At 33.2% G+C, this 144,179-nt stretch overlaps 2 protein-coding genes and 1 long non-coding RNA gene across 4 annotated transcripts in view; 2 read left to right on the top strand and 1 right to left on the bottom strand.

Annotated features, from left to right (window-relative positions):
• The first annotated feature begins 25,131 nt into the window (after positions 1-25,131).
• On the top strand, positions 25,132-134,874 carry LOC115890471 (cytosolic carboxypeptidase Nna1-like). Of its 2 annotated transcripts, none has more exons than XM_030910711.1 (18): positions 25,132-25,276; positions 39,958-40,353; positions 60,977-61,206; positions 62,031-62,183; positions 67,874-68,103; positions 69,750-69,896; positions 80,442-80,562; positions 86,297-86,431; positions 86,752-87,032; positions 99,331-99,490; positions 102,909-103,136; positions 106,567-106,658; positions 117,385-117,595; positions 123,956-124,108; positions 124,186-124,319; positions 125,342-125,512; positions 128,317-128,430; positions 134,455-134,874. In XM_030910711.1, the coding sequence occupies exons 2-18, from the start codon at positions 40,290-40,292 to the stop codon at positions 134,693-134,695; spliced, it is 2,865 nt and encodes a 954-aa protein (XP_030766571.1). In that variant the 5' UTR covers positions 25,132-25,276; positions 39,958-40,289; the 3' UTR covers positions 134,696-134,874. The 2 variants fall into 2 exon arrangements, with proteins under 2 accessions (XP_030766571.1, XP_030766572.1); XM_030910712.1 differs by having other exon boundaries at positions 128,317-128,470.
• Positions 72,279-73,596, bottom strand: LOC115890472. Its single transcript, XR_004051653.1, has 3 exons — positions 73,058-73,596; positions 72,844-72,993; positions 72,279-72,788 (listed from the first exon to the last, which is right to left on the bottom strand). It is a non-coding gene; the product is annotated as an uncharacterized LOC115890472 (long non-coding RNA).
• Positions 134,875-142,155: 7,281 nt separating the features above from the next.
• LOC115890484 overlaps positions 142,156-144,179 on the top strand; it is a 29,343-nt gene continuing 27,319 nt past the window's right edge. The window contains exon 1 of the mRNA XM_030910723.1: positions 142,156-142,322. Within this exon, the coding sequence (XP_030766583.1) occupies positions 142,194-142,322 (129 nt within the window). The 5' untranslated portion in view covers positions 142,156-142,193. The remainder of the gene's footprint in view (positions 142,323-144,179) is intronic.

The raw sequence follows: 144,179 nt of genomic DNA, 5'->3' as shown, positions 1-144,179 counted from the left end.
AAAAACTTTATCTCTTCTGGCACATTTTTTAATTGCTTCCATTTTTGAAAATTTTTGTATTCCTTTTTATAAGTTATTCGGGATTTAAATGGAAGTAGTTTGGATATGGCGTTTGTCGCTTCAGCCTGAATATCTGTTGGTAATTACTTATTTCGTTTTGAGTTATCATAAACCAGAATAATATTAATTATTCTTATTTACCGTAAATCTTTTAATGCGTGAGACACAAAAAAATGTAGATCAAAAAATTATTGAATTATTTAATAAAAAAATAGATATGTATTCATTAAAGTTTATAACCGTTTATGACCATCAAAAATCGTACATTTCTATTATTATTTATTAAAGTTTATTTTTATTACGGTGGACTCTGACGACCCGTGTACTTGAACAAACATTTGTTATTTGGATATATTTGCCATGTGGTTCCCTTGCGCAAATATTTTTCACTCGCCGCGTAGCGTGAGCACCAAGCTTGTTGCAAAATATGTTGTTTACAAAGATAGTACACTTGCCAAGTACGCAAATATTGGCGTACTTGCCAAATACACGAGTAGTCAGAATTCAGAATCCTAAAGTCCACAACGTTTGTTTATATAATCCCAAACAAATCAAAACTAAATTAACGACATTTTTAATTAAGAAAGCATACTATACATTGGATTAATTTTTCACTGACTTAGATAATCATCTTTTATATCTCTTCCCGCTTTTATTGTTTGTGAAATGTTGCGCTGTTATTTTGGGTGCTACAATTTTATTGTCTTGTATAAAAAATAACTATTTGATGTCAATACCTCGTAGTACTCCTAAGTAGGAGTACAGGAGGATAGCGGCCCGGCGAGCAAGCAGCGCGATAACGCGTCGATCAAACCTCGAGGTGCTAAAACATAGTAGAGCGGCGAGGAATAGCGAGATACTTGTGCAAATTTATCATTTTCATTTGCTTATTGATAATTTAAAATGTTAACAGTGGCTAAAATTCTGGGCAGTAGTGTTGCAAACATTTGGTTAGATGAAGTTTTCAAAAACCCGAGGAAGTATGGCAAGTTTTATAACCTTTACGAAAATTTGTTGCCACTTCATCTCATAACTTATCTAAAATGTACCGGTTATGGTGATTACTATCTTTCCGATCACATAAAGTCTCTCTTACAAATACTAAATCTATTAATTTTTGAGAATCTATAATTTTCTACAGCGCGACAGAGCGACGAAAACAAAATTATTTGAATCGATCTCGCCACTCGATCTAACCGCTCGAGCAGATCGCTTTTCTATGTTCGCATGTACCGTATGATCGAATAAAAACGGCGTCAGCGATCGCTATGAAATGCATATAAAATGACAGCGATCTTCATTTCATAACCATCGCTGATGCCGTTTTTATTCGATCATACGGTACTTGTCTTCACAGGTTTGTTTTGGACGCGATGTCGCGCTGCTTGCTCGCCGCTATCCTCGTCGCTCCACTATGTTCTTAGCCTTAATGAAGGCACCACCTAATTTTTTTAACTATTTTTGGAGTAATAACTTTTCATTCGTACTTGTATTATACTAATGAGAAATAAAATACTAAAGAAATACGTTTTCGCCATTTTTTATGTAAAAAAGGTTCATTGGTAAAAAAAAATAAATAAGTAAAATATATAGCCGTTCTCAAGATATTGGGAATCAAAATAATCAATACATATCATCATTGACAAGAATTAAACATGTTCTCTAGATATACAGGGTGGTCCGAACTGTATTCCGGAAACTTGGGCAGCATATTCCGCACACAAACATAAGTAAAAAAGTTCGTATAAACTTATCTCTTAAAATGCTTCGTTTCGCAGATACAGGGTGTAGAAGTTTCATTTTTATTTCGATTTTTTCTAAATAATTTCTGTAGCAACGTCAATATTTTAGATGAAAATTAATATCTGTTTTTTTTTAAATTAAAGAGAAATTTAATGTAGATGTCAATATGTTTCCTACTTGTAGGGGGCGCCACCTACATGTTTTTTACTGTTTTAAAGAATAATAACTTTTCGTCGGTCCCTATATTACACTACTGAGTGAAAAAAAAATACATTTACGCCTTATTTTACGTAAAAAATGTCTCTTGGTAAAAATTGCTGCGAGCAACAAGATATTTGGACTCTTAATAGTAATCAACACATGCCATCAATGACAAAAATTAAGGATTTTCACTAGAAAGATATTTGACTGAACTAATAATTTTTGAGACATTTTAGTATCATATGTTCAGCGATTTTTCAAAAATCATATTTAGGTTAAAACAAGCAATTTCTTAGTGAAAAAAGTATAAAATAAATCCTTTCAAAATGCGCATAATAGCCAAGGCTAGCAAATCAAAATTAATTTTGGGTGGTTTTTATTATCATTTTTAAAACTAAAAGTGTTTTTCAGAATAATTTCAATTATTTACTTATATTACTTATTACAAATTTAAAAACAAAAGGTATGCAAGGCAAGGCCCCCAACTCTAGTTAATATTAATTTTATTTAAGTACAAAAATAGTTTTTCTCGTTATTTTTACTTAAGATGTAACTTGGTAAAAATTACAACACATAACTATTATACAGGGTGAGTTTCCTACGATGTTCTCTATGGGTATCTCGGAAACTACTGAAGATAGAGAGTCGGTTAAATGGGGAAAGAATTGCAGTTTTGTGGGGTCACAAATATACGCCTTTCAGATTTTTGAAAAAGTTCATGGCTTACTAGATATTTCGAAAAAAACAAATTTCGGCTAATTTAAAAATTGTCCCTAATTCCATTATAAGTTATTTTAGGCAAAAAGTTTTCAGTTAAAAGTTGTAGATAATCACATCCTTAATTAGAATGTGTCCTCCGTTTTTTTCTAAAGCCTGTCATTTTTGACATATGACACAAACATATGATTTTTTAAATGGAAACCATAGTTGGCCATGACTTCATAAAAAGCGCCATTTTTTAAGTTTTTCAGCGATATAAGCTATAATATGTTTTTTTCGAAAAATTACTGAGTTATAGCCAATTCTTATAACTTTTAAACAATTTCACTTAGTTAGCTATGGAAACAGGTTTATTCGTCTTTGCTCTCAGAAATGTAAAGCTGTCACATCCAAACTTCGTAAATTTAAATAAACAAAAATTGTAAATATGAATTTTTCAAATGAAGAAAAGCGTGTAGATACTCGCGCATCAATAGAGTGGTTCCATCATGATTTTCATTATGACCCCCCCCCTCCATAATGAGAGAAATGTTAAACATTATTTATATCATAATTATGCAAACTCAAGGATAGGAAGAGGTGGACCAATTGCATGGGCCTCCCTCCGATCATCTGACCTCCATTTTAGATTTTTTTTATACGGTATGGTTAGCAATAAGGTTTACAAAAAAACTTATGAATTAAGAGAGGCACTCGAAGTGGCGGTACGAGAGAAGTTTAATTAAGTCGACCGAGCCTTCTGTGAGAATAGGTAGTAATTCAGTTTTAAAAAGATGCAACTCAAAACAATGTCGGATATTTTGAACATTTTCTAAAATAACTTAAAGTGTATGTAGAGATATTATTTTTTTAAGTTTTAGTTTGTGTAATGTAAATTGTAAAGATAAACGGTTCTTAATATATATATATTCTGAGTTTTTATAAGTTATAAATCATAACAGAATAAGAATACCATGCAATCTAAGTGAAATTAGTCAAGAAAGATAAGAATTGGCTATAACTAAATTTAACTTTTCTAACATGTCTTGGTTTTCAAGTTCTCTAAAAAACGGAACATTTACCGGTCAACGTATCCTCGAAAATGTATGGTCAAGAAAAGTTGAACCAATAATCCTACACGCTTTTCTTCATTTGAAAAATTCATATATACAATTTTTGCTTATTTTAATTTACGAAGTTTGGATGTGACAGCTTTACATTTCTGAGAGCAAAGACGATTAAACCTGTTTCCATGGCTAACTAAGTGAAATTGTTTAAAAGTTATAAGAATTGGCTATAACTCAGTAATTTTTCGAAGAAAACATATTATAGCTTATATCGCTGAAAAACTTAAAAAATGGCGCTTTTTATGAAGTCATGGCCAACTATGGTTTCCATTTAAAAAAACATATCGACGGCGTCACGACAAAAGGGCGTAAGCGCCATTCGTCATTTTTTTCAGGAGACGAAAAAAACGTCTAAAATCTATATTTTTTATTTTTTGTGAATTATTTTTTGCTACAGTATTATAGATTATATGGCACATTTTTCAAGAATTTTTTGCTTATAAAATATTAAACTGTTAATTAGTTATTTTAATATTTGGCGCTTACGCCTTTCTTTCTAGGCTCGATTGGCGTTTACGTCTTTTGAAAGGCGTTTAAGACTTTTGTGTCTTATTATTCTATAGTCATTTTTTGTCGATAAGGTGCACTTACGCCTTTTGAGTTTTACAAATAAAATTAAAAATGTCGCTTGGATTTTTTAAATTTTTTAATAGAAACACAGTACAAAATACTCAAACTGATACTTGCAATATTTTCAAACTCATTAGGCTTGAAATAATAACTGGAAAATTAAATTTAACTAATATTCTGAGCAAAACACGGGTAAACTTGATCCGTATTCCTTGTTGGTGGCAAAAGGTGGTGCTTCTAACATAAATAATTCTGACTCCAACAACGCATCATGCTGCAATGCTTCTGCCAGAAGATCATTATCTATGATATTGCTCTCAACCTCAACCTCTTGATTTCCACATTTTAATGCCAAATCTGTGATTTTCTTCCCGCGGGAAGTCATTATTACACTCTGGAGAAAAAATATAAAAAAGGCTTAAGCGACATCAAAAAAAAACAAATTTCAAACAATTATTACAGTCAAGAAAAAGTACTTTGGCTTGTAGCAAAGGTTTTTTTGAAAATTAATATTGTATACAATTTAGATATTTTACAATTTTTTGAAATCTGCTGAACGGTAGTTTTGTTAAAAGCAAAAAAATATGGCATTACGATCACATAGGCGGATGGCGCTTACGGAAACCAAGACGTAACCGACAATAACAAATAAATGTCGGTGTTTACTATTTGAATAAGATTGAAGCACAAAGAACAATCTAGGCTACCAAATATGAATAAGACCTATCTTATTAATAAGTTTTTCTACGTACCTTTGAATGGAAAATGGTATTTTTTCATCCCAGGCGTAAGCGACCTTCCAACACGTGTGAATGGCGGTTACTGATTTTCGCGTCGAGTCTGGTTTGAAAGTGTATTGGCGGTTAGAAACTAAAACTGTCTTTTTTCTCATGTTAAGAATTTTTGTTGGTTAAGTCGTTTCATAGATAGGTGCGCATTTATTAGTATTACATTTTGGAACCATAATCTTATTTTCGCTATTTTGGCGCTTACGCCCTTTTGTCGTGACGCCGTCGATATGTTAATGTCATATGTTAAAAATGAAGGGACTCGAGGACACAATCTCATTAAGGATGTGATTATCTACAACTTTTATCTGAAAAAACTATTTGTCTAAAATAGCTTATAATGGAAATAGGGACAATTTTTAAAATAGCCGAAATTTGTTTTTTTCGAAATATCTAGTAAGCCAAGAACTTTTTCAAAAATCTGAAAGGCGCATATTTATGACCCCACAAAACTGCAATTCTTTCCCCATTTAACCGACTCTGTATCTCCAGTAGTTTCCGAGATACCCATAGAAAACATTGTAGGAAACTCAACCTGTAGAGAGGTTCGGATTTGAAATAATCAATGCTTGTTAATTTTCTAAATGGCAAAAATTTTAGGAAATGTTTACACTTCAAAACAGTACAAATCATGTAGGTGGCGCTCCCTACAAGTAGGAATCGTATTGGCATCGAAATCAAATTTCTCATGTTAAAAAAAAACAAATCCCAATTTTCATCCAAATATCGACTTTAGTTTAAAAATTATTTCCAAAAAATAGAAATATAAATGAAACTTCTACAGCCTGTATCTCCGAAACGAAGCATTTTAGGACACAAGTTTATACGATTTTTTTACTTATTATTATGTGCAGAGTAAGCTGCTGAGGTTTCCGGAATACAATTCGGACCACCCTGTATATTTGACTGAAATGATAAATTTGCAAACGTAAACTTAAGTTTAGAATATTTGTGATAAAACAGTTTCTATTGAAGCTTTGTCACAAATACATTTCTAAATTTATTATTTAAATAACTATCTAGTAAATGTGTTTAATATTATTTGTCAATGATGACATGTCTGTATTGATTATTCCGATTCCGAATTTCTTGAGAATGGTTGCTCGTAGTAGTTTTTACTAAAAAGCGAAAATGTATAATTTTACCTCGGTATTGTAATAAAAATACAGACGAAAAGTTATTACCTTTCAAAAGAGTTAAAACAATAATTGAGTGGCGCTCTCTGCAAGTAGGAGTTATATTAACATCAAAAGTGAATTTCTCATGGCAAAAGACAGCCAGATTCCAATTTTAATAAAATGAAACTTCTACGCCTTGTATATCTGAAATGAAGCATTTTAGGACTTACGAATTTGTTGACATATTTTATCTGCAGAATATGTGTGCAAATATTCCCGATTTCAACTCAGACCACCCTGTATAGTTTGTACCAAAATGCTTGAAAGTGTAATAAACACTTAATATTGACTGTGCGAAAATAACTTGGATACGGAATCATTTCAGCATGACCCTTTGAATAAAAACACTAAGAGACAATAATCTTGTCAATGATTTGTAGAGATATAGTCAATAGATAAGTTAATGATTTAATAACAAAAATATCAGATACCGAAACACTTAGACTAGACTGAATTCTCGTTAAGGCCACTGTCGATTAAAGCGTCAAACAAAACTGTCAAAAATGGGGGTTTACTTGGATTTTACTTGGATATATACATAATATATTCTTTCCTTAATCTTTTTATTTAAAGCTAATAGTAGGTGTACAAAAATCAACGATAAATATTTTGGTGTTTTTTTTCTATACAAAAAGGATAAGTTAAAATTATTTTGAAAAGTTTAATTATTGTGGGGGATGTACTTATCTAAATATAAAATATTTTTTTACTAGTAATACATTACAGAATTATTATGTGCATTTTTATTTAGGTATTACTATAAGTTGTAGTTTCTAAAGGTTAGAATTTTTGTGTACATTTTGTGATTCTATTTATTTTCATTTTATTATTGTACAAAAATCCCTAATACATATTTGTTTTTTTTAATGTGTGCCAACCATTATTAAAAATAAATTTAATATACAGATCGGTTGTTTTATTTAGTAATATTTGTCCTGTTTATTGTTCATTATTCTAAAATCGTTAGCATAATAAATAATGTATAGTTCATATCAAATAAACTTTTAGTCACGTGATTGAGCTTGACCAGCACAGCGTTGCCCACTTTTACATATTTTCTTTTAATCAAAATATTGGAGGAAACAAAAATAAAATAATTATAAATATACAAGATGTCCCAGAAACAAGTGCAAGTATTTTAACTGGTAGTATAGTTCAACCCCAGAAACACGCCTATGAGTTTTTTTCGCGAAATTTCTTTTTGAAAATTCGAAATTTTTGGAAAATTTTTTTGGATTTTTTTTTAGTTTTTAGTTAAAAATCATAATTTCTTGATAATATAGCAACATAGGTAGTAGATTAAGTTTACAAGAAAGAAAATCCAGAAAAGATCCAATGGTTCTCAAAATTTGAGCAAAAAATCATTTTTTTAAAGTAAAATAACTTCGTTATTTTGGCCTTATTTGAAAAACCATAAAGAGAAAATATGTTTCTTTTATCGAGATCTACCACTAATTTCCTAAAATACTTGCACTTATTTCTGGGACCCCTTGTATAAGCAGTTATTATTTACATCGAAAAAACTCACCTCCTTAATAGCACTTAACGGACATAAAGGACCATTACTACCGCTTTCCCGTTCAAAATATTTTAATAAAGTTGCGATGAGTTTTTTTAGGATTAAGCTATCTTGTACACTTCGCATTAAAAAAGGTTCTAAAAAGAACAATGCTCGACTGCAAGGTCTGCTGGTAAAAAATTTTAAGCTTAAAATATCACAACACGATTCATTTAAACCTAATGCTTTGTAACCAAATGCTAAAACTAAAGTGTCAAAACCATAGACTTAAAATAAAATATAGACTACACTATTTACATCTCAACGCGGTCAAACAATCTTTTTTGTACACATGTTTACTTCTGGGTACAGTCGACCGAGCCTTCCTCATCCAGCCTATGTTGTCACGTCTTTAATATTATCAATATTTTTTTTCTTGTTATACACATATATTGAGATATTAATACTACATTTTTATAAAAAGTAGGTTTAATATTCCATAGATGTATTAAATAGTCCTTATACTACTAAATTATAAGTCGGACACTATTTGAAAAGGATAAGTTCTTTACAATATGGCAACACCGATTAGAGGCGAGGTCGCCTGTTCATTCATTTATTACCTTGTAGTACGTGTCGCACGTGTGCGGTAAAGCTTTGTTGCCGCTATCTCCCCGATTGTATTAACGAATTTTCTCAGCTTGTAGTCCTTAAGTGTTTATTTTATTTACTTTTTCTGTTCAAGAACTATAAAATATGGTTCGCCAGTGCCAAATTTGCAAGAAATTTGACTTAAATAATCCATTTAAGTCTTGAAACGACTTTCGACTGGTAGGCAACTCTCAATTTACCCATTAGGAGTCAGTGGCGTTGTTGTAGAAAGGCGCTTATTTAGATAATATTTTAGTAAAATGTAAAATCTGAATTTTTTCTCTTACATTACATTATTTACTTACTTACATTGTAACAAAATCATAATTATAACCCTGTTAATAATTAATAATGTTTTTATTAAAAATATATTCCGGTTTATTCTAAAATTATCTTCAGAATCTAAAATAACATACAAGAATTTTAATATGATATTACATTATGAGACAATATTTTTTAATATACCGGGTCGTCTCAAAAGTGGTTCACCGCTATAACTTTTTTATTTTTTCAGATAAAAAAACAGATTTGTATGTTAGTAGGTATATGACATAAATTAGGATTTATTGACGTATTCAATTGTTTTTGGTCTCTTTCTGTTTCACCGAAATGATTACATCTTTTGATTTTTAAAGGCACCCTCGGTATATTTCTACTTTATTCGATAGAAAATGATAATAGAATTCTGAATAGAATGACATATCATATGTCAACTTTTGACATTGTCGCTTAAAAACAAATCGTATTATAAATTTCAATCCAGGGTGCCATGGTGTTGTTAAAAACACTAAGTTTTAATCAAGGAGCCTTGGAAAAATAGTTTTGATCGTCTAATGGGTTTCGTGTCTTGTCTAGGCCGATTAAAAGATGTACAAATCATATTTTTAATCATACATATGTCAATTTTTTCAAATGGAACAAGGGTGACTCGTTAGCATATTTGGAAAAAGCATTTTTTTATGAATATATTGATACCACACACTTGGTATTTCGAGTCAAATTGTCGTTATGAACCACGTGTTACAATTACAATTAAACCATATGCGAAAGTGTCAAAAGTTGACATATGATATGTCATTCTATTCAGAGTGTCATTTTCTATCAAATAAAGTAGAAATATACCGAGGGTGCCGTTTAAAAATTAAAAGTTATAGTCATTTCCGGTGAAACAGAAAGTGACCAAAAACAATTGAATGCGTCAATCAATCCTAATTTATGTCATATACTAACATACTAAATCTTGTTTTTTTATTTGAAAATATAAAAAAATTATGGGGATGAGCCACTTTTGGGACGCCCCCGGTATAATAAAGACAATACCGAGTTAAATAAATGTAGTTTTCATTTTGACCACTTCCTATCACCTTCCTTGCTTTAATGGAACAGATTTATGTTTTCTCTAATTTACATAATAAGACATCACTTAACCAGAAAAAAAATTACAACAATCATTTTTTTTTCTCTCCCTGTCGCCGATTCTATTATATCTGTGGAATAGATCCTGTTTTGATTAATATTAGAGGGGTTGTAAATGTTTGACTAAAATTAATAATTTATTATATTAATTTCAAAAATTACGTAATTTCGATTATAAAATTTCTTCTATAACGTGTATTTTATTATTTTTATCCTTTTTGGACCCTAAGACGAAACATTTTCTTATTTAACAGCATGGCGGCTTTCACTTTGTTGTTTTGGAGGTTAAGATGGAGTAGTTCGAGTAGTCGTATACTGGACTAATAAAGTCGCAGTTCGGCCTTAACAGGTAGAATACTAGTCGCAAGATTGCCTAATTTAGTCATCCTAGAGTCTAGCTTGTGCCGCCCTCTATAATATAAATAAACGAGGGAGTGGATAAACTATCGGTAATATATGTCGATGTATATTTAAATTTAGTTTTATATGTACCTTTCTTATGTCCCATTTTAATTAAGTTTTTTTTATAAAAACAAAAACAGCACTGAACTGTCTGACCACAGAACAGATTAAAACAGAACGAAATCTTCCGTACAAAAAATTAGGACAAAATTTTAATACGCCATCTATGACACGGATTTAGAACTACAAATTAAATTTAAAAAAAGAAATCTGCAATTAAATTTTAAAAAGAAATCTGCATTGCATTCAAAGCAATTTTAGCAGCGCCATCTATAGTATTATATTACACCTAATTAATTTAATATACCGTATGTTCGAAAAATAACGATTCCAAGTTAACTTAAAAATGACGATCGATAACATTTTCTTTGTAAAGTTATATGGTTAATGTTATCAATAGTCATTTCTAAGTTAACTTGAAGCCGTATTCTTCGATCATACAATATAAAAAACTAGGATGATTTTATGCCAGATAATTTGTTTCAAGTAAAGTTAAATAAACATCTTATACAATATATTTTTTAAAAAATATGTTGTAAAAGATGTTTGATTTAATATACTTGCCAAACAAATATCTAGTCTACAATCGTTAAACAATACACATGCGGTAAAAATCACATTACAATATTTTCTATACCAAAATCAAAAAGTACTATTAGATTTAACTTAATAATAGGTGTATGATTAATAACACATGTGAATTGATTATATACCAGATATTACAAGGAAGTTTATAATAAAAATCATTTATTTTTTGTTATAAATTTTTATTTATTTTTTCTTTTTTTGTAGATTTCGAAATTTTACAATACAAATGCGGCTCATTAAATTTATAGGCAACTAAAAATTAAACATTACAATTATTGCTCGGATAAAATATATATATATACAACTATTTTTGTATTCTTTTTGTTTTCTAAATTTCTATACCTAGGTACATGGTAATACTAAAGTAATACCGTATGATCGAAAAAACGAAGTCAAGTTGGCTTGGAAATGACGCGGTCGATGACGTTCCTCATATAATTTTACATATAGAGAGAGAATGACAGCGATATTTATTTCATAGCCAACGGTGACGCCGTTTTTTTTCGATCATATTGTACAATACGATTACGAAAAGCTGCATCAAGCTACCTTAGGAATGACAATTGATGGCATTTAAAATGTAAATTATATTAGTAAATCTAACCAATTAATGAATATCAATCTTCCATCGATAGCCATTTCCAAGGTACAATTAACTTAACCTAACCTAGCTTTTATCGAGCAGGTTATATTATTATAAACTAATTTCTAGGTACTTACATATAAAGAATAATTCACTCTAAATGGATACACAAAATAAAAGTTCTTAATTTAAAATAATACACTATAAAAGGCCGGGCACACAACATAAAACGTCTTTACTTTGGGAATGAACACTACGACACTCACAGCCACAAAACACATTCCTCTCAGCTCCAGACAAAGCTAGGCACTGATGGCTGCCGGGAAAAATGACGAAATATTATGATGAGACGGGTGGCGGGAAGAAACTTTTCCTTCCCTCTTACTCCGCCCACGTATTTTTAAATCGACAGTGGCGCCCTCTGACAGCAGGATTTGGCAATTCTTGTTCCAAATCCTGCCATTTAAGTTTTTGCACCGTGTGTCTGACCGAACAGAACAATGAAGTGAAAATTTAAAATTTAAGGTTATGGTTCAATACAGTTGCAAAAAGGTAGTGACTCGACGTCCTACCAACGTAAGAATAAGGAAATCTAAACAACGTTGGAATTAGTAAAACAGACGACGTTTGCATAACGTTGGAATAGGTCCTGAAACTGACGTCGGAAAACTCTATATTGTCCAACGTTGTAGCTACGTTGTCGAATCACCTAAAGATCACTTAAGCAAAAAAGGTTACAAGACAACGTTTATTCGACGTCGCAGAAGCTTCTACTTTGCTGTAGTACTAGTCCAACGTCGGCACAACGTTATAAAAACGTTTAAATTTATTTTAATACCCAAGGTAGGGAGCTAACTATTTTTTGTAACTAATCCAACGTTGTGTTTAGTAAACATGTGGTCGCAAGTCGTGAAAATGCTACTTGGGGATCGCATAAAATAATATTGAAATCGTGGTGTTGTTATAATATATAAGTATTTTAGTTTTTTGCTAGTGCAGTTATTGAGACAAAAAAGAGATAAAACACTCAGGTACCAGGTTTGTGTGATGTAACGCTGTTTCGGGTAGTAAAAAATAAATGAAAAAGAATTCGAACTAGGCGTCGGCGTCATGCTGTGTTGTGACAATTTAAAATGTTAATAAAATTGCAGAAAAAATGTTAACGCATAAAGGAGAGCGCAATTAGGGCGTTGTTGGGTGCAATTACCATTCAATAACACAACTTTCCCGGATATTCAACTCTCCCGAAACAAAATTTTATAGCTTCATAGTTTCTCACACCGATTTGATCAAAAACAAAAATGATTTCAAGCAGTTCGACGAAACAAGTGAGTAAACAAAGTGCTCGTTACATAATCAAAAAATTAGAGGATAAAATGTAATTTGCAATATTAATGGTATACTTTTTTTTAACTAGTGATTAAAGTGCTTGCTATAAATAAAGTCCGTAAACTAATTTCGATTTTGAAAATAGCTACTGTCACTAGAAACTTGCCATGACGACATCAGCCCTCTTTGTTGAAATTTTATTGAACAATTGCTCTTTATTCAAAATCTGAGCTAGATAGGTATCTTCTTCTTACAGTGCCATACTTTATAAAGAGCGTCGGCTACCTCTCGCATGTACCTGTGATGTGTGTCATCAGTGTTTCACAAGTACACGGGACCTACAGTTTATTGCCGAATCCGAACGGCATATTTGAGAGACTGTACAAGGCAAATATACTCAAGGTGGTTTGCCATTGCCTTCCTTGAGATGGCGGCACATTGGTCGCTCTATTTAGATAAATAAATATTTTTATTTAAATAAATAAAGCGACCGTACTGGCTGGGGATCGAACCCAGATCGTTACCCAGTATACCTTCAGTAAAGTTAATTTCTCTATCTTTAAACTCAGCACAAGAATTATTTCTAAAAAGTAATGTACAGGGTGTTGATAATCTATTCCATTGTAGCATGCATATTTAAATATCTTTAAATATCTCAAAAACCAAAGCTTGTAAACATATTAATATATGATAACCCTTATAATACATGCCTTATTTTGTGTCTAAGGATCCAAATATGAAATAAAATATCGGGTGTTCCATAAGAAAAAATATATAATTTTGGTATAAATCTTAGTTCTGACATACTCTGTACATTTCAAAATAATTTTAAATTATGCACATGGTCTTCCCACATATGCCCATAAAATATTTTGTTTCTACATATTTCCGTTTTCGTTTAATCAACCGCGGCGAATGAGTTGCGCCACCCCGTATATAGGTGTTCCATTTAAAAAAATATTCGCGATCCATTCACACTTTTTTGAGCCACTAGAAGTTCAAATATTTTCCTCAAATACACCCTAATACATACTTTATGTCTGGAGTACAACATTCATAAGTTTTTTATTATTAGAACTGCAGATGCCCGACGCACTATTGCCGGACCCTGTAGAATAAAGGTTATTACATTGTTGGTGATAAATTAAATATTAGTATTGTGAACATTTTATTCCACCCGACTCTAGTTCGACATATGCTCAACGAATTGTGATCCTAAACCGACCAATCAAATGTAAAGTTTCAGGCATCCGCGTCCGCTTCTCGCAAAAACCAAAAATTTTGTTTTTTAGGAAGCATCGCGCTCAACATCTAGGTGCATGGCGAGGTGCGAGGCTCCAGTATGTTTTAACCCATAAATTTGTACATGTTTGATTCAAAATCGCCGGATGGCGAGGTGAATGGCGCGCATCGCATCGAGATGAAATGCCCCGCACTATGTTTGTACGATAGTTGCGATGCATCCTACGCGCACTTACTCGCCGTTTTAAAACAGTGCTCGTAGGATGCATCGCGGCTACCATCCTGGCGAGCAGCGCGGCCAGCATCTTGGCGAGCATCGCATCGAGATGCCTCACTATGTTTGTGCCCTAAGAGCGTTAAGCATTTTTTTGTTAGAAACGTTAAGCATTTTTTGTTCGTTAGGCAAATTTGTATATCTGTAAACCTACTTCTGACAAGTAGTTTCGATTTGGATTAACGCAGTGTTTACAGAAAATAATTATTTCATTTTGTAGATTTTCTTGCAGTGGCGAAATAACCATATAGGATTTCTTGGAGAGATGAATCCGCCACATAGGTAGACTTTTTTTATAAAATTGATACCAATTAAACTTTTAGTTACGGAATAGAGAATGCTATTTTTAAATTCATTGTTGCCAACCATGGCAACAAAAATTTAAATTTCCCGCTGGGGATTCAGGTAGTAGCTCTGCTGTAAAAAATGTCAAGTTACCACATTTGACATTGTCATTCGTTTTGACCATAGACTTAAAATAAAATATAGACTGAGCATCTCATTCATAAATAGCTGGAACATGCGGTCAGACAATGTCTTATTATTGTTGTGTTATTGTTTTAGGTTATAACGAGTGCGACACGAGCGATAGATAGGTTGTCTCTGTCGTAACGGTCGTTCCCTGACGACTCTGCCGAGAAACACAACACTGTCTTTCGTTTCTCAAGTACACCTCCGTATCATAGCCGGGTATTTTTTTATTTTAATGGAGCTATAATTAAATTAAAAATATATCGTATTTAAACGTTTTTATATTTTATTAAGATTTAGGATAGGGTTTTTAAATAAAAGTTTAGAAAAAACGTCTTAGGGTCCAAAAAGGATAAAAATAATAAAATACACGTAATTTCGATTATAAAATTTCTTCTATAACGTGTATTTTATTATTTTTATCCTTTGAACCCTAAAACATTTTTTAAACTTTATTCAAAACCTAAATCTTAATAAAATAAAAAGATTTAAATACGACTGTATTTACAATTTAACTCCATTAAAATAAAAAATGCCAATATGATACGGAAGGTACAAACGAACAGATTTTCACAGTGATGAAATCGATCGACGACAGTAACTATCCGTACAAATCCTCGTTCAAAACAACAACATATAACAACAATAATTGTCTGACCAGCTGTGTTCAGCTGAGGTCTTCAATCTGATAATTTTATTTTAAGTCTATGGTCAAGTGACAATGTCGGAATAATGTTAACGGCATTTTACAGCAGGCTACCCTGAAGATCCCCAGCGAAATTTAAATTTTGTTATGGTTGGCGCAACAATAACAAAAATAGCATTCTCTATTCCCGTGAAGCTAAAGTTTGGTGGTATCAATTTTATAAAATACCTACTATGACAGTTCATCGAAAATCTATGTTATTTCGCCATCTGCAAAATCTGAAATGATAATTATTTTCTGTAAACACTGCGTTAATCAAATCGAAACTGCGTCGAAGAGTTTACTGAATATACAAATTTGCCTAACAACTAAAATGCAACGTTTCTGGCGCAAAAATGGCAGCAGAAACACAATAATGGTGATCTCGATGCGATGCTCCTCAGATATGCCGCGCTCGCCGGGATGACCAGCATCTACGAGCGCGCTGTTTAAAACGGCGATAGTGCGCGTCGCGGCTATCGTACATCGAACATACGTGCGAACATCTCGATGCGATGCGCATATCGCCATCCTCGCCTGTCCGGCGATTTTAGTCAAACATGGGTTAAAGGTATGGGTTGGCTGGCTCGCACCTCGCTAGCGACGCGATGCCTAAAAACTGGAAATTTTGGTTTTGCAGTGAACGCAACCTGGCTACATTGATTGGTCGATTGAAGTCCTGAGATGTCGAGACGGTGAACAAAATGTTCACAATAAATTTAATTTATCGCCAACAATAACCTTTATCTACATTCTGGGGTCAGCATCAATCATTCCGGTTCTAATAATAAAAACTTATGGTCAACTGTACATCGGACATGAAAGGTATGTAGAAATGTGTTGAAGGAAAATATTTGAACTTCAAATGGTCAAAAGCTGATATCGCAAATGGAGAATTTTGCGAGGGTATTTTGCCGCAATTATTCGGCAACGATAACAGAAACAAAATGTTTATGAACTTAATGGAAGATGGGCATATGCAATTTAAAATTATTTTTGAATGTATTGCAGGTATGTCGAAATAGATTTACCTGTTATATTCAACACCCGATGACCTGCCACACATTTGAATCATTGGGCTACAAAATGGTATGTGTTCTGGGGTTATCATATAATAACTGTTTACAAGCTTTGATTTTGAATATTTAAGATATTTAAATATGCGTGCTGAATGGAATCAACACCTTGCCCTGTACGTTTTTAGAGCGAACTTGTAGCTGGTTAAAGATGAAAATTAACTTTACTGAAATAAGCAACGATCTGAGTAACGATCCCAGCCTGATCGCTTTATTTATTTAAAATGAAAAGCTGTTGTTATCTAAATAGGCGACAATGTCTTCTTGTCATCTCAAAGAAACGAAACCTTCACAACTGATAAATTGCTGTACCACGATCTCTCAAGCTGCCGTTCATTCGATACAATGAAGGCTGTGTCGGTACTGTTGACATCAGGCGCTGATGGTAACCGACGCTGCTATAAAGTAATGCGCTAATGAAAGAAGACTCTATCTTTCGAATTTTTGAATAAACTGGTGATGTAAAATTTCAACAAAGAAAGGGCTGATGTGTAGCTATTTTGAAGATTTCAACGAGTTACAGACTTTAAATCGAAGCCGGACACATTTATAACAGCACATTCTCGCAGTATGCCGATAATATTGCGGAAGTTACATTTTATCCTCTGGTTATTATGCTGTAACGAGCGCTGTTTACTCGCTTGTTTCGTCGAACTGCTTGAAATCATTTTTGTTTTCGATCAAATCGTGAAACTATGAAGCTATAAATTTTGTTTCGGAAGGATTGAACAATCGGTGAAATGTGTTATTGAATGGTGAGTGCACCCCAACTAATTACGCTCCTATGCGTTGTATTTTTCTGCAATTTAACATTTAAATAATCTGCAACACAGCATGACGCCGGCACTGGATCGAGATGACTTTTTCATTTTTTTTTTTACCCGAGCAACATCACACAAACCTGGTACCTGGTGTTTGCATCTCTTGTCTGTGCAGCTAACTGCAAAATAACATATATTATATTACAACACCGCATTCAATATTATTTTATGCGATCCCCAAGTAACATTTTTCACGACACATGTTTACTAAGTTACAACGTTGGATTAGTTACAAAAATAGTTAATCCGCAGGTATTAAAATAAATTTAAACGTTTTACTAACGTTATTGCCGACGTTGAACTGGATGCCACAGCAAAGTAGAAACTTCTGCGACGTCGAGTACGCGACAATCTTGCTGGCTGCTGTACCTTAAGTGATCTTTAGGTGATTCGATTTAAGTTGGCACGTTGGACAAAGTTTTTCCGACGTCAGTTTCAGGACTATTCAACGTTATCGTCATGCAATCGTCTGTTCACTAACTCCAACGTTGTTTGATTTCCATATTCTTACGTTGATAGGACGTCAATCTGCTACAACTATGAACTCATAACTTAAATTTTAATTTTCACTTCGTGACCTGATCGTCAGTTCAGTACTGTTTTGTTTTATAAAAAACTTAATTAAAATGGGACATAAGAAGGTACATATAAAACTAAATTTAAATATACATCGACATATATTACCGATAGTTTATCCACTCCCTCGTTTATTTATATTATAGAGGGCGGCACAAGCTAGACTCTAGGATGACTAAATTAGGCAATCTTGCGACTAGTATTCTACCTGTATTAAGGCCGAACTGCGACTTTATTGGTCGGTATACGACTACTCGAACTTCTCCATCTTAACCTCCAAAACAACAAAGTGAAAGCCGCCATGCTGTTAAATAAGAAAATGTTTCGTTCCTAAAATAGCAATTTTTGCTTTTGAATACATTAACTTGAAATATTTGACCCTAAAAACACGCGGAAACAATTTTTTCGACTGCGAGTAAATTATTCTCATTTTGCTAAAAAAAAATTCAAGAAAATTTTTAAAACTTCTTTAAATTTTTAAGGCCCATTAGTATTTTTTTCAAAGTAGAAACAATACATTTATCAATAAAGTTGTTTGCGTTTAACTTTTTTGCCTTGGGTAACGAGTTACAGAGTCGGTTAAAAGTGTTTCAATAATTATGATCTTCAGACATCCTCCACACTTAAATACTTTTGTTTTGTTTTCCTTCACTGCCATCGACATATGTCTCTAACTAAATCTTAAAAATAATATTTTTACTATAATTATCCCAATTTAGGATAAAACGCGACTTAGACGCCATATATTAGTTTGTATTTCTGTGAATTAGGATTTTAAACAACGTTGCAGTTTGTACTAAATTAGGCTGCTAGCCAACGTCGGTATCCAACGTCGTTTCGACCCAAAAATTATTCTCCAAACTAGTGCAGACTAGGGTTGGCAAGAGGTTGTGCCGACGTTGCACCCCGACGTTTGGTCGCGTGACACAACGTTGTCCCGACGTCCAAATGCTGCTTGGGTCAACATTATGACGGCGACGTGAAATAGATAGGGATAATTTCTGATTTTTGCCATTGACTCGCTGCGGTAGGAATTTGTTGAAATCGACTGAAATGCACCAAGCCTATAGTAATTAATAACTACTATTACATAAACTGGTGCTTAATAAAACGATGCCTACGCGCACCTATTCGCCGTTTTAAAACTGTGCGCGTAGGATGCATCGCGGCTACCATCCTGGCGAGCAGCGCGACCAGCATCTTGGCGAGCATCGCATCGAGATGCCTCACTATGTTTGCGCCCTTAACGTTCTTAACGGAAAGTTTATCTCTTTCCGTCGTCGCGTCGGATGCAAAAAAATACAAAGAATAAAGAAAAAAAAAACTATTTAAAATTCAACTATTCGAGAACACTTTATTTTTTTAAAACAGATACGTCTACAAAAACCGTTGACGTTCTGTTAAAATTACATTATATCAAGTTAAACTTTAAAATTAGCAATTACTACTTAATAAGGTAAAACCAAAAAGCCCCAAACTTTCTGTATGGTTATTTTTAATTTTTACGTATGTTATGTTTATTTATGTTATGTTCTTTAAAATCAAAGAAGCGATTGCCATACATTACTAACATCTACAGATGCATGAGCAATACATTTATTTTTATTAAATTGTATTAAAAAATCTCTTCTTTCATTATAATTTTGGCGTTATTAAAATTTATTCTGTGCCCTGTGTTCCATGAATTCTGACAAATCTTAGATTTTAAGGGTCTAGATGTTTCACCAATGTAAAATTTATCGTATTCACATCACATGTTGTTTTGTATATTACATTTTTTGTTTGTTGTTCTGTATTCATTGGTTTAGTATGCGATAAAATGGATCTAAGTGTATTTTGTGATTTGAAAGGTGTTCGTATGTTATATTGTTTTCCTATCATTCTTATTCTTTCCGAAACGCCTCGTATGTATGGAATTGTAAGTTGTATATATTGTGTATTGTTATCATTGTGTCTATGATTTGGGGTTTGTATTTCGTTTAATGTTTTGTCAATAAAATATGGTAATTGTCAATAAACATATTATTTTTGCCCTATCATATAAATTTTTTATAACACCTTTCTTTACATTTATACTGTGATTAGATGTGAAATTTAAGTATCTATCAGATAGATTTGTGGGTTTTCTGTAAACATCTAAAATTAGTTTATTTTGAAACTTTGACACTAAAACCAATATTAAGTGTTATTCAATACATATTGTATGCATATTTTCAATCCGTCGATATTGGTCCCGCAGCAACAATATTTACTTTTCATTATTTTTCCAGTTATTTTCCATAAATGTAATAAAAGCGGTAAATGAAAAACACTGTAAATTTCAAAAGCGAAGGCGTAATGGTCTGTCAAGAAGCTCATAACAATTTCAGCGAATTTTAAACCCTGACGAAATCATCAATCGACAGATAATATCGTATGCAAATTTACTTTCTATTTCCTAAAATTGTTTTTCTTACTTCTCTCACAATCAACTACTATTTTATGTTCTGTTCAACCAAAAATGTAGAGAACCACGTGTACGAGTTTTTATTAAATACTACATTGAGTAATTTAGGCTATAGAACTTTGTGCTGTGAACTTAAGCTTCTTATAAATCTTAACATCTTATGAGCATGCCGGGTGGCATGGCGTCTCAAAAGTGGCTCTCCCCTATAACTTTTCAATTTTTTCAGAAAAAAAAACGAGATTTGGTATGTTAGTACTTGACATAAATTAGGATTGATTGACGTGCAACACATTGACATGTTCATTCCACAACAACTTATTTAATTGTTTTTGGTCACTTCCTGTTTTACCTAAAATGACTATAACTTTTGATTTTTTAAATGGCACCCTTGGTATATTTTTACTTTATTCGTTAGAAAATGACACTCTGAATAGAATGACATATCACATGTCAACTTTTGACATTTTTGCTATAAAAAAGCTAAAAAAGTGTCATACCTATATTGTTGCAACATAAGTGTCAAAACATGTTTTCATATTTTGTGGAGAGGACTTAATACTTTGGCCAATTAATAGCATTATAAACATGTTTAAAGGTTGTCGTTGGACTTGGAGTAAGGCAGATTAATAAAATTGCCTTTAGCTGTTGATTGAAACAATGGGGAAGATATGCAACCTAATGGGCAAATTCGTGACAAGGCTTATTTGATTTCCCCTTACGTCTCAAGTGGTCTACGGTGGAGCCTCTACTCGTTCTGCAGCCAACACATAAGACACATCATTTCCTCTAATTCTGCTAGCGAAGGCATGTCGAAGACGGTGTGGAACTGAAAGCGACAGTATTGCCATATTAAAATGTGTAATTTCTGTAATTTTTGACGAAAATATCTTTTTATGAAAAATTCGCGTTTATGTATTGAGAATTTATTCGTTAAACATAGAATAAACAACAAAAATAGAAATTGTTTTATTGGTACTGAATATTTTCTTTGATCGAAAAAAGGTCGTTTCGTTGACTTGGATATGACGACTATAGACATTTACCGTAATATTTTACATATGAAATAACAGGCGATCTTCATTTCCAAGCCAACTCTTAAGCCGTTCTTTGTTTAATCATTATTATATTAAATTGTTTAATGATAGAAAATCCGTATAATTAACGTAATGTACCCAAAATCCGTAAATCTACGGATTAATCCGTTGTTCTGGCAACACTGTCTCCGTTAACCACTCACTCTGTCGACTGAAAGCAGAACTACGGGACAGTATTCTTTATCCGCTGCGTTGTAAACGACTATTAGTGCGCAAAGGCGCAGAGCTAAACTAAATCTCGGACAGGTTGACTAGCGGCGACGGTATCGCCAGCTACATATCGGACAGGTTTTGTGCCACGAAATCGCCCATAAGGTTGCGCATCTTTTTATTTCTTCAGTCAACGGTTTAACTCATCAAGCAAATCGAAACCGATAAAATACCAGAAAACAACTTTTAATCGGGCTACACAGTTGTTCTAACAAGAGAAACAAAGTCAGTGGGATATAATAAACACAGTTTTTATTTAGTTTTTATTTAGACAATTACTCCAGTGATAGCCCATATGCATGTCCCTGTCGACACTTTTATAGCATTAAAATACATATGTAACACTTATAGTAACTTTTACCGTCAAAATTTTATTTGAATCGCTGAAGACAGTTGGAAAGAAATTATAATAAATCGAATAAAAAAGAAGACTTTAACGCCCGAAACAAAGTAGAATCGGAGAGATTGCACGTTTTTTGATACACCCTGTATAATCAGTAGCGACGCGTGGTTCAATACTTTAGGGGTGCATAATCTTAGAAAAACCATTTTGTCACACAAAATGCCTGTGTGCTAAAACTGATTTTAAATATTGCAGGCTAGTTTTAATTATAAAAATAAATATGGCTACTTAAATATTTTTTAGTCTATGTAGATTTAAATCAAACCAGTCAAAGACAGATGTTTTATTAAAAAACCTTACAAATTTTTAAGTGACTGTTATTAAAATGTCTATTCCAAACATAACCATGTCGTTATAAAACAAAACATACTGGAGAATATTACATTTCTTTATATTGAGATAGGACAGTTTTTTTCCACTCTTTTACAATATACCTAACTAATGATTTATAGTAATTTTATAAAATATACCATAATATTTACAATTATATGTCAATTATAAATTTCGATGGTGTCAAAAAGATTGCTTTGTGCTGACTAACGATCTTTCTGTATTCACTTTTATTTTTTTTTATTTCCCAAAAATAACACTGTTGCGATGAGCAATCCAAATAGTCATCGTTTGAAGTTATTGCTCTTTGTAGTACAGGCAAAATAAGGTTAATTTAATTTTGCTTGAATATCTTTTCGTATTTTTCTAAGCGAATGTTATATTTCTCAAAGTAAGTATATTTATCTTTAGATAACAATATACAAAAAAAATGTCCGCCATATGATCGAAAAGAAAACTGTGCCAGTTGAAGTCTTGATCGTTGGAGGATTCCCATTCCAGGTTACGGAAGGAGTCTTCCAGGTTCTTCAGTTCCGCTTTAAGTTGGTTTCCAGTTGGTTTCTTGGAAAAGCTGAATAGTTCTGGTCCAGTTAGTTGGAGTGTTCGCTCCTTTTCTAGCTAGATCGTTTGCTTTTTCATTGCCTTCTATCCCTTGGTGAGCCAGGCACCCAGAGTAGGAGGATTTTATTTTCTTTGCCAAATTTGTTCAGCTTCTCTATGCATTCTTTAACAAACTTCGAATTAATGATTACTGAGTTGATCGCTTTTAGTGCTGCTTGACTATCGGATAATATGGCTATTTCCTATTTTTGATAGTTCCTTATCTAAGATAAATTGTACACATATTTCGATAGCGTGTATTTCTTAATTGCGTAGATATATAAGATACCGTACGATCGAAGAAAAACGGTGTCCAGTTGGCTTAGAAATGACGATCGATGACAAATCCCATATCATTTTCTAATAAAATAACAGCAATCTTCATTTCATAGCCATCGCTCACGCTGTTTTTTTCCCTAGATCTTATACACATGGTCAAAATTATTGCATATATCGTTCAAAAATATACGGAAAGGACTTTAAAGAATCTTTTTTAATCAATAGCTTTGATAATATGTAATAAACATTTTGTTTGTTAAAATGGATATGGTAAAGAATGTTTATCGTTCAGACCCAATATTATTACAAATTCTTGCACATTTCGATTTGTGGCTCTTGGGTTTTAGAAGAAATTTGACCATTGTTTTGGCCTTAAATGCCTAGAAACACTATTTCACAGTTTAATAGAGTCAGAATAGTAACACTGTCTCAACACACGGGCTACCGGCAAGTTGCAATAGCTGAAATTGTATGAGTTAACCAAAGCGATGTTTCGCGAATATTAAAAAAGATCAGGTAGACGAACGAGGTTACAGACTGGCCTGGAAGAGGTAGAAAGAGAGAGACTACTTCTGTGCAAGACCGTCAAATATCCCTAATTGCACGACGCAATCCCCTACTTTCTAGTACTGCTATTAAAAATGAGTTAGCTCGCCTTGAAGGAGTAGATGTTTTAAGAAAGACCATAGCAAGAAGACTCCATAACAGAGGATTGCACAGGCCTCTACGTGTTCCGAAGCTTAATTTACAGCACAAAATTACGCGACTACAATGGGCTGAGGAGATGAGAGCAAATGGACCTAATTGGAATTTCGTCATGTTTAGTGATGCGGGCGAGAATAGGCCTAGTGTCAGACTCGCGACGAACTTTGGTCTTAAGAGCATCTGGAAGCACGCTTGAATGCAGCTCAACCCCGTGTTCCGTTTCAGGGGGAAGCATTATGGTATGGACAAGTATAATGCATGGAACTCGAACTCCTCTTGTTTTTATTGATGGCACAATGACAGGTGCCTCATATCTTAGAGACGTTTTAGAGCCTATTATGCGTCCATTTCGAGGGGCAGTGGGGGATGAATTTGTTTACATGGACGATAATGCTCCTCCCCATCGCACTTCAGCGGTTCGCGAATTTTGTGAGGAAGAGGGTATAAGGGGGAAAACTGTGGTGGCCACCGATGGTCTTCAGATATGAATGTGATCGAGCATGCTTGGGACATGCTAAAACCCCATATTGCCAAAAGTAATGATCCCCGTACTTTAAATGAATTGAAAATTGCTGCGCGCAAAACATGTGAAGCCTCAACATCTTCTGAACAACGTAATTAAGAGCATGCCACGTCGTCTCACAGCTTGCATTGAGGCTCGAGGAGGCAATACTATACTTTTGTGTTTTTTCTCTTTAAAAATTAAATATCATTTTTTATTTCTACAAAAACCAGATACAACGCTTCAAACATTTGCCAAAACAGTCTTTGCTTATTATCTCAAAACAACGTTTTTGGGATAAGGCGGGTTTTGCAAATTGATGCCTCATTTATATAAAAATTATATGAATTTTTAATAAGTAACGAATTAAATTTTACTTTTACTGGACTAATACGATTGGAGTTTTGGAATTGAGGCTCCCCGGTTTATACGTGCCAGGTGATTGGTGAGTTGCCAAAAAATTAGTTTTGAATCCGCTTGCCAGCTACTTAAATTTATGATTTTCCTTTGCTTTCTTTTCATTATGTTTTCGGACGTACACAAAAATTGTTTACATCGAGTAATCGCCAGAGTATTACTATAAAACAAGCAATTGTTGTTCGGATGTGGTAGTGTATACACTTTCGGTAAACAACTGTTTTGAACTGAGTATTGGGAGTTACTTTTGCAGTAAGTACAATGTTTTTTTTTAATTTAAGATAAATTTTCCATACGGGTTAATTATTATTTATTTATTTAATTAAAGTCGATATTAATACATCTCTAAGTATCAACATTTGATTTCATATTTTACTTTACATATTTATTTTTTTATATCTTCGAGCCCTTAGATCCAGACTAATTTAATTTTGCTATGTTCTGATAATGTATTTAGAGCACGCACAATCGCAACAAACCAATATTTAGATAGTAATACAAATTTTTATGTAAAATATCGTAATTTGACAGTCTGGTACTGAATAGGCTGTGACTATAACTATAATTAATTTTAAATTATAACAAATATCAAATATCTTTATGTAAGAGATAAATACCTACATTCATAACGTTTTGGCCCAGTTAAATTTCTGAATTAATGGAAAACTTGTGTTGTTATAATTAAAATTAATTTGTTCAAGAAAATGTCAAAATTTCATGTCGCATGAAAGCCAAACATTTAGACCGTCAATTAATTTTTATGAAAAATTGCTTTTGCTTCGTATAAGTCATCTTCAGGTAATGTATAGCTGTGAGTCAGTTTATTTTGTTGGTTTTGTTTAACTTTAATCCGACTGAAATAATGGGTATTGTTACAGAGGAAAAAAGATTAAAACTTAAGATAGAGATTCATATTTAGCTTAAGGTGCGTACTTACTGAGCGAACGAATGCCGAATGAACAAAGAACTCCGAATGATTCGTCAAGTGTGTACGTAAATGCGAAAGCGAATCGAACGGCATTTTTAAGTTCGGTTCGCCGTCGCCTGCGTTCGGTCGGTGAGCGGTACATCAAAGAGATTCGCAGTTCGGTGTTGACGAGATTCGCGGGTTTTTAATTTTTTGGGGGAACTCCGAATCCGAATTTTTATTATTTGCATTTGGAGGCTGTGTTTTTTGGTGGAATTGCTTCTCAAAAGTTTGTTGACTTTTTGCAAATTTTTTCACTGATTCTTCCAAGTAAAAATTCAAAATCTGTAGGAGATATTCTACAAAAATTAATGAACTGTCCCAGATCTCTTCTTAAATCAATTAAAAGGTCCAGTCCCCTATATTTATCCCGATTTTGATAAACCTTTGACATCCAATGTTTTCTTTTCCTTTTTTGTTTTTTTTTTTGCTTTTAGTGATCCCGCAATAATTATAAAAGCTGATGCCGCTATAATTTTGTCACACATTTTTTCTGCTAAACGAACTCACAAACCGACGAAGCCAAGCAAACAGCGAACTTTCGGCATTCGTTTCGGATTCGCTCATTGGTAGGGTACTTGAATTACGGCCGAACGAACCCAGAACCTTCGTTGTTCGGACTTCGTTGTTCGTTCGGCATTCGTTCGCTCAGTGAGTACGCACCTTTAGAGAAGTGAAAATATTTCAACTTTTTCTCCTTTTTTGAGTTATAACTCAAAGAAACTAAAGGCTTTGACACAAGTTTTAACTTGTCTTGGCACCTTCAATCTACTGAAGTGTTCGTTGGGGAAACAGTGTCTTGTTAAAAACCCTGTGACAATCCTGGTCATAACTAAATGTTGAATTTTTTTCTACAATTTTAAATTTCTTTTTTCGATTTTCGATATAGCAGCTCAAGGCAAGAATTTTGTATTTAGTAATAAGGGTAATATACAGGGTCGTCCGAACTGCATTCCGGAAACATTGGCAGCATATTCTGCAGATAAAAATAAGTAAAAAGTTCGTATAAATGTATGTCCTAAAATGCTTAGTTTTGGAGATATAGGATGTAGAAGTTTAATTTTTATTTCGATTTTTTCCAAATAATTTCTGCAGTAACGTCAACATTTTGATGAAAATTGGCATCTGGGAGTTATTTGACATGAGAAATTTAATTTTGATGTCAATATGACTCCTATTTGTAGAGGGCGCTACCTACATATGTTTTAACTGTCTTTGAAAAAAATCGCTTGGTAAAAATCGCTATGAGTGACCGTTCTCAAGATATTTAGAATTTAAATAATCAATACATGTCTATTATTGACAAAAAATAAACATGTCGAGTAGATAGTTATTTGACTGAAATAATAAATTCGGGAAATTTGTTATTTTTTAAATTAATCATAAATTTTTCTGCGAAGAAACGACGATAAAAAAGTTTCTGTTGAACTTTTGGCACAAAAACATTTCAAATTTATGATTTCAGTCTAATAACTATTTAGTCAACATGTTTAATTTATGTCAATGATGACAGGTATTGATAATTTTGATTCCAAATAGCTCGAGAACCATTATTCGTAGCTATTTTTTCCAAGAGACCTTTTTTACGTAGAAAATATCGTAAATGTATATTGTTTTACTCAGTAGTTTCATACAGGTAGAAACAAAAAGTTATTACTCTTCAAACCAGTTAAATAATATGTAGGTGGCGCCCTCTACAAGTAAGAGTCATATTGACATCAAAATCAAATTTCTCATGCCAAAAAACTCCTAGACACCAATTTTCATCCAAATATTTATGTTACTTCATAAATTATTTGGAAAAAATCGAAATAAAAATGAAATTTCTACACCCTATATCTCCGAAACTAAACATTTTAGGACGTACATCTATACGATTTTTTTTACTTATTTTTATCTGCAGAATATGCTGCCGAAGTTTCCGGAATACAGTTTGGACCACCCTGTATACTAAAAACTGAGAGAAACTTTGTTTACCTTTAAAAATATATAAACAAGGCTTTTACTTAAAGATCTGACTGATATGACACAAATATATACCTTAGTTTATGGCTCATAGATGCCGTTCAAACAGTAGCACTTAACCGTTAACTGTAAACTATAATTTCCAGCTATAAAGGCTACCAGTGCAATTTTTGAAACTGTCTGTTATTTTAATATTTCCCATTTATTATTCATGTCAAGGAGTCATGAGGACGGCTTTAAAATATTAAATAAAATTTGGCATTCCGAAGATTGTGCCAGGAAAAATATACATTGCTGTCGTGAAAAAAAGCAGTCGGCCTATTATAATTATGTGCGTTAAGTGAAGATAAAACGCAACTTTAAAAATTTGGCAACTGACTTGACAGGGTTAAGTTGAAAAATGTTATTTTTTTCAATTTTACAAAAGAAAATGAAAAATAGCTCTTAAGCATGATCGACAGGATTTATAATATTGATTACCACAAGTCATCTGTTATAGAGGTTTCGGGGAACTATCCTATTATAATATATTCATGTTAAATGTATATTTGTGTAACTAGTGCATAAAGAACATATTTATTTTGTTGTACGACGCATGAGTTTTGCAATCATCAGTGCCGGACTTCAGGCCAACGCCAACTAGGCCCGGGCCTGGGGCGGCAGATTTTTAGCGGCGGCAAATTTTGAGCATACCAAAATATTTATCTTTTTTTTAACTTTTATTTGTTCATAAAATATTTCGAATATAGCCTTAGCCGATTACATATTTATTTACTTAACTATTATTATTAACTATTATTATTGTTTAAATATATAATTCGCTTCCAGTGAAATAAAATCCACGTTGGAGTCAATTTCTGAAGATGATACCGAAAAGCCTAAAACCCGATTAGATGCTTCTAGTCTCCTTAAACAATTCAAAAGCCTAGAAATGGGTTTTATGGCGGTATTTTGGACAGACGTTTTAAATAGATTAGATGCGGTCAATAAAAAGCTTTAAATGGTGGATATTGATCTACAACTTGCTGCAGATTTATATAGCTCATTGGAAAAATATTTTTCTGAAATTAGAAATCTAGATAATACTAAATCATTTGAGGAATATCAAAGAAGGGACATAGAATTGTTCGGTGAGAAAGAATATGCGGCAGATAAAAAGAGAAAAGTGAAACGGAAACGACAATTTGACGAAACCAGTGATAATGAAATTCTATTTAACGTTAGGGACGATTTTAGGATAAATGTATTTAATGTTATTATTAATAAATTAATCCTTGAAATTTGCCTACAATGACTTTTCAACCGAATTTGGTTTCTTTAGTGATTTATCTACTTTAAGTATTGACGACATTACCGATAAGTCCAAACATTTGATAACCTGTTTCAATCCAAATAATTTAGATGAGTCAATGCCTAATGAATTAATACATTTTCGTGAATTTATAAAATGCATTAAGTCAGCAAAACCATCTGTTAGAGAGCTTCTTAAAATAATTTATGAAAAAAAAAACGCTCAAGACCTGTTTCCAAATACTTTCATAGCATTAAGAATCTTCACATGTACTTTTATTACTAACTGTTCTGCTGAACGCTCGTTTTCTGCATTGAAACGTATTAAAACTTATTTACGGTCCACTATGGAAACAGAACGTCTAAATCATTTGGCAGTTTTACATATTGAGTCCGACCTTTTAAAAACTATCAATTACGATGAAATAATTGATAATTTTGCGAACAAAAAAGTACGTAGGAAACCTCTGTAGGCATATCAACAAACCTTATAGTTTTGTTGTTCGTTTGTTGTCATTTTATATGAATATTTTAATATTTATTCTATGTTCTGTGTTGATCTGTTTTATCGGTCTATTCTGTTGTTGGTACTGTATTCAAATAAATGTTTTTTATATCCTTAATTTTTTTAATTAAAAAAAATGTTAAGGGGCGGCAATTTTTTTTTAGCCTGGGGCGGCAACTTCATTAAGTCCGGCCCTGGCAATCATGCTGAGTGCAACAAATATGCTTTTTGTACAACATTTTTTCTACTATCCAACTGAAATTCTTATTTAAATGTTTATTAAAATGATTTTCAGTAATTCAAAGAATAATATTGCACTAACAATGACACTTTTTTTAATAACTTTTTTTGAGTTAATTTTAATTTTTCCAGAACGATGCTGCGAGGTGTTCAGTGTTGGTACTTGGTTTATCTTGCAGCGTTTGACAGATTTTTACAAATTTTTCTCTTTAGGTAAAGTCGTCATTAATAATGTCAAGGTGTTTTTTGCACTAGTGTAACAATTTGACTTTTAAAACAGTAGATAGTGTAAAAGTAGGTACTTTTTGCAAGATCGTAGAAAAATTAATTTTTTATATAATTTGGTTTAATCATCAAATCTGTTGCAAATAAACATGTTTCAGATATAAATATTCTAAGGAATATTGTATTTCATTTTCATTTTTCAATTCACGATTTACTGCACATACTTGACTACTATACTACATACTGACTCACTAAGAGTTTACTTTTAGTGGTTATTCTATTAAACTATATATAATACGCAAAGAAGAAAGCCAAATGAGTAGGGGTTGAAAAGCGCAAGGAAGGGTCTCGTTGTAATGCCAACCGCTTTGAATTAACCACACAGTTGCAACATGTTCGATGTAGATTGTATGGGAGCAGGAAAGTTTAATGACAGTGACATTATAGATCTATTGTATCCCCCTTTCTTGAGGCATAATTCATAATACAGTCTCAGGGCTTTGACAAAAGCCAGTATTTGAGACGGTTTGACAGAGGTTAGTTCTTCATCTCCGATATCAGTCGTACCAAAGTTTATGGCACGAATGGCTATCGTCTCGGCACACTCGGTGATGAGATGTTCTGGTGTTTCCCTATTTTCCCCACAGAATCTGCATTCGCCGTTTAATCTACCGAGATATTCATTCGGAAAAGAGTGTTCTTATTACAGTTGGGGGTTGGAACTTTTCGTATTACAACAGCAAAAAGAACAGTAAATCACCACAATACACAAAAACACTTTTACTTTTGCACTGGATGCGCGTTTCGCTAACCAAATCTCAATCAGTTTTAATCATCTGCTGATGATGCTAACATGGTTAGCAAAACTTTTCTTGAGGTATGATTACAAAGTTTCTTATAATTTTCGTCAGAACACTTCAAACCATCTGACTACGGATACCCCAAACCGCGCTAAGACCAGCTGCCTTTGGTAATAACTTACCTACCTCTTCTTGATATAGGATTTTTTTAATTTTCTTATCAAACAAACAAATTCAGATGTTGAACGTAGAATGTATGGAAGGGGGTTATAACTGTCACCAAACTAACCAGCTCGAGAAGGCTGGTTTTCTTGGTTTCAAATCAAGCAAATATTGGAAGTTCGAGTGAAATTCTCATTTAATTTCTAAAATTTGTAATAATATTTTGTATTTACATCCAAAAGCAATTAATGGAGGTAGGCAGTAAAGGTAAATAAATTTCATTAACTAAATAGAATGACTTTTTAGGACCATTTAAACTTATCATGCAGCCATTGTTTTTTAAAGCCAGGAACATTTAAAGAAATCATGAAAAATAAGACAACAAGTAATCATGAATGTTTTGTAAGCTATAAAAATATAAATATTGATTAGATTTGTTTATTTATTATTGATCTGTTTTAATATTGGACCTGCAAATCTTTACTTGAGCTTTCTAACGAGTTTAACAGTTTATTAATAAAGTACTTTTCAATATTAAACTACATTGAAAAGAAGAAGCAAACGTAACAGCAGAGAATAGGTACATTAAAAATGCATAAAAGATAAATTTTATAATAGAGGTATTGAAATTTAGAAAACTTCAACATTTGACGTTTCCACTATTTTACCAAACCGTTCCGTATCAAACCGATGTTTTTCAGGAACCGCTCTTTACCGTAGTTTACCGGTCTGGTTCGCCTAGTTTTGCAACGGAATACAGCCTCAGTGATGAGGTGTTCTGGTGTTCTCCCATTTTTACCACAGAATCTGCATTTACCATTGTTTCTTAGCTTCAATCTACTGAGTAGTTTGTTGAGAAGACATCAGTTCCCGTCAGAGCAAATTCAGAGGAAAAAAGATTTTATGCGCCTCCATAGCTAGATGTGGCAAAAAACATTTTAATGTGTTTATTTTTTTAAAGTTTGATGCCTTCTAACGGACAAACAAAACACTTTTGTATTGAGGTAAATTGTGTCCAATAAACTTATCTTGATTCTAAAAATGCGAAGTAGTTCTATGTCCACGGAATATTGGGACACCCTGTATTTTATGTTCCGTCACGAAAATTTTGTCGGAAAACTTCAGATTCGGATTCAGCACCCCAAAAAACATAAGAATGCAATAAATTAGAACCACCCTAAAACTTCCCACCAAAAATAGAGTTTAACGAGACTATATCGTTATTGCAGTATCTAGAATTAAAAGCAATATTTCAGCGACACAAATAAAACAGGAATAACAATTTCTATTTCTAGTTTCTCTAGAACAATAAAATTTAAACCTAAACCCATCGTAAATTACTTTACGAGTTTATACAAAATTCTCCATTGTACGTCTAGCCCACGAACTTTTAAGAAAACTATTCCGACTAAATTGCGAGAACGATATAAATTGGGTGCACTATTTAGCATCGTGGATAACGAAATATGTCATACCGTTCGAAAGATTTATATGACCAGATATCTTGCAAATGCCTTGCCACGACTGTGGTGATTTGAGGGACACGTGTAGGCTATTTTAACTATACTCTGTTTTTTTTCTCAGGTAAGATTTCGACAGACGATGACAGAAGAAAAGCAGATGACGTCCCATACCAATCTATTTATTTTACTAAAAAAAGTTTCTAATAATTTTTAAGTTATCTATGGATGGGTTTAAATATAAATCCGTCATGCGTCGTGTCTTATTGTTTTTAACCAGTTTTATTGGTTTATTTAAAAATGACAGATCGTATTTCAATTTTATTGGTTTGATGGAACGATGAACGACAAACGGACGCCGATGCGTATGAACTCGCCTTTAGATTTTGTCATTTTTGACGCTTGTCAAAGTCTTGCCAAATTATAGGTTATAATTTTGTGTCAACTTTTGTTAAATACCCTGCGTTTTGGAAGATGATGCATTTTGATTCGTATTATTACGTGTGTTTTGTGTCTTTTGAAGTCAAGTGGAGGAAAAATCGAGTGAAAATTAACTGTAGACCCAGAGCACAGTTTATGGTTAATACTCGCTGCCCAGGCAGAAAGTCTTATACACCAATGAAGTTGCCATCGATAAAGTTTGTATACCATTTCGTCGTAGATAAGTGCATCTCGTATATGGTAGAAGGATCAAACTAAACACATACTAAAAACTGGAGTAGCTGTAAAATATCGACATCACACGATAGGTAAATAATGGATTTTAGTACTGCAGAAAAATAATGTCAAAAGGTACTGGTTTAAAAAATTAAGATTAAAGTTAATTAATCAACCTTTAAGGTATAAAATTTGGTAGGTGTTATTATTAATAAAATAGTTTGTTTTATTTACCTATGTTGTTTTATTTATTCCTGTGGAATATTACAAATTTGTATTTGTACATAAGTTATATTGATAAATATAATCATAAATGCGGGTAGTTTCATAAAGCTTGAAAGTAAATAATAGTTCTTTTTATATTTTTTTGGTATGTAGTGTCTTGTTCTTGTTTGTTTTGTATTAACACATACCGTTTTATTAAATAAAATAACTCGATTACATTTTTTCAGTTTTATACAGTTTTTTCACAATATTTTGAAGTAATCACTTGTCATCTTGTCAATCAAATTTTAAATATATCCTGCTATGCGTTCCAGTTGTACCAACTTATTTCTTTGTAAAATAAAATAAACTACTTTGAAATTAAAATGACAGACACATCTATCACTGTCAAGGGATCTTCTCGTTGGACAGACTATAGATAGTACGCGCAACTATGTCAACGACGGATTAATATCATTTCCTTGAAACTTTGTATAATTTAAAACTATCAAATTGGTAAAAGACCGCTTTGAAAATGACACCGTGGAATTTTTGATTCACGTGTATACTTTAATAATTAAATATACCGGGTGTGGCATCGTCGAGCGGAACATAGGAAATCCCAGTCAAGGTAAAAGATAACTGTCAAACGAAGTTGTCATTTCAGAAATTTATCTATTTAGTGCTTTATTATTATTATTAAAAAGTCATACCTACATCGAAAATATTAGCCATGAATTACACTACCGAAGAAAAAGTATTGATGATTAAATGGTATTATCAAGGAAATAGTTATCAAATGGTTTCGGACATGTTTGCTGCTCTGTGTCCGAATAGACCGATACCTGGAAAATCTACAATCGTAAGGAATATCCAGAGATTTGAGACCAAAAAGGTACCCTAATAAATAACTGCAGATGTGAAGCAAGGCAGGAACAAAGAGAAGATGCAAGAAATGATACCGACTTGGAACTTTTATTGTGCGTGGAAGAGAACGATGGAAAGATCAGCACAAGGAAACTTGAGGATGAAATAGGAATAGATCACACTCCAGCGTTTCCAATTTTGAAACGACATTAATACTATTCCTTCAAATATGGAAAGCACCAAGAGCTACGAGATGGGGACGGAATACGGAGGCAGGCGTTTTGTTTGGATATGATGGAAAGAGCAAACACGGATAGGGAAATTTTTAAAAAACATATGTTTCACTGACGAATGCACGTTTACCTTAAATAATGAACCCAATGTTCAAAATTATCGATATTGGAACAAAGAAAACCAACACAGGTTTGTCGAAACATGGACGCAATATCTACAGAAAGTAAATGTTTGGGCAGGGATATTCGGACACAATATTATCGGGCCATTATTTCTTACGCGAAATTTAAATACAGAATATTATTTGGAACTACTCGAAAATTATATTTTACCCGCTTTACATGATGCCGCTAGGGAAAATCAGGAAGTTTGGTACCAAATGGATGGCTGCCCGGCACATAGTACCCTGGCTGTTCGGGAATATTTAGACAATAGTTTTAACCGAAGCGTTATTGGCCTAAATCATACAGTAAATTGGCCAGCAAGGTCTCCTGATATTTTGCCAAATGATTTATTTCTCTGGGCCCATTTAAAAAACAGGATATACAAGGATAAAAAAAACCCAAATCTAGACGAGTTAAAAAATGCTATTTCTGCCGAATACAATAGAATTTCAGTTTACCAACTAGCGAATGTAAGAAGAGAATTTTATGATCGCCTGGGTTATTGTCTAGCAGTCGATGGAGGAATATTTGAACATCTTCTTAAATCCTAAAGTTCTAACAATTTAATAGTACCTAAATTAATAAGTTATTGAATATTGTAATGATACTATAATTAACCTTGTAATTGATTACTTTATTTTACTTTAATTCATATTAATTTGTATTTATAAATACATATTTAAGATTTCCGATGTAGGAATGAGTTTTCAACTTTGGTTTTCAATAAATAAAGCACTAAATAGGTAAATTTCTGAAATGACAACTTTATTTGACAGTTATCTTTTACCTTGACTGGTGTTCATAAGTAAATACAGGGCCATAAGAAAGGAGACAAATATTTAAAAAGAAATCGGCGATAACTCGTAAACGAGTTAATCAAAAATATCTAAAGTTATTCTTTTGAATGTGGGTCTTAGTGTTCTTCAATAAACCTAAATAGAATTATTCTCTAAAATAATTAGGGAAGCCCATAATTGACCCCATTAAAATTTACATGGGATTTCCTATGTCCCGTCCGACGATGCAACACCCGGTATAGAGTGGTCAAAATCCGTAAGAGTAAATTCTAATAAAAAGTAAAAAATAAAAAGTAATCTCCTTAAATGTTCGATTCTATCGAAATTTTGATGTATTTAGTTCTATACCGATTTGGTCATTTCACAAGTGTGCTCTGGATTTTAACGTGTAAGACAGCGATATAGGCAGCTAAATGGAAAATCAAATGCATTAAAAAGAGATAAAAGTTGGGTTGATACATTTCTTCTATGCGGTATTGCCGGATTTTGCATCAAAAGTTCAAACCGCACAAGTAGGCGTTTATGGAAAATGTTGCATCTAGGGTTGGAACATTATTTTTCACGATTATTTACTCATTTTACTACAGATGTAATAGATTATATTTAGCTTAATATATTATCTTCATTTCAGTAGTATACATGAAAGTTTTTAAAATAGTTTTTTTTCTACACAAATTTTCCTACAAACGTAAAAACCGGCAACACTGTATGCCGCTTTTGTTTTTGTCTCTCTGTCTGTCAACCGGTCATTTATATTATTCTCTGTCTTACACGTTAAAATCCAGACCGCACTTCTAAAATTACCAAATCGGTATATTGTGGATTGTGTGTTGTTTTATTTCTAGTGGTCTATCGATTTTGATGATTTTTGAAGTAATTTGCAGCTAAATGATTTGTCTTTTTAGTATCTCTTCTAAATTAAGAATGAATGTTTCCATCTGTCTATTATACGAGGGAAAACAAAATGTTGATATTTTGGTGAAAGTTTGAAACACCCTGTGGAATATGTTAACAAAGCAAGGACTATATAAACAATTTTATCATCTAGGAACGTCTTTTCTCGATAGTTTGTTTTTTGGTTCATCCTTTTGACATTTTCGCATATGATTTAATTGAAATTGTAACATGCGGTTCATAACGACAATTTGACTCAAAATACTAAGTATGTGATACCAAATTATTCGTAAAAAAATGCCTTTTATAAATATGCTAATGAGCCACCCCCGCTTGATTTGGAAAAAGTGAAATATGATGAAAAATTCTGTTCATGTTTTAACCGGCCAACACAAGACACTAAAAATATTAGACGATCAAATCTATTTTTCCAAGGCTCCTTGACAAAAATTTGGTGTTTTTAACACAGCCATGGTACTCTAGATTGAAATTTAAAATGCGATTTTTTAAGCAAAAATGTCAAAAGTTGTCATATGATATGTCATTCTATTCAGAGTGTCATTTTAAAAACGGCCGCAATTTAAAAATCAAAAGTTGGTGTCATTTTAACAATGTTCTTGCCAAATTTCGTTTTTTTTTCTCTGGAAAAATATAAAAGTTATAGGGGTGAGCCACTTTTGAGACGCACAAAATTTTCAATAGTTTCCGCAAGTTTTTAAAAATGTACATTTTCGAAAAACACCCTGTAACTCTGAAACCCTAACAGATATAGATATGCAGGTTTACCATTATGTTTTTTTTTATAAAAATTTAGCTTCAGATACCAACACTAGGATGAAGACTGGGCCCCATAGAGTTTTTCACGTAGAACTCAGTGGCAGTAACTAGATTTTTGATGAAATTTGCTAAAATTATTAGATTCTTGAAATATCAAAATAAAAAATAAAAATCAAAATAAAAACACTAAATCACCACAATACACCAAAATACTTTTACTTTTAGACTGGACGCGCGTTTCGCTAACCATGTTAGCATCATCAGCAGATGATTATAAACATGCTGATGATGCTAACATGGTTAGCAAAACGCGCGTCCAATGTAAAAGTAAAAGTGTTTTGGGGTATTGTGGTGATTTAGTGTTTTTATTTTGCTGTGTAATACCAAAGGTTCCAACCCTCAACTGTAATTCTTGAAATATGCTACAAATTCGACGTCAAATTTTGGTTATTTAGCTATTCCACGTTAGTTTCTGTGTGTAGAATTATGTGGCACAAGTCCGTCAAAAATAACAATTACTCTGATTGATAGGGTCGTGTTAGCCAAAAGCTGCAAAAGTTTATTTTCGGTACAGTTTATTAAGAGAAAATAAACAGAGAAAATTATACAGGGTGCCCCAGAAATAAGTGCAAATATTTTAACTGGTACCTAGTATATTTCGGCCGCAGAATTTATTTTAGGAAATGATAAAGAGAAAAGATGTTTCTTTTGACCAGATCTACCACCCCTTAATATATGCACTGATTTCTGGGTCACCCTGTATAATACTCTTTTAAACTAGGTTGATTTATGTTAAAAAGGTTAATATTGCATTTTTTACCTTATTTATGAATATAAGTATAAAGTATAATATATTTTTAGAAAGCCCAAAATAACGGTGTCCCGTTTAAAAAATACAAAAGCTTGAGTCATATTTCCAAAATGACAGCTCTCAGCAATAAAACTATTCACGCCACTGGATTCTATGTGAGACTCTACGGAACTCGTTTTTTTACCTTTTCGATAACCGATATTTTTTTTTCAGAGCAAGGGGCCGTCCTCTGCCGGAAGTACTGCGACCTGTATGGCCTATTGTGTTTGTTCCCCTTCTATATCTGCACCCATTCTCTTATCCCTGTGCCCTGCACTAGCTTATGCAGGTCCTTGATAGGATGGGAGCATAGTTCCTCCGGCTTTCCCAAATAAAAAGTATCGCTTGCGATTCAGAGCCTCGCAATGACATATTATGTGCTCCGCTGTTTCAGGATCTATATCGCAGAGTCTGCAGCAAAGACTTCCTTGATACCTTTATTCCTGCTAAGCATTATCAGTTCTTTTGCGGTTTTAGAGCTAGGTCCTTGGATAAAAGCTTTGCTGTGCCTGTGCCCTGTCTGTTTCTCCAAAGGACATTTGGGTATTCCAATTACTGGCTCTACAACCAAGATTGGATGCCGATGATCCCTGCCTAGCTGGCTCATCGCCTTTTTCGTTACCTTGGATGCTGCTATGGCCCGGCACACAGAATAATTTAATTATGTTCCTTCGAGCCAGAGCTCCCAGTTCACCCAGGCATTCCCAGACGATACCTTTGGGCTCATAAGCGCCCCAAATGCCGCCTGACTGTCTGAGCATATATTGATAAACTTACCTGAATAAGTTCTTCTATTGTTTTCTCTCGCACATTGTAGAATGGCGAAGATTTCTGTCTGGAATACGGTTGAGTGTTTACCCAAGGAAAAGGATAAGCTTGCCCTTGGTCTTTCCCCAAATACTCCAGCTCCTGTACCTTCAGCGGTCTTTGACCCGTCTGTATACCAGGTTAATCCATCCTGAAGGAATGTTATATCTGTCCACATTCCTCGATCCATTTTTTAAATTAAAAAAATGGATAACCGAGATACAAGGGGAGTCGAAAGATGCAAAATTTTCGCTTTTTGCAAAAAAGTCACCCTGTATTTCTAGGAACAGATCGGTGTGTATTATCTTTAATTTCATAAAAAATAGCACAGTCAAGTGAAAACTGCATTGTGTCTCTACTCATAAATGAAAAACTCTGTAAAACGCATGAAAATGGGACATCCTGTCAAGGGCGTAGATAAGGGGGGGGGTACTGGGGGACACTACCCCCCTCTGACGCTTGACGAGATACGAGAATTGAAATAGTCATTGACTATGAAAGGATTTTTTTTAATTAATATCCGACATATAAGAACACTTTGTATGCTTTTAATTATGTTGATTTATCGTTTATAATATGTTCGACCTAATTAAAAGCACACAAAGTGTTCTTATTGGCCAGGACAGATTAGTGGGGTTAACTCTAATCAATATCCATAAAGATATTGAAAAAAATGTTGATGCTGTTATTGATAGGTTTTCCAAACAGCGTACTAGAAAACTTGATTTTGTTTTGTAGTTTTATTTATAGTTTATTGTTTTTATAGTTTTTTTTGATAGTTTAGAGTTTTTTATTTATAGTTGATAGAAAATTAACTAATAAACGTCGTTGTTTCATTTTTGTTTATGTTATTTACAAATCTATATTTTAATTTTTGTATTATGTTTTTATATCTTTTTGAGGACAAAAAAATCGCCGTCGTTTTAATTCGACAAAAAAATTCCGACGGTGTTTTTTTGCGACTTAATCATAGTACCACCCTCATAGCATACACCTATCTACGCCCCTGCATCCTGTACAATAGAATGTCGCATACGGCACGCTAACTTATCCTTAAACTTATTCCAGGAACTTCGGTTGCCACGACCCCCCAAGTGCATCGATCTGCACCAACAACACCTAGCCGCCGTTTTTGTGCCGCGAAAACACATCGCCTATAACCGACACCGCCAGCACAACCCAATTCCCGTGCTATCGATCCATCATCAATTACCATGGAAATATCAAGGGAACTGCCAAGGAAAGTCTGACTTCGTGACTTCTGTCGGTGCCGCGACGGTATGACAGTAGTGTGACGTTGAGCGTGGCAGGAGCGAGTCCGTTTTTTGACAGTGCGCGACCACCGCGGCAGCTGTCCGGCCAAACGATGACGGCGAAGAGCTGATAGGGTGTCCGGAGAGATGTACTTCGAAGTGGACGGGACGGAGAATATGAACGGCGCGGGCGAAAGTGCAGGGGATGCAGGTTAGTTTTAGGTTTAGGGTTGTTTTACGGTTTGAGGAGGATTGTTTCTCCCAGTCCTTTGTTACATCCATATAATTGTCTAATTTATTTAAGTATTTTACAAATAATACACTGTTTTTTATGTAGGGTTGAAAAATACAAGTATTACATTTATTTTTTAAACAAAATATGTTTTGTATTGCATTGCTTTAAACAGTTTTTACTAGGGTTTCCGGAACCGGGAATTTTAGTACTGCGCCTCTTTGGAATTGGGATTTCCCGGTTTTTTCGGTACTTTCGGTACTGGCTAATTTTTGTTCAATGCTGGTGTTGTTCATCAATCAGAAAGCAAGGGATGGTTTTTCAAAGTAAAATGGATAAAAAATTGAGATTTTTAATTAAAATATCAAATTATTAAGTAATCAATAAAAAAATCAGCATGAACACAAGTAAAGAAAAAATATAGGTAACTTACATTTCCCTATCAAATAACATAAACCAACTTAACTGAATTTGAGACAAAAGCCCTAAAATATTGAATTAAAAATTCAAATATATCTATAAAACATAACATAATAAATATTATACTTAGGATCTTAAAAAGAGAAAAGAATTTCACCAGTCCATCCATTCGCATCGTCTAACGTCGCTTAACTTCAGTGATCTATTGAGAACCGGGTTGTGAACAAGCAACAATATTTTGTTGCCAATTTTTTGTAGTTTTTCAAATATTTGGAAAAAAATATGGTGTTTTATAAATCAATTTAAGTCTTTTTTTAATTGCAACCCCCATATTTCTTTACTGCATTGGATTCGGCATAAAATTCTGCATATTAGTACACCATTTTAAGTGAAAAATTTAGGAATAATAAATATCCTCTAATCAAGGAATAAAAACACTGTATCCCCACAATCTTACATTAAAAATAAAACTTTTTTACAAATAGGCGACATGTTTTGAGATGGTGAGGTCTCATCTTCAGGCCCAAGCTAAAGTATCACAGAACAAAGTCAAAGAAGTAAAAACTTTATAGAAACAGTCAAATAAACAAAACTCAAGCAATAGAAGACATTTTACAAATTACATATACAGGGTTGTTCACCACATACGACACGGAGTATTGTGGCTAAACGATGATATTTTTACAAATTGTAAGTTTGGAGTTCGTTGAAGGACTATTAGAGCTACAATTTAAAAATATTTTTACAAGATACAGAGTGTCCCAAATAAATAAAAAATATCAAAGTTGTATTTTTAAATGGAACACCCTGTATATTATTACATTTTAGTTTCTACGATTAAAAATAGCAGATAAATTTGATTAAGGTTTATTATACTTAAACCTTAGCCGTTTTTTGAAATATTTTTCAAGTTTAGGAAATTGCAGTAAAATGTTAAAGCTTTCATTTCTCAAGGGTATCAATGTTCTAATACTAAATATTTAATGAAGTTTATTTATTGATCAAGCTATTGTGTTGCAATAATAAAAATAATACTACCTTATTACAGAGTGTCTAAAAATTTATTTTAAATAATTATTAGCTAAAACGGCAATAACTTTTTTTTAATTTAAATGGAATGCCCTGCATATTTTAGGAGAATCAGTGCACAATTAAATTGTCTATCAAATTGTATTATGCCATTTTTTATCTATCCCTTCAAGTTTTCGTAGAAAATGCATTTTCTTATAATTTAGACTTCATTTATATATATCCATGGAATATTGACATTTTAGATTGTTTTTAAAGCAACAAATGTACAAAATGTACAGACTAGTAATATTATCGTTTTTAGCAAAACGATAATATTACTAGCCCATTTGTATGCAAAAAGAAAACTATTTAAATCTTTATGAAAGAGTATACCATTAATTAAATATAACACCATTATTTCCGCCCATATACTAATTAATTACATACTTAATTGTGTTCGTTAATAAATTATTATAAATAAATGTGGATTTGAGTCAGAAATCAATATAATAATAAGTTATCAAATTAAAGTCTCTGTTGTTATAAATAAGTATTTATGAAAAATGAAATTTCATTTTTAAGGTGTTACTTTTTATCACACTGTCTAATGCCCATACAAAATTCAGTTTTTTAGTATTTGGAGCAATTATTATTAATCAATGCAAACAGTCAGTTAATGTAGTTTGAATACTGGATCATATTAATTGGTCCTCTTTAACAAATATTTGAACAGTTTTTTTTTATTTTTTAATGAAATAAACGAATTATATCGACAATATTAGTATCTGTACTCTTTAAAAATTTGATACATCTTTAAAAATAATCTAAAATGTCAATAGTCCATGGATATATTGATAAATAAGTTCTAAATTACAAGAAAATAAATTTTCTACGGAAACTTAAAGAGATAGGTAAAAAATGGTATATAATATAATTTGATAGACAATTAAATTGTGCATCTGATTCTCATAAAATATAGAGGGGTGTTCCATTTAAATTAAACAAGCATATTGCCGTTTGAAGCTAATAATTATTTAAAATAAATTTTTAGACACTCTGTATAAGGTAGTATTATTTTTATTATTGCAACACAATAACTGATCAGTAAATAAACTTCAGTAAATATTTAGTATTAAAAACTTTGATACCCTTTGGAGAAATGAAGCCTTAAAATTTTTACTGCAATTTCACAAAATTGAAAAATATTTCAAAACGGTAAGGTTTAAGTATAATAAACCTTAATCAAATTTACCTTTATTTTAATCGTAGAAACTAAAAATGTAATAATATACAGGGTGTTCCATTTAAAAAAATACAACTTTGATATTTTTTACTTATTTGGGACACTCTGTATCTCGTAAAATTATTTTTAAATTGTACCTCTAATAGTCCTTCATCGAACCCAAAACTTACAATTTGTAAAAATCTCATCGTTTAGCTACAATACTCCGTGTCGAATGTGGTGAACAACCCTGTAGTTAAAGTATTACAATTGTTTAATTATAAAATTGTTAGAGATAGTTAAATTGGCTTAAAAATAGATGACTTAGACTTATAATTTATAAAAGATAAAACAGAGATGGTGGACAATTACTTTTATCTTATTCATTAAAAATTAAGGGCAATTTAAAATAATTTTTGCGTTGTTTCCTGTTCAGTTTTAAATTAAAAATAAATGTGAATTTTATTAAATTAGTTATGGTCGGCTCTGGTTCAAATTTGTTCAAATTTAACATATGTATTTATTAAACGCAGACCTTTAAAAAAATCTATTTAGGACTTCGCTCTAAAACAAACAGGAGAGCCAATATTTGGACATGCAGTTCAACATTTGCCTGAGATTTTCTGTTTCCAACAACGATGCACCACCCCGTATAAAAACACTATAATAAGGAAAATAAATTATTGATTTAATACTAGTGGTTTTTTGGCGGTGAATAACCTGAACCCGAGCCTGAACTCTTATTCATTTATCTGTTTTATAGAAAAATACTTTTACTTTATTTAGAATGCCTGACGACAAAAATCAATGAGCTAACGAAACTCTAAAAATCATACGTTATTTAGATAAAAATAACATATAGGTAGTTAATAATAATAATAGCTCCCGTATATAGCGTTTAACGCCTGGGGAGTAGCAAAAACAGCATATAGGTAGTTAAAAAGTTAATTATTTTAAACTAAAAAAAATTATATTGTTGGCAAATTTTTAATTACCTCTGATATTCAGTTATTATTTGTATAAATAAAAACATTATTTAATAGTCTAATAAGAACATGTGAAAAATATATTAAACAAAATCCGGAAAGTTAAATAAACATACATTATATTTAAAATTATTAGAAAATTAAATCCATCAAGAACGCTCAATTAAAATAAACAATATTATTTCGCTTCGTTATTGTTAAACGATCAAACAATATGGCACATGTTACGAACTTCTAAATTCTAACAAGATATAAATAAATACAATTTTAGCATTATATTCTCAGAGAGAAATACTTGGCTCCCAATGCAATATAATTATTTTTCTTTAAACACAATAACGGTCTTTCAGACAAAGAATCTGACGTTTGGCAACCAATGAACGTTAATAACAGATTACCAAACATATTTCTTTTTGTAAAACAAAATAAAAATAAACGAGATATTCAGTTATAAGGCGTACATAGTAAAAAAAAATAATTTACATAAAATGAAAAAAAGGCAACGCAGTTCTTCTGCTACAAAAATTGTGCGGTCTGAAGAAATACCACAGGTCAGTTATTTTAGTTAATAATGAAATAATTTCCGGATTTTTCATTTTCCCCTCATTTATATACGCCAAAATCTAACTAAAATTCAAAGTTTGTAAGATTTCTAGAAGTACCTTAGAATTTTGATGATCGGTAAGTTCAGTCACTGTCAAAATTAAGGAATTTTGACCAGCGATAATTCACAAACTACATATATGGCATAGTTATTAGATAGTTAGTTCTCCATCCCCGATATCTATCGTACCAAAGTTTATGGCACGAATCACGAATGGTTGTCGTCTCGGCGCACTCAGTGATGAAGTATTTTCCCATTTTGTCTATGTACAGTGGCGGATAAAGAGGGGGGGGCCATAGGCCCCGGCCCTGCTGACGCAATGCCGTCTCTAATAGAACAGCCCCACTTGACTATGGCTGAAATCGCACTCCATAGTCAATGTAGATAGTTTTAGTGTTAAGAATAATAATTTAAAAAAATATGTGGTCATCTTTTGACAAGTTTATATTAGTTTATTAATTGTAGTAAACATTATGTGGTGTGTGGTGTGAATATTTTATATCTAATTTTTTGGATTATATTCGACACTATTTTTTCATATATGACAACACTGATGAAGGCTATAATGTTACCCGAAACGTTTTTTTAAACCAAATAAAAATAATGAAAAACCAAATGAAAACTTAATCAGCGTTTTTCCCGAACTTAAATCCCAAGAAAATCAAAAATTTTAGAATAATTTTACATATAAAATGACAGCGATTTATTTCATAGCCATCGCTGACGCCTTTTTTCTATGATATTGTATTAATTGCAAATATAATTTTTCGAACATTGATACTTGCAAAATATACATATAGATTTTGTGAATGCAAATAATAATACATCACTATTAGTAGATATTGAATGTTTTTTTGTTAAATTAGATCGATTTTCAAACTCCAAAATTTAAAATATATTTTACATTTTATCCATTATCTGATGTCCCTATTCATTATTTGTATATTGTAAAACATTTGCTGCATTTGTGTGGTTCATAGTTTATTTGCCAAAGTATTTATTACTATAAATAGGTATATGTATTGTATTTATTAACTGTATATTATGTATATTTCATGTAAACTATATCATTTTTAAAATACAATGTTTATGAATGAACATGTATCAATAACAATGTATCATGAATACATGTTTTCCATGTATTCTACAACATATTTATTAATCCGTAGTATCTAACCAGCGTGACGTCATCAATCTTGCTCCGAGGCTGTTCTATTAGAGACGGCATTGGTCTGATATTTAGAAATGTCAAAAGCTGATGATATTTTACTTTTAAATCACCACAATACACCAAAACACTTTTATTTTTACACTGGACGCGCGTTTCACTAACCATGTTAGCATCATCAGCAGATGATTATAAACTAAAGTACAATCTACAAGTTGAGCGTTTATATACTCGCCCAGTGGGCACCGAGTGGGCGTGGTAAAATCTAGCCAACCGGGTCAGAGCCAACTGAGCGTAACAGTTAGATTTCCGCCACTAGAGTAGTAGGAACAAAGAACATGAAGGAATTGGACCGTTGTCTCTGTTCATACTATCTTTACATTTATTAATTCTGATGCTTTCATATGCATCTAATTGCCTGTAATTTGAGACTTGTTTAATTAATTTTAAATTATTCAGATCTATACAATGTTCTTTATCAACAATATGTTCGGCAACGCAAGATTTATCCGGTCTACCATATCTTATCTGAGCTAAATTTTCTTTAAATCTAGTTAATATTGATCTTCTAGTTTGCCCAACATATTTCTGATTACAATCTTTACAAGAAATTTCCATAAATACCCGACCTTTCCAGTGGAGGTGTTTTATCCTTTGGATTACCTAATAATTGTTGTAATTTATTATTAGCACTATACACAAGTTTATAATTGACATTCTTAAAAATTCCTTTTAGACCACGGGATAACTCTCTATCAAACGGTATCGAAAAATATTTAGACGTATCTTTCTCCACTTGAAAAGTTGAATTTTCAGAAATTATTAACCTATACCTACGTTTTTTGTAATTAATTTATCAACTAGTGAAGGAGAATATCCATTACACTCAGCTACATTCCTAATGTAATCTCTTTCCATTTCATATCTTTCGTTGGAAAGTGGGAAACTAAGTAATCTATGAACTAAGAAATTTAAACTAGTCATTTTATGTTCAACACTATGATGTGATTCATTAGGAATATATCTGCGTGTGGTCGTATTTTTCCTATAGATATCAAATTCCAGGCAATTATTAGCATTTCTAATAACTAATACATATAGAAATGGTAATATGTCGTTGTTCTCAATTTCATGCGTAAATTTAATGGAAGGAAAACGATTATTTAACTTAGAAATAAAATTATCTATGGTATCTGAATGTGTGTCAAAAACAGCGAAAATATCATCCACATACCTAAACCATACTCTTGGAAAATACTCAAACTGATTCCTAGCCTCCACTTCAAACCTGCTCGTGAATAAATTAGCTAAAAATGGAGACAAGGATTACCCATTGCTGTACCTTCCGCTGTTCAAAAAAAGTTATTATTAAATTGAAAACAATTTTGTTTCATACATAACGATGTAAGCTCAATATATTCAGTCACAGTTTTGTTGTCGAGACCATTTGCGTTCAGTAATTCCTTCAAGTAGCCTAAAGTATGTGGAATTGGAACACTTAAGGAACAACGAAGATACATCAAAGGAGACCAAAATTTCACCTTCATGCAATGTTATATCTTTAATTTTGTTAATGAATTCAATATTATTTTTAACTGCGAAAGAAGGTTCATGATCAGGTAAATTTTCGAACTCCCCTGATAACCATTTTGCCAAATTATAAGTTGGAGAACCTACAGCCGAAACAATTGGGCGCATAGACTTGTCCGGTTTATGAATTTTTGGCAAAGCATACAATTTCGGTAATGAGGGATTGGATACTTGCAATTTCCTCTTTAAAGAAAGATCAATAAGGGTGTTACATTCTTTTAGAGTTTTTTTAACGTCTGCTACCATCTTAGACAAAGGATTGTTTTTCAAATTTATGTAGGGGCCATTATCGATTAAGTTGTTAACCTTATCGTAATAGTCTTTTTTATCTAATATAACAACCTTATTTCCCTTATCAGCTTTTAGGTAGAAACAATCTTTGTTACGCAAACTCTTGACAATATTGTGCTCCTTGTTAGATTTTAATGATTTACTTGAAACGATATTTTTAGATAACTGATTTCTACAAGCCTCTCTTGCAAATACCTTAGAAGCCTCGGGCAAATGCTGAATAGCAGTTTCAACACCAACGACGATTTCCTCCAAAGCGCTACCAGAGTTGGGCAATGCAAACTTTAAACCTTTGCTTAATAAACTGAGCTCTTGTTTATCAAAAGTCTGCGAAGAAAGATTCTCTACTATGTTTATGTCTCTTCGGGAAACATGTTTGTTTTTAGAGCTTTTTAATTTTTTAAACTTACTATTCAAAATGGACATTTTCTGGAACAAATTTTGAATTGATAACCACAAACATATTTCTCTGAAAGACTTCATACTCTACATTAGTTAGCTTATAAGTAAGTTTTTTGTAAAGTCCATAGGCTTCAATTTCAAGTCTACTTCGTTTACTATACAGAAATTTGATTTCTAAATCAACCCATTTTTGTTTTGCAATTTTCTCTACCTAATCACTAACGTTACTTTTTGGAATATCAACTTTAATAAAACTAGGATAAACTGAATTGGCTTTGCATGATTTAAGAAACCAAATATCTGCTCCTAATAACTTAATCTTAGTACTAAACTTACGATAACTGGGCGAGTATATAAACGCTCAACTTGTAGATTGTACTTTAGTTTATAATCATCTGCTGATGATGCTAACATGGTTAGCGAAACGCGCGTCCAGTGTAAAAGTAAAAGTGTTTTGGTGTATTGTGGTGACTTAGTGTTTTTATTTTGCTGTGTAACACCAAAGGTTCCAACCCTCAACTGTAATTTTACTTTTGGCAATTATAACATTTTGTGTTGATTTTTGCAAGAAGAGGAAGTACTGTCACTTGTTTTATTATTTTCCTTTTCTATTTTACGAAAGTAAAAAGAGTTACCTATCTGATTCGTTCAGGCACTCAGTTTAAAGAATATCAGTAACTTTTTTGATAGAGGGATTTTATATTTGCCATGTTGGTAAAAAATATCGGTCAAAATTCAAAGTTATTCATTTTATAGACTATACCAACTTATTTCTTTGTAAAATAAAATAAACTACTTTGAAAATAAAATGACAGACACATCTATAACTGTCAAGGATCTTGTCGTTGGATAGACTATATTTCCCATTCCCCTCTGGCAACAGATGTTCATTCCCGGAGACACCTGCAACTCCGTTCACTCAGTGGTTAACGCAACCAATGAAAATGACAAGTGATATTATAATGTGTCATAATATTATTATTATGACAGGTGGACCTGCATTGATGTTAAATTTAATAAATTTAAATTAGTAATCAGGTACTTTTATTCTGGATTCGAAAAAAAGCAACATAATTGAAAGACAAATCTAATAGGTAACTTTAATTAGCAATGGGTTGCTAGATTGGAACTTTGCTGGAGATTATTAATAAACTTTAGATATTCTTTAATCCTAATATTTAAATTTCTTCCTGTTTAATCTATACGTACCGGGTGGCCAACAAAGAATGGACGCCGGCTGTATATCAGAAACTACTTATCGTATAACTCTGGGAAAAAAATTCTATTAAGTAAATGGACCAAGAGAAATCGCTGGAAATTATTTTCAAGTTCGAAAAATGTTCGCTAGAGGGCGTTTCTCTAATAGCCAATCAGAAAACAGGGTTTTCTCAAAAATTTGCAGGTGAACAAGTATTTTAAATATTACTATTGTAATCATCGAGAAATTTGTAATTTTTTTATATAGAGTATTTTGCTCTATCTCATAAAGTAAAGTGGTGGGGGAAGGTTAAACTTGCTTTTATTGAAATAAGGATAACTCTGATTTAGATTACCCGATTTAAACAAACTAGGACGCGTTTAAAAGAGCTTTTCTTCCTTAATAATCTCCGGTTAGAGAGAAGATAGAAAGTTGCGGTTTGCGCTGATATTTTGGAAATTTTGTGCTATATTTAACTGTGCAAAGAGAAATGTAGCCTCCTATTTAAATTTTTTATGCAAAAACGCAATATTTGTTATGATGTCAAACAGCGCCCTCTAGCTACCACGAAAAAAAATTATAGATTTATACTGGAGATCATTAAGGAAGAAAAGCTCTTTTAAACTTTATGAAGAGCCTAGTTTGTTTAAATCAGTAACCTAAATCACAGAGTTATCGATATTTTAATAAAAATATAAGTTAACCTTCCCCACCACTACTTTATGAGAAATAACCCTGTTTTCTGACTATTAGAGAAACGCCCCTAGCGGACATTTTTTGAACTTGAAAATAATTTCCAGCGATTTCTCTTGGTCGATTTACTTTTAATAGAATTTTTTTCCCAAAGTTATACGATAAGTAGTTTCTGATATACAGCCGGCGTCAATTCTTAGTTGGCCACCCGGTACATGACATTACAATTATCGCAATCCACCCTATACAGGGTGAGTTTCCTACAATGTTCTCTATGGGTATCTGGGAAACTACTAGAGAGTCGGTTAAATGGGGAAAGAATTACAATTTTGTGGAGTCATAAACATGTGGGTTTCAGACTTTTGAAAAAGTTCATGGCTTACTAGATATTTCGAAAGAAAGAAATTTCGGCTATTTTAAGAATTGTCTATAATTCCATTATAATCTATTTTAGACAAAAAAAATTCAGATAAAAGTTGTAGATAATCACATCCTTAATGAGATTGTGTTCTCCGTTTTTTTCTAAAGCCTGTCACTTTTGACATATGACACAAACATATGTTTTTTTTAAATGGAAACCATAGTTGGCCATGACTTCATAAAAAGCGCCATTTTTAAGCTTTTCAGCGACATAAGCTATAATATGTTTCTGTCGAAAAATTACTTTTGTTTATACAAAGTGCATTTTTGATATAGTTTTTGATAAATATTTTCAAAGATCCTCAATTCTAAAAAAGTCAAAATAATAATCGCGTGTTGTACTGCATTAAAAAAACTTGAAATGATTTACTAAAAAATATCCCTTTGTTTATTTTTCTTTTATTTTTATACTTGAAGCTACATTTTTTATATCTATTTGCTTTCTTTTTATAGCACAAATCACAAACAATTCGTATCGCGTCGATCTGTCATCTCACACGAACCCTTTCATTGACCCTTCCAAAGTCTTCCGAACAACGAATTTAGACCTAAGTTGGCACCGTGCGTCCTTGGCATACTCCAAAACTGGAACGAGTGAAGTTATATACTGTTTGTCATAAAAAATCTACACGCACATAACCTACTTTTTCGATATTGTTTATTATTACGCGTGAATAATCAATGAATCTAGCACGATGCATCGTGCAAGAAAAAATAGGGCATTTGTGTGGTTTGGTTCTGTTTGTTCTATTACTTTTTTGGTATTTTTTTAGTTTTGTAACCAAACTTTTTTCTATACTTACTTAGTATAAAAAGATTCCGGAAGGAGTATATCAACAAACTTCAATTATTTGTTGTCTTAAATTATTAAGAATCAATAATTTATTAATTTTGTTACTACAACCCAACCATTCGTATCTCAGAAAAGACGAAGAAATCTACAAAATTTTAAATCAAATTCAAAGTGTCAATTGAAACATCAAAGAAAACTATATACAATTGGAGGTCGTGATTTCAATTATTCTCTTATATATGGATATATAAACAATATTATGGCTCCTTAGCCCTTTTATTCCAAGTTTCCTTACCCATATTGTTATTCTATTTTATATTAAAAATGTTTTCCCATTGTACGATAAATTTTTGTAATGCGCTCACTGTTTGAAAGGGTGTTATAGAAACCATATAATTTCCCTCGCATATTGTTTACATTCTAAAAAAAGAAGAAAATATCGCTGATGACACAACAAAAATTGTTTTCATTAAGAAACCTGTCGGAGTTGTTATGATAGATGAATTATTTTGTAATATAAATGAATTTTCAATGGTTCTATTTTTATATACTTGCAAGTTACAGATAAATAAATAATGAATAATATAAAACTAGATTGGATATAAAAAATATAACATTGAAAAGTTATCTGTAGACAACCTTTATTGATTTTTCGATTTGTACCCTTAAATAAAAGAAATAGTTAGATAAAATGCATGCAATGTATTTATAGAGGCAGACTATAGACTACTGCAGTAAATTTTTTTATCATTGTCTATTTTTGTTCGAATTAAGTTACTGTCACTTTCAGTTGACAGAATCACATTATAGAATGAAACATTTCAATTATTTTAATTGAAATTGAATATTACTACATATTATTTTTTTATACACTCACCGGCACGAAAAACGGATACACTAAAATTTTGACGTATTTTAAAGTTAGGGGGCCGATTTTGATGATTTTTCAAACAATATGCGGCTAAATTATTTGACTTTTTATTATCTCTTTCTAAATTAAAAATGAACTTTCAATCTGTCAATTATACGAGAAAAAACAAAATATTGATATTTGGTGAAAGTTTGAAACACCCTGTGGAATACGACAGCAAAGAATTTAATTAAAATTTTTGTCGTCTAGGTACCTTTCCTTTTTCGATAGTTTGTTTTTTTAGTTCATCTCAATAGGCTTTATCTATGTTGGAGATATATGCTTTTGAAGAAGACGCTAATATTTTTTCGTAATTTCTACATTAAAACCATGCCTTTGCCTTTTGGTCCTAGTCAACAGACCTATAATAAGTTGTGGTCCCGAAGCAGGCCTTCTTGACGTAAGATTTGCTTTGTAATTACCTTGTAATCTTTTACCTTGTAATCTTTTGCCTTGTAATCGTTTGCCTTGTAATATTTTACTTACGCTCCGTTTATTTACATGTACGTTCCTTGGGTGCAATTCTTTATAAATTTGAAAAGCTGGCAAATAGCGGTTTCTCAGCGATAAAGTTACAATAAATCGAGAGCCTCAATTTGAAATGCCCATTGCCATAATCGAAAAATTGGCGCCGGGCGGCACGTATAGCCGCCCATACTAAAATATGTTAATAAAAAGTTGGTATACAGTTCTTTTAGTTTCAAAGTAAAGGGATTTTTCAATTTTGGTCCGCGGTTATTACCCCTATCCGCCACCTGGGGTCGCGTCCGATGGGAGTTTGGAGTTCTCCACACAGATTTTCTCAAAAACGGACTACGGAAACACGGAATATCTCAAAAACTGCGACTTTGACTGATTTTGATGTTATTACAAATTTTGTTGAAAATATTATTCCTAATCTTAAATTGAAAACGGCGTTTCGCTAGCTACTGTTATTTTGGAGTTACGATTTTTAAAAATTTTTAACCCCCTCCCATACCCCCTTACCAATCCCCACCCCCACCAAAAACTAATGCCCAGATTCTCGGGTGCCACAGTATTTTTGTGCCAAATTTGGTTAAAATGGGTTCAGCGGTTTTTAAGTTATCGTGTTACAGACGGACAGACAGACAGACAGACACCATGAAAATATTTTGTATTTAGGTCATTTATGACCCAAATAACTCATTTTGAGTGAAATTAAATAAACTTTTTTTTGCCGATCTTAACAGCCTACCATACCTGTTGGTATGGTCGGCTAAAAATTAAATAGGCATATACTATGAGAGAATAAAATATAATTTGCAATATTAATGGTCTAGTTTTTTAATCAACTAGTGATTAAATGTTTTATGAACATCTTCAAAAATTATAATTACTATGTACCTTTAAAAAATTTGGTTTTAGCCGAAATAGCCCCTGTTATGACCCCATTAACAAGACCGGTGCCGAAAACTATGCTCGCTATCGTAGTTGAACTATGGTTGAACTCACCTAAAAAGTTTTTTAGCTGGAATAATCAATTACATATATACAAGTTAGACCTTCTTAAGATATCAAAATATTCACTTTTTTATTTTTATTTTTGGAATTTTCTATTATTATTATTCTAGTATTTATATATGTCTATTGTTTACGATATTGTCCGATGCTGGCAGCACAGACCGAGAATGCACCAAGCCTATTAGAGTTTATGTACTTTAGCTATTTTCTGTGTTCGACTATAAAAAAACGAAATAAAACAATCATAGCAGTGGTTGTCTTTTAGACACTAACTAAAATAACTGTTTGTAGTGAAAGAACTGTGTTGCAAGACTTGGTATAGTCTATAAAATGAATAACTTTGAATTTTGATCGTTATTTTTTACCAACATGGCAAATATAAAATCCCTCTGTCAAAAAAGTTACTGATATTCTCTAAATTGAGTGCCTGAACGAATCAGATAGGCAACTCTTTTTACTTTTGTGAAATAGAAAAGGAAAATAATAAAACAAGTGACAGTTCTTCCTCTTCTTGCAAAAATCAACACGAAATGTCTTAATGTCAAAAGTAAAATGTCATCAGCTTTTGACATTTCTAAATATCAGACCAATGCCGTCTCTAATAGAATAGCCACGAAGCGAGATTTATGACGTCACGCTAGTTAGATACTACGGATTAATAAATATGTTGTAGAATACATGGAAAAAATAATTATTCCTCGTATTTTTGGTTTGTATTTTAAAAATCGAAAAGCTAAAGAATAGGAAGAGCCCAGGGTAAGATGATATCCCAAACGAATTACTTAAATATGGCGGCCAAAGTCTCATACAGCAGCTAACATCCCTGATTCAAAAAATTCTTTACCAACACAGGATACCCGATGAATGGCGAACCAGCACTACTATCTTGATGTTTAAAAGAGGAGATAAGAAGCTGCCCTCAAACTATAGAGGCATAAATCTTCTAAACACCACACTAAAACTTACAACAAAAGTGATAACAACCAAAATTAACGACTTAACATGCTTAGCAGATGAACAGCAAGGTTTCAGATCGGGCAGATCATGCACAGACGCGGTTTTTGTCATAAGACAGATAACAGAAAAATCAATCGAATATAACAAACCAGCGTATATGTGTTTTATTGATTTAAAAAAAGCGTTCGACCGTGTGCAGCTAAGAGACGTTGTACACCTTCTTTACAATAGGCAAATCCCACACAACCTCGTTAAAACCATACAAAACATATATGAAGCGAACCAAATTCAAGCTAAAATTAACGGGGTCCTGACCGAACCAGTAAATGTAAGCTGTGGTATCTGACAAGGTGATTCCCTGAGCCCTCTTCTTTTCAACATCATTATGGACGAAATAATAGGAAATGTACGTTTACTGAAGGGATACAGTATGGGCGACCAGGAAATTACTATTCTATGCTATGCCGATGACGCCGTATTGGTAGCTGAAAATGAGAACGATCTACAGCGCTTATTACATCGATTTAATTGCACTGCCAAATCACTTAATATGATAATATCGACCCAGAAAACTAAATGCATGACGAGATTAAAAGTACCACTAAGATGCAAACTGGAAGTCGAGGGCAATGTTATTCAGCAAGAGATGAAGTTTAAGTATCTAGGCATAGAAATCTCAGGATATGGTGATGTAGAAGCGGAGGTGCGAGAACGGACAACGAAAGCAACCAGAATAGCAGGATGCCTGAATTATACAATATGGCGAAATAAAAACATTGAGGTGGAGACTAAAGCGAGAATTTACAAAGCAACGGTACGACCAATAATGACATACACTGCAGAAACTCGACCTGATACAGCGAAAACTAAACAACTACTAGAAACAACCGAAATGAGAGTACTACGCAGAATAGCTGGAAAGACGCTTCTGGACAGGGAGAGAAATGAAAGCATAAGAAGAGCGTGCAAGGTGGAAAATGTAAATGAGTGGATACTCAGCAGAAAGGAAGAATGGAACGAGCATATCAGCAGAATGGACAACAGAAGGATAGTGAGAGTTGCCACCGCTAGGTCGCAGAAGCTTAGGACGTCCACAAACTTGTCAGTCTGACCGGTAGAGACGACGAAACCAAACAGGCGATTCGCCTAGTATGAAGAAGAAGAAGAATTTTAAAAATAATATAGTTTACATGAAATATACATAATATACATCAGTTACTAAAAACAATATATATACCTATTTATGGTAATAAATACTTTGGCAAATAAACTATGAACCAACAATTGCAGCAAATGTTTTACAATATACAAATAATGAATCGGTACATAAGATAATGGGTAAAATGTAAAATATATTTTAAATTCTGGGGTTTAAAAATCGATCTAATTTAACAAAAACATTCAATATCTACTAATAGTGATGCATTATTATTTGCATTCACAAAATTTATATGTATATTTTGCAAGTATCAATGTTCGAAAAATTATATTTGCAAATAATACAATATCATAGAAAAAAAAGCGTCAATGTTGGCTATGAAATAAAGATCGCTGTCATTTTATCGCTGTCATTGGCTGTTCTATTAGAGACGGCATTGGCTCAACATGGCCGCAAGTTGCTAACCTAATAAAATTAACACTAGAAAAGCCCGCGGGAACTGTCAAATTCAAAGTTATTCGTTTTACAGACTATAGCATGTGAACTACAGTACATCTGCTGGATCTGTGTCTTTGAAAGGAATTCGTTTCGCAGACTATATTTTTTAGTATGCGATGTGTTTTTGATGGGATGTCGTTCCATTTTCTGGGTCATTCTTTTTTTTTTTCTCGTGTAATATACGAGTACCCTTTAAATCAATTTCAGAAGGTAGATAAATAAGGAAGTAAATTAGCTTTACGTAATTTTCACAAAAGTAATTTGGCTTACATTACAGAGAGCTTTCTGGTAAATATTCCTGAACCTGTTCGATATATTTATTGATCGATATCTTTATCCTTAAATTGAACTTTGATAAATGTAGTGTCAAATTTTATTCGCATCCGCACAAAATCGGTAGCGTTAGTAGCAGCCGTATTTCATTTAAATCGGTATAAATACTGCAGCCATTAATGTGATTTACATAGGAAATGCCGCTTTGTAGAACATCGTTAAAAGTGGCTCATTTACCGAACGTAAAGCTGGCCATTTCGCGCTGGTTCGATTGCCAAATGATATCTTTCTCTAGGAAATATAGGCGTTTAATGCTTTTAATGTTTATTTTTAAGCGGGTGAGTAAGCAGGTCTTTTGAGTACAAAGAAGATGTTATGACCTAAATTACTCGATTTATATTCAGAATGCGATAAAATTTAATCAAATAATAGCATGAAAGTTAATTCAGTGTTTCCAAAACGTCAGTATTTTTGTGTTGTATATGAGAGTTATTTTTAGAGATTCTTATTAATTTATATACATATAATTTATATACTTACATATTTATATACATACATTATATATATATATATATATATATATATATATATATATATATATATATATATATATATATATATATATATATATATATATATATTTCTTGATAAAATAATAAATACTTATTTATAAAACTACTGTATTAAATAAAAGTAAACTGTTATAAATTTAAATAAAGTCTATAAACTAATGTCGATTTTGAAAATAGCTACTGTCATCAAATTGCCATGTCGACACCAGCCATCTTGATTGCCATTTTACTGAAAAATCGCTTTTTATTAAAAATCTGAGCCAGATAGGTATAGGAAACCCTAACATAGTTTGAAAGAGCATTTGAATCTTCTTCTATTTACTTTAAAAAATACAGGGTGTTGTATTTGAAATTTTTTATGTAAAATATATATTTAAAATAGACCTGCAATTTTTCATAATCCTGTATACATTTAAAGCAATAACATTTTTTAGAAAAGTTTATTTTTCTGACTTCAAAGTCAGCACAAGAATTAATTCTGAAAAGCAATGTATAGGGTGTTGACAATATTTTTTATTATAGCATGCATATTTAAATATCTTTAAATATCTCAAAAACCAAAGCATTTAAACATATTAAACTCGTATAATAAATGTCGTATTTTATGTCCAAAAATGAAATAAAATACAGAGTGTGTGTTCCATAAGAAAAAAATATAACTTTGGTATGGATCTTAGTTCTGACACACCCTGTACATTTGAAAATAATTTTAAATTATGAACATTCCTCTCTACATATACCCATAAAAAATTGTTTCTACATCTTTCCGTTTTCGTATAATCAACCGAGGCGAATGAGGTGCGCCAATCCAATATAGGGTCTCTCCAAAAAAATCCAATATGGAAAAATAATTGATTTTTTTTAACAGAACGTCAACGGTTTTTTGTAGACGTATCTGTTTTAGAAAAAGTAAAGTATTCTCGAATAGTTGAATTTAAATATTTTAAATAGTTTTTTTCTTTATTCTTTGTATATTTTTTTGCTTCCGACGCGACGACGGAAAGAGATAAACTTTCCGAAACGTTAAGCATTTTTTTCTTTGTTAGGCAAATTTGTATAACTGTAAACATAACTTCTGACCAAGACTTCTGACAAGCAGTTTCCGTTTAGATTTAACGCAGAAGTGTTTACAAAAAATAACAATTTTATTTTGTAGATTTTCTTGTAGTGCATAGTGGCGAAATACCCATATTGGATTTTTTTTGGCGAGGTGAATCCGCCACATAGGTATAGACATTTTTTTCCAATTTATGGTGCTACAAATTTGGAGTACAAGCATTAGTATCTCGGAAACCGTAATAGATACGAACATTATTAAATTGGGGCAAAGTTGCGCCTTAGGATGTTCGCCCAAGGCGCAAAGTCATATTAATATTTTTTGTTGGGTTGGTAGTTACTCTAGCAAACGATGATTTTAAGTCCAGAACTTGATCTCTAGCATTTTCAATTAAAGCAACAGTAGTGGATACAACTCATAGACTTCTAAAATAATCTCTGCTTGAGTACTCCCAACAAGCAATAGTAACTTTTCACTAATAGTGACATTAGAATAACAATAAACTGTGTGTTCATGATAACCGAAATCAAAGGCATTCTTTTGATGCTAAAATTGCTCTAAATTGTTAGTGCCCTCTTCAAAAGTGAATTTATCCAACAAAAATAAAGGTATCGAGACGAATCAAATTATCGAGAAAAGATGCACCTTGATAATAAGGTAGTTTTTAAATATCGTATTTTGTTAAACCATTTTACAGGGTTTTTCAAACTTAAAAATTCAAATAATTTAGCTTACAAAATCGTTTTATTTTTAGATAACAGTTGAAACTGTTATAGTTATTTATAAAAAGCAGCTTAAAAATAACAGGTTTCTATATTTTATTGCTAAAAATCTGAAAGAGTATGAGGCGGTCACCGCCAGGCGTATTAAAGCAGTTGCAAGTTGCAACAATGACGTGCTCGGTGGTAGTATTTCCAGGGTGTGAAAACATTTCTAATTATAGATTGTTATCTAAAATACCTCTCCAAAAACGGTGGTTGTTTACAAATAAGCGCTGTTTACAAATTACGATATAAAAAAGCCAAAATTCCACCACTCGTCTATACCTATACATTCCGATCTACCTACGCCCTGCTCCTCGATCCGCGTAGATCCTGAATTGCGTATCAGTGTACAGGGTGCATCTCACTCGACGGGCGAGAAGCTCTTAGTTATGATTTTACCATTTGCGGTCAAAAATAGCAATATAACAAAATGTGTAGTATATTCTTCGTAAGTAAACCAACTACACACTAGAGTTCGAATTAATTTTACACTTAAACTAGCGTGTACCCGCGACTTCGTTCGCGTCGAATTAATAATTTGTAATGGTGATGATAAAGCAAAGCAAGAATTTCCATTAACATACAAACTGGATAAAATTTTCTCACATTTGCCAAAAATAAGCTTTAAACGTCGAGCAGTTTAAGCAGAATCGTGGTTAATCAATTACTCAACTTTTTGGAACATCCTGTATGATTTTTTAAAAGAATTCTAAATATGTAAAAAATCAAGATAAATTATGCGTGTCCAAGCGTTTTCCCGAAAGACTAACCGTTTTTTAAATAACAAATATTGTAATATTTGAGGGGTGTTTTCACCCTCTTCAAAAAATCAGCTTTAAACGTCAAGCAGTTTAAGCAGAATCGTGATTACTCATATTTTATGAAACACCCTGTATATATTTTTAAAAAATCTTAAAATATGTAAAACAACAAAATAAAATATAGGTGTTTAAGAGTTTTTCCGAAAAACTCACCGGTTTTTAAATAAAAAATATTCTAACATTTGAGGGTGGTTTCACCCCCTTAGAATTCGAGTTTCAAAAAATCCCTTCTTATCGAACCTCTTCACCCTAAAGTCAATCCGTTTTCCAAAAATCAGCTTTTTACGTCAAGGGCTTTAAGCAGGATCGTGATTAATCAATGACCAGATTTTTCAAAACACACTGTATACATTTTTAAAAAATCTTAAAATATTATTCTGAAAATTTTTCATAATAAATAAATACATAAATATTGAAACTTAATAAGTAAGTACTGAAACATACAGCGCCATAATATTTCGACCTCCGCCCGTTATGCTCGTAACAGGTTGAAAAACAATGTAAAAAATGTATCTAAAACAACTGATGCGTTATTCTCCAACCTGTTTCGAACCTCCATCGACAATCGACCGATGCAACAGCGTTACTTTCCCACTTCGATTATCTCGACCGCCGCTCTGTTATGCTCGTAACAGGTTAAAAAACAACTTATCTAAAATGTGACTGCTTCTTCAACCCGTTGAGAGCCTCCATCGACAATCGACCGATGCAGCTGCGTTCTTTTCCCACTCCTGTTATCTCGACCGCCAGGCGTTATGCCCGCAACTGTTTCAAAAAAGCTGCTTTTTTTATATCCTATTATTTTTAAGCTGTTGCAAGCCCCACGCGACCATCGCCGATGCAGCTACGTTCGCCGCGCCGCGCCGTAGCGCATTCCCCACTCCGTTGTCCGTTGTATCTCAGCGCCTGTATCGATGGTTGTCGAAATAACATGTTTTCCATCCATAATCCATACTAGTTGTTTTTTGGAATTGCTTCGAGCAGCATCGAATTTCGTGGCGGTGCAGAGCGCCGACTTCGTTTCACGCACGGTCGATCTCTGCGTATCGTTATTTTATATCTGGTTATTTTTTAAAAGTAGTAACGGTTGCGTTATGTTATTTCTAAATAATTGTTATAAAATAACAGACAGTTAAATAACAATCCATCACTAACTTATTTTCCCTAAATAAATACCAATCATAACCATTATTAGTGGAATGATGGCAAAAGGTATACTAATAAAAACTGATAATCTTATTTAAACGTTGTTTGAATGTTCCTTAACATTGTAGTATTATTAACACTTTATTTTACTGTTTTTTGTTTCAGAATACGAAGCCGACGTGAAGACACTACAAAACTGCCTATTTCCACCTCAACTGACCTCGTCTAACAGTTATTTTTCGAATTTCTTTATCAAGACTACAGCTTCCTTCAACGAAGACGATGAGGAGCTTCGCATTAAAATTAAAGAATCGTTCGTGGCACGGGAACTGTTTCCTAGCATCAAAGATGCCGCTTTTGTTCTGCAACCACCAAGATGGCCAACTGAATGTCAGGTATCTTATTTTTGAGGATGTATAATGTAGAATGAGTCGAAGTAGTACTCATGCCGGCAGTCAGTTGCTCTAAACAAAGCTTCAATGGAGCTCAGAATCTGGCTTATTACATAGTATAAGATAAGAGAATATTGTTGCGACCTAGCTGGGGGTTGTTTCCTAGGATCGCTAGACCAGGTTCTCTCTTTTAATCAAAACAACCATTAGAAAGGTATGCATTTATTAAATAAAAGCGTACTGACAATTTCAACAAATAAGTGTAAATGACAACTTTAGGAAATGTCAAGCCTTAAGGGTTCAAGACTCAAAGAGATACTTACAGGAACATCTTATCTGACTGGCTGACTTCTGTAACTGACTAACCGACCGACTAACCGACTTATACTGCAACTAACCGACTACCCTTGACTGTCTTCAGCATGCCCTTTTATATTTGTTCGCTCGTCCCAATCATCGGCGGGTGCGTCATAAAAAGTTTTCTTTGTATATTTCCAGCACCGATGTTTAGTACGAGCTTGCCTTGAAACATCATGCTACATCGACCTGACTTTAATTGTTTTAATTAACAATGTTTACTATAAGAACATGTCTAGGTCGACGTATACGTGAACGATTCCTTTGGGTCTACATCAAATTGGTTTACTGGAATTATATATTACATGATTTTTCCCAATTTGATATAAATCCAAGTTGGCTTATATTTAAGTCTTGACAATATCTAGGTAGATACGCAAAGTTCAATGTAAATGATCATAAGACTGCAGGCTTATTACGAATAAGCTGTGGAGATAAAACACAATTATTGCCTTAATGAATTCTTCCAGGTATTAGAAGAAAGGATAAAACATATCAGTTATATTCCGCCATCGCCGGAACCTTACTACTTAGTTACTGGGAATGAATGTCAGCCAAAGCCTTCCGGAGAAGAATGTGGGATAATCGTTTACCAATACACACCAATTAGTGCTGTAAATTACGTAAGTAATGTAGCAACAATTTTTGAGAATAATCATAATTATTTTCTGTAATAATATGAATCAGAGGACTGATACTGTTTGACTAAAATGTCAAAACGAATGACAATGTTAGGAAATAAATATATAAATTCGGCAACTTGACATTTTTTACAGCAGAGCTGCCACGTGAATCACCAGCGCGAGATTTAAATTCCAGTTTGTCAGCACGGCGCCGAATATGTCCATGATTGGCAACAATGAATTTAAAAATCGCGCCCTCGATTAAGTAACTAAATGTTTATTTGATATGAAATATAGTTTATTATTGGTTTTTACAAGGGGTGTGGTGTAATTTTTCGTAGAAATAGATTTGTCTGTCTTGGAACGGTTCTATCCTTTTTTAATCTGTCTATAATTAATGTTAATTTTTGACAATTTTTATGTCAATTTTTAGTAAATGATGGCTAGAGATTGACCTCGCCAAAATTATCATCGATTATCATTTCCAAGCCGTCTTTGACCTCGTTTTTTTCTGATTATATACGGTATTTACCTTTGGTTTATATCCTACTTTGCCAACATGTTGGCAAACAACAGGAAATATGGCCTGACGTATTGGGAAAACATGGAATAGGAAACGTAAATAGCAATGGTGAACGCTTATTAACAACATGCGCAGAGTATAATCTTTGCATCACCAATACGTGGTTCATGTTGAAGGACAAGTTTAAAGGTACCTGGAAACATCCTAGATCAGGCCACTGGCATCAATTGGATCACATAATCGTTCGAAGGACGCATCTAAAAGATGTTAGGCTCACAAACGTCAAAATAGATGCCGAATGCGGCATTGACCACCGACTTTTAATTTCAAAAATGAAAATCCAGTTAAAACCCAAACATCCACACTATAAAAAGCAAAACAACATGACCAGATTGAACGTACGGGGTCTAGAGAACAAAGATACCGCCGACGCCTTCCGGGAAGCCATCAAAGAATCACTTTCACCGATAACTTCAATCTCAATATTGGAAGCTGAACAAGGCCGGACACAATTAAGGGATGCGATTCATAAAACCAGTGAAGCAGTACTGGGAAAGTCGAACAAAAAGAAACAACCAGACTGGTTTAATGAAAATCAACCGCATATACAGACAGGCTTTGTTGGAACAAAGGCATAGAGCACATCAAGCAGTCACTGCAAATCCACATAATCCAAGACTGGTAGACAACTTTAAATCAGCCAACAACACGCTTCGAAGAGAACTGCGCCAAGTAAAGGATAGCTGGTGGTCACAAAAAGCGAATCAGATTTAAGAGTACGCCACGCATCACGATTATCGTAAATTCTTCGAGGCTGTAAAAGAAGTATACGGTCCAACTAAAAAGGTAAGCTGCCCAATCATGGCACAAAATGGCGAGCTTCTAAAAGAGGAAGAACAAGTCAGATATCGTTGGAAAGAACATTACAGTCATATCCTTAACCAAGAAAACAACCCCAATATAGAAGCACTAAACACAATACCTCAGTATAACAGCCTCGATGCATTAGACATCCCAATAACAGAACAGGAAATAAAGACTTCCATAAAATAGCTTAAAAACAACAAATCAGCTGGCTGTGACGCGATTCCGGCGGAAATCTATAAGCGTGCAAGTAAAGACCTTATTGGTCATCTTAAGGCTCTCTTCGATGTCGTATGGGAAAGCGGAGAGGTACCTCAGGACTTTCGCAACGCGAACATAGTGAATATATTTAAGAACAAAGGAAGTGCATCATATCGGCGGAAAAATTCTTGCAAAAATAATGTCAAACCGTCTGCACCCATATATAGAAAAAATCCTTCCAGAATCGCAAACGGGTTTTCGTACCAACCGCGGCACCGTCGATTCCATATTTTCCATCCGTCAACTACAGGAAAAAGTAAAAGAGCATCAGTCTAAACTTTATGTTGCATTCATCGATCTAACAAAAGCCTTCGACTCTGTGAACAGAGATGCGCTTTGGGCAATTATGAAAAAGTTTGGAGCACCCAACAAATTTCTTACAGTGTGTAAAAGCCTCCATAACAACAAGTCAAGAGTGTCAATCACATCATGGATCACTGAGCGACCCATTCCTAACAAATACAGAAGTTAGGCAGGGATGTGTCTTAGCGCCTCTCCTATTCAACATATTCATGGCAGCGCTCTCCATTATAGTGGACAGCAAACTGCAGGAGAGAGGATAGGGCATTAGATACAGATATGACGGCGGCGGCGGTCTGTTCACCATAAAAAGACTCAGGGCAAAAACACGTACAAAATTTATCACAGAACTTCAATACGCTGACGACTGCGCTCTAGTTGCAAACACGGTACAACAATTAGAAGAAATGTTGAACACATATACCTGGGCATACGAGGCTTTGGGCCTCAAGCTAAACATCGGCAAAACTAAAATCATGTGCACTCCCTCGGCAGATCACAACAATGCTATAAAAATCGGAGAAGTACTATTGGAATATGTGGCGGAATTCAATTACCTTGGCAGTTTGATTTCGGAAAGGGCCAATATTGACTCTGAAATTCAGCACAGGATTAGTAGCGCCTCAAGAGCATTCTGGAAATTAAAAGACAGGGTTTTCTACAATCATGACTTGAGTACAAAAACAAAACTTGCAGTGTACCGAGCAATTATAATCCCCACCATATTATATGGGAGCGAAACCTGGGTGCCGTACCGCCGACAAATGAACGCATTAAACAAGTTGCAACAGAGACACCTTAGACAACTCTTAAGAGTCCGGTGGTTCCATCACGTCTCAAACCTATCGGTCCTTGAAAGAGCTAACTGCGAGAGTATTGAAGTCATGGTCACAAAATCCCGCTTAAGATGGGCTGGTCACGTATGCAGAATGCAAGAAAACCGCATACCAAAATATCTGCTTTACGGTGAGCTTGTAAACGGTAAGAGGAGGCCGAGTGGACAACTGAAAAGGTACAAGGACATTTTCCACGAAAATTTAAATTCTCCACGAAAATTTAGATTCATGGAATTAACATGCAGAATGAGTGGGAAAAAGCAGCTCACAATAGAACTCAATGGAGAAGGGTTGTAAACTCAGTTAACAGCGGCAACCAAAAAGTAAAGAGGCAACAAAGCAATGAGATTTTTAAATGTCCGGAGTGCGGTAGGCAAATAACATCACGTATCGGGCTTTTCAGTCACAGAAAAGCTCATAACTCCTTGCGTGACTATCTTCTTTATGTGTGTCGAATAGTCGTCAGCGAGTAACGGCTGTATGTTTGGTATGGTATCCTACTTTATAAAAGCTTTACTAGTCTGACTAAATAAACCATTTTTTACCTTATTTTGCTGTTATCAGGCGCGGTCTAAATAGCTTTTGTTAAATCATAGTTATAAAGTAATTTGTAAGCTTTTAGAACTTTCGCAGTTCGCAGTTCTATTTATTACAATGGAAAGTTCATGTTCCTTACAAGAAAATGAGTAATAATTCATATTTCTAAGTTTAAATAACGGATCCCAGTAAACCATTAATGCTAAAAATAGTTTCTAGGTATTTTGTAAAAGACAAGGTGCATGATTGCACGATCAAATACATTTTCTTCAAATTTATTTTATTTTTTTTATTTTAGTTACTTTTTTTTCTTTTAATCTAATTTATTTTTGGAAACAAAAATAAATTAATTATAAATATATAAACGGTTATTATATACATCAACAAAACTCATCTTTACAGCACTTAAATGGCATAAGTAACGGCCCTTATTAGTACCGCTTTCCCGTAAATTATTCTAATAAAGTTGCGATGAGTTTTTTACGGTTATTAAGCTATCTTGTACCACTTCTCACTAAAAGAGGTTCTAAAAAGAACAATGTTCGACTGCAAGGCCAGCTAGTAAAAAATTTCAAGCTTAAAGTATCAGAACACTATTTATTTAAACCAACTAAACTAAAGTCATAGGTGTGGTCATAGATAACCTTTAGATTGCCCACTCCCCAAGAACAGTTAACCTAATAGGACTGCTCATTCAGCCAAAAGTGTCAGCCAGGTGCATGCGAAAACTGCTCGCTTTGTGACGTCATTGTAGTCCTTGTCATGGTTATTAGTCCTTATCCAGCAACCAATAATACACACACGTGCATTATTGCAAAACGTTCATTATTTAGTTTATTTATTTAAACACCTTATATGTATGCAGTATTGAAAATTAACTGTATAAATCTTATTAAATACTCGGATAATGCATTTTTAAGAACTGCAGTTCCCAGCATCACCTTTTTCAGGCATTCTTTTTAGAGTACTTCCATATTTTGCTTTAAAATAATTAATAAACAATATCGTAGACACTTAGTAAGCACTTTGTCACAATCCAGAACACAAAATGGACGTATTTAAACACTCTATAGCTCTAAAAACTTTAAAAACACCTTTTTCACATTTAAAATTGACAAAATAATTAACTCAAAATTTCTCAGCTGTTATTTTTATAAGTTTACCATAGGCAACTAATAAATACGCACTATCATGACAAGGACTACAATGACATCACAACTGTCAGCTGAAGCGCGGGAAGAGGCGAACGGACGTCTTATGAGGATGAGCAATCCTATTAGTTTACCATTCTTGACCACTCCCATGTTATTGAAGGAGCCCTTTGGGAGCCGTATTTTAGCGCCATCTAGTAGGATAAGAAACAGTTTTTTGCACGTTAAAGAAACCTGCATTACCGACATCATAAACCGCCTTTATTTGAATCGCAGTTCTTTCAATTTTTAGAGTCAAAATTCAACTATTAAGCTATAAGTTCTAGTTAAACCTAAGTTTTGTCTTTAAATTAAAAGATAAAACTTAAAATTAACTAGAGCTAGTAGCTTAAATTAATTTCTATTAAGAATAGTTAGTAAAACAACAAATATTTACATTAAAAAACATTTATTTAATAATGATTAGACTTAAATATACATTAAAATATACTGTTATTTCGAAATCTTAAAAAATATTTAATACTGCATGTAAAAAAACGCCGTATGGTAAAAAAAAACGGCGTCCAGTTGGCTGGGAAATGACGATCAATAACATTTCCCATATAAATTTACATGGAGAACAACAGCGACATTCATCATTTCATATACCATACCGACCATACCAATAGGTATGGTAGGCTATTAAGATCGGCAAAAAAAAAGTTTTTTTAATTTCACTCAAAATTGGTTTGGAGTTATTTGGGTCATAAATAACCTAAATACAAAATATTTTCTGTCTGTCTGTCTGTCCGTCTGTAACACGATAACTCAAAAACCGCTTAACCGATTTTAACCAAATTTGGCACAAAAATACTGTGGCACCCGAGAATCTGGCCATTAGTTTTTGGTGGGGATGGGGGGTTGGTAAGGGGGTATGGGAGGGAGTTAAAAATTTTTAAAAATCGTAACTCCAAAATTACAGTAGCTAGCGAAACGCGGTTTTCAAATTAAGATTAGGAATAATATCTGCAACAAAATTTGTAACAACATCAAAATCAGTCGTCGCAGTTTTCGAGATATTAACATATTTTAGTATGGGCGGCTATACGTGCCTCCCGGCGCCAATGTTTTTTTTCGATCATACGGTAGAAGTTTTATTTTTATCCGGATTAATGTCTGTATAAAACAAAAAACATTCACTGCATTTACAAACATTATACTTATTAGAATTTTATTTAGTTTAGTAGATCGAGCGTAGGGGGTAGTCGTTACCTTCTCTCATCCAACCTGTACCCTGATGACGAGAGCTTAAGGTTCGAGTCACGTTTCGAGTCAGGAAACTTGGCCAGGGCGATCAGGATCACGGCCAGTTACTACGAGCTACACCTTAGGGCCGACCTGTACACCAACAGGCACATGCAATGGTTCTATTTTAGGGTGTCCAATATGAAGAAAAATTCTCTTTACAGGTAAGAATAGCTATAATCCGTCCAACGATAAAATCCTTTGCATAGATAAAGAACATGACTACTACGAACTTAAACAGGCTTTATGGTATCATCATCATCATGTAGCCATCGTTGTCCACTGCTGAACGTAGGCCTCCTCCATATTTCTCCATGTCTCTCGATTTTGGGCCGTTATCATCCAATTTCCAGCAATCCTCTTTACATCATCTGTCCAGCGTGTCGGTGGTCTGCCTCTGCTACGTTTATCTGCTCGAGGTCGCCATTCTAACAATCTTCTAGTCCACCTGTCTTTAGATGTTCTCGCCACATGACCATTGTATTTTTTGTTTGTACTTTATGGTATATTCCATTTTATTTTAAATAAAATAAAGAGAAATTAAAACAACTTTGGTTGCACATCATAATACGACCACCAGCAAACTCCATAAGACGACGCATGGTGTCATTGATGACGTGCAACGAAAGTTGTTCTAATTTCCCTTTACAAACAAATTCACCAATAGGCTTTTGAGAAGAGACATGACTAATGTATCTGATTTAAACTTAATAATATAAGTTATAAAAATAGTAACAGCAACTTACCTACTGGAGAGGAGTCTCTATTTTCTCTATATGGGACAGGAAAGTCAATTAAAACACTAAATTAGCATCGCTTTTTAAAATTTAGATGCTTATCAAAACAAAGGGTAAATGCAATTTTTTTCTCTATTCTCTTCGCTATCAACAACATCAGATGCTGCTTCTCATTAATTTGGAGGTATACAACCAAATTCTGGAGTTGCTTATAAATCAATAAATACAATTTAATTTTTATATACTCCCCAGCACAAAAAGTTTGATGTTTCATAACTTTTTATTTTGTAATCTGATTTTTATGATTATGGTGAAGATAAATTTATTGCCATTATTTTTTATTATTTTAATGACTTATATTCTTCGGTTTTACAAGAGCTATGGCTACAGATGGAATCCCCGTTAATGCTAGCCATAGCTCTTGTAAAGTTTGTGGTGGAATAGGACGACGACGAACAGTTCTTTTAAGATCATCGCACAAATATTCGATTGGATTGAGGTCGGGATTACAAGGAGGCCCTTCCAATCTTCGTAGTCCCACCTCATCCAGGTATTCGTTAATTACTCGTACTCCTAACTCGTTACCCGGCGCAACGTGGGACCTGGCATTATCATGCATCAGTATAAACTGATTTCCAATGAAAGGAGCACATAGAACGACAACTTCTTGGAGGCCATTCTCAATATAACGGTAGGCATTGAGAAGATTGTAAAAATATCAGTACTTTATTTAAAAATGTGTAGCTCATAAAAGAATAGAGATAATAGGATAATTTAAAAAATGAAATGTTAGGAATTCCATCTAAATTACAGGAAAGTGTTTTTTTTATACAAAATGCCCCCCCAACCAAACCAAAACCAAAGTTTTGATTTACCTCGGTATAAACCCACCTAATCAAAATATAATAAACTAACACCATAATCATAAAAATCGATTTACAAATTCAAAAGTTATGAAACATCAAATTTAGTCAAAATTTTATGGTGGCCGGAATTTTGTGCCTGATTTTATATATTATGGAATGAGTTTGAATATTATGGAATGGTTATATTTGTTGGTATTTTTCTTACAGATTTTCAATAACCAATTGTTCAAAAGAAAGTAGTTTGTACAACGAAGGAATGAGACCGCTGATGTATTCGACTAAGGATTCTCAATTACATTCCATTGGATGGACGAGATGTGGAAGTAACATTTCCTATTTTTCCAACGATAACGTGTAAGTTGTTTAGATATATACTTCTTATAAGGCTTATGAAGAAAAGAACATTATCATACACAAATCGATTAAAATATTTTTAAAAATGTGGTTGTAGTATGATAGATCAAAATTGACAGTAGTGTCTTCCTTTGTGGAGGATAAGTAGGTAACTGAATTCTTCTAAGAATTTTGAAGCTGAAACAATTTAGAGTAAAAGTCACAGTAGGCTAGTTTTACCTCTTAAAATTTTAAAAAGGTCTTGAACATACTGTAAAGATCTTGGTATTATCACAAAACACTCCAATATATAGTCTATCAAATGAATAACTTTTTGACCGTTATTTTTTACCAACATGGTAAATATAAAATCCCTCTGTCAAAAAAGTTACTGATATTCTTTAAATTGAGTGCCTGAACGAATCATATAGGTAACTCTTTTTACTTTCGTGAAATAGAAAAGGAAAATAATAAAACAGGTGACAGTTCTTCATTTTCTTGCAAAAATCAACACGAAATGTCATAATTGACAAAAGTAAAATGTCATCAGCTTTTGACATTTCTCAATATTAGACCAATGCCGTGTCTAATAGAACAGCCACGGAGCGAGATTTATAACGTCACGCTAGTTAGATACTACGGATTAATAAATATGTTGTAGAATACATGGAAAACATAATTATTCCTCGTATTTTTGGTTTGTATTTTAAAAATGATATAGTTTACATGAAATATACATAATATACAGTTAATAAATACAATATAATATATACCTATTTATAGTAATAAATACTTTGGCAAATAAAACTATGAACCATACAAATACAGCAAATGTTTTACAATATACAAATGATGAATAGGCGGTGCATAAGATAATGGGTAAAATGCAGGGTTGTTAAGTAGTTTATGAAGCAAAAAACTACGCCAAAAGCTACGCGTAGTTTTTTGTATTAACTACGTTTTAAAATTTTAAAAACTACCTTCAAAAACTACACAAAAACTACGTTAAAAACTACCTACAAAAATATAGTAAAACATAAACAATTTAGACTTTAAACTAAAATCAAGCCAAATTCTTATCATGGAAGCTGATGGAAGTATGAAGTTATATTATATTTGTATAAGTTAAACAACATCAGAAAAAAAAGATTTTTTTTTCAACAAAAGTGTATTTTCTACGAAATACAAAGTAACATTGAACACAAAATAAACTATAAATTCTTATGGAGAAATTCTCCATAGACATTCTCCAGAGAATATATGATTTTTTACATCTAAAGGCACAACTTCATAATACCCCTCTTCCCAGAAGGTATGGAGCAAGGTATGGAGACATCGACGTCTTCCAAGCATTTTTAACTACTAATGAATATCAAAAATATCACATAATAAGGAACAAATTCACAAACTATAGATTTTTTATTTCTTTAAATTGATCAACAAACAAAGTTTTTAGGTTCTGTTTTCACTGTTATTTAAAAAAACTACATTAGTTACATAAACTACACATTTACTACTCGACATTTAAAAAAATACTTGTGACATGTAGTAAATGTAGTTTATTAATTACTACGTGTAGTTTAACAACTCTGGTAAAATGTAAAATATATTTTAAATTTTGGGGTTTGAAAATCGATCTAATTTAACAAAAAACATTCAATATCTACTAATAGCGATATATTATTATTTGCATTCATAAAATTTATTTATATATTATAATGTTTACTGCAATTATTAAACTAATATAAACTTGTCAAAAGATGACCACATATTTTTTTAAATTATTATTCTTAACACAAAAACTATCTACATTGACTATGGAGTACGATTTCAGCCATATCGTAAAACATTTGCTACATTTGTATGGTTCATAGTTTATCTGCCAAAGTATTTATTACTATAAATAGGTATGTTTTCCATGTATTCTTCAACATATTTATTAATCCGTAGTATCTAACTAGCATGATGTCATAAATCTCGCTCCGAGGCTGTTCTATTAGAGACGGCACTGTGTCAGCATGGCCGCAAGTTGCTAACCTAATAAAATTAACACTAGAAAAGCCCGCGAGAACTGTCAAATTCAAAGTTATTCGTTTTACAGACTATAGCATGTGAACTACAGTACATCTGCTGGATCTGTGTCTTTGAAAGGAATGCGGACAAAAAACATTTAAATAAACAGCAATATATTTTATACGTCGATTTGACGAGTGCGTCACCGCAAATCGCTCCGCCCACTCATTTTATTGGCTACTTGCAAATTTGTTGAATTTTTATTGATGGGACGCGTTGTCTATTTTTTTACGAAAAACATCGAGAGAATATCGTTTCCCCTCTCACTGATACCCCGTAGCTACAGAACGGACAGACGTACTGTACATATGTATTAAATACAATACAATGTTGTTTAACAAATATATATTTCCATGTTCTTAAATATAATTATTAAAGTCATTTAAAAGTACAAATATCTGATGGTAGTTTCGAATATTTTTTGAGATTATGAAATATCTTGTTTGAGTATCAATTGTGATTTTCCTGTACCAGGAAATTATAGTTCCAAATATGTTCATGCTAGAGTTTTCTTAAAATTTGACTATAAATCCATAGTTTTGATATCCGTTAGTTTTCCCACTTACACCAACTTTTTTGAACTAGCCAGCTAATGAACTCTATTCCATTAGTTACATTGATGACTTTGTATGTATTTGGTATTAATCATGTTGATATTTTCATTTCTGAATAGTTTTATTCCTTTAACGTATGCTTATATTTCATCTTCTTAAATCTTCTTTTTATTTGTTACTTTGTTCTTTAGTTTTCCTGATGACTTTGCCTTTAATTTTCATTTGATATCAATTATTATTCATTTCGAAACTTGGTCAAAGTCAGACATGTAGATTTTCAAAGTACCTAAAAATGGTTATTGTAAATACTTCATATAAAGTGCAATCATCTCTTATTTTACCATACATCCTTGGTTTCATTAGTTTTTCTAATTGTTTCATGCCTGAGATTAATGATTAAAAGTTATGTACGTTTTCATTTTTCCTTAAAGAACTTATTTTCAATCTTCATTAAAAACTCCATCTTTATAATAATTATGATTCTATTTAAACTACAAAAATAGTATAGTTCTACATATGTTACTATAGGTTATATGTAACGAAAATATCATCTACCTTGTGAGGTTGTTTCAGGTTTAAAATTATTTGTTACTGATTATGTTGCTGATGAGCTGATTTTTTTATTTAATCTTGATTCCTCCTTATACAGCAAAATAATGTTCTGAATATGCTGTTGTTGCTGGAAGCTCCCAAAAACCTCGTCTGCAGTGCTATAGTCCCTGTTTCTATAAGTTCTTCCGATTCAGTTCCGATTCCTTGTTCTTTATACAAATAAAGCACTTCAACATCCGATCGCACACCCGTAGGTTTATCCACGTTCTCTATTTTCTCATCACTGGTCTTCAGAATGGTCGAGTAATACCCGATCCCGTGATTCTGGACCTCAGGATACGTTCGCGACTTCTCCAACGATTTCAAATCTTCCTCCTTCTCAACGTTAGTTACGTTCTCGGTGCATTTCGTGCTGTTTTCAGGGCCGGATTTAGATAAATTCATTTGAACGATACGGGAATTTTGATGAGCGGATGACGTGAGGCGAAAATTTTGACAAATTCATGGTCCGGCGGCGCGGAATGACATGCGGGACGCTGACTGCCCACCTGTTGATTGCAGGTTTCTTTTTTTGTCTTGGCAACGAGCCGGTGCGTCGCGATTAGCGTATTTTTAAAGGGTGATGATGTTTTTGTGGGTGACGCAAATCGTAGCCGAGAGAGTTCGTCTGCGTTCAAGGTTGGAATAGTTTTTATTAAGGAGGTTGACCCTGAATTTGCCGCTTTGTATTTCTGGAATATCGAGATAAAATAGAGAAAGGTTTGAAGGTAATTTTGAAGCCGAAATAAAGAACAATTAGTTATTAATAATGAAAATATTTAATTATCAGGGAAGATTGTAGATTGTATTGGTGGGAAAAAGTTATTCACCGCGACCCTTTGAATAAGAAGACTAAGGAAGGAGCACATCAAAAATCTTAGGTACACCGCGATGGGCCTCAAATATGGCCGACTTAAATTCTGGTTTATCAGTGTCGTTCTAATTTTATTTAAAAAATGTAAAACTATGATGTAGGGTAGACGTGGGGTAGACTCAATAATTTGTTGTTTTATTTTACGTTGTGAATAAATGTTGGTAGTTATTAAAATTGATATAAAAATATATAATTCTAATAAAAATAGATAAGTTATAATAAGTATTTATTAACACAAACATCCGATACGCTACTGAAGCAGGTAAGTCAAATTAACGTATCTAAATTCTTTGACATCTAATCTTTGACAAGTAATAAATAAAAGCTAAAAATGCAAGAAAAATATATAATTTAGTTAATTTAAGTGAATTTCATATTTATGAAATTCACTTAAATTAATACGTGTAGTAAACCGATCATTTGATCGGTTTACTACACGTATGTATATTATATAGTCACTTACTAGCGAAAAGTTGTTCCATTATTTCACTCAATTTTTGCCGAGATCTACCGCACGCTACACAACCAACTATTTTAGAGTCTTTTTCGATAAATCGCGATAGTATCACTGTTAATTTAAGTTCTGCCACAATTTCCATCTAGATTTACTACCTTTATACAACTATCAGTAGTAGAATAAATAATAAATAACATAAAATAAGCTCCGTAAAGACTGACAAATCCACAAAATTTCAAATCAAATTCAAATGTGTCAAATGAATCGTCAAACAGAACTGTCAAGGATCCCCACCCTAGAGAGCTTTTATGGTGGCTTTTCCGCCCACCATGCATGAATACATGGATAGCATTATGCTCCTTCCTTAGTCTTCTTATTCAAAGACCGCGACCTTATAGATTGTGTCCCCTTTTCTTCAGTTATAACTCGTTATACAGTCTCAGGGCTTAACCGCCTCAGATTCTGAGGCGGTTTTACAGAGGTTTGTTTATGGAACGAATGGTTGTCGTCTCGGCGCACTCAGTGATGAGGTGTTCTGGTGAAGATGGTTGTATTTGTATTTGACTAAGAGTGGGTCCCATGGGACCCTCCACTGCGGCCGCGAGGGCCTATTGTGGCTCAGTTTCTAAAAGCTCTTTATAAAAGGAGCGTTAAAGTTCACCCTCTAGACCCAGCCTTTTAACATAGGCCGTTATGTCCGAGGGTGATATGTCTCCCAGGTCTGATAGATCTAGCATGGGTTTGCCAAACATCTCAAACCTGGTAATGGTCCTGCTCCCAGCGGGGCAGGTACATCTAGCATGGGTTTACCAAACATCTCAAACCTGGTCCTGGTCCTGCTCCCAGCGGGGCAGGTACAGTACGTCTGTCCGTTCTGTAGCTACGGGGTATCCGTGAGAGAGGAAACGATATTCTCTCGATGTTTTTCGTAAAAAATTAGACGACGCCTCCCATCAATAAAAATTCGACAAATTTGCAAGTAGCCAATAAAATGAGTGGGCGGAGCGATTTGCGGTGATGTACTCGTCAAGTCGACGTATACAATATATTGCTGTTTATTTAAATGTTTTTTGTCCGCATTCCTTTCATAAACACAGATCCAGCAGACGTACTGTACACATAACGTGCTTCATTGTTTCGTCATCCAGAGTCGGCATTCGGCGTCTTCCACCAGTCCCATCCTCTGTATGTGTGATATCAGTCGACAGTGGCCCGTGTATGGGAGTGACAGTGAGTGTACGGCGCTCCATTCCTACCAGCCTTAAGGAGTTCTCCTGTTCTATGTTTGGATGACCCTGCTAAGATTTTCTTGGCATGTTCCATACCGGGACTGTCATTCCAGTCCCGGAACGTCGCACTCCTAACCCATTCGCAGAGCCTTCTCTTGCGAGATTTTTTGGAACGCTAAGTGTCGGTTCTGGGCCCACGAATGGCGAGCCTGCACTAATTTTGGCGAGGGAATCAGCACGTTCATTTCCCTCTAGGCCGACATGTCCCAGTATCCATATTAGCGACACTTTGTTCCTATTTCCTAATATATTGAGTAGTTTCTTACAATGAAGAATCGTCATAGACGTGCTTTTTGTTGTCTCAAGTGCTTTCAACGCGGCTTGACTATCCGAAAATATGCCTACATATTGTTTTCCCGTATTGCCGTTCTACCAGCATTTGCACACAGGTTTCAATAGCATATAGCTCAGCTTGGACAATGGTGGTGTGTTTTCCAAGACTGTGATAGATCTCGGCCTTTGGACTGCTGCAGTAAATTCCTGCGCCAGATCCTTTTTCGTTTTTGGATCCGTCGGTGTACCAACACATTTCCGCATGTAATAAACCGTTTCTCGACTTATCCCATTTGTCCCTATTCGGAAACAGGACGTTGTAGGTGCGAGTCAAGAGTTGGACTGGTGATGTGAGATACGAAACCATTCCTAAAATCTCATCCGACTGTAGTTCGTCTACTAGTCGGTTTTGTGTGAACATGATTGTTCCTTGGCTTTCTCGTGCCAGATTTAGAAATCTATATGTAGCCCATCTCGCCTCTCTTTCCAAAATAATTTGACGGCGTGGAATGGAAGGCACCAGTCACCGTTAAGCATGCTTATTGTTGTAGTTTCGAAAATGTATTCTGTGCCGTTGTTTGGTTGGCTTTCTGCCACCAGGCAACTGCACCACACGTGAAATAGGTCTGATGGCTGTCACGTATAGCCAGTACATATTTTTGGGGTTTAATCCCCAGTTTCTACCATAAATTCGACGGCATGCCCATAGAGCATAGACAGCCAGGTGGAGATGGTTACGCAGGGCGTTTCCTTTCATAACCTTTTTGGTGACTGAATACGTGATGTTATCTCTCTTCCGCACCTGTGATATTCAAAAATTTCATTACTTTGTTGCATCTTTACTTTTTGGTTGTCATTGTTAACTGAGTCTACAATTCTTCTCCATTGCATTCTATTGTGAGGTGCTTCCTCCCAATGATTCTGCATGCCTATTCCCTTTAAGTTTTTATGGAAAATATTCTTGTATCTTTTGAGTTTTCCACTCAGTTTTCTCTTATCATCTACAAGCTCACCGTAAAGAAAAGATTTCGATTTTCGGTTTTCTTGCATCCTGCATGCGTGACCAGCTTATCTTAAAAAGGATTTAGTAATCATAACTTCAGTGCTCTCTCAGCTAGCTTTCTCAAGGACCGATACGTTTGAGACATGGTGATACCGTTTGATTCTTAAAAATTGTCTAAGGTGCCTCTGTTGCAACTTGTTTAATGCGTTCATGCGGACGAGACCCAGGTTTCGCTTCCATATATCATAGTGGGGATTATTATTGCTTGGTATACAGCAAGTTTCGTTTTTGCGCTCAAGTCACGATTGCAGGAAACCCTGTCTTTTAATTTCCAGAATGCTCTTAAGGCACTGCTAATTCTGTGCTGAATTTCAGAGTCGATATTGGCCATTTCCGAAATCAAACTGCCGAGGTAATTGAATTCCGAGGTTATTTTAACAGGAACTTCAGTAGATTGAAGCTAAGAAAAAACAGCGAATGCACATTCTGCGGAAACTGTGATACTTAATAATATTTGGCATTAGTTTTCAAGTTAACATTTATAGATGTATAAAATGAGATTATATCAAGTCTGGAAATTACAAAATTTTCGCTTAACATTTCATATAATCAAAACTTCAGAATTCGGAAACGGTTGAATTTAGGTACATTATGTGTATTACGATTATTGCTTAAAATTGAAGGAAGAATTGAAATATGCAATAATAGACAGGGGCTTGCATTAAAAAAAATAAATTTGATGTGCCACAACTTCATGGCCGACTCTGTATACTTAAATTGACTACTAGCTACTAGACATTTAAAAACCCTATAACTTTTATATTTAACTTTTTGCGGTACCTTGTATATTTTACCTAATAATCGACTGTTCCCATACATATATCAGCGACGTATAAAATGTACGAGAATTATTGAAAAAATGTGAGAGCCTATTGAAAATAAGCTCACCCAAGCTTCAGCCGGTTGAATCGGAAGTGGCTGACAGTTTGCTTATTTTGCCAGAAAGTAGAGTAAAAGCAAGTATCTACGTAATTTATTTTAATAACTTTTTTAATTTAAAACAGTGAAAACAATACAAGAATACATTATACTACATATTATTTATTTTCGTGTTTTCCGCTGTCCAAAAGATGGATAGGTTTATATAATTTCTGCCCACTAGTGTATGTGTAATTGGCATTTTAATATCTTCTGGCATTACTCTTAACATGTTTAATGGATGTATTTTTGCCAAAAACATAAACTATGTCAAATTTATCGAAACGCGCATAGTTAATTTCAAAAGTGTGCGTACAAGTCAGTGTAAATAATAATCCACCTTTTATAAAATTTACCATTAGACATAAATAAAATTATAGGTATATGCTTACTAATCAGGGTTCGGAAGTAGTTACTTAAGACGTAATTTACCTATTTAAAAAACTCCTATGGGTATTTCGCCACTATTTTTTTTTTGTAATTTACCTGATTAACTACATGTAGTTTTTTTTTCTCAAACACTACGTCTTCTCCCTTTTATTACCTACATGAAAACTACTTTAATAAACTACATATTGATATTACGATAGAAAAACCATCCTATAAATAAAAATGTTAATTTTGATAGAAACATGTAATCTATAGGCTTTTTATTTAATTAAAGAATTATAAATTTATAAAAAACAGATCATAATGGATAACACAATTTATTAAAATTATAATAAATAAAATAATATGAAAACTCAAAAGATTTTAACACAATCAAAGTACAAATATAAAATATCTTATAAGATTTTAATCACCTAGTTATTGAAGGATTAGTAATTTTTGTCAAGACATAGTAGAAAGTATTTTTCAACCTGGTTTATAATATGGTAGTCAGTTTAATAATTTCCCGTTGTATGAGGGCTCTAAATAATATGATGTGAATGTTTGGGTGTAATATGTATTTTCTAAAACCTCGCCTCAAACCTGCCACAAACCTTTGTTATTTGAAAGTTACATAAACTACATAAACATGGCAAATATAAAATCCCTCTGTCAAAAAAGTTACTGATATTCTCTAAATTGAGTGCCTGAACGAATCAGATAGGTAACTCTTTTTACTTTTGTGAAATAGAAAAGGAAAATAATAAAACAAGTGACAGTTCTTCCTTTTCTTGCAAAAATCAACACGAAATGTCTTAATGTCAAAAGTAAAATGTCATCAGCTTTTGACATTTCTAAATATCAGACCAATGCCGTCTCTAATAGAATAGCTATGAAGCGAGATTTATGACGTCACGCTAGTTAGATACTACGGATTAATAAATATGTTGTAGAATACATGGAAAAAATAATTATTCCTCGTATTTTTGGTTTGTATTTTAAATATATATATATATATATATATACCACCTATTTATGGTAATAAATACTTTGGGGCAAATAAACTATACTGAACCATACAAATGCAGCAAAGGTTTTACAATATGCAAATAATGAATCGGTATATAAGATAATGGGTAAAATGTAAAATATATTTTAAATTTTGGGGTTTTAAAGTCGATCTAATTTAACAAAAACATTCAATATCTACTAATAGTGATGTATTATTATTTGCATTCACAAAATTTATATGTATATTTTGCAAGTATCAATGTTCGAAAAATTATATTTGCAAATAATACAATATCATAGAAAAAAGGGCGTCAGTGATGGCTATGAAATCAAGATCGCTGTCATTTTATCGCTGTCATTGGCTGTTCTATTAGAGACGGCATTGCGTCAACATGGCCGCAAGTTGCTAACCTAATAAAATTAACACTAGAAAAGCCCGCGGGAACTGTCAAATTCAAAGTTATTCGTTTCACAGACTATACTAATGATGTGTGATAGAGCTGCAAGCCCACAGAAAACTTAAGTCTTTTTTTTATTTAAATCATTCTAATGGCTTAAGCTTCCTTCAGAACCTCGAAATTAGTGGAATAAATTTGTGTGGTTTCTGGTACACTTTATACTTTTTAGTTTACGATCATTCGCAATGTCTTAAAAACACCATCCATAGAGAAAGCCCAATATTTAGTTTATAAAACAATAAACTTTTGATTTCAAACCACAATTTCTCTTGACGGGCGCTAATCAAAGGCCAAAATTACATTCCTCGCAAAATTTAAGTATAATTAGTGCAAAAGTTAAAAGTGTGTTAACTAGTTAAAAGTGTATTTCCACTAATTGAAAATTACTACCACTAATTTTGATGTTGTGAATGCTTACTTAGTTCTACGCTAATTGAAACCAATAATTTATTCCACTAATTTTGAGGTTCGAAATAAAGCTTTAAGTCATTTGATTTTAAGTCATTGTTCGAAAGCTGACTTGAAAAACTTGGTTTATTGCAATTCTCACTGCTAATTCTCAAAAGAATCGTCTTAGTATCGTATTATTGCTAATTGAATTTCAGGACATATTATGTAAAATCTTCATTTTTTTAGAACTTCAGAGGACCCTGACCAACCTCAGACTTATACGTTAACATTTACAGTAACGTTTCCACATGAAGATGATGAAGTTTATCTGGCTCATTGTTATCCCTACACGTATTCTGATCTACAAGTAAGTCTAAAAATAAGTTTTATCTTTCTATAATACTCAAAAGAAACTAATACTTCAATACATTTTTTAATCACGTGATTAAAAGTTTATTTGGTATGATCTATAGGTAGGTATATGATTTCAATAAATATTATATGTACCGTGTGTGACTATTTTTTTTGATCCCGAGTGCTTTTCAAAAAATAATAATAATAATAGCTCCCGTATATAGCGTTTAACGCCTTGGGAGTAGCTATACTAGAGCCGTTCGGTATACAAGGAAGGTAATGTGGCTAGCACTACGCTTCAACCGCCTATTATTACCTCAGGATTGTGAATCCCAAGTACTCATTTAAGGCTGAGTCGACCTAGGTACCAAAACTATTTTTATTTTAACAAAAATAGTTGGCTGATAAAATGCCGTGTGTGGGATTCGAACCCACTACCTTCAGATTGGTAGACGAGAACCTGTACCTCTACGCCACCGAGCACCTTTTTTTTCTTTTTTTCAAAAAATATTCTAATGTTATTTCCCATGACAATTGCTTATCTACCATTAGTTAATTAATGGGAGAACAAACAAGTGCCCAAAGGATCCTAAATAACGGTTTACCACAGGGCTCCGTCCTGGCCCCATTGCTGTTCAGCTTGTATATCGCTGATATGCCTCACACATTCTCCAGGAAGTTTGGATATGCAGACGATTGGGTCTTAGCGACGCAGCATAAGAACTTTGAGGTAATGGAGGCAACTTTGTCGTCTGACTTGGTGACCTTAAGTACATATTTCCGTAAATGGAGACTGCAACCAAACCCTACAAAAACCGAAGCGACATGCTTCCATCTCTGTAATAAATCGGCAGGCAGACGACTTGACGTCCGTTTCGAAGGAAATCGACTCCAACATAATTAGTATCCAAAGTATCTTGGAGTCACATTGGACAGAACGCTCACCTATAAGCGGCATCTGGAAAACACTGCAGCCAAATTAAAGACGAGGAATAATATCCTTCACAAGTTGTGTGGTACTACCTTGGAATCCTCGGCTGACACGCTCCATACATCAGCTCTTGGACTGGTTTACTCAACAGCAGAATACTGCGCCCCGGTCTGGATGAATAGCGTTCATACGAAGAAAGTCGACGTGCAGCTGAATAACACGATGCGAATTGTCAGCGGGACTATAAGAACAACCCCAACACATTTTCTGCCTATCCTGAGTCATATTCCACCTGCGCATCTGCGTCGGAGCAATGCTCTCCTCCGGGAGTACAGGAAGGCAAACAACAACCCCCAGCTCCCTATACATCGTGACATACCTGACTTGGAGATGGATAGGCTTCGATCCAGACACCCAACAATGATAATAGCCAAGGAATTACATAACATGGGCTTCAGTCTAGTGGAGTCCTGGAAAGAACAATGGCGAGAGACATGTCCTGAGCACCGTCAAGCCCTCCCCTGCATCACCAAAAAACCGCCTGGGTACCAGCTGCCTCGCAAAACATGGTCATCCCTCAACAGAATACACACGAAAGATGTGCAGACTCTCTTCACAGATGGGGTAAGATACCATCACCCAGGTGCGACTGTGGAGCCGACAGACAAACCGTACGAAACATAGTGGAGGAGTGCGAGATAAGAGCTTACGGTGGAAACTACTCCGATTTCCTGACTGCTGATGACGCTGCAATAGACTATATACGTAATCTTGACGTTTGTATTTAATCTCACTGTATTTGTCTCCTGTTGCGCGTATTTTGTTTGTGATATACCGTGTTCTTTTTATATTTATATATTTTATATCTTTTTGTATTGTTTATATTTTTACGTGTATTATTTTGTAATATCTGTTAAATGATGTGCTTGCTATACGATAAGTAAATAAATCTACCATTAAATAATGCAAATCAAAGGACTTTTCAATCATATTGTATTATAATTTATCACCCAAAAATGTATATATATATATATATAAATTTTAATTGTTCTGTCATAGACATATTTTGTATATTACGCAAATTATACTGGTATAGCTAATTATTTATAGATTAATCTAAACTAGAACGGAATAGGACTGTTACACGTAATATTGGCATAAACAATAAATCACATTTTAAACTTTTGCCATTTATTCAATAATTTTCTAAAGTTAGTTTGCCAAGCGTAGCGACCTATAAATATATTTTTTAGTTTTCCAAGGATTTTCCAGAGGAAGGACAAAACGAAGTATATTTCCCGAGATATTTTGTAATAAATTATGTAGACTTAGCGTTTGACAAGGGCTTCAAATATATCTTTGTCAAGAATTTTAGTTAATACTTCTACGCTTACTGTGACGTCGTTTCTTTTTTTGATTGTGTGGTATGTTTGCACTGTACAGGGTGGGCCAAATTGGACGTTCTTAAAGGGAAACACCCTTTTCTATAGGAGACATAACCGCTAAATACTTCTAATTCTTGTCTAGATTATACGGGCAATATAAAAATAAGAACCTTTCTTCTTCCGCAAAGATAAAAATCCATCAGCAGATCATCAATAAGGGGTCCAAACAAACTAGTTAAAAGTGGCAAACTTAAAAATTCTGTAATAACAAAATATCAAGTGTGCTATATTTTTGGAAAGGTAATTTTAAGCCCCTTTCAGTTAATTAAAAATATACAGGGTGTCCCAAATAAAAAATCAAATTTTCTGTTGATAACTCTTAAATTATTATTTTAAAAGAAATTATACTTAAACCATTAAATTCTACTTAAAAAGGTGCTTTGGAAATATTTTCATAAAAATACAAAATTTTCCATAGCAAAAAAGTTACAGCGATTTGTTAAAAATGCACAGTGTGAGGTTTTCACCATCATGTTTTTGATAAAAATTGAGCTCCAGACACCGATATTAGTTTTTGCCTATGTCGTTTAGAGAAGAGTGTTTCTCTTTAAAAGCGACCAATTTTATCCACCCTGGACATCAACAGAATCAACATGTGGTTTCTATCTTGGCTCAGTTCAAACAACACATTCAAAAATGTTGACGTAATAAAGTGTTTACCAATACTTCCTGTGACATCACGATAAAAATCTATATAAAAATCAAACGCAATATATTATTGTTTTGGAGGTTATATGCGTGATTTTCCGCTAAGTGCCAATTAAACATTTTTAGTGAAAATTGTTGGAGGCAGGCCAATTTTACTATCCACCTGCGCCTTTCATTTATTATTTTCCTAGTAAATCAATTTGATCTACAACTATCCGGAAAAAATAATTTTTATGAAAGTAAAATTCAGTTATCTTTGTAACGATATAAACAAACTAATCAGAGAAGAAAACACTCAATCAGAAAACAACAACAACACAGAGACATTATAACATTGATAGACTGAGGGAACCAGCAGTTGCAGACAGAATGAAATTCGAATTAACAGAACTATGGGCAAGTAATAACAACAATCACGGACTTAACGATAGTCCAGATGACATATGGAACAACATAAAACAAAACATTCTGACTGTTTCCAATGCTTTTCTGACACCAACAACAACAAAGAAAAACAAACCATGGATGACCGATGAGATACTCTCCCTCATGGAGGACAGAAGAATTGGAAAAGTCGAACAACAACAACAAAGATACACCGAAATAAATAAAACTATTAAACAACAATGCCAACAAGCTAAAGAGAACTGGGTAACTGCAGAATGCCAAGAGGCGGAACGCATGCATGCTCTGCACGACTTTGTAAATTTTCATAGAAAACTCAAACAAATTACTGGCATCACAAAAAAGCACCTGCCCTAAAACACAATGGGAAATTGATTTTAGACCCGGTAGATCTGTGCAGCACATGGAAAAGCTATGCACAATTATTATTTGAAGACCAAAGAGAAGACAGACAACCTCTCAATTGTGAAGACTGGTCGGGCCCGGAAATTCTTGAATCTGAAGTTCAGCATGCTATGAAAGCTATGAAAAATCGAAAAAGCCCCGGTCATGACAACGTGCATGCAGAAGTTCTTAAAATATTTGACTCAAAGCATCTCACATATCTATTCAATCGAATATACGATACGGGTAAAATTCCAAACAACTGGCAAAAATTAACTTTTATAACAATTCCCAAAAAGGCATCTCCAAAAGACTGTAGTGACTACAGACTTATAAGTCTAATGAGTCATGCTCTGAAACTTTTTTTTCGAGTCATGCATGCTCGTATATACTCGAAATGTGAAGAAAAAAGACACAGAGAGACACAGTTCGGCTTCATCAAGGGGCTGGGTACCAGAGAGGCTTTGTTTTCAATCAAGCTACTAATCCAGAAATGTTATGATCAACGCCAAGATGTTTTTGTGTGCTTCATAGATTATCAGAAGGTTTTCGACAATGTTAAACACGATATTCTCCTAAACAGACTGCTCGAGATAGGAATAGACGCCAAAGACATTAGAATCATACAGGAACTATATTGGAACCAAATCGCGGAGATAAGAGTTAACAAAAATTTATCCACAGACACCTTCAATGTGTGTCAAGGAGTCCACCAGGGCTGTATACTGTCAGCAATACTTTTTAATATATACGTAAATATCGAAAAGATATTTCAAATGGCCCTGGAAGGAGAAAGTGGAGGAATTAAGATTAACGGAGTTCCAATTAACAATATAAGATATGCAGATGATACGGCAATACTAGCACCAACTTTAGAGGATTTCCAGCAAATAATAAATAAGATAGGGGACATGGGAAATCGTTTCGGTCTTAAAATCAACGCTGCCAAGACCAAACTTATGGTAATAGGACGCCAGCCTACAATCAACACCGCATTGACCGTGGATGGAAATATTATAGAGCGAGTTCCACGATTTAAATATCTGGGTGCCATGATCAATGAACGATGGGACTGCGATGAGGAAGTTAAACTTAGAACGAATTATGCAAAGTCAACATTTTTTAAACTTAAAAACTTCCTATTAACACGCAGTCTCCCGCTAACACTTAGACTACGGGTAGTAAAATACTACATATGGCCTATCTTACTGTACGGCGCAGAAACCTGGTCTCTCAAGGCTAGAACCCTGAACCGCATCGAGGCTTTCGAAATGTGGACTCTCCGGAGACTCTTACGTGTGCCATGGACCGCACATGCCACCAACGAAGAAGTTTTAAGAACTGCAGGCTATGAACGAGAAATGCTTAACATAGTTAAAGAAAGGAAAGTCTCATACCTCGGACATATCCTTAGAGGAGATAAATATTACATTCCTAAGCTGATTCTACAAGGAAAAATAGAGGGACGGCGAGGCCCAGGAAGAAAACAACATTCCTGACTAAGAAACATACGGGATTGGTGTAACATCAGCGACGCAGCCACCATATTTCGAAGAGCCGAAAACGGCAGTCTACACATTGTATGAAGAGTACAGACAATCGCCAACGTGCGGCTAAGCACAAGGCACAGGAAGAAGAAGAATCAGAGAAGCGAAATAACGTCTAAGCTTTGAATAAAAAAGATTAAGAGTCCATTTCACTAGTCCGAAAAAGTAGCAAAATAAGCGTTCGGCATTTAACCTTTTATATAAAACTGGCTATGTATTTTTACACAAATGAAGAAGGAAATTAAAAAAAATAAAAAAATGTTTGAGTCTGGCCTGCATTTGATATGCTCCTTCCTTAATTTTTTTATTCAAAGCCAAATTTAGCAATTTAAATTTTTAAAAAAGTGGAATAAAGAATTACAATGATTTTCTTTAAATCTATTTCAGGAACATCTCGCCGAGATCCGATCACATCCGGTAAAACAGACGTACAGTACTGTAAGACTACTCTGCAGGACATTGGCTGGAAATGACGTTTATTTTGTTACTATTACATCTCCACAAGTGCCAGGTGAACCAAAGGTAATATGGTTTCATTATAGAAAACCGAAATATAAATGAAACTTCTACACCCTGTATCTCCGAAACTAAGCATTTTAGAACATACATTTATACGAACTTTTTCACTTATTTTTATCTACAGAATATGCTTCCGAAGTTTCCCGAATGCAGTTCGGGCCACCCTGTATAACAATTTGTAATAAAGTTGTTGAATAGGTGCCTTCCATAGACACTAACCAAAATAACTGACTTTGTTTTAATTCATAATTTTGTTTTTTTTTTCCTTTTTTTTTGTTTCATGTTTTTGGTGGTATTTACTTTACTTCAACAATTTCCTTTAGAAAAAAAGAGCTGTTGTCATCACGGCCAGAGTCCATCCAGGCGAAACCCCCTCCTCCTGGATCATGAAAGGCATCCTGGACTTCCTGACCGGTGACTCGGCACCCGCCAAAGATCTCAGGGATAAGTTCATTTTCAAGATAGTTCCTATGCTGAATCCCGACGGTGTGATAGTCGGGAACAACAGGTGCTCGTTGTCTGCCAGGGACCTCAACAGACAATACAGGACCGTCATGAGGGACGCCTACCCCTCCATTTGGTATACGAAACTAATGGTAAGAAGGTAGGTATGTCATGTTTATTGAAAAAATAACATTCAATTTCTTCTTCTTCTTTTACTTATTTGAGATCTTTCGATCTGTTAATTTTAAGGTTGCCTCTGTAGGAGTTCTTGGGAGGTGGACTGCCAACTGTCTTTCCATCTTTTTGCAGGTCTTCCAAATTGTGTGTCCAAATTTTGACAAGTTTTCAAAAATGACAGTTTTGTTTAGACTGACGTTTAATTTCACTTGACTTCTCGGTGAATGATTTCTTTTTATGGGGGTACATAACATCTAAAATTTACGGCCATGAAGAAATTCAAAACTTGGAGCAGTTAAGGCAGAAAATATTTAATGCCTTTGACACTGTCACCACTGATATGTTATCCAATGTGAGGAGGGGATTTTATGATCGTTTGGGTTATTGTTTAATGCAAGAGGGAGGCACTTTTGAACAATTTTTGTAATTTTTGAAATTTCATTATCCTGTTTTTTTGCCGTTTACCCATTACCTACCTTGACGAACATGAGAAAACGAAGGTCCTTTTCAGGACCACAAATATTTTGATTGAGAAAATTGGTAACTTTTTTTTGGATTAAAAATCAAAAGTTGTTAATATAATATCAATTTAAAAGTGTTTTAGTAGTTTTAATACACACCATGATATAAAATTTATTATTATTATAATGTACATTATTAATACTATTGTTCATTCGAAATGGCAATAAGGCCCAATTGCAACAATGATTTAAATTTTTCTTAAAGATAAGTAGAGCTTAGAATGAGCTTTATTTATATTTACTTTAATATTCACCTTAAATGAGGGAATTTGACTGATACAATTTTTGAATTTGAATTGTTTTTAATGATACTAACAATTTTAGTTCAATTTTTAATAAGATTTATTTAATATTAATAGAAATCCAAGAGATTTGAAACCTCTTTTAGCGATTTATAACATTCTCAAATGAATTACAGGTGCCCTTATTTTCTATGAAAATCACACAGCTTTTTTCATAGTCACTGCACTTGCTATAGCTATAAAAAACTAATTTTTTAAGGTGTGAAAATTGCGACACACACTAAATGGACTTGATTTTTCATATGTCTCGAAGTCTGTGGACCTTTTTGTATGCCTCGATAACATATTGGTGCAGATTATTTTCACCCAAACAAATAATAACCCAAACTATACATTGATGCGGATTGTCTATGAACTCTTTCTGAAGGTCACAGAAACCTGAACGCGTAATTCAAATCAAAAAATCAAAATAGTTTATTTACTTTTTTTTAAACATTAATATACACAATAAACAAAGAGAAAAAATTAAGTAAATGGGACTGTGTCGCGATTATAAAAAAAACCGATACACAAAAACAAAAACAGTAAATGTTTTTGTGTCGCACAGCCCTGTAAATATTTAAAACAAATATACATGCATAAATGATACAAAGATTAATACAAAGAATTCAAAATAAAATACATAAAATATACTCAAATACAAAAAAAGAGAATGCAATCAACGGGAATGACCAGGAGGAAGGCTAGGGCACCAGGGAAAAGTTAAATTAAGTTGAAATCATCAGGTTATTATTAAAATTAAAAACTAAAAGGCGACGAAAGCAGGCAGGCAGGTTAGTCACTCGTTTAAATTTCTAACGGTTTTGTTTTTGTTGTTCTAAATATATAGACTTGACACTATTTACAAATTTTTCATATGAAAGCTCTTGAACGCATTTAGGAATCTGATGCCACAATTGAATCGCTACAAAGCTGAAAGATCTCTGAAATGCCGCAGTTCTGTGCTGGGGGACTTTGAAATTATTTACATTTCTGGTAAAATAAGAATGTTCATGAGAATTGAAAAGTGAATTTAAATAGGGTGGTTTTCCGGTTTTTAAAACTTTATAAATAAATGATAACATATGACATTTACGTCTATTGCACATTGATAATATAGAATTACTATTTAGGTATGGTGTAATGTGATGTCTATAGGGTATATTAAACGAGAATCGCATACATGAATTTTGAATTTTTTGTATAGATTTCGCTAGCCCTGCAGATAACGAGGCATCATAGACTATATCACCATAATCAAACAATGATAAAATAAGTGTATTGCATAAGTAATATTTAACAAAAGGTGGTAGAAATTTTTTATAAATATTTAGTTTTTTTAAGCGACAATATGCATTAGTAAGTTTATTTTTAATGTGTGAATTGAAAGTAAGTTTTGAATCGACATGTATTCCCAGATTTTTGGCCTCAGCAACTACAGGTAGCAAAACATTATTGATCTCAACTTTGAAATTTTTTGTAATACCCGTCACTCGAGCCTTGCTGGATTCAAAAAAAAGTACACAAGATTTCGAAGTATTTAATTTCAGATTATGATCTGTAGCAAATTTATCAATCCTATTTATATCAATATTATATTGTAAATTGGATATGATATAATTCTCGTTGGTGAAAGATAGATACAATTGTGAATCATCAGCGTATTGTTGTAACTTAGAATGCGATAATTCGTCATTCATGTCTGCTACATATAAAGAGAATAATAGCGGGCCCAATATTGATCCCTGAGGAACACCAGCGGTCATAGGAGTATAAGGAGATTTTAGCAGACTAAAGTCTTTTTTTATGCCAACACAATGCGATCTTTGAGTAAGGTAAGCACGTAAAAAGTTAACGGATTGTTCAGATAGTCCAAAATAATGCAACTTTGCTAGTAATAAGTTATGATTTAACGTGTCAAATGCTTTGCTAAAATCAAGCAGACTTAAACACGTTGTTTCTTTCATTTCCTGGGAAAGTCTTATATCATTAATAAGCTTAACAAGACATGTAGTTGTACTGAAATTTTTACGAAAACCTGATTGACAATCAGGAATAATTTTCATTAAATCGGTGTAAGTAATAACTTGATTACAGATATGTCTCTCTACTATTTTTGAAACAACCGGCAAAATACTAATAGGTCTAAAGTCTTCCTGATTTGTAGGATTCGTTTTTTTTGGAATAGGTATTATGACAGATTTTTTCCACAAATCCGGAAAAACATTCTCAAGAATACAGGTATTTATTATATTCATTAGTGGTTTCCCACAAAACGGCATGCATAGTTGTAGATCTCTTATTGACAAATTGTCTTCACCAACCGCATTTGTTTTAATTGACTGTATAATTTTATGTAATGATGTCTCATTAATTAATTTAAAGTTCAGTTCTGAAGTAATATTTTTGTGCCTATTATTATTGTAAAAAAAAATTTTTTCTATCGAGGTTGTGTCGATTATTCTATTGCAACTAGCAAAAAAATTATTAAATTTTATAGGATCCGCAATTTCAGGTGGAACTTCAGAGGTTATTCTATGAGTGAGATTTAATTTTTTTGCTGCTTTCCAGAAGTCACTACCCTTTTCACTAGATAGAGACTTAAAATAAGAAATTTTTTCACGGTTAATAGCATGTTTAGTGTAATTTCTTAGATCACGATAATATTTAAGCCGAGCATCCGTCTTATTTTTTAAATATTTCTTATGAGCATTATCCCTCAATTTAATCAAACACTTAATAGTGCCTGTAATCCAAGGTGTAAAAGGCTTAATTTTAGTTTTTTTTTGTTTTAAGGGTGCGTGTTTATTAATAAGATTTGAAATATTATTATTAAATAATTCTAATTTTGTGTTAATATTATTTGTATAATAGATGGTACCCCATGGTAATTCTTGACCGTCTTGTTGAAACTTTTCATAATCAATATTGTCATAGTTCCTGTATTGCATATATTTTTCTTTATATTCGGTAATGGGTATATTAAAATTTCCAAATATTAAACAGTGATCTGATATAGTCTCAGAAATATTAAAAGAGTGACTACTTTGGCAGTAAAGATTATTGTCGGTAATTATACAGTCAATTAGTGTAGATGCGTTCGTGTTCATATCTATCCGCGTAGGTTCCGTAATATGCTGAGTTAGATTAAAGGTATTAAGCAGTTCAATCATTTTTAATTTAGTTCTTGAGTTTTTTAATAAATCGATATTAAAATCTCCAGTTAGAATAATGTGGTTATAATACGGAACAGTAGCAGATAACATGTTTTCTAGAGTGTCAAAAAAATGCTCTAAATTCGACGAAGGAGGTCGATATAAACTCACAAATAGCAAAGTTTTCTTATTTAGGTTGATACGTACGCCAACATATTCACAACTCTCAGAGGTTATTCCAAGATCCACAATTTGACTACTAATATGTTTCCTTACATAGGCTCCCACGCCGCCACCCCTGGCCCCACGATCCTTGCGTATTAGATTATATCCCTCAAGATTAAAAGAACTTGAATCCCAGTCAGATGTTAACCAGGTTTCTGACAGTCCTAGTATGTCAAAGTTGCAATCATAAATATAATTAGCGAACTCGTCAAACCCTGTATTGAGTGATCGAACATTTAGATGAGCAGTGACAAGGCTCTTAGTTTTGACAATTTTGGAATTATGGCCTACCTGCGCAATATTATCACCTAATATCATTGAGATGTCGCAACCCAGTACCCACGCCAGTGCCTAGCTCCCATCGATCACACCCTCTCAGATTATAGCAAACATACATGCCCATCAAAAGCAGTATCAGGAATGTTTAGCCGTAAAGTACAATTTATATTATTCATTACCCAACTTATATAAGATGAAAGAAGATTTTATAGAAAAAATACAATAAGTCACAGCTATATCTCGCCGCCTACTATAATCAAATAAAACTTACATACAAAATTTCGTGTTCATTAGCTTAGTAATTGAAGCATCAATAGAGAATAAAAAATTAAAGTTCAATAATTCATAGATATATTCACCCGCATACTAGAATAGGCAGACTTGAAATGCTTATATCAAAACGAAATTAATATACACTTTCCCTCAAAAAATAGGTATTTTCAATAGAAAACAAAAGTATAAGCAATAATTCCCAACCATATCTAATACGTATAACAATTGCTAGAAAGCCAATACATTAAAATATGAAAAACAAAGTAATATTATGCAGTTTCTTTAAAAAATAGAAGCATTCAAAACAACGAATTATACAATACGCTTATTATGATAACTAGAAGAACAACTCCTTAAAGAAAAAATTAAATATAAATGTTTTTTTTTAGATATTCAAATATCTATAATATCCACACATTTTTTTAGATATTGAATTTGGTATAGTGAATTGATATATAAATTAGTTAATTGAAAGAAAATCAAAGACAGTACCTTGAGAAATTAGTCAACGAGGTATCACACTGAACTAGGCTTTTCCAATCAGCTCACTGAGTTTTTCCTGAGAAAAGACAACCACCTGCACACCTTCACACAGAACAATCACCTTCCCCGATCTTGTCCAGCAGTGATTTCGAAAGTGCCCACGGGCAACTTTAAATAGTTTTAAATTCTCGGCCGTAAGCAATTCAGTAAACAAGACATTTGAACCTTTGAGCAGTTTTTTGCTATAAAATATTTGATCTCGAAGCCATCGACAACAAAATGAAACTAAAATAGGTCTTGGTTTTTTGTCTCTCGTATTAGTGGTACCCAAACGATAACAATAATTTATATCGTTTTTTTGCACATTTATATTGATTTTGGAATGCATTAGATCGCATATGGCCTGATAGATGTCAGGTGAGTCCTCGTTCACACCGTGCACCAGAATATTATTGTTGTTTGTAGCGACCTCTATCTTTATTTGATTCATATCCTGCCTTAAAGAGTCCAATGACGTCATTACAGTTTTTTCGAATAATGAGAATTTTTCGGATAACTTCAGTAAATCGCCATTTAAGACATTGTCTTCGCTGGCACTTGTCCTTGCCATGGATTTTTCTTGTAAAACGTTCCGGAAGTCATTAAGGTCAGTCTTAAACTTGGCAGCCATTTCTTCCATGCGCTGGTTCAATATTTGAAACTCTCCCACCTGCTTTTTAGAGGAGTCCTCACTTTTGCCTCCACCTCTGGTCATCATTGCACTACTCTTGATCACGAATATGACACTTTTTCTATTTTTAATAATAATTACAGGTACTATAATTGTAAATTAATACGACTGCCGCTAGCACATAACCTACTCGGTACGCATGCTTGACTCGATCGTAATTCGGTGTTCTTTCGCATCTGTTGTAGTTAATTTGTGTCATGGTAGTGCGACATATCTATTCCTAGGTATCTGAACTCTGATACCTGCTCAGTAATTTTGTTTTCTACTACCAGTCCCATTCAATAACCGATATTCATCGAGGTCACCTTTTCTATGATGATGTCCATTAAAAGATTGAATAAGAAGGGACTAAGGCTGTCTCCTTGTCTAATGCCTCCTGGTGTTGGTATGTCTCGTGTTAGATTATTACCTGCTTTCACTTGAGTTGTGTTATCGATATTTAGCTTTCTGATGATTTTCACAATATTATCAGGCACTTTTCTTACCCATTCAATTTAATACCGGAAAACTACTTATAGCACAGAATATCTAGCTACGCAACAGAAGCCTCGTTACATGCATAAAATTGTAGGTAGCAAAAGGAGACAGGCTTTAAAAGCCTGTCTCCAAATCAGATATTTTGATGTGGTAGTTTCGCTACTACATAATAGAGGGCAATAAATCTAAAAGAATTTTGTGCAGTGTTGCCATTGTGTAATTCAAATCGTAATACTTCCTGATAAAGCCTACCTTCAAATTTGCTACATCATTTAAACATATTAAAATAGATCAGAGCTGATTTTTTCAATTTGCCATGTTAGTTGGAATTAAATCTTATGAGCTAAATTACAATCACTTCCTGACGTTTGATTGTATAATTGAATCCTGAATTTTCATTGTAATTCGGCGACAATATAATAAGTATTGTTCTACTATTAAGAGACCACTTCCTGACGTTCGATTGTGTTCATACCAAGTTCATATCGTATAATCGGGAAAAAACGGCGTTAGCGATGGCTATGAAATGAATATCGCTGTCATTTTATATGTAAATTTACATGGGAAATGTCATCGATCGTCCTTTTCCAGCCAACTGGACGCCGTTTTTTTCGGTATCATACGGTATTTGATATATACTATTTTTCATGACATTACAATATTATAGTACCATGAAACATATCAAGTGATACCATAATATAGTACCATATTACGATACATGGCGTTCGATTGAGCTTAAACTTGGTATACTATATCTTCAGTGACATTGTAATATCATGGTACCATGGAGCATATAAAGTGGTACCTTCTATAGTACCATATTTGATATTGACATAGCGGCAATAGGGCTTAAACTTGGTATACTACGTATTTTCGGTGACATTGTAATATGATGGTACTATGATGCATATCAACTGGTACTATAATATAGTACCATATTATGTACATGTCGTTCGATTGGGCTTAAATTTGGGATACTACGTATCTTCGGTGATGTTGTAATATTATGGTACCATGGAGCATAATAAGAGGTACCATAATATAGTACCATATTACGATATCATTTCCTGGCGTTCGATTGGGCTTAAACTTGGTATACTACGTATCTTCGGTTACATTGTAATAAGCTGGTACTATGATGCATATAAAGTGGTACCTTAATGTAGTACCATATTTCAATACCATTTCCTGGCGTTCGATTGAGCTCATATTTGATATATACTTGCGTATTTTTGATGACATTGCATTATTATGGTACCATGAAGCATATCAACTGGTACCATAATATAGTACTATATTACGTACATGGCGTTCGATTGGGCTTAAACTTGGGATACTACGTATTTTCGGTGACATTGTAATATGATGGTCCTATGATGCATATAAAGTGGTACCTTAATATAGTACCATATTACGATACCATTTCATGGCGTTCGATTGTTCTTAAATTTGGTATACTACGGATCTTCGATGACATTGCAATATTATGGTACCTTAAAGCATATCGAGTGGTACCATAATATAGTACACTATTATCATATCATTTCCTGGAGTTCGATTGGGCCCAAATTTGGTATACTTGCGTTTCTTTATAAAGATTTGTTCAATTAATAATTTTAATTTATTTTAGGAATTTTAATTTATTGTTCGATGTCGTCATGTCGTGACAGCAACTTTTATGCCGAACTAATATATTATTAATTGTACCTGTGTCACTTTTTAAAATCTACCTAGGTCTATATAAATAACGTGACAAACGGAAGAAATTTGTTATTATAGTATTTTTTAGTCAGTTGACATTTTTTGTACTGCATTTTAATAAATTATTTCCATTATTATTAAACTTATATTTCATTACTAACGTTCCAGCATTAATAAATATCACTATCAATCGCCCTGTATATTATTAATTTTAAAGGTAATTAAAGGTATTTTCTTAGTTAACATTATAAGGTTGTGTATATTAAAAATGTATATGTTTTGTAATAATATACTTAAAACTATTTTAATAGCCAAAAGAATAATTAATATAAGTGTATCTGATAAAAAAAGAAGAATAGAAATAAACACATACTGCATTATACACAATAAAAAGAATGGGATGCCAATTCAAGTCTTTTTGAATCTGGCAACTGTGCATATTTAGCCGAGCTACAAGGCCGTCGACGAGCCGTCGATCCAAAACCGAAAGTTCAAAATTTCTAATTATATTCTGATTATGATATTGTCGCGCCATCTAGTATTCTATTTGTGCAATTTTAGCTCTTTCATTTCGAGTATTTTTCTGTTGCGTAGCTAGATATTCTGTGCTTATAGTAATCGCAAAACAATTTCCGATGCACGTCATCAATTTTGAGTGGCAAGCGATGACGACAGTGCTGCCAGATTGTGATGGATTTATGAGATGAATCTTAATTTAAAATTTACAAACGATATATTTATTATATTATTTTTTCAAGAGTTTTACGTTTTATTTTTAATTTAATAACTAATATTTTAGTAACTAATTGATTTATTTGTTTTATAGCTTATTTTACTTATTACATATTGGCAAAAACTAGTCCATTATGAAGATTATTCTATGCGTTACTATGGGTTATTTATTTATTTATTGATGTATATCTTACAACGCCATAAGTGGTAATAACAAGTAAGAGGGTGATTTAATAACAACACACAATTTCAAGAAATGCAATACAAAAACTCGAATATTTTGTTCTTAAAAGAACTGTTTGTGCTTAAAATTGCGATTTTAAAAAAAAGACTACGAAAATAAGCAAAAAAAAACGAGAATTGCTCACAAAGGTTCAACAACACGATATTATACAAAATAATGACTGACTAATGATAATCCGGAGTTTAACCATAGTTTTTTTATTGCAAATAATTAATCTTCATACAATTTTATGACACCCGTATTTTTTTATTTTACTTCAGTTTCATCCCATATTTTAAAAAAAATTAATCAATATTAGGAATTTTAAATTTACACTTTTGCAATCTCTGACGTCACCTATCAAAAGTGTCACGGTTTGCCACCAAGTACAAAGGTAAATAAAAACCATTTTTCTAAATATATTTTAAAGTAGATATAAAATTAACTGGAAAATAAAACTTAAGGAACTTACGTTAAAATGATCTTCACAGCAAAATCTCATACTTTTGCTGACATATTGTTGTCTTACCGCTTCAAACCAGGCTCTTCGACGGCTTTCCAAACCAAACCAAACCAAACATCCGAACAACTTTGGTAGTGTTTAGTGCTTCGATAAAAATGGCAGTAGCCTGTTAACTATAACAATTTAAGTTTTAATTTCTAGTAGTAAAAATTATAAAAGTAAATTTAATATTGGGGTAATAAAGAATAATCCCACATAAAAACGTATTTTTTAACGTTCTTAATAAAAATAGTAAAATCTAACGTGATTTTAAGATATATGGTGTAAATACTGTAGCAGAGAACTAGACACGCCATAATATTATTCTTCAGAGGTTCGCGCCCTCTGTCAACTATTCAGTCAAATGTTGATAGGTGACGTCACAATTTTCTACGCGTCATTTCAAACCAGTGAAATTTGTACTGGATTTGATTTATCATTTATTCCTTAATTGTAACTTCGTTGAATTTCTTTTTATATTGAGGGAGTACTTTTTAATCACTTCAATTGAATTTTATATTAAAAATAACAAAAATTTACTATGGTTAATACCGGATTGTCAAATAATAAAGACAACACGGCGCAATGTGACCAACATAGCGATAAGAAAATTCGGTTTAAACTAATTTTTGCAGCTTTAATCTAAATAAAATAGCTATTCCAATCATTTGCTTTATAAAGTAAAATGAAGAGCTGCTTAAATTATACAACAAATTTTAACTTTTTTGTCAAAATTTCATTTAGTAAGGTTTATAGACTTTAAGGTCGATGTCGATATGATTGATGACGTGCATCGGAAAATGTTTCGCGATTACAACAGATTGATATATTTTTGGATTCACATACTTTGGACATGGTTCTGTCTGTTAAACTGATGGGATTAGAAGACAATGCCAACGTTAAGCGATGTAAAACTATATCTGGCCATATCATATTGCCATTAGATATCACTAAAATACGAGATACACTTTAAAAAATTTTAGCAGCAATATTTATAATATAATAAACATACATATACATAAATTCAAATAATTAGTTTTTTAACAGAAGGAAATAAACTGTGTGATGGTTTGACACTTAATGTCGAAGGAAGCTAGATAAAATAAAAAAAATATGCTTTAAAAAACTGAATGTTAAATAACTTAAAAACGATTTATTTTAGGTATAGGAATATGCATAATCAAAAATTAACGAATTGAAAAACCTTTGCACTAGTGAAATAAAAAAAGTGGGTTTCCATTTGAAAAAAAATGATTTATGATTTTTTAATCGCTCAATTCCATGACAGCTACGGCCAATGTTATATATGTCATTCAAACAATTTAATTTTTGAAATAGATTGCCACATGTCGTCACTTTATGTCACAATGGCTGTGGTAATCACTAAATTTGACATTTAGGCTATACAATTTTTGTTTACACATTGACAGGCAGTTTTTTCCTCCAAAATTTTTAAATATTTCTTTTTTCTCAAAAACGGTTAATGTTATTAGGTATAGAGTGTTTGATATCAAAATTCATTTAAAATTTTACGGAGAATTTAAGTATGTAATAAAAATGGGGGTACAGTCTGACAAACGGATCTGAAACAACGGGGCAACGGCAAGGGGATTGCAATTTTCTAAAATCATGACTGGTTTCATTCATAAAATATCCAGGAGCGTGCGGGGTTTCATAAAAATATATCAGGAATTTTTATAATATTTTCCAGTAAAGTTTATAATATTATTTTACTTTTTTTTAATATTATTTACATTTTGTTCAGTCATTTGCGAAATAGAGTAATATTTGTTAAAACGCGTGTACTATAATTACAATAAACACAAATCAAGTTAAAGATATAAAACACAATACAATAACACCGCCACTGGGTTTTTCAATAGTAGTGACTGTTTCTACTATTCCTAGAGAGGGGCATAAAGTTGGGGGTAATGGCGACAAGACGTGCGAGAATCTCGACCAATCAGACTGGTTGAATCCGGGATGCCATGATGAATTTTGTCAGCGTTGCCAGCTTACCCTAAGCGGACGTTATCTTAAGGAAATGCTTTACCTTTTATAATAGGCAGAATGAACGAAATCAGTTAATTAGATAAATATACATTATTACAATAAGAACTACGTCAACATATTAGCATATATGTTATAATGTATGCTGAAATAAATTAAAATATATTCAATTTATAGGTAATATCGAGCAACTTTGCTTTTCTATAATTAAACGTGACAACATCGACTTTTTTTTGGCCGAATTCCTTCCGCTGTTTTACATTCGTTTGTCAGATAATACCTATTTAAACTGAGAAAGTTGCTGTCAACTTCCGGTATTTCCGGAAGTGCCGCCCTATTGAAAATATTTTTAATTGATAGATCTCATTGTGAAACAATGATGTACAAAAAATCTTCGTTCTAGATAATGTAGTTTGCTAACAACTTCTAATGCACGCTCTGCCTGGGATACTCTATAGTTTTTTGATTGAAACAAAAAAATAATTTCCATAAAATATCTAAAACTAATAAGTAATACCGTATGATCGAATAAAAACGGCGTCAGCGATGGCTATATAAAATGAAGATCGCTGTCATTTTATATGTAAAATTATATGGGAAATGTCATCGATCGTCATTTCCAAGCCAACTGGAAGCCATTTTTTTCGACCATACGGTAATTGGTGGTAAATTAATCAACACATTTACAGGTTGTTAGAGGAATGCGGTGTGGCACTCTACTGCGATCTGCACGCCCATTCTAGAAAACATAACATTTTTATTTATGGTTGCGAAAACAGGAGAGGAGGTGACAGAAGACTGCAGGAACAAGTATTTCCACTGATGTTGCATAAAAACACTGCCGATAAGGTAACTAGCTAAAGTTTTGATACTATGACATTATTTAGTAGAATTCTCTTTTTCAATTTTTATATAACTTATGAAAATCTTAAGTATAGTAATGACCCTCGGTTTTGAAATAAAAACTCTAAACAAAACACCATATTTTTTTATCAAAAAACATAAAAAAAGTTAAAATTCTTGTGAAATATTATGATATTATCGAACAAAAATAAACGGTTATTGTTTTTAAATGCTTCATATCTTCTCCTGATATTTATTTGATCTGTCCGCTTCAACTGGAATGGGCCATCACCAATCAAATTTATAGGACCGTAAAGAATAAATTCTTTATGAACGATATCGGTGTCTTCCTTCTTGGGTTAAATAAAACTGTCGAGCTCTGCTTTCAGAAACTTGCATTTATAATGTGCATTTCCCATATCTTTAATAATTCGACCAATAAACCACGACTGGTCATAGAAAACCGCGTAATAGTTTTCTAAGTGTATATCGAGTCCATCAGTTTCCGATAATGGAAATTGCATTCTATCTGAAAACTCTTCCGAATCATCGGAGTCGTCGAGTTCCATCACGTCCGAATCAGTTGAGGAGTCAGTGCTCGTACTATCACCTTGATCCATAGTGTTTAGATTTTTTCATTGCCAAGGGCAACTGGGACTTCTTAGAAGCTGTTTTTTTTTCTGTATTTTGCTTGCACTTCCTATGAATCTTTTCAGTCGGTCAGTACTCACTCTACCATTAGACTTTAGACTGATCTAAAAGCCAGCAGTACGATGACTTTTAAATAATCAAAGATTTCTTGCCAAGAGTGAGCTTTATATACGGTGATTTTTCCGATATGCTATGCACTTTTTGGGAAAAATCTTTTAAACTTATGGAACTTGTTTCTAAAGAATCATCACATTCGCCGATTAGGGATCTCTTTAGAAATTAAGTCCGCAACCTTGTGCATAATTATACAATCTTCATTATTGACACAATTTGCTACATCTTGGTCAATTTCATTTTCCTCGGAGTTTTCATTAAGTTCAACATCATCTTCGTCAATATCTTCGTTGTCCTGTCCGTTTTTCTTCAGTTTTGTAAATAATGGTATCTGCATATATTTCCAGTTGTTTTCCTTGGCATTGATTCCAAAACGATTCATATCTTCTACGGCCATTTGGAGAGCTTCTTCAACTGTAGTTTTGATATCCATATTGAGGACTTCTTCTTCCAGTGGTAATTTTTCTTCCTTCAGTCTGTTTTTCAATTTTTTGTCTTCTCTTGGAAATGCAAAAGTTCCCCTTAGATCGTTTATGGTATCATTTATTGTGCTAATTCTTTCAATTCGATTCAGCATATCCTTTATACTAAAATTGATTACTGTTGAATAAATAGAGGTCATGGATCTTGCAGAATGAAATAAGGATTCGCAGGCTTGGCTACCAAGAATGCCGATGAATCGAGGAACGATGATTTAACGTAATTCATAAATTTAAGATACGCCACACTACCTTCACTTTGTGGAATTTTCCTTATTAAGTTGTTCAATTACCATCAGACTGCACATTTTTTCTGCGGAGGCAAAATTCATCTTGTCTTCATTTTTGAGATCAGAATCTGTAAGGGTGTTTATCTTTTGAAACCTTTAGGGCCAATTCACTGAAATGATCCGAGGTGGCAGTATATTGTCCAATTGGTAGATTTATTTTCGGTTTTAGGAAACTCGTACGCATTTTTGTTAAAATATAAGTGGTGTCCTGTACATAGCAGTCTCCATTTTTGTCTATGCTACACTGATACCACTGCCAGTCTGGAACTGACGAAGAATGTAGGGGCCCTGCAGCTTGTGTGTGGAATATCTTTTTTTTTCTGCTAAAGGAGATACCAAATCAGTATTTAAACGCATAGCTCTTAAAAGACGCCATCTGAAGAAAATCCAACAATTGTGATTCCAAATTTTTTAGCTTCTTCCTTTGTCCATTTCCATCTCAAAGTGACCTGTTCTGTAGTGAATGAGTTATCAGTTCCGAATAAAGACAGGCAGTATGTCGATGCCCCAGCCTGTAACGGTTGAGCCATTATTACCTAGGCATATGCTGCTTTCATACAAGTTTCAAAATAATTCAATCACATTATTAGATCTGGTGTCGTATTCAATTTTGCCTGTCATACGAGTGCCATCTTCGAATACCCATACCATTTTTGGTAAGCCTCTATCAACTAGAAATTTTAATAGGCCTTTGAAATCAAACTCACCTTCTTGTAGGGCGTCGTTTTTAGCGTCCATGAATCTATTCAGCGTAGAAATTGAGGGTAAGCTATTTTTCAAATTTGATTGTAGTGTTTCGTAAAGTAACCTTCCTCCAATATAAAAGAGATACACCGCGATTTTTTTTTGTAGCATCATCGTACCTATTTTGATTGTTTGAGCAAATAGAATTTTTGAGTGATACATCTTGCAATGTTTTGAGAAGTCGCGGTATATCAGTCTTTTGGTCAGTTTCTAATTCACTTATATTCTCCAAAAGTTCCTTCGCTAGTTCACTGTTTTTAATGACTATTTCGCTCACTTTTTCAGCGATGAAAAATTAATCCGTGATTAAACTTTGGTCATCTATTTGGTCAATTTTTCTCTAACTCGTCTCTCCCTCTCACAGCTTTGATATTTTTTTCTATTGCATTTAGATAGAACATTACCCTCATTCTGGATATAGATTTTGCGTAATTTTTTCAATGAGGTATTTGTATCGATGCAGTTACTATTATCTATAAGCGAACAAATTCCCCACTAAATTCCTCTAATTCCCTACTAATTCCTCACTAATTCCCCACTAATTCCCCACTAATTCCCACTAAATTCCTCTAATTCCCCACTAATTCCTCACTAATTCCCCTAATTCCCTACTAATTCCCCACTAATTCCTCTAATTCCCTACTAATTCCCCACTAATTCCTAGAGTTTGTACACCAAAACTCCCCTGAGAAATACCCCTCGCCTAAGTAGGTAGGAATTTCTTCATAGGTTGTATTTTACTATACCCATTCTTTAATGTTAGAGTCAAATTCCACCTAAAATCATAGTCTAAGGACTAATAAAAAATATAGGATGTTCTTTAAATGCGCAGTAGTGAACGTAACGTTTACCGGCAGACAGACGGCCTGCTGTTTCAGAGAGTATAGTAAAACGATGGATGTCAAAGGGACTTCTTAAAATACTTGTTTTCCCGACGTTGCTAGCTCTCGTACTATGAATTCATGAAAAAAATCATATGCAATGCAAACTTTATCTGACACTGAATTAAAGCAACTGGATCAAATAATTCAGGAAAACACATTCCTGTCACTCTTAAACGCAAATTTCTTTAATTTTGGATCGTAATGTTGTGTCATTGAAAAAGAAATTCTGACTGATTGAACTTAAATTGATTTTTTCTTTTAGTTTTCTTTTGAAAGCTGCAAATTCCGAATTCAAAAGGCCAAAGAAGGAACAGGGCGGGTAGTTATGTGGATGATGGGTATTGCCAATAGCTACACGTTGGAAGCTTCGTTTGCGGGGTCCATTTTGGGAGCTAGAACCGATACGCATTTTAGCACGCAGGATTTCGAACAGATGGGCAAATCATTCTGCCAGACGCTGCTGGACTTTTATGACGAGGATCCTAGAAAGGTAATTTCAAATAAGAAAAAACTAATTACGATTTCACCATCAAAAATATTTAAGAAATTCCATAATCTAATTCTCTACAGGGTGAAATATAATTAATACTGGATGACACTTCCAAGGTGTACTTAGAACAAGTACACTTGGATGCTGCCATATAACTCTACTTATAATAATACTGCGCGCGTCTCACTTGCACACTGCTTGTATAATATTGACTGTTCTGTCCAAAACGAATTGAAAGGCGTCAAAGTAAGTAGGCTGGCTGCCAACTTACTTGGATGCTACGAAGGTTACAACAACTCGACTTTTGATAAAAGAGTTGATATCATAGAAACACCATAAAAGTGAGACGCACTCAACATCTATGTGAGTATGCTTATAGCATCCGGTTGACTTGGTCCAAGTACAGGGTGTCCCTTTTTGGTTGAAATCATACGGTATCTCCATTATTAGTGAAGATAGAAGGGTGCGGTTTGCACAAACCTGTCCCATTTTTTTTGTCAAACGGAAGGCACATCTTCCGTAAACAAAATTTTCATAGCCCTCTTCAAAAACAAAATTTTCATAGCCTAATTTGGGACATCCCCTGTATCTCTGTTATTGTTAAGGGTATCGAGAAGGTAAACACTGTTTATTGTAGAACTTCTTACGTAGAATACAGCGCCGTAGTCTGTTATTCTACAAAAAGAATATATTTTTTTTAAATATGAACTAAAGTTATGTTTTCTTAAATGGAACACCCTGTATAAATTATAGGATCTAGTTTGCCATAAGCTTCATATAAGCATATATATATATATATATATATAAATATATATATATATATATATATATATATATATATATATATATATATATATATATATATATATATATATATATATATATATATATATATATATATATACATATATCATTCTATATTTATTATAAAAAAGTTATATTTTCTGGGTTGTGGTTCGTTAATAAATAATAAATTTAGTTCTCCCTTTAAAACATTTTCTCAACCTTTTAAGAAAATGTTTTAAAGAGAAAACTAAATTTATTATTTATTAACGAACCTCAACCCAAGAAAATATGACTTTTTTATAGTAAAGGAATGGTTCAAGAAAACTTACGCAAATATATTCTATATTTATTCATATACCGTGCTGGCAACTGTTACTTCTGGGTCGGCATTTACATGTGTGGAAGTAAATCGCATAGGGATCTTATTAAGTCGGAGTGAGAGAAATGCGACCGACCGACGCGATGCGCGACGGTGTGCTCTTGCGGCGTTGCCGATACGCCTTTCCCTATCAAGTAAAGTAAAATTTCAGCGATCGCAAACCGCTTATTTTTAAAAGACTTTTTTTCAAGAGATAACTAGATAAAATCATTAGACATGTTTCTGAGCATCTGAAATGGAATTATAAGGATATCGTTAGGGTGTCATTTTTTTATAACGAGAAAACGTCAGTAATCGCAATAATTTAAAAACTCAACTTTTTAACACATAACAGGCCATAACGCAAGAACCACTTTAGATATTGAAACTTTTTTTATTTTCAAGATCGGATATTTTACAATATGTTTACATAAGAAAAATTCGATAAGGTTGTTTTTTCCATTCAAAAATTGTAAACAATCGATCCATTTACTTTTGGAACATCGCAATTTTCAGCAATCGTGTAATTTTTTTATTGATAAAGATTTTCACATACTGTCTACAAAGAAAATACAACAGAAATATTAACAAAGTTCTTGAAAAAACCACAATCTATTATTTCTAATAGATTTCGAGATATCGATTTTTGAATTCAGAGTTCTAATAGCGCAACCACTATCGAACACCCACTCAATTCCACTTATTTTTACCAAAAATGCAAGTGTTTCTAGCTTGCACTTAAAAAAATTCAAGCTGTAAGCAAAAGTACAACGACTCGTTAATAAATAAACAAATTAAGTATCACGAGATGTAATTAAATGGTGAAGCTGAACGCATGACGTACACCTTTCCCTAGAACTTTAAGTACTAGCTTAATTCGGGTTTCTCTTATTACCGATTCTGAACCGTCCTAGAAGTGTGATGCGTATGCGCAGAAGGAAATATGAAGACATTATTTCATTTGCGCATGCGCTGCAGAGTTCTTGGACGGTTCAGAATCGGTAATAACAAGAACCCGAACAAAGCTACTGACAGAGGTATTGATTGGGTCGACCGGTCAACTGCGACAAATCTGCTATATCCCCTTCCACGTCTCTTAGCGATGTACACAGTTTCTCGGTTTATTTCATACGTTTGGCAACGTGTTTACTGTCCTCTCTTTGTTCAGTACATTATAAACGCATTGTACTCTTCTTACATACGGAAATCTCGACCCAAGACTAACCTTTGCAAGCCCTTAGTATATATTTTTTTCCTTTTCTTGGGTATGAGGTCTTTTATTAAATTGAAAAATGAAAAAAAAGTCCACTATGTTGGAGCGAAACGTCGCATAAAAAAAAAGTTTCCATCTTTCAATTTAATTAAAAAAACCTCATACCCAAGAAAGTGAAAAAAAATATATGGATATAATGTAAAGGTTTAAGAAAAACGAAAAAAAAATAATCTATATTTATTTTCACTATTTACTGCAATCATTAAAAGTTTTTATTAAAAGATCATATTTATTAGTAATGGTAACAGTAGAGATACAATAGAAAAAGTGGGTTTTGTAAGTAGCATATCTTGTTCTAGAAAAAAAAACTTGAGAAAAATCATGATTGATAATTAATAAAAGAAACTAAAGAGTTATTAAAAGTATACTACTATCTCTGTCTTGTTTTATTTTGGGAGCCACTAGTAAATTCTTTATATATTAGGGAAACTTAACTCTAACGCTTTTTGTAAATGTTCTAATAAAGCTATCGTACCGGAACTTGGTACCAATGAATTGGTACCAATGAACCCATATAATGGCCTCCCTGATTCCCAGATTTGTCCGTTCTAGATTTCTGATTTTGGAAATTTATGGACAATGAAGTATATCGTCGCAACTACAACAATGTCAAACGCCTCGAAAATGCTTTAATAATGCAAGCTTTTAAATATTTGCAAACCCATCCCGTTATAATAAATTCCATTATAAAAAAAAGAAAAATATATTCAGAGATTCAGTGGTAACAGTTCAAAGGTAAAATATATCAATCCCAAATAAAATTTTAATATGTGTTTAACTATTTTAGTAAATGCCATTTTGATTTTTTTGTTATTCATCACGGCCAACTAAAAGAAAATGATATATTTTAAATATTGCAGTAAATAGTGAAAATAAATATAGAGTGATATATATTTTTTCAGTAGCTCATAGCTAGACGGATCATATAATTTATAAATATACAAGGTGTTTCATTTAAAAAGCACAACTTAGATATATTTAGTTTGTAATTCCTAACATTTATCATTTTCTAGGAACGACTGCGCACGAAAATCATCGAACGATTGACGAAGGAGGGTTCGAACGCTGACGAACCCACCAACATCCCCCTCAGCGATTACTCGAGGTACAGGAAAAAGAAAAAGGGTGGCAAAAAGGCACCCACCACCGCACCTCTGACACTTAATACAACCCCCCCTCCACCACCACCACCAACCAATCAATCAAATAGAGTAAAACGACTTTTGGTCTAGCCCGATCTACCGGTAAAAGTGGTTCTAGTTTTTCTCACCGATGTGATGTTTTTTTTTTCTTTTTTTCTTCGTCTTCATTCTCATTGAATTATGTCCGTCCCTTTTCTTGTCTGCGTGTCTTGGCTCAGACTAAAGTTTGTAGAGTTAGTAGGAATATTTTGTAACAAATTGTTTTTTATAGAAAATTGACCAAAAAGTGCATGGTAAGAGTAGATGTAATACAATAGAATAATGGGGTTTGTAAGTAGCATATATGTATCTTGTTTCCTCTCTAGAAAAAAAAAATAGTATTTGCATATTTCAAGTCACCTTTAATCTAAGTTTTGTACTTGATTTAAAAGGTTAATAAGAATAATTAAGCAATAGATTTAGATAAATTTCTTTTAACTACAGTAACCGTTGTATACAGAGGGTGTTACATTACTTGACGTCATTTGTAAAAGTGAAATCAATACATCTCAACATTTACAATAAAGAGTACAAAATGCATTCGGAAGTATAAGAAGAAGATCTGTTCAAAGAGCTATAAATAAAATTGAACAAAAAATAAACTTGTGCAATAGGGAGGGTGATGGTAACCCTTTCGAACATGTAGAGCACTAGAAACTAGTTATAATAACTTCGATTAATATGATGCATATTATTAGATCGTACACTGAGATTTCGAATTCACAATATAAAAATTAAAAATAATATTTTTAAATTGCTGACTTGGATATTATCTATTTGAATCTTTCAGTTGGCTCGATTTTCCTTATTCAATGTTAATAGCGCTGATCAATATTGTTGCGATGAATATAATCAGATTAAATATTTTTTTAATTTTGTTTTCGTTCGTATAATATAGAGATGGAAACAAACTTCAATTTAAAAAGAGACTAAAATGTCAAATAATTTAGCTAAAAATTGTTTAAAAAAATCACCAAAATGAGCTCAAAACAAAATATATTAAACATTAAAGTACATGAAAATGTTTAGGTGTCAGTCGAGGTGTCAAATAATAATTTGCATACATCATCAATACAATTTTTGATGGTAAATAAATATTGCCAATGAAACTAAAAACTGATGCGCTGAAAGAGTCAACAGATAAATGAACCTATAAGATATTCAAAATCACAATCATAGTAGAACTGTACATCTTCCTGTAAAGATAAGAAATAGCATCTAAATAATTTCTTTATACGCATTCTAAAATCATAGATTCTAGAATAATAGAAAAGGCGATATTTTATTAAATTAATAAAATACAACACTGCCTAATGACTGTTATTTCATTTCTATTATTTATTAACATTTTGTATATATAAAAAATGTATAACAAATGAAATATAGAGTAATATACAGTATGTCCCCGGATTGTCTTTACAAGAGGAAACGGTTTTTTATTATTGACATTTTGAGAAAAATGCATTCTTCATAAAAATTTGTGCTTGTTCTAAACTGTTTAATCCCGTTTATGCTTTTCCAAATTTTCATACCATTTTAGCGAAAATTTACAAAAACATGGAAACACAGTTGATTTTTTTTAGGTCCTAAAAATCAAAAGGTGTTTTCTATGGTAATACAATTTCGATTTCATTCTTTGACCGATTGTTGAGGAACTGTAGGAATGAAGTCAAAATGATATTACCATAGAAACATCTTTTGGCTTTCAGTTCCAAAAATTCAACTATATTTTCATGTTTTTTTTTAATTTTCTCTAAAACGGTATGAAAATTTGGAAAAATATAAACGGGATTAACCATTTCAGAACAAGCAAAAATTTTTATGAAGAATGCATTTTTCTGAAAATGTCAATAATGAAAATGTTTTTCCTCTTGTAAAGACAATGCGGAGACATACTATAGAACAAATAACTAAATAAATATTAAGTTGCATTCATTAGTTCAACAGTATGGAATAGTAAGTAAATTATAAGTATATTTTTGAGTATACTATGCTACTTACAAATCTCCATATTATTGAAAAAAAATAAGAAAAAAATTATTTTAGTTAAAAATTAGATACCAATTTCAAAAGTAGTTTTGCTTTTGTGATGTCCACTATTAAAAGCACCATAGATCACCACCACATGATTTACATTTTTTGCACACTATTTTTGCATGTTTTACCTAATTGTTTTTGTATATTTCATAGTTGATTTTTTTTTTGTTTATTTAATTATTGTTAGATTTATTTTTCATGTGAAAAATAAATCAATAATAATTATATTTTTTACTATTAGATATGTAAAACTTGAAAATTAGCCTTTTTATAAATCGATCTTAATATTTTATAACAAGATTGGTTTTTAAAACTGAAAAATTAAAACTTGTTTAAATGGAAAATAAAACATAGTTTTAATATTCACAATCTTTGATAAATAGGCGAATAATTTCGCTTTAAAACAATAATTTTTAATATTAAATTTGTTTATTTTCGTATTTTTTTTTATTTGTTTAAATACATAATTTATAATTTATTTTTAGTTTCTTATTCAAAAGTATCTTAGAATGATTTTATATTTAACAATGATTTTTGAATTTAATGTTATTGAGCTTTCGAGTTGTCTTCTGGTATCTATTACGTATAAGTATTATCTTTTTAATGTTTTCCATTATTCTATGGCAAAAAGAAACGAGCCTATCATATCCACAAGAATTATGTAACCGTGGTAACACAGAGGTCACCACTGTCCACCAAGAGGACCTATGGGAGTGACAGTTGTGTTTGTCATTAATTTACAGGTAAATGGTAATTTCTGTGATTTAAACAAAATTTTTAATGGCCGGACTGCGCAGTTTGGCCTCGAAGATAAATTGTATTGGTGTTCCTACCTTTACATAACTCTTGTGGATATGATATGTTTTTCTATAATCGTCACTGAACAAAATGATATATTACAGGGTAAATAATGTATAAGTAAGACATACTAGAAGTTAAGTTAACCAAGTTAGGGTTTAGTTATACCAAAATGTAACAAAATAATCAATTTACTTTTGAACAAAAAAAGAATAAAATACATTTTAAATTATTGAATAGGTAGACAAAAAATATTATGCAAGTATTTTGAGCATAAGACAAATAATACTTTGATTTTTATTGATTTATTTTGGTGTCTTTGTTTTCCGAATATTGCAGTAATAAAACCTTTAAAATTAAAGACTACTTAAAACTAAATATACTAGCTTGATTTGATTTCCATTTTACAAGAAATTTATTAATTAATAAAGAACTTGATTCTCTATAGTGTTCAATTTTTGAAACCAAATCTTATCAAGCTTTCTATGTAATAGGACTTGGATTGAATTTCATGTTTTTTTATTCACGTTTAGACGTTTCTAGACTGATTTTAGTCATGGTATTGGTCATGCACAAAAGCAAGATCAAGAGTAGCTTTAGATCCGCAAAACCAAGTCCAAGACCGACCAGTGCAAGATCCAGCATGCAAAACTCTTACGGTCTTGCATTTTTTCATTTATGTCATTTTTCATGGATAATAATTAAAAAGAAGTATAACGAAATTTTTATTTACTCACATTTTATAGTATAATTTATTAAATAAAAAATATTAAAAAAAGTCTCTGCAAAACTATTGCAAGCAAATATGTGATTTATGGTAGGCGTCAACAATAAGCCAATAATATAACATTAGTATATTTTTTTTGTCAATCTACTAAATATTCCCGTATTATATCAGTTTTAGTATTAGGCGCCTAATGTTTTTAATCCATTCAAATAAATAAATATGATATAGATAATAGTGTTTTTCAAGGGGTTTTACAACTTTTACTTAAAATTTTAAAGAGAGAAGTACTGATTCAATATACAGCGTGTCCCAATGTTCCGCGGACATAGCAACTACTACGTATTTTTGGAATCAAAGTAGGTTCATTAGACACAATTTGCCTCTATACAAAAGTACTTTGCTTGTCCGTTAGAGGACATCAATGAAAATTAAATCACATTGTTAATTAATTGAAAATTTATGAAGCTTATTGCCAAATATTATTTGTGATACTAACATAAAATTCTACATAGCGCTTACTTGATGTGATAAGAAACATTTTTTGTAAATCAGCTTCTGAAAAATAATTCCTTAAAAAGTATGCGAGGTGGCGTTTACAAGAGTCAAATTGTGTAGTAAATACTAGAAGGGCCATTCTACGAAAATAAAATCGGTCGTCGGTGGGGTTGGAAAATATTTCTAGTAAAATTTATGTTGGGGTGGGGGTAGTTTTTACCCTTCCTGTACTTTTTCTTAGTTTTTATAAAAGACAAATGCTAAGGCACCTCAAATCTCATTCAAATTGGAATAACGCTTCTTAAAATATATTAAAAAATGTGAAATTTGATGCCTCCTAACGGCCAAACAAAGCACACTTTTGTATAGAGGTATATTGTCTCCAAGAACTAATTTTGATTCTAAATATATGTAGTAGCTCTATGTCCACCGAATATTGCTACACGCATTGGTATTGTTTCGGATTCCGTGGGTCCACTATTTAAACTCACGATAAAATACTTAACGAATTTATTTTCTCACTTTATACACAATTACTAACTTATAACACACAACAAACTAACTATTTATAAGATTCCTTCACCAAATTGTCCGATTTTCAATTTCCACGCGGTATATTCAAATTCCAAAAACTGTCTCAGTTGTCGATGGCTCCGGCTTATATACTCTATTGACTGCTTCTCGAAATTTCCCCAATTCTCGGAAAGCGTACTTCTTCATACCAGACAATTCTATTGTCTGATTCCCTTACTTCTCGACTTGACTAAAAGATGGCGCCTGAAAAAGTCTTTTAATTTCTGGCGGATACGTTGCGGTTGTGCAGGCAACCAGTAATACATTTTTTAATTTCTGGCGGATACGCCATTTTTCTTGACATTGCCCCCCTTCTCAAATTTGATCGTCCCGATCAAGGTTTCCTGTCTGATATCTCTTCAATCGATCCAGATGAACTACTTTCATCTTACTTCTAGGGCTGCGTTGAATCCGGTACACAACATCATTTATCCTCTTGATGACTGTATAAGGACCTTCCCATGCTGGAGTTAACTTTGGGGACCTCCCTTTCTTGCGCTGTGGGTTATATAACCATACCATATCGTCCTGTTGAAATCCCGTAGAATTAGCTCTGAGGTCGTAACGAGCTTTCATCCGGTCACTGGCTAGCGTAATCTTACTTCTCACGGCCTTATGAATTCCCAATAACCTTTCCTTCAGTTCATCCGCGTAGTCCTCTACGTTCGTGGTGCTGTCGTCTGGTGATCCGAACACCAAGTCACAAGGCAACCGTAATTCTCGACCAAATAAAATCTTCGATGGTGAAAGTCCGGTGGTGTTGTGAACTGCACTTCTATATGCCATTAGGAATAGTGGTATATGCTGATCCCAATCTCTTTGATGTTCATCCACCATTTTCGAGAGATGTTCTTCAATGGTCTTATTGAATCTCTCGACCATCCCATCAGACTGCGGATGTAAAGCTGTTGTCCTAGTCTTGTGAATACCAAGCAGATCACACATCTTCTGGAACAGTCTTGACTCGAAGTTCCTTCCTTGGTCAGTGTGAAGCTCTAAAGGAATTCCAAATCTACTGAAGACATTATTGACTAATACTTCAGCTACAGTCGATGCTTCTTGGTTTGGAATGGCAAAAACTTCTGGCCATTTACTGAAATAATCCATCGCCACTAAAACGTACTTGTTGCCCTTGTGCGTTTCAGGGAATGGGCCTGCAATGTCAACAGCGATTCTTTCGAATGGCAGTCCAACGTTATATTGTTTCATTTTTCCCCTAGATCGAGTGCTTGGTCCTTGGCTGGCTGCACAAATTTTACATTGTCGACACCATTTCTTGACATCTTCGCAATAATCCACCCAGTAAAAGCGATCTCTCAGCTTGCTCAAGGTCTTGTTTACCCCAAGATGGGCTCCAGTTTTACCACCGTGAATTTCTTCCAATACCTGGGTAACTTTCTTCCTTGGTACCAGTAACTGAGTTGTTACTGTGCTGCCATCCGCACTTTCCCATGTGCGCTTTAACAATCCATTCTCAATAACCAGTGAATTCCACTGAGCCCAGAGAGCTTTGAAAACGAGCCCTCTGTCCGCAATATCCTGCCACGGTGGTCTCTCGCCGTTACCTTCCTTGAGCCGTAGTATTGCTCCGATGTCTGGATCTTCCATTTGATCTTTCCTCAATTGTGTCGTCGTCCACTGTTCATCGGTTCCAAGTTTAAACTCCTTATCATGACAGTGCCTTCACGTTGTTCCGTTTTACAGCAGTGCTTACAATCGGTTTGACAGGGTCTTCTGGATAAACCGTCTGCGTTACCATGCATTTTTCCAGCACGATGTTGGATGGTAAAGTGATACTGTTGGAGCTTCTCGAGCCATCGTGCTATTTGACCTTCAGGTTGTTTCATCTCCATAAGCCACTTGAGAGCCGCATGATCTGTCCTAATTAAAAATTCTTGGCCGTACAGATATTTATGAAAATGATCAACTGCCTTCACAATTGCTAGCAGCTCCTTCCGGGTAACGCAGTAATTCCTTTCTGGTTTGGATAGAACTCGACTGTAATATTCTATCACTCGTTCTTCGCCATCTTGCACTTGTGATAGCACTGCACCTATGCCGATATTGCTGGCGTCGGTATCCAGGATATACCTCCCTTGTTGTTGCGGGTAGGCTAGAATAGGACTTGAACATAAAGCCGCCTTAAGTCTTCCAAAGGCTACATCACAATCGGTGTTCCATTCGTAGCCGACTTCATCACCTGTAAGTCTATGTAAGGGTGCAGCTATATTGGCAAATCCCTTGACAAATCTTCTGTAATAGGTGCATAAACCCAGAAAACTTCTAAGTTCATGTTTGTCGCGAGTTTAGGCCAATCCTTGATCGCAGCGATTTCTTCTGGTCGGTGTAAATTCCGTCTGCCGAGACTACATGACCCAAGAATTCCACTTGTCGCTGGAATAAGCTACACTTCTTCGGGTTCAAGTACAGGTGAGCATTCCGTATGCGGCCAAAGGAAACTTCTTCTAAATTTCGCAAATGCTCCTCAAAAGTTCTTCCCATAACCAATACATCGTCGAGGTAAACCAAGCACGTTTTCCAAGTTAATCCTCTTAACACCACCTCCATGAGACGTTCGAAAGTGGCTGGAGCATTGCATAATCCAAACGGCATGACCTTGAATTGGTATAGTCCGTTTCCTGTAGAAAAAGCCGTCTTTTCTTTGTCTTCCTCGTCCAGACCAACTTGCCAGTATCCACTCTTTAAGTCGAGAGTGGAGAACCAGCACGAACCTGCCAGTGTGGTTAACGTGTCGTCTATACGTGGCAGTGGGTAGCTGTCCTTCTTAGTGACGTCATTGAGCTTCCGATAGTCCACGCAGAATCGTGTACTACCATCTTTCTTCGTCACCAAAACAACAGGAGATGACCATGGACTCGATGATTCTTCGATAACTCCATCTTCTAGCATCTTATCTACCATTGTCTCCATTTCTTGTTGTTTTGAAAGGGGCACCCTTCTAGGACGTTGTCGAATTGGCTGAGCATGACCAGTATTAATCCGGTGCTTCACAAAATCCGTTCTTCCACTGTTGTTCTTCTCAAAAATACTGCCATGCTTAAGCAGGAACTGCTTGGCCTTCTGTTTCTCCTCAGGTGTTAAGTGATCCCATGGCTGTTCTAGATGTTTTAGTGTTTCTTTGGATGCCTTTTGTGTAACAGCTGACGACACTTCATCACATCGGGTGACACTTCTTACAGGTTCGCAGATGGCTATCTTGTCACCTTTTTGGATCTTGACACAATTCGGGAAAACATTCGCAATTCTGATCGGTATATTCTTGTCGGTGTTAACCAATGATTTTCCTACTAAGTACCTATCCTGTTTGTTGTCGCTACTTTGTACCAGTCCAACACAGCACCCAGCGATTTTCTCCACTTTACCGAATATGATCTTCTCGGTATTACCAGGTATCACCACAGTTTCCGCTGATCTTACATCCATTCTTCCTGGTCCCTCGTCTGGAGATAACATAAACTCTTCGTTTCCGATATTTAGGATATTTCTTTGGTGATCGAACGAAAATCCATGTTGACGAATCACATCCATGCCCAAGATGAAGTCATCTTCAATATCTGCCACTAAAACGCTATGCTGGAACTTCAAATTTCCTAACTTCAGTTCGACGATAGCCTCTCCCCGTACAACGGCCATTTCCCCCGTAACTGTACGTAAACACACTCTTCTTCTCAGAGGCATCAGCTTCAACCCTTGCACTGAGTTAGCCCGCACCAACGATACCATAGCGCCAGTGTCCACTGTCATTCGGATTCTCCTACCATTGACCTTCCCGTCGATCACTAAACTGTCAGCGGTTCTTCCCAGACTCCTAATGGAAAAATCCTGGGGGCTCTGTTCTCCCCAGTCAATACTCGCCCCTTAGTATTGACTGATTTTAGTTTTCCTGGTGCCTACGTTCTCTGGATGGTGAACGGGATCGCATTTGAACGCGGCAATCCTGTTTGATGTGGCCATTCCTGCCACATCTAAAGCACCTTATGTCCTGTGATCTTCTATAGCTCTCTGTCTGGGTGTTGTTGCTACTCTTGTTCACTAGTAACTCACATAGTTTACTAAACATCTCCTCCAAACGTATGTGAGAACTTCCGGGCTGTTCCTCAACCGTTACCGATCTTATCTTCGGTCTAGGGATGGTGCTAAAAGCAGCTTCAATTTCCAGCGCCCTGACCAGTGCTTCGCTGCTGGTAGAAAATCGGGATATTTGCAGCGCCCTCTGCAATTCGTTGTCCCTCAGTCCGCTGATAAAGCACTGAGCAGCCAGTTCTTCCCTAAATCCTTCCGGTGCTTCTGGATACGCTAGGTGTACCAGGCGACGTAAGTCTGCTTCGAATTCCTGCAGACTCTCTCCGGACCTCTGCAGGCGTGTCTTGATTTGGGCCTGGTAAAGTTGACGTCGATGTTGGTCGCCATATCTTCTGTCCAGTGCAGCAACCAATGTTTCGTATTCCTGCTGTTGGGCTGCAGGAATAGTTTGCAGCAGTTCCAAGGCAGGGCCACGCAGCGCGATGACAAGTGCCGCTGCTTTGTCCTGGTCGGACCATCCGTTGGCAGCGGCGGCTGCTTCAAACTGGCGGTGGTACATCGTCCAGGTGGTTTGTCCATCGTAGGTCGGGGCCTTGAGGTTTGTAGTTCCAGGAACGCCAGGTGTCCTTGCTTGTGCCTTGGTCTTCTGTAGGTCCTTCTCTAATTTTTCCATTTTCTGTTGAAGTCGCTCCTCCAGATCTTCTACGGCTTCTTGAAGGTGTATTTCTTGTCTTTTTTCCAGATCTTCGAAGTTCTTTTTAAGACGATTTTGATCTTCTTGTCTTTCTCTATGACGTCGCTCCTCCAAACGAATTTCTAAATTACCTAATATTTTCTCAAGTCGGTCCTGTTCTTCTTGTTTATCTTGTTGTCGTTGAATTTTTAAATCTTCAAAAATTCTCTCAAGCCGGTCCTGTTCTTCTTGTTTGTCTTGTTGTCGTTGAATTTTCAAATCTTCGAAAATGTTCTCAAGCCGGTCCTGTTTAATTTCTTGATTTTCTAGAATTTTCAGTAAGCGGTCTTGTTCTTCTGCTTTCTCTTTTTCTAGTCGGGCTCGCTCTTCTTCTCGTTCTTTACGGAGTCTTTCTTGCTCTTCTGCTTTTCTTTCTCAGCCTCTCTTGTTCTTCTGCCTTTTCTCTTCTCATATTCTCCATAAAATCGCCCAATAATTTGCTTACTTCCTCCATTTTCTTCGCTTTCTGTCTCGTACCAACCATAAAAATTCCCAAATTCGGTGTAAAAATCGTCCAATCCACTTAATTTCTTCTTAAAATCCTCATGAATCCCACTTCTGACACCAATTGTTACGGATTCCGTGGGTCCACTATTTAAACTCACGATAAAATACTTAACGAATTTATTTTCTCACTTTATACACAATTACTAACTTATAACACACAACAAACTAACTATTTATAAGATTCCTTCACCAAATTGTCCGATTTTCAATTTCCACGCGGTATATTCAAATTTCAAAAAACTGTCTCAGTGGTCGATGGCTCCGGCTTATATACTCTATTGACTGCTTCTCGAAATTTCCCCAATTCTCGGAAAGCGTACTTCTTCATACCAGACAATTCTATTGTCTGATTCCCTTACTTCTCGACTTGACTAAAAGATGGCGCCTGAAAAAGTCTTTTAATTTCTGGCGGATACGTTGCGGTTGTGCAGGCAACCAGTAATACATTTTTAATTTCTGGCGGATAGGCCATTTTTCTTGACAGTATTATACTGAAAAATATAAATTATACTAGTTATTTAAAGATTTTCTATTTAGAAAGGGCTTCTATTAAAAATCTATTAAAAGAAGTGTACGACTTGCAAGAGTCTTGCAACATGGCCAAGACTAAACTCTATAAGACCTAGACCAAGGGAGTCTTGGTCTTGCATTTACTCACCACTACTTCTAGAATAAAGGACAATCGTATGAATTAACACCGATGTACTTTTACTTAATATCTCTTTATTTCTCTTAGTGACGAAGGCGACACTTCCAGCAGCAGCGACGAGGTTGGCCGCGACGACAAGGATGAAGAAAAAGAATCCTCCCTGCCCAATCCACCACCACCATCACCAGCCGTCGTCCAGAAACGTCAGTCGAGACCCCCGAAGTCCTCGCCAGGCTCGAGACCCAAGGTCCAGGTGACGTCACGGAGTCCGGGAGCGCCCTCGCGGAAACCGTTGCCGGTGAATAGAAAATACGATTTAGAGATTAGAGAGTACACGCACGACGAGATCGATCACCCGGAGTGGGACAGGGGCGAGTTCAGGGAGCAGAGGGTGATCTGGCGCAAGCCGGGCGCGGCACAGAGTGTTTGCGTGGTTGATTTGGCACGGGGTGCGCACGTAGGGCATGTTAGTTAGCACTGAAACGGATAAAGGTGCTCATTCACATACAGTTCGCCGGCAGTCCAGAACTGTCGATTTGCATATCGTCAGTTAAGATTTTCCCATACACATATACATTGAAAAGTTAATTTGTGAATTTAATAACAATATTGATGGTTATTTCTTGCCACAGATTATTGTAGTAAATTTACCATCCGTTCTAGTTTTACAACTCGTTTGTAAAATCGCTGTATGACTAATTTGTGTAAATATTCTTTGTGAATTTATGTAAAAAATGTGTATCTAATAGTAAATTTACTTATTCATTATAAATTTATCTTTTAAAATCGCCAACTTCTTGTACTATTACTATAGAGTAGCAACAGATTTAAATATTTTATTATAGCGAATTTGCAATTACTTTTGTAAATTCACAAAGCGAATTTACAATTACTTAGTTTTTTTCTAAAAATAAAGCGTTAGTAAATATTAATAAATTTAATAAAACACGTATTTATAAATATAATATTTATTATAAAGGTTAATAAAAATTCAAAAAACAGAACTTATGTATGTAAGATACTTTATATCATCTCTTCTTGTCTAGAAGAACCTTACTGGAATTCTGGGCCTAACTAAACTGGGAACAAAATTGCCATTAGATATAAAAAAAACATGCAAGAAAAAGGTATCTAATCTAAAAACAGTCAACTTACCAACTTAGAGACTGTGGTTGCATAGAGTCCTCTAGTCCGGTCCTCTATTAAATATCCTCCAAAATACAGTCTGAAAGAATAAATTATACTTAGAGATGTGTTGATATAAAGAGATCATGGAACATGTTCTATGTTTACATAAAATAATCGCTAAAATTATTATGCAAATAATTATAATAAATGGAGATTGTATTTTCTACGAGATTTGGATTTATATTTACCGAATCTACATACAAACATAATTAATATAATATACTTACCCATAAATTATAAAAACACTAATCACCCACGCCCTGAGACTTTTTCCTGAACTGCGCATCAGCTTTACAAGAAGTCACGTGACGTGGCGTTATTTTTTACTAAATATATTATGGTAAATTTACACAAGGTTTTGTGAATATGTCTACACACATGCAATTTTACTACAAGATTGTATTTCTAATTTAAATTTAATTTTTAAACTCACTAAATTCATTGTGAAAATAATATCCTTCTATAATAATCATTTAATATTAATAAACTGTTTTGAAAAAATTACATTTTTTTGTGAATATACTTAGGAACTTAAAAAGCGCGAAAATCAAAGCGTTCAGGTGAAGTTTTTTTGTATTTTTGTTTGATATTAAGGGCTGAACCATCTTTAAAAGTTCGTTAAAAGATGTGTTATCTATTCTGAAGTAATTTTTAAGATCATCTGTTGCATTAGTTCCTAATTTTCGCACTTACTACATATGGGATAATGAATCACATTGTAACAACCAATCCTTCATATAGAAACGCTTTTTTTGTCTTTGTAATTGGCCATTGCAATAACAAAAGCAAGAGAGGTATATTTTTTGTATTTAAAAGCGTTCACTTCAAGATCATTCGATTAAAACTGACAATATGTTTGTGTGTGTGGTGAAAGCACAGTTTTCCTTCAATTCAAAAACTGACAGGCCCTAAGCTGAAGATTGCATCGTAACATCGTTGACGTAACCCTGTTTGACGTAACTGCATTGTGTGTGGCCTGACAAAATTTAGATCTTCAGTTCAGATCACAGACCAAAAACATTTAGATTGGCAACTCTCGTCATTTATCGAGAACGCGTTTTACAGCGCTCGGTGACTTGAAGATGTACTAAATCTTCATTTGTCTCGCCAGGTACTGGGAATTTAGAATTTGAAATTGAATTGCATTATTGCTTTTTTACCAAACGTGAAAGAATTAATACTGTTTTTTTTTAGTATTCTGTAAAATATAACTTTTATTTTACAGAAAACTAAAAAAAAAACAGTATTAATTCTTTCACGTTTAGAAAAAAGCAATATGTATATAATATTTCTAATAAGACTGATACGGAACAATAATACAAAAACCAATATGAAACACAAAAATTTTATTAAAAATCATCAAATAATACTATAATAGTATCCATTCAACATTTGAATAAAAAATAATTCGTTATATAGATTAGTACCTTACGTTATATACATACACATTATACAGACATTTTACATTATAATATAAACAATATTTATCAACAAAAGCAATAAAAACATTAAACTTTATAAAGGGACTTGTTTAATTTTATTTAAGGCTTTTATGTTTTACTTTATTTTTTTAAAATACTTCAAATGCAAGTTTTTTTAGAGGATCTCCTGGACTTGCATAACCCTGAAAAAATACTACATATACGAATTTTTAAACGGGTCAAAAACATAAGTACACTTACCTCTTTATCCATTGGCATACTATGTAAAATCGACGATCTACTAGAGGATTTACAGCCCAACACACAGCAATATAACACCATTTTTAAAAAGTCAACACAATAACACTTCGTAACAATTACAAAAATTTAGATCGAACCACGAACAAGCCCAAAAGACGACGGGGATAGACTGAAGAATTTTAAAATTCAGCCGGTCGCTCCTCTTTTGAGCCGTACCAATCATAAAACAGAAAAATTCTTATTGACTGTCGCTTTCTCCCGCCAGGCGACACTAGCGCACGGTGTCTTGAAGTCGTACTAATTTCGTGGTTTGACGTTTCGCGGAGAGTGCGCAGGGCCTGGTTCAGATCGTACAGTCATAGAGACCTAGAACTGCGAACTGTATGTGAATGGGCAAGAGTTTTTTTGTGTAGTATTAAAAGTATGGTTTCCAGGAAATAATAGCTGTTTAAGTAGGATATATGATACTGGTGGAGATTTGATAGAACAATACTCGTTTTATAATAGTTAGATTTAGGTTATGTTGTGAACATTATTATGTTATGTTGTTGAAATTCTCCAGCTAGAAAGATCATCGATTCAAGTCAATGTCGTTTTGTAATCGACCTAATTGGTAATAAAATACCAAAATCTGCATTCTCTTTTATTTTTTAATAGGTTTGCTTTAATATTATATTTTCATGAAGTTGCTGTGCTGCTGACGTTACTACGTTTATTAATAGATTTTTTTATATATTGTTCCCTGATATCTAATAGTAAAAGCTAAAATTATTTTATTCTGTCACTGTTTTAAGCGAATGTCTCGTTTTTGATACACCTTGTGAAAAAAATTGATTATTTTCTGTCATTATAAAAAATAAAATAAAAAATGAAAGTCCCAGTATAAGAGAACTGGGTATTTTATTTATTTTATTTACCATTTAACATTGAATCACACTGGTTTTTCTATACAGGGTGTTTCAAAAACATGTGCCATCTCTTGTTACAAGAATTATTTTTCATATCACATTCACGTTCCGATTTTGATTGGTTCCGTAGCTTAATGGATTAAAGTCTTTATTTTGTTTTGATTTAGTATAATTTTCTTCCAAGTGCTTTTAGCGATTCGAATGAAATTTTGAGGGTAAAATTTACTATAAGTGCTATATATTTCAATGCTAAAAAAGTGTCAACAGATTTACCAGGGACGTGCATATGGGTTATCACTGTAATATGTTTGTAACAAAACATGTGCGCCACTATTTTTTTTTTCTTTTGTTAGCAAAATTGTGTAAGCCATCTAATGCCGGTTAAAAGTTCTATCTCGATATTTTGTCCATTTCGATAACTTCGATGGGATAAACGTAATTTTATTAATCACTATTAACATAATTAAAATAAAAATAGGATTAATAAATTATCTATTTAATCTAATTTATATTATTTTTTTTTTTAATTTATAACACTGACGTAACAGTAAATACAGCAAAAAAATAATGGGAAAAATAAATCTAATTTTTACGAGAGGAATCTCCCCCCGAGAGATGGCACATGTTTTTGAAACACCCTGTATATGTATTTTTATGAATGAAAGTTATGGATAAGTAAAAATATCATCTTCATAACTAAAATTCTAATATAAGATCCCTGAATAATACTTCTTAATAAAATTTGTTAAATAAACATTCATGATTATAATAAATATTATTTGGCAAAGGTATTTTTTATTTTAATATTGCCCCTTGATTTCAAAATTAACACTACCCCATTTAGTCTTTCTAAGAAGTAAACCGTAATCGAAATAAAAGAATAATACCGTATGATCGAAAAAAAAACGGCGTCAGAGACGGCTGGGAAATCACCATCGGTGATAATTTTCACGACATAAAACATATAAAAAATTATCACTAATTATTAAGATGAATTTTCAAGAAATTATTTTTCTTTCTCCAATTTTAAACTACACCATTTAAAAATTACTTTTAATCAATATTAAAGTTATTACCACAGATTATACAGATTATAATCTTTGTTTTTTCTTTATTGTTTTTCGTGGTTCCAATTTTCGGAATCGGACACTAGTTAGGTGACTAGTTTGCGCACATAGCACACCCACTTATGGCCTCTAAAATTGTGCACAGCGCCTGACCGGCACAGTTATTAGAGAGATATCGGAAAACCGAATAGCGTCATCCAGTATTTACGCGTACCTTATCATGGTTACGATATGCGCGAGTCAATTTTTAACGCAACACCCGCTAATAACGTTTCCGCCTGACGTAATTTGCGGATCAATTACACCAAGCGCTATTTCTAAATAACGTTTAAAAATTGCTTAAATGGGCATGTGCGGGTATTTGACAACCGGGGCCGGCAGGCGAGATCTTTTATTTTAGGTTATGTTTGAATTGTTTTGAATTATTACTTTAGTTTTATTAGGTAATTTGATATTTAAGTAGCTGGGATTAGTTTTAATTTAATAAATATGGCCCAAAATATGGATTCCACCTCTTCTAATATTAAAGAACCTATAAAGAGGCTTAGGTGTACAGCAGATGACGACTTAGCCCTTCTAAGAGAATTTGTTGCTTGTTGCCCTAAACCTACTGGCAGACGTTGAACAATAAAGCACTGGAAATAAGCACTTTAGCCCTTTAGTTTTAAAATACCTAGTAAACAAAACAATTTCAAAGTTTTAAATTCAAAGTTAGGTTAAGTTTAAATAGCGGACGCGACGCGATCAGAATTCTTTCCGATCCGATAACTATAAACGAAGAGAGTTAATACCACCTCACTTAAAGGAAATAACACCTGGCCTTATTAACGTCCATGCACGCTATTCGGTTTAGCGATATCTCTCTATTACGCTGGTTATTGTTATTTCACACGAGTTTATTTTTGCGCACAGGAAATTTGACTCGTTTGCACATCATCATAAAAAACAACTTTCGTACCACCAATTAGGGACAAGATTTTTATCTGTATACTTATAGGATACCTAATCTGTGTTATTACCTTCTTAAGGTCAACTGGCAGTAAGCTGGGATATGATCTTAACCAGCCCAGCCGTATTTAACGCCGTTTTTTTTTTCTATCGTGTGGTATTACATAAGAGAGAATATCTTGCTTTAATTCAAAGGTATATTATTTTAGTATTTTTTATTTTGTCTCTCAAGATCATATTATGAATATATATGATCAACATCGAACGCAACGATATATTATGATCAACATCGAACGCAAACAAGGTTTTCTTAAACTATGAGCATGGAATCACTTGCGTTGTTTAACTCCCAGTTTGCCACTCTTTGCCACCACATTTTTCTTATCTTATCAATAAAAAGTTATTGTATTTTTTACATGTTTTTGGTCATTCGTTTGGCTGTACTTTGCTGTATTATAGCTACACAGGTGGCAAATGACAATAAAATACGGGAAAAGCTGGCAAAAGACGGCAAAACACAATAAAAGTTATTAAAAACCAGCACTCCTATTTGGTAATAATCCATAAAACTTTTCGAGTTTAAAGTGTTCAAAGTTATCAAATATTATTATTTATAATGTTTATGTGAAGAAATTAAATTAACCTGTATTAAAACTTTAAGTAATTAAAAAAATAATTGATTCCGAAAAGTCAATTAAAATACGGCTTTGCCCTACTTAGAAAAATGTTCTTATATCAGAACATTTTTCTAAGTAGGGCAAGTAGGGCAGTATGTAAATCAAATTCAAATAGACAATAGTATAGTTTGTCAATTATTCTTAGTTAAGTCACTTACATCTACATTTAGTATTTATTATCATTTTAGATATGCAAAGCAACCCTAAAGCTGTCCTTGTCGGATAAAGAATATCTTGACAGTAGTTCTGAGAGCGAAGAAGACGAAAAAATAATCAAAACAAAAATCAAATTTTTTCGAAAGAAAAGAAAGAAGAAAAAAGTTGTTAGGAAGCGATCAGAGGTAAATATAAAAACAAAGTTTTGTAAATTTCATAAATATTTTTTTACTTAAAGTAAATGTGACTTATTTCATTTCAGGCTCTTAGAGAACATTCAGATAGCGAAGTGTCATACAAGAAAACGACGACAAGTTTGTCCGTGTTCGATCTCATAGCGAACGAGAAAATCCCTTGTCCGATTTTAACTCAAAGATCTAGAACGCCACAACCAAAGTAAGAAAGTTTATAATTTATTCAAGCTCTTAAAAACACAGGAGTCCTTCTTTTCCTTATAGTAAAGGCCCCCACAGACGTCCTTCTTTTTCGGCAGGATTACTCGACGTGCAAAACTGTTCGGATAATCCGGTCGGTGTGTGGCTGAAAACCTTCGCGTCGTGATCGCCGGCGTTCAAAATAATCTGTTTTGACCTGATTTTTCTGGTGTGTGGTATGCGTACCGGTAATCACGATATATATTTCTAAAAATTGGCAGTGTTGTACGTGATTTATGTATATTATAAAATGGCTGATTTTAGGCAATGCAGTAAACAATTTTTAAGTGAATTTATAGAAATGTACAGAAATTTTCTGTCTTTGGAAAATTAAATCTTTGGAAAATTGTCTTTGGAAAATTAAATCTAGTGAATAGGCAGACAGAGATATGAAGAATAAGGCATATGAAGTTATGTTAACCAAACTAAAAGAAATTGATTCAACTGCAACAATAGATATGGTAAAAAAGAGAATTGACTCGATTCGAGGATCATTTAGAAAAGAACTTAAAAAAGTAAAAGCATCGATAAAGTCTGGAGCTAATCGCAATTCCTCCAACAAATTAATGTGAGAGAACTGTTTTCTTTTTAGAAGCCACTTTTTTGCCCATTTAGAGCGTTTTCTCTTAGCATATTTAGCTTTTATAGCTAAAACCGTTGCTAACGCCACAGTTGTATCCATAATCACGACAATACTGAAGAAAGCCTGAATAAAATACTGAATAGTATGTGGGCGCCAACAAGATCGTGATTACCTGAACAGTTTTGCACGTCGAATAATCCTGCCGAAAAAGAACGACGTCTGTGGGGGCCTTAAGAGAGCCAAAGATTAGTGATGAGCGAGACTGCTGGTCTCGTCTTGCGGTCTTGGCGTTTGTCTTGAACAAAAAGCAAGACCGAGACCAAGACTGACCAGTGCGTTGGTTTGATTTGATTTGGATTTTTGATCAATTTTTTCAATCAATTTTTTGTTTCCTTTTCTAGGATTTTAACTGACAAGAAGAGCGAAGTTACCAAACAACTCGCTGAAGTACAAGCAAAACTTTACACTCTGAAGAATAAACTTTGGTTTGGTGTGGGACAAGGTGATTCGCCTTTGGCTTGCGGTGGAAATCAATTTTATTTTTCATCCACTAAAACAGTCACAACACAAAAGTAAGTTGTAAAAATTTATAAAAGAGAAAACTTGACAAATATTTTCCCGAATCTGGATTTCATCTAAGGAATTACATGGCAAATTTTCTTATTCGTCTTATGTGTAAAAGCTGTTTACAAGAAATCTATTAAATACACTACTCACACAAAAAATTATCGCATATTTGAATAAAAATAATTATTACATATTTCTAAATGAAGCATGCATTTTTCTACCTTTCTCTTGTGAGTTATTTTAGGATAATTATTAGGGTATGCACTGACATGTAATTTTTAGTCGGCCGACTATTTAGATGCAAAAGTGAAAACGGCTCATTCTTATCGAGCCGATCGATCGGCCCAATATTTGATTAACTTGCTTAGCCTTAAGATATTCGCTGACAGGCAATTTTTAATCGGCCGACTATTTAGTTGCATATTTGTAACCAATATATCCTTATGGAGCCGCGCTCACATGCAAACAAATAGTCGGCCGATCGATTTCATAAATATGTACAGTACGTCTGTCCGTTCTGTGGCTACGGGGTATCCGTGAGAGGGGAAGCGATATTCTCTCGATGTTTTTCGTAAAAAATTAGACGACGCATCCCATCAATAAAAATTCGACAAATTTGCAAGTAACCAATAAAATGAGTGGGCGGAGCGATTTGCGGTGACGTACTCGTCAAGTCGACGAATAAAATATATTGTTGTTTATTTAAATGTTTTTTGTCCGCATTCCTTTTATAGACACAGATCCAGCAGATGTACTGTACGTCGACTTGACGAGTACGTCACCGCAAATCGCTCCGCCCACTCATTTTATTGGCTACTTGCAAATTTGTCGAATTTTTATTGATGAGACGACCCGTCTCATCAATAGTCTAATTTTTCACGAAAAACATCGAGAGAATATCGTTTCCCCTCTCACGGATACCCCGTAGCTATAGAACGGACAGACGTACTGTATAAAATATATTGCTGTTTATTTAAATGTTTTTTGTCCGCATTTCTTTCATAGACACAGATCCAAGAGACGAACTCTATTGTTTTCACTTTTGCAACTAAATAGTCGGCAGACTAAAAATTACAGGTCAGCGCATATAGGCTTATTGTATCGAATTCCCTTCACAGTATCCATACTATTTAAAATCGTAAGTCAGGGAATTCAAAAAAAGTGAAGGAAAAGGTAAGTCTTCGATGGATTTGCTTTAAAGTAAAAGGTCTTTTGTTTTTCGTATTTATAAAAAGAAGCATTTACTTGAAAAATAAAAATTTTACTTCTAAAAAAGGAATCTAGGTTCACAACAACTTTTCTCACTCTTTTCAGTAGTTGGCCAACCATCAAACAGCTCGGTACGTAAAAAATTGTCTATTTGTAGGAGTGTTTTTGTGTGTTAACATCTACCTAGTAATCTTTGGTTTCAGTGTTGTGTTTGTTATGGCTGATATGGTGCATTTACGTACAAGACAATACTACAAACCAGACATACGTCACGTGAATCAGATTTCAAAACATTATTTAGAATTGAGAAGGAGATGGGTTATTTAGAATTGAGAAGGAGAAGGATTTGTGGTGTGGTTAGCGGACCACTTTCATGGCGCGGATCTTGAAACACGTGGAGAAGCCCTATCACCTGTGCATAAAATGAAACTACTCGCTGATGCGTATTTGACATGCATCACAAGATGGTTACGCAACGCCTTTTCTTTCATGAGCTTTTCTGGGACTGAAAAGCCCGATACGTGATGTTATCCCTCTTCCGCACTCCGGACATTCAAAAATCTCATTGCTTTGTTGCCTCTTTACTGTTTGGTTGTCGCTATTAACTGAGTTTACAATTCTTCTCCATTGCGTTCTATTGTCTGCTACTTCTCACTCATTCTGCATATCCTTGTACTTTTTGAGGTTTCCACCCTGTGTCTTCTGCGTTATTGTGCGAATCCTGGATTCCAGAGCGGAATTGCTGAAGAATTGGGATGTACGCAGCCCACAGTGTCCAGAATATTTCATGAGTTGCTTGAGCAGCTTGTACAACAGGCTGGCGAATGGATTCGCTTCCCAAACGCAGAAAATCAAATCATGCAGGCTAAAGAAAAGTGGTTGACCAGGTTCCATTTCCCCACAGGTTATTGACTGCATGCACATTCGTATTATGTGCAGGCCACATGCGACCAGAAACCTGGATCCGTTCATGATTCTCGTATATGAAAGAATTCGGCAGTATGTGAAGTCATGAACAAGACAAGAAACACTATACTACTAGGGGACAGTGGATATGGTATAATGTCATGTCTCATGACTCCCTATCCCAACTCCCTCGAGGAATATCAGATAGCCTTCAACAGGCTGCTTAAATCAGAGCGAGTTGTGATTGAGCATATATTTGGGCAACTGAAACGGCGATTTCCTATTCTAAAGTATGGATGCAGAGTGAAATTTACCAGTATTCCTAAAGTTATAATTGTATCTCTGTACCTTTTACTTTATTTATCCAAAACATTTCCTTTCAAGGAAAAGGTTATAAATACGAATTGTAGCAAAACCTTTTACTTCTACCTTTTACTTGAAAGTAAATGCTTCATTTTTATAAATACGGCCTAATGTTTTGTTTTTCAAAGTATTATTTTTTTTAGAAAACATGCGGTAATTGTTTTGAGTAGTGTATTTATACCTATAGGAAACAACGATGTCAAGTTGTCTTGGAAATGACGCGATCAATCGTATTCCCCAAATAATTTTACATATAAAATAAGAGTGATCTACTCCAAGTCAACTCGACTTTCTAATAGCAATCTTATTTTCTAAAAAACTATTGTTTTAGAGTATCAAGAAAAATGTCAAAGAAAAATGGGAAAAAATCAGAAAAAAATGTTAAAAAGGAAGCTAAATCGAATTTAGAAAAAATGGAGAAGACTGGAAACAAAGGCCAAAATGGGTATAATATTATGCATTTAACATTACCAACATGTTTACAAGTTAGTTTTCTTTGAACGACACAGATTAATTAGACAATTTAATTAGTACTTCATTATTATTTTTTAATTAATAATATAATTTAAAATTGATATCAATTAATTAATTGATTAAACTTAATTGATTGTAAAAGAAAAATATTAATAGTTACTAAAATATAGAAATACACTTTGTATTTATTATTAAACATTGATAATTTTTATTAAAAACGTATACTGTTGCGATCTTTCAATAAACTCTTAATAAATATGTAATTAATACTTAAATCTTTTTCTATTTCGGAATAAAGATTTAAATCACATACTACATACATACTCTCCAAAAAAATCCTATATGAGTATTTCGGCACCGCAAGAAAATCTACAAAATAAAATAGTTATTTTTTGTAAACACTTCTGGCGTTAATCCAAACGGAAACTACTTGTCAGAGGCTAGGTTTACAGATATACAAATTTGCCTAACGAACAAAAAAATGCTTAACGTTTCTGAAAGTTTATCTCTTTCCGTCGTCGCGTCGGAAGCAAAAAAAATACAAAGAATAAAGAAAAAAACTATTTAAAATATTTATTATTATTTTTATATTATTATTATTTCTTTTATTATTATATTATAATATCTATTCGAGAACACTTTAGTTTTTTTTTAAACAGATACGTCTACAAAAACCGTTGACGTTCTGTTAAAAAATTTTCGACGACGGAAAGAGATAAACTTTCCTAAACGTTAGGCATTTTTTTGTTCGTTAGGCAAATTTGTATATCTGTAAACCTAACTTCTGACAAGTAGTTTCCGTTTGGATTAACGCAGAAGCAGAAGTGTTTACAAAAAATAACTATTTCATTTTGTAAATTTTCTTGCAGTGGCGAAATACCCATTTTTTTGGAGAGATGAATCCGCCACGTAGGTATAGACATTTTTACATACATACTGCCATTACTCGCTGATGAGTATTTGACATGCATCAGAAAATGGTTACGCAACGCGTTTTCTTTCAAGAGCTTTTCTGGAACTGAAAAGCCCGATACGTTATGTTATCCCTCTTCCGCACTCCGGACATTAAAAAATCTCATTGCTTTGTTGTTACTTTTTGGTTGTCGCTGTTAACTGAGTTTACAACTCTTCTCCATTGCGTTCTATTGTGTGCTACCTCTTCCCACTCATTATGCATATCCTTGTACCTTCTGAGTTGTTCACCCTGTTTCTTCTCGCCGACTATAAGCTCACCATAAAGCAAAGATTGTAGGCGGTGTTCTTGCATTCTGAATACGTAACCAGCTCATCTTAAGCGGGATTTTGTAATCATGGCTTCAAGGCTAAAACCCTGTCTTTTAATTTCCAGAATGCTCTTGAGCGTAACCACCGCAATAACAAGGCCGGACAGCTGTGACGTAAAAATCTTGTGACGTCACCAACTGGAGGCTCAACTCTATTTAGCAGCGTTGATAATTACCCGATAAAAGTTCAAATTGTGGATCTTTTTTCACTCACCAGATATATTTCAAAGTTTTAAAATGTCTTTTTCCGAGTTTTTAAAAATATTATAGTATATAAAAATAGTTTTAATAGAATACGGAAAAAATCGTACCGGTCAATAAATGTTTATTTCTCACTTTTTATCAATCAAATTTAATAAAGGAATATTTTAAATTCACAATAGTGTATAATATGAGAAAAGAACAATAAAAAATAGATATTTTTTACAGTATATATTATGTATTTTATCGATATTCTACGCCATATGAATATTATATTTAAAGCTATATTTCTTCTCTTTTCTCAGATATATTTATATGTATTTTCTAAAGCTTTTACTTATCTTTTACCTCACCTCAAACCTTTCATATTTGAAAGTTACATAAACTACACCCTCTACAATATCTACATCGATTAACTACATGTGATGTAGTTTATATAATTTTAAAGAGTAACATGTAGTTTTCCGAACCCTGATAGTAATACTGATCAAATTAATAGTCATGCTTGTTATTTACTAAATTTTTAAAATGCGATGAAAATAAATAAAAAATTTCTAACTTTTATCTGTGTTCAATATTAAAGTTATTATCTTGAGTTGAGTAACAGGTTGAGCTTGAAGTAATAAAATATTGTTTTAATGAGTAGCCATAAGCCATGAGGAGTTTCTCAAAATTCACAATAAAAACATAATTTTATCAAAAATATATTTGGATTACATTAAAAGTAATAACACCATTATTAAAATTTCCGCAATGTACTATTTATAATGCTAATTTATGTAAAAATTGTCATAAATTTTATTAGAAATACACGTCTGAAAAACTACTGTTGTTTAAAAATAATGATAACTTGAAAAGGAAATAAAAGAAACTTAGACACACTTACAGCATAAATAAATACAATGACGATGGATAATGTGAGATGGGATATCAATCTGATGTTTTTTAAATTTTATGTTTAATTATTATTTATTAAAAATTCGGTGCAATTAAAGTTTATATCCATTATATACGTATAAAGTGTATCAAATGCAATCAAAGTTTAGGCCTCCAGTTGATGACGTCACGAATAAGCTGTCCGGCCTTGTTATTACGGTGGTTACGTCTTGAGACGCTGCTAATCCTGTGCTGAATTTCAGAGTCGATATTGGCCTTTTCCGAAATCAAAGTGCCGACACGGCATATAAATCACACGGCAGGCCAACTCGCTTTGGCGGGAACGCTACGCGCATATCCTAGCGCACGCCGCCATTATGGGTGCCAGCAACAGAAATTAACCAGTGTCGTAGTCAGTCGTAGTCTTTGTCATCGAGAACATACAGTACGGCAGTTTTGAGTCAGTAGCGTGCGGCTTAATTTATTTCATTCTTTTCTTGAGTGATATATTTTGTTTAATTATTTTTGTTTATTGTGTGTGATATATTTGGTTTTTGTAGTTTAGTAGTACAATGGAAGTCCGAAGTTTTTTTAGTTTTAATACTCAATCATTGCCTACGGCATTCAAAGTAATTTTTATTATAAGGTATCCTACAAAATGACCAACAAGATTCATTTCTAAATTACTGTTTTTCTGATTATCCGTATCTATTTTTAATTTTTATGGATAGCTCATGACAATTCAGAGAGAAAAGAACAGAGGTCTCGTTGTTTTTTATAATAATGTAATAATGTTACTGATTCCGACGTAAACAATGAGGTCTGCCGTTTTTAATAAGATGTTTGCCAGATCATTTTGGCAATTTTCAGTACCCGTGTGTAATATTCGGACACAAAGTTTTTTAAATGTTCTTCTAAACTGGATGAATTTATCCTGGATGGGAATAATGATAGGTTTACAAGATATTGGAATTACAAGAATTACAGGAATTACAAGATAAAGTTGTCATACCAGATTTTTATGAGTGCAACTGTACACTCAAATCTCGCGACAAGCTGTTATATAATATAAAATTCTGTAATGACGTTATAAGTCCATAATAAAAGTTTTTTTTTCTTTTTAATGTATTTAAATAAAACCTTGTCTTTAAAAAGTTTTTTTTCTTAAATTTATTTTTTACTTTTTAGTTATGCTGGTTTCTCAGTGCCACACACTTAAACTCAATTCTTTGTCTTAAATAAATTCCTATGGGCATCCAAATAATATGTATATCAATTTTCATTAAAAAAAGGAGAACTTAAAAAAACGACAGCTGTCAAATTTGACAGTTCAAATGTGAGACAAATAAAATGAAAACCGACGGGGTAGGGAGCATCCAATATATCGATTTTTATCAAAATCGGACAACTTTGAGATTTTTTTGACAGCTGTCAAATATTCGGGTCATGCTTTGCAGGAAAATGTATTGTCATCAGGAGTGAACCTACATGCCAAATTTCAATTTCCCACAATGAAAGGAAGTGCTCCTAAAGATTTGCCCCGAACAAACATCCATTGGTAGAGATACCTCTTACCATAACAACATTAGACACCCAAGCTGGTTTAAACTCTCCGTTTCCCTTCTGGTCCTCAAAACCTACAATATTATCACGACCACTATTATAAAATAAATTGCACTTGATGATATTATTATTATATTATGATGAATATTAACAAAATTTGCTATGTCCATTGATGGACATAATTTGTACGTAGCCTCTTTAGATTGTTCAATAGATATTTTATTGGGTATTTCTTTAATTCTTGTTTGTAACTCCTGGCATGTTTTTTAATTTTAATTGTCTATTCTCTACAGTTAAATGTTTAATTGATTTTTTCATTGTTACTTTTCGAGGAGTATGCGCGGTTAACGATTCATTTGTTTAGATAAAAGTATTGTGTAAATAAAATTTAGTTTCAGTCAATTACAGTATTTTTTTTAATACGACCCTGTCTATGAATAGTTTATTTTCTGGGAAATTTTTTGATACGTTTTAATCCGGCCCTGACTCGGCATCCATAATGGTGTTTTCAAGGTCAAATTTTATAGAAATTTAAAACAATGGGATCTGGGCAGAGTTAGCCCGCCGTGTGATTTATATGCCGTGGTGCCGAGGTAATTGAATTCCGCTACATATTCCAGTAGTTCTTCGCCGATTTTTATAGCATTGTTGTTATCTGCCGGGGGAGTGCACATGATTTTAGTTTTATCGATGTTCTATTTAAGGTCCAAAGCCTTGTATGCCTAGGTATATGTGTTCAAGATTTCTTGTAATTGCTGTAACGTTTTTGCAACTAGAGCGAAGTCATCAGCGTATTGAAGTTCTGTGATGAATTTTGTACGTGTTTTTGCCCTGAGTCTCTTTATGTTGAACAGGCCGCCGCCGCTGTCGTATCTGTATCTAATGCCCAATCCTCTTTCCTGCAGTTTGCTGTCCACTATAATGGAGAGCGCTGCCTCCATAAATATGTTGAATAAAAGAGGCGCTAGGACACATCCCTGCCTAACTCGTATATTTGTTGGATCAAAGGTTGGCGAACATCAGTTGGAATTCCTCCCGGTCTTGGGCCAAACGGGTAATTGCACTGGCCTCTCCTATACTAAATATTAAACCGTTTATTTTGAGACCGTGACTCTGACTAATACTGCTAACTCTGTCCATCAGGTACTGCAAATCTTTCTCATTGCTAGCTAGGAGCACCGTATCGTCAACATATCGGATATTATTAATATGTTTACCATTCACCTTTATTCCTCCTGGAATATCGATACAGAGTATAAATTAAACAGAAATGGCGATATAGGTATACATTCTCTGACGCCTTTAAGAATTTCTATATCCGTTGTATTGACATATTTCCGATTTTTATATGAGCTGACTGATTCCAATATAAGTTTCTAATGATTCTTATGTCTTTGCCATCTAACCCAATCTGTTTGAGTAAATGTATCAACTTGTCGTGTCTCACGTTATCAAATACCTTCTCATAATCTATGCGAAGACACTGGTCTGCTGATCGAGGCATTTTTGGACTAAAACCTGTATTGAGAACAAAGCATATCTGGTTCCACTTCTAAAGCCGAATTGCGTTTCACTTATACTTTCGTCAATCCTTCTCCATAGTCTAGAGTGCAGGACAAGCAGGAACACCTTTAACGTATGACACATAAGCCTTATCATCTTTTGGAGTTTGACATTTTAGGGAGGGTTACAAATGTTGATTGCAGCCATTGTTTAGGGAGCTCTCCGGTACTGTAGATGCGATTAAACAATTTTAGTAGAAGTTTCATATTTTCTTCGTCTAATAGTTTGAGGATTTCAACGTTTAATTGATCAGGACCGACAACTTTAACTGTCAAGGCTTTAACTAATTCCTTCTTTAGTATGTCTGGCCCGTCTAAGCAATTGTCCCATTGATAATAAAAATCCATTGATATTTAAATCACTAATAATTTTCAAAAAGACTTAAAATTAAAAATAATTTAAATAAAAAAAACTCTTTTCTATGAGCTTGCAGCTCTATTTCCGATATTTAAATGAATTCACAATGGATTTACAGGAAATTTTCACAATACTTGTTATTTTCTCGACAGATTAAAGCGCCAATCCGCCGTAAGCTGGACGCAATCGGAAAAATTAACTTTAAGAAAATCGAAAAGCCTGCCCGACACCACGTCCACGCTCACCGACAAACTGAAGGACCTGAACGTCAACGAAGACCGAACTGCCCGAGGTGACAGCAAGCAGAAGAAGAAGAAGCGGAAAGGAAAGTTTTCGAAAAAGGCAAAAGCGGTGACGAACGCGAAAATTTTCGTTTCTCCTCAGAAAGACTGACAGACTGAAGACAAAAGTCGTGGTATTTATGAGTGTTCAAGGAATGCATGTTGTTGATTGATTTGTATTCGATTTGTATCTTGTATATGGGTCACGCACCTGTAAAACGAAATGTAATTTAATTTAGGAAGTTTGTATACTGCCTCAAAAGTAAATTAGTGCTGAATTATAATGGTGTATTTTATTTTCCAAAAAAAAATAGATTGAGGATAACTCCACCAATATTCCTGGGAAATACACAAGTTTTCATTTTTGAAGTTAAACTTCTTTACGCGCGATGGGAGTAAAATTTCAAGGCATTCACACCATGGCATTGACACGACCTGACCATGTCTTGACGCACAAGCTAGCGAAAAAAACAGTGGTAAGGATCGTGCAAATACAAAAAAAACATTTGATTTAAAGATAAGAAAATCATTATAACAAACTTGATGCCTAAACTGTACCTGGGTACCAATATCCAATATCCTCTAATTGTGTCCTAAGAAGTAAATTTTCATGCATATTTTCATCGATAAGTTTATAGCTTCTGAATAACTGTCTAGGTTTACCTAGCATTTAGCTTATTTGCTAACTCAGAATTAGAATTATTAGAGTTAGGCAACTCGCATTTTCATTAGAGAGGATCATCATATTTATTTCAAACCAAAATCAACGAGAATATTCGTATAATTTTAAAAACAGTACTGTAAATCACTATAAATAGGAATTGTTGGTTAGGTTCAAATTTTTTTTATTTTCTTAAATAAATTTAAGCGTTAACATTATTAGCATTTTTGCTTAAAAGTGTGTATTTTAGGTGGTATTCCACAAAATTTGCAGGCTATTAAGGAAACAGAAAATGTACAGATTACAGAAATAAATTGAAAATAACATTTATTAAAACAGCATTATACAGGGTTGTTCACCACATACGACACGGAGTATTGTAGCTAAACGATTATATTTTTGCAAATTGTTTTGGGTTCGTTGAAGGACTATTAGAGCTACAATTTAAAAATATTTATACAAGATACAGAGTGTCCCAAATAAGTAAAAAATATTATAGTTGTATTTTTTTAAATATAACACCCTGTATATTATTCTATTTTTGGATTCTACGATTGAAATAAAGGTAAATTTTATTAAGGTTTATCGCACTTAAACCTTACCGTTTTTGAATTATTTTTAATTTTATGAAATTGCAGTAAAAATTTTTCATTTCGCCAAGGGTATAAAAGTTTTTAAATTTGTTTAATTTAAATGGAACACTCTGTATATTTTACGTGAATCATATGCACAATTTAATTGTCTATCAAATTTTATTATACCATTTTTTACCTATCTCTTCAAGTTTTCGTAGAAAATGCATTTTCTTATAATTTAGACCTCATTTATCACTATACCCATGGAATATTGACATTTCAGATTTTTTAAAGCAACATATATGCACAAAATGTACAGGTGGTAAATATTGCAAGCCCATTGGTATACTAAAAAAACTATTTAAATCTTTGTAAAAGAGTATACCAACTAAATATACCACCATTATTTCCGACCAAAAATTAGTTAATTACATACTTTTAAATTATTTTAATTAATAAAGTATTTTAAATAAATGTGGATTTGGCTCAGAAATCAATATAATAATAAGTTATGAAAATAAAAGTCTCTGTTTTTATAAATAAGCATTCGTCATAAAATGAAATAAAATTTATAAGGCATTACTTTTTACCACACTGTCTAATACAAACACAAAATTCAGTTTTTTAGTATTTGGAGCAATTATTATTTATCAACGTAAACAGTCTGTATCTGTACTCTTTGAAAATTTGTTACATCTTTAAAAATAATCTAAAATGTCAATTTTCCATGGGTATAGTGATAAATGAGATCTAAATTATAAGAAAATGTATTTTCTATGAAAACTTGAAGAGGTGGGTAAAAAATGGTATAATACAATTTGACAGACAATTACATTGTGCATCTGATTCACGTAAAATATATCGGGTGTTTTAAATTAAACAAGTTTTTGCCGTTTAAATCTAGTAATTATTTAATATACATTTTTTTGGACATTCTGTATAAGGTAGTAAAATTTTTATTATTGCAACACAATATCTGATTAATAAATTACCTTCAGTAAATATTTAGTATTAAAAACTTTGATACCCTTGGAGAAATGGAGCCTTAACATTTTTACTGCAATTTCATAAAATTGAAAATATTTCAAAAACGGTAAGGTTTAAGTGTGATGAACCTTAATCAAATTTACCTTTATTTTAATCGTAGAATTTAAAAATAGAATAATATACAGGGAGTTGCATTTAAAAAAATACAACTATAATATATTTTACTTGTAAAAATATTTTTAAATTGTAGCTCTAATAGTCCTTCAACCAACCCAAAACTTAGAATTTGTAAAAATCTAATCGTTTAGCTACGTATACTCTATATCACTATATCACTACTATACTGTATATCACTTTTTCAAACATGTCCTTTAAATCCTCCAATGACACTTTGTGCAGTGTGGAATTGGACGTGGGTCATCAATTTTAATTGTAGTTGATTTTATCCCAACATCTTATTTCATTCACTCTGATATCTCAATTATTATCACGAAAAATACAAGGTTTTCAAATAGAGGTATTTATCTTAATTTTACTAAATTTCACTTCGAATGTACCTTTTTTTATTCTACCAAACTACCAACAATATTCAAAAGATGAAAAAAATTGTCGGGTACAAGCCCCATTTAATAATTGTTTTGCAAATACGTGTCCTCCACGTGACAGTAGTTTCTCGTTTCCTTGCTTGCTCATGCCTCTCATGACAATATCAATCTTTATCTTAAAACAGGTACAGGTTTATCTTAAAACAGGACTCAGCCTTAAATGAGTACTTGGGATTAACAATCAAGAGGTAATAATAGGCGGTTGAAGCGTAGTGCTAGCCACATTACCTTCATTGTATACCGAACGGCTCTAGCATGGCAAGCTGTACCTTGCTACTCCCAAGGCGTTAAACGTGATTAAACGCTATATACAGGAGCTATTATTATTATTATTATTTTCAAACAAATTACTATCTCCAAATCCAAACTAGAGGAATTGCTACTTGTTCTGTATTTTAAGCTGCGGAAATTATCGATCTTAATCTTCTACTTAATAAGTATGTAACAAATATGTTCATTCGGATTAAGCTCTGGGGAGCAGATATTGTAAGTTTTTTGGTGTTATCTTATTAGGTAATTCCTATCAGGTAGTAATGGTTAATTTAAAATTTGATTTTAAGTAATGTCAGTCACAAAACATCGCCCTTTAAAACATCATCTAATCTGCTAAGGAATGAAAGTAAATGAACCATTAAAGTGAAGCACCACCTGGTGATAGTAATTAGTTTTAATTAGCTATAATTACCTAGTATATAGTAATACCTTTTCGTTTTTTTTAATTCAATTTCCTTTTATATTTACTGATATAACTACCTAATTATATTTTAGTTATTAATCTGCGTATTTATATCTCTAGATAAATAATATTACTTAAATTGTCAAATGTCCCAAAAACATACAGACGTAGTAAATATATATTTATCTGTTTTTATGTAGCTTTAATAAGTACTCTACATACTCTAAGATAAAAAAAGAGTTAATATTTCTTTTAGTTTAATATGGCGCAATTGTTGTTAATTTTAAAGAGTATATTTTTTATTATTAATAATTGCTATATTACCATTAAATAATTTTAAAGTGAAATCTGATATACAGGGCGAGTCTTAAATAAGAGAAAATATTTTTAGGGGTGGTATATTCTACCAAGGTACCAAGGAAACTTGGTAATTGGAAACATTGGAAACATTTTTTTTTCGCGACAAAAATAAATTGACTTCAACTTTGTCATTAACTGCTAACCTACTCTTAGGTATATCACCTTATATACAGTACGTCTGTCCGTTCTGTGGCTACGGGGTATCCGTGAGAGGGGAAACGATATTCTTTCGACGTTTTTCGTAAAAAATTAGACGACGCGTCCCATCAATAAAAATTCGACAAATTTGCAAGTAGCAAATAAAATGAGTGGACGGAGCGATTTGCGGTGACGTACTCGTCAAGTCGACGTATAAAATATATTGCTGTTTATTTAAATGTTTTTTGTCCGCATTCCTTTCATAGACACAGATCCAGTAGACGAACTGTAGTATTTTTCTGTAAAGCCGGTCCCACACGAAGTGTCAAACATCTTCCAACGTTGGACACATGAACATTTGCCACATCGTGTAGAATCGTAACCACCGTAATAACAAGGCCGGACATCTTAATCGTGACGTCATCAACTGGAGGCCTAAACTTTGATTGCATTTGATACACTTTATACGTATATAATGGATATAAACTTTATTGCCACCTAATTTTTAATAAATAATAATTAAACATAAATTTTAAAAAACATCAGATTGATATCTCATCTCACATTACCCATCGTCATTGTATTTATTTATGCTGTAATAATGCTGGGCCCGAATTCTGTAACTTTGACATAAAAACGTTACGCTTTCAAAGCGGTGAGCGAAAGTGTGCGAAACGTCAAGCAGTCGATTTTGGTATTCTCGTTGCTGTGCGAGTCGTTTTCTGGATACGCGTTGAGCACATATTGACAGCATCGTAATTTCGCAGGTATCTAATAGTCAAATGTGACTAAAACAATGAAAAATGTCAATTTTACGTGAATTTTATAACCTATTGTTGAGTTATGTCAACCTATTTTTCTATGGATATGTCATTATTCTTATTATACGAGGGAAATGTTGAAGACGATTCTCAGCATTTTCGATGTTTTGAACAATATTTATAGCTACCAACTTGTAATTTGTCGATTACTTATTTAGGAATTTATAGAACAAGTAGTAGTTTTCACTAAAGAGCAAGATAACGCACGAAATCGCAATTTTTTCGATTTTCACTGACAGTTCGACAAGCAAAACGATCCTTAAAGGCAACCGTTTTCAAAGCGCTTAGCGCAATCAGTAAAGACGCTAAGCGCGTCAGACGAGAATACCCAAATCGTTAGTTAAGTGCGCGCTCACCAAAAATTAACGTCATATACGCTGAGCGTCTAAAAGCGCTTAGCGTTTTCTAAGTTACAGAATTCGGGCCCTGATCAGTTTGCAAGTTCTCTATTAAAACATACCTCATATTTTACTCATTAAAACAATATTTTATTACTTCAAGCTCAACCTGTTACTCAACTCAAATTAATAACTTTAATATTGAACACAGATAAAAGTTAGAAATTTTTTATTATTTTCATCGCATTTTAAAGAATTTAGTAAATAACAAGCATGACTAATAATTTGATCAGTATTACTATCAGGGTTCGGAAAACTACATAATCGATGTGGAGGGTGTAGTTTATATAACTTTCAAATATGAAAGGTTTGAGGTGAGGTAAAAGATAAGTAAAACCTTTAGAAAATACATATAAATATATTTGAGAAAACAGAAGAAATATAGCTTTAAATATAATATTCACATCTTATTATTTAGACCCCTCATAAAACAGAAAATTATTAAACTGATGACCATATTATAAAGCAGGTTGAAAAATACCATATGATCGGAAAAAAAACGGCGTCTGGTTGGCTTGGAAATGATGATCGATGACATTCCCCATATAATTTTACATATGAAATGACAGCGATCTTCATTTCATAGCCATCGCTGACGCCGTTTTTTTTTTCGATCATATTGTACTTTCTACAAAGTCTTGACAAAGATTACTAACTAGGTGATTATCTTATACATATTAAAATGTTTTGAATTTTCATATTTTATAATAATTCTAATATATTGTGTTAACCATTATATTCTGTTTTTTTTATGAATGTATAAATAATTCTTTACTTAGTTTTAATAAAAAGCCATATGCATTACATTATTTCTATCGAAATTAACCTACAGGATATTTTTTTCGTAATATCAATACGTAGTTTATTAAAGTAGTTTATATGCAGTTAATGAACGGGAAAAAGGTAGTTTACTATTAGTATTAGAACTACACGTACTTAATCAGGTAAATTACGTCTTAATTAACAACTTCCGAACCCTAATTACTATTAGTTTTGTAAAACAAGTGAATCAAGGAATAAACATCAATCAAACATCAATTTCATTTATAATAATTCTTTCAAATGGTGTTTTTAGTTCATTTACCTGAACTGTAGTATTTTGGCCATATAAATAGATTTCTAATTTCAGATCTAAATGTATGTATTTAATAATTAAAAAAAGCCGGCTTTTTCATCTGTATATGTGATAAAACAAAGTATACTTTCCTTATCAAAATGCAGACCACACATCCTGCTGTATTTTGTCACCACAAACTCATCACGATGAGTAGCTTGGAGCTTGGAGCCCCTATTTCTGAATATTCCTATCATTAGGAAAGTGAAAAACGTGGTTTTGGGGTTAGGCCGTAATTTATAGCGCCGGCACGGAACACTATCAGGCATTATACCTTTTAAATTGTATAATTGCACACACTTATAATCACTTCATAGTTTAAACACCTCTTTTTACAGATTTATAACTTTTTTCACCCTTCTATTATCGATTATAATTACCATGTCCGCACACCTACCGATAAATCGATGATTGTCAACTGTGACTGTGGTAATACCACTCCGCTACGACAGGCGCCCCGGAGTAGGGGGCGTAAAATATCGATAAAGTACATAATATACCTATACTATAAAAAATATCTATTTTTTATTGTTTTATTTCTCATATTATACATTACTGTGAACTTAAAATATTCCTTTATTAAATTTGATTGATAAAAAGTGAGAGATAAACATTTATTGACTGGTATGATTTTTTCCGTATTCTATTAAAACTATTTTTATATACTTACTATAACATTTTTAAAAACTCGGAAAAAGACATTTTAAAGCTTCGAAATATATCTGGTGAGTGAAAAAAAATCCACAATTTGAAGTTTTATCGGGTAATTATCAACGATGCTAAATAAAGTTGGGCCTCCAGTTGGTGACCGGTGGTTACGGTAGAATACACACTTGTGAATTACAATATTGTCGAAGACTATGCCAAATGATGCGTCCAACGTTGGTTCCAACGTTGGTACCAACTTTGGAACTTGGAAGCATAGTGTAGGACCGGCTTAATCACATGATTTATTATTCTACTTTAAAAAATTCTGTATATGATATATGTATATGATATATCTTATTATTCTACTTCGTGGGGTTAACTTAAGTACTTTAAAAAAAACTCTAAGATTAATAAAAGTTTCTAAAAATAATCCACTATCTTCTACGGTCGTCTGCTGATTCTATATTTAACAAAATTGCAATTATTCAATAATACAGAAAAAAAGTAATTGAAGTTATCTATCAATTAAAATATAAAACGTTAATATTTATCAGGACTCATATAGTGGAAGTACTTGACCGTGAATCATATAATAGCAGTACAGACAGCCGGGATTTGCCAGTCAAGATGATGAACCTTAACCAGATCCATATATTAATAGTTTCAGCGATAATAGTTTTATTGTCGAGTATTTCCTGCAGTAACGCCAATAAAACAAATAGTTATAATAGCAGTACCGTGGTACTTGTCCATGTGGTAAGCTAAAAATCTTTTAAAAAAATATTTTACGCTAGTTAGTATTAATAAAATCGATATGTCCATTGAATGTTTTACTATAATACATCGCAAACCTATAGCGCGTTCTAATACCATACTATCGAAAAAAAAACGGCGTCACAGAGTGCTGGATATAAAAATCGATGATAATTTTGGTGTGATCAAGCCCTAGATGGCATTTACTTGCCCCGTACTGTGCGTAAAAAAATAGTTGTTTAAAATTCGAGAAAATATTGTTTGAAATAAATTTATGTGGCTGGAAACGTCCTATCCTTTTTTAGTCTTTCTATAATTAGTATTAATTTTCCTTTATTAAGTCCTATGTCAGTTTTTGGTAAAGGCGATCTAGAGATTGACCTCGCCAAAATTAAGATCGATTGTAATTCATCAGCCGTTCCGACGCCGTTTTTTTTCGACCATACGGTATTTTTGCGCAATTAATCTTTAAACAAGCTCCTAGCAACAACTTGACGATACAAAGCGTAGATTACTATGAGTATTAAATATTTTTAATTAAACTATTAAATATACCCAGATGCCTTAAATTATTACTACTTTCAATGCAATATGTTTACCGAATTATTTATCTCCAGATTCTGACACTTTATTATTATTTCATAACCTTCCTAAATTTTCGAAAAAATTTCGATATTTTTCTTTGTAATTTTTCAAAAAGACACTAGAAATTACAATAGAAGTTGTTATTCTCAATTTTCTATTTTAATTTTTTTTTAAATACAATTTGCCTTAATATACAGGGTTGTTCACTACATATGACATGGAGTACTGTAGCTAAACGATTAGATTTTTGCAAATTGTAAGTTTTGGGTTCGTTGAAGGAGTATTAGAGCTACAATTTAAAAATATTTTTTCAAGATACAGATTGTCCCAAATAAATAAAAAATATCAAAGTTGTATTTTTTTAAATGTAACACCCTGTATATTATTACATTTTTAGTTTCTACGATTAAAATAAAGGTTAATTTGATTAGGGTTTATCACACTTAAACCTTACCGTTTCTGAAATCTTTTCAATTTTGTGAAATTGCAGTAAAAATTTTAGAGCTTCATTTCTCCAAGGGTATCAAAGTTTTTAATACTAAATATTTACAGAAGTTTATTTATTGATTAGAAATTGTGTTGCGATAATAAAAATAATTCTACCTCATACAAAGTGTCTAAAAATGTATTTTAAATAATTTCTAGCTATAAACAGCATTAACTTGTTTAATTTAAATGGAACACCCTATACATTTTAGGAGAATCAGACGCACAATTTAATTGCCTATCAAATGGTATTATACCATTTTTGGTATAATACCATTTGATAGGCAATTAAATTGTGCGTCTGAAAAATGCATTTTCTTATAATTTAGACCGCATTTATCAATATACCCATGGAATATTGATATTTTAGATTGTTTTTTTGGCTTTACTCTACGGTTACGACACAAAAAGGGATGCAAATACAGAAAAAATGTGGTGGCTCTCAAAATTTTTTAAAAACAAAACAATTTTTTTAAATGTTCAAACTCGGACTTCGAATTACTCGGTTATTTCGGACTTATTTGAAAAACGGTAAAAGAAAAATATGTTTCTTTTATCGAGATCTACAGCCTTGGAAATATTTGAACTTATTTAAGACTCGCCCTGTATATTGCAACAGTAGACAAAAAAATTAAAAATAAATAAGTTTATAAAAAAGTCGAGTTTACTTTGAGCCCCTACTTTGATTTTCACACTCAAAATTTTAATTATAAAGTTTTCACTGTATAAAAAACAATCTATTAACAGACTTAGATGGTAATGCAGTAGATTATAATATATAGATGGTAA

The sequence above is a fragment of the Sitophilus oryzae genome, unplaced genomic scaffold (assembly GCF_002938485.1).
Source record: "Sitophilus oryzae breed Bouriz unplaced genomic scaffold, Soryzae_2.0 scaffold_866_pilon_pilon, whole genome shotgun sequence".
Taxonomy (NCBI): domain Eukaryota; kingdom Metazoa; phylum Arthropoda; class Insecta; order Coleoptera; family Curculionidae; genus Sitophilus; species Sitophilus oryzae.
The sequence above is the reverse complement of the archived record's forward strand: the minus strand, read 5'-3'. Positions and strand labels throughout refer to the sequence as shown.

What these genes read in the sequence shown, in the direction of transcription:
- LOC115890471 (XM_030910711.1), top strand. Translation starts at nt 40,290, where the DNA reads ATGTACTTCGAAGTGGACGGGACGGAGAATATGAACGGCGCGGGCGAA. An exon ending in ACACGTATTCTGATCTACAA is followed by an intron (nt 80,563 to 86,296) that starts GTAAGTCTAAAA and finishes AATCTATTTCAG; the next exon opens with GAACATCTCGCCGAGATCCG. An exon ending in TCTAGAACGCCACAACCAAA is followed by an intron (nt 124,320 to 125,341) that starts GTAAGAAAGTTT and finishes TTCCTTTTCTAG; the next exon opens with GATTTTAACTGACAAGAAGA.